The 116,311-nt window shown below is 38.4% G+C and overlaps 2 protein-coding genes across 5 annotated transcripts in view; one reads left to right on the forward strand and one right to left on the reverse strand.

Annotated features, from left to right (window-relative positions):
• Window positions 1–2,400: 2,400 nt before the first annotated feature.
• WDR17 (WD repeat domain 17) lies at window positions 2,401–73,647 on the reverse strand. Of its 3 annotated transcripts, XM_081960126.1 has the most exons (30): window positions 73,456–73,647; window positions 60,632–60,760; window positions 59,532–59,715; window positions 58,298–58,528; window positions 54,782–55,033; window positions 54,120–54,242; window positions 48,627–48,814; window positions 46,990–47,158; window positions 45,750–45,841; window positions 40,080–40,162; window positions 37,360–37,446; window positions 34,917–35,081; window positions 32,272–32,474; window positions 32,024–32,173; window positions 30,438–30,568; window positions 29,048–29,173; window positions 26,781–26,936; window positions 24,728–24,792; window positions 21,215–21,347; window positions 20,504–20,595; window positions 19,838–19,937; window positions 16,458–16,597; window positions 14,419–14,439; window positions 10,966–11,077; window positions 9,542–9,683; window positions 9,322–9,424; window positions 5,514–5,615; window positions 4,441–4,539; window positions 4,110–4,293; window positions 2,401–2,538 (listed from the first exon to the last, which is right to left on the reverse strand). In XM_081960126.1, exons 2-30 carry the CDS (start codon window positions 60,752–60,754, stop codon window positions 2,419–2,421), a joined length of 3,876 nt encoding a protein of 1,291 aa, XP_081816252.1. In that variant the 5' UTR covers window positions 60,755–60,760; window positions 73,456–73,647; the 3' UTR covers window positions 2,401–2,418. The 3 variants fall into 3 exon arrangements, 2 of the variants coding, with proteins under 2 accessions (XP_081816252.1, XP_081816253.1); XM_081960127.1 differs by lacking the exon at window positions 14,419–14,439; XR_014175967.1 differs by lacking the exons at window positions 2,401–2,538; window positions 4,110–4,293; window positions 4,441–4,539; window positions 5,514–5,615 and having other exon boundaries at window positions 10,929–11,077.
• A 17,703-nt stretch (window positions 73,648–91,350) lies between these two features.
• The window catches only part of GPM6A (glycoprotein M6A), a 218,045-nt gene continuing 193,084 nt past the window's right edge, over window positions 91,351–116,311 (forward strand). Inside the window, exon 1 of one of the 2 annotated variants that reach the window (XM_081960134.1) lies at window positions 91,351–91,501. In XM_081960134.1, coding sequence (XP_081816260.1) covers window positions 91,498–91,501 — 4 coding nt within the window. In that variant the 5' untranslated portion in view covers window positions 91,351–91,497. The remainder of the gene's footprint in view (window positions 91,502–116,311) is intronic. The other variant, XM_081960132.1, reaches the window with a different exon arrangement.

Genomic DNA, 116,311 nt, shown 5'->3' on the forward strand with positions numbered 1-116,311 from the left:
ATGGAAATGTTAGATTGAATGGGCTAGAGCAGTGATGGCTAACCTTTTCCCCATCGCATGCCAAAAGCATGGTGAGGGGGGGGTGTTGTGCGCGTGTCCACACATATAATTCTATGTGCACAACCCATCCCGTGTGCATGCACGTGCGACTCCCGCCCTCCCCCCGCTTTTGGCACCTGATGGACCTGTTTTTCGTCCTCCCCAGGCGCCAGAGGCTTTCTAGGAGCCTGGGGTGGGTGAAAATGGCTCCCCCCCGGTAGGGTGAAAAATGGCCTTACAGGCAACCTGGAAGTTCAGGAACAGACTTCCGGTTTTCCCGTAGGGCTGTTTTTCGAACTTAAATTTCTAACACAAGACTTACTACATTAGATCATGGAAATCTTATGATTTATTTCATATAATACAAATAATAGTTTCATATAATGCCTCCAAATGAAAAGACTGAAATGAGAAGACTTGTTAAGCAATTAGCGGCTATCAGATTTACACACGCATTAACAAGAAACCTTTGTTTCTTGTTAATGCATGTGTATATTTGTGGGAAAACTCTCCATTTCATAATTTAATAGACAACTGACTGTGTGCTGTCAGTTCAAATTGTTAAATCAGAAAACAGAATGCTGAAATTTTCTGCCACTATTCAGTTTCTAAATGCTCTGAAACATTTTTAAAGTCTTGGGAAGTAAGAAAAAAAGAGGAAGAAAATTGGTCCCAAAGACAGGACTAGAACTCACATCTCCTGGTTTCTAGGCCAGCACCTTTAACCACAACACTAAACTAGCTGTCTGTATATAGAACAGAATATCATACTTTACAAAATGTTGAAGATCTAAGTTAAAAAAAGTAAAATTTATTATTGTAATATGTTTTAAAGGTCCCCTTATCTTAACTAAAACTTCAATTAAACTGTTTTGTACAGATTAGTCTTAAATTCCTACAAAGAAAATTCTAGAAACAAAAGGACAAAAAAAAATCAAAGATAGAAAAAAAAGATGTAGACAGCAAGAAGCAGGGCTTGTTGAATGAAAAGTTTAATGAACTGAACACATAACAAAGCAATATAACCATTGCATTTTATTACCGTAATTCATCTTTCTAGGGAATGCTGATGAAAAGCAGAGGTATTAGCCTTGTTAAGTAAAATCTAGAACTAAAGAAAGTTTACCTAAAGCTAGTCATTGCTGATTCTTGAACCACTTTTTTGGTATCTGTGCTGAACATACATGAACATACATGTGTAAAAGTCAATGGTTCATGTATGTTCAACATAGAAGCTGAAAAGAAACACATCCAATGTGCAAAAAATCACATTTATCTACTTGCTGTTAGGTATCTTTCAGTATTCAATTTCAGGAAGGAGCTTCACACACATCCACTATGAAAAGCAACTTATTTTAGCACTTCACAGCCAGACTGCTTTGGTTAAGTGTATTCTCCCCTCCCAATATCCTGACCACATAGAACATGTAGAAGTTGTAACCTAAAGAAAAGATAGTGATAATAAACTGACACTTGATTGTATATGTTCAGAAAAAAAACTTTTATTTAAAACAAACCTAATTTATTTGATGCTGGAACTTTAAATGTCATATGTTTACAAACACTAAAATGAAAAGAGTTAATTCCTTGTAAATTTACATAGTTTATTTAGATACTTAAAAGAGATCTATTGGAAAATAAATTTTAGAAATATGCTTTAATCTTTTAAAATAAATAATGTCAAATGCAAATCCAGATATTCAAAATATATTTTAAAAACATTCTTATGCTGAGTATAAGCTAAGTATTCCAAAATACCTGCTTACCATTTTACTATACAACTATTAAATTTACACACATTAATAATATATTATAAATATGAAAACACAATCCATCATGCATCACAGCTGCAAAATGTCTACTTGTTTCAATGGATCTTTTTTTCCAAAACAGTACTTGTTAGGCTATGTCCTTAATTTTCACTAGGAGGAGACAAATACACTTCATTTAAAACAGGATGCATGTGTTGTCTAAGGCAGTGTTTCTCAACCTTGGCCACTTGAAGATGTCTGGACTTCAACTCCCAGAATTCCCCAGCCAGCATTCACTGGCTGGGGAATTCTGGGACTTGAAGTCCAGACATCTTCAAGTGGCCAAGGTTGAGAAACACTGGTCTAAGGAATAATTCAAAGCATACATTTTGCTATTCTATGACCCAGCAATTTGCTTCACAAGAGTGTTCCCAGAGACCTAATTTCAATCTTCTTCAAAAAGCCTGTGGCTGCCAATGATACATGAAATTCTCTTTGGGTTATCTACTTTAATATAAAAATTAAATTTATCATTCACAAGGTTTATAAAACTGTTCAAGTGTCAACCTCAAATCTTTCCACAAATAAAATAAAAGCAACTCTCATTATCGATAGAAAGATTTCTTTATCAGAATGGGTTGAGCCGTATCCCTGTCCCCAGTGGAGAGAAAGGATTCACTTTTGCCCACATCAATGCATCATTTAATGAAATTGTTGACTTTCCATCTTCAAGGAAAAATACAGGACCCTATAAAATAAGACATACACAAATTATACTTTTTTGTATTAAAATACATTAAAAAATAAGTATATATTCATTTACAACTTTAAAAATAAAATATTTTACAAGTTTAGGAGTAATACTTAGTAAAGCAAAAAAGTTTAGATATTAAATAGTTTCTTGTTTATGTCTAGAGACACGATCATTTATGCTAACATATATAGCTTCCTTCTGTATTTATGCCTCAGAGTCCTGCTTCTATGAGCAGATTTTGAGTGAACAAGTGAAGGAGGGAAGGAAGGAAAGGTGACCAAATTTCATTTCATGAACCTTTGTTTAGAGAATTGAAATTCTGTGCTTTAATTGAAATCTAACACATCCATCATCATGCATTGGAATGAAACAAGGGGACAAGATATTTGTTTCCCGAAATCAAGTAAGAGATTTCTACTGCATCTTATTCTTCTAACAATCACCCTCAAATATAGAGGATTCCCCTTCTAGGATAATTCTTCCCCCTTTTCAAGAAAATCTTATAACAATTACCTGTAATGTTTGAAGCAGGTAGGCAATTGACAGGATTCATATAGATTTAAGGGGAAATATTGCAATGGCAATGACAGAGAAGATGCATTTCTTAGGTCACACATTTTTTTTAACAATTGGAACCTGAAGAATGCTGAACTTCAGAATTTATCAGAGAAGGAGGTACAATTGGAGACAAGAAGTCCTACAAAAATCAGGTAAAGCTTAATAGAGGCCAACAAACACTTTGAATTCCCATCAAACGTCACAGATAGCCACTACAATTAATACATCAGAGATGTTAACCCGGGCATAAGGTACACATCTCATCGCTCATCCCATCATATTTTTGACCAACTATATCTTCTGAGTGGCCTCTAAGGCAGCTGTATTCAGATTACATTGCAGTCGACCATCTACAAGGTGACTAAGGTGTGAGTGACTGAGTAAAGCCTTGTAGGAAAAGGTAGAAATGCAAACAAGGGGTTTCCAGTCCACAACTGCCACCTGCTCAAAAAAATAAAAATAAATCCAAACTGCATATCAGATCTGTCTGAGGAAACTCTGCCAAGAACAAAAGCTGCTAAATTCCTGAAATCAAATGATTCATCCATGCACAGCCCGGATGAAGAGTTGTGTTTCAGCCTGTTTATCCTCATCTAGACCCAACTGCCTCCAGGCACTAAAATAATGCTATCTTGGTTACTATCCTTGCAGGAGATTCAAAATCTTCTATTGGAAGAATATAGCAATAGCACTTAGACTTATATACCGTTTTACAGTGCTTTACAGCCCTCTCTAAATGATTTACAAAGTCAGTATATTGCTCCCAACAATCTGGGTCTCATTTTACTGACCTGAGAAAGATAGAAGGCTGAATTGAGCTGCCAAATTGCTGGCAGCTGGCAGTCAGCAGAAGCAGCCTGCAGTACCGCATTCTAACCACTGCCAAATTGGAAGCTGGGGAAGCACCAGAGTGTAAGCGACTTTCCATTTGTGTTATGGTTGGACATAACCAGAAATACTGATACTTGTAAGTTCTTACAGAATGTACTCCAGTTCTGTTCTAATACCTGTATTCTTAATCCTGTCAAACAAGAGATATGAATATCTGAATGACCAGGAAGGTTAGATCCAGAAACATAATTTGTTCCAATGGTTACTTGAAGAGGCTCTTCTTTAATTCGTGAAAGCATTGTTGCATAAATCTGTTGTTGCAATTCAGATGATGGTATCTGTAGTAATTCATCAGAAGACCTATAAAATGTAGGCATGATAGTATTTGTAAGAATAAACATAACATTTCACAATTGAAAAATAATATTCTAAAAACGCCAATTTTTCCACATAAAGCAAAATGTCATAAATTCACACCATGTTAAATAAAGGACCATATATACCTACTTGTTTAATGATTGGCTACAAGCTCTCCAAGCATCTAGTTCCTCAGAGAGTTGCTCGATTTTCAGAGGTACACATACCTCTCTTCTTTTTAAAAGCTGACTGGAAAAAAATATAGAGTAACACAAGTCAGTTCTATATAGATTACACTCCATTCCATATGGATCAGTATTCATTTAATATGGATGCTGATCCATGATAGCAACATATAGTCTATATGGATCAATACCTGTCATAGTCCACAAACAGTTTAAATGTAAAATGTTTAGAACCTAAACTATGATTTTTTCCAACTTTCCCCAATCTAGTGATTTCAGGCCGAGATAAAGAAATTCAGATACAACATACTGGAAAGTAGAGCTGAAGGAGGTTTGTCTATACTCTTGTTTCAATTTCTATCTAATATAAAAGTGAGGGGTTTGATAACAATTCAAACAGGGTGTCAAGCTTCAAAAGGTCCTTTTTTCTGTTGCAACTATTATCACTTCTCAATTTGCCAATGAACTATGGGAGGAGGGAAGGGGGAGCTAGAGCTTAGATTCTAGACATCAAGATGAGAACCAAGCATGTTTCGGCAGGTGTTTATCAGAGCCAAAAGACTTTCTCACAATACCAGGAGACTCCATTGAACAATGTGACCTGATCTAATTGTGGGGAGAAGAACCTGAATTTTGACTGTGTAGGTTTATGAGGGAAATGGTCAGATCTGGTTTTGTCCTCTTTGGTGCCAAAGTGATGTAGTCAATAAAGTTTTGTATTAAGAAATTGGATCTTCTCAGTCGTGCTTTCTTTGGTTGGATTCATCAGTCGGAACGTTGCCACATGGTTTAAAACAACTGTGAACAACTATTGAACAAATGTCATTCTTTTACTCACGCTGTATTTTTCATTAGGAAAACTAGATATATTTCAAAGGGAAGGTAGACATTGATCAAATACTAATGACAGTCATAAACTGCCCACACAGATGTGAAAAATTAGAACATTTAGAATGACAGATTTTAGAAATAAAAAAAGAAATGGAGCTCTCATAATTCCTAGGACGACTTTTAATTAAGTTATTACAGAATAATTACCTTGTATACTCATAAAGAGCTGGTACAATGCTGGTATATTGTCTTCGAATAGCCAGTAAAGCCCCAATGTAGCCACATAATATTAACAATTCATTTCTAAATCTGGAAAAAATATTTTCATTACTTTTCCTAATTACTATTGCATGCATGTATATGTCTTATTCACATTAGAAATTTAGGAGATGTACAGAACATTAAAAGAGTTATTTTAAAAGCAGACAAATGAACAAAATCAAATATGCCATAAAAATGAAGTTACTACTGGTATAAAAAAAGTTAAGCACACAGAAACAAATCTAGTTAGGTGATTAGAATATATTTTCTTCAAATGAAAACGAACAACCCCAAACTAACATATTTTTATGCTACCTTAAAGACATATTTTTAAATGCAGCTTTGACATTTCCATGTATTGGACTACTGGAATGATACCACTTTCCTAATTTCTTAGAATGCTTTTAGTAATTTCTCATGCCTGGTACAAACATAATTTATCAAAGACAGATCTCAAGGTTTGAAGACATAATTCAACATATTAACATCTTTATTATTTTGGAATTCCCCATAAATATACTTCTGTACTTTGAACGCTATTCTGACAAGATACTCACTGTCAAGTCCAGATCATATGGATCAGTGTTGCCATTGTTGTGGACTAGGGATCCAAATTGAATTTGAAGGTGAAAACAATCCTTAATATAATTATTATATAGAATTGATTTAAAATTGCTACCCTGACTTCCTCCCATACCTTTGAATAAAACATTTACCATCTTTTTTTTAGCAAAGGGTTACGCATATATTCATGAGTCTCAATATTAAAATCCAATCTACGCTATAATAAATCCCAAAGATTTCTTACAGCACGTTCTCCGGGAAATAAAACACCTACAGGTTGATGCAAGAAATTGCCAGGAATGTAATAGGATCCTTAGAGAACTATATTATAATAATTTTTCATTCTACTTTTGGTTGATAAAATATAAGACCAATGACATTTTTTTGCAAGTTCAGTAAATTAAACCACTGTTATTATTCCAAATATTGGAATAATGGCCTTTGGAAATGTGCAACTTACTGTTTTGGTGATTTTTTTTTAATATAGAGTTTACAGTATTTTAAAACAGAGTAGTATTTTTAGTTTTTTAAAACTTTGCTATTTGATAACAATTTATATAAGATATCTTTTGTAAACCAGTGATTTCTATAAGAGATTGGCATGTTTTGTATTACTACCTGGATTTTTTTCCTTTTCTATTTCTTGGTACTGCTTAGAGGTTTTGTTTTGTTTTGTTTTCATTTATTGTCTTAGTATTGCTTTGTTCCTTTTATCGTTTCTTTTCTGCATCTTAATACAGTTCATTTACTGTTCCTTGTGTGTCCAATCACATTTGGCCAATAAAGAATTCTATTCTATTCTATTCTATTCTATTCTATTCTATTCTATTCTATTCTATTCTATTCTATTCCATTCCTGTTCTGTTGTCCTGCTCTGTTCTATTGTGTTCTGTTCTGTTCTATTTGTTAACAATCTAGCTATAAAAACAATAGTTGGAAGGAAAAAAAATAATATAAGAAAAAGAAACTACAGTATTCTGTGTTATTGAGATTAAGGTGGATTAAAAGGTACCATATTTTTTGAACTATAAGATGCACCAGAGTATAAGACGCACCATGATTTTGAAGAGGTAATTTTTTTTAAAAAAAGTTTTTGCACTCTGCAGGCCTCCCAAATCCTCTGCACACCTCGTTTTTTTGCAAAAAAAAGAGGGGGGCATGCAGAGCTTTGGGAGGCTTGTATAATGCTCCTGGGGACTGGGGGGGGGGAATGAGCAAAAAATGGCCAATTTTTTGCTCATTTTTGCCCTCTCCAGCCCCCAGGAGTACTTTGCAAGCCTCCCAAACCCTCTGCACGTCCATTTTTGCAAAGGGGTGGGGTTTCAGTAGGCCAAAAATGCTGTATTCAGTGTATAAGACGCACCCAGATTTTCACCCTCTTTGGAATGGAAAAAGGTGCGTCTTATACTCTGAAAAATACAGTAATTCTAATTCTTTTTAAAAATCTGGTTACATTATTTTTTCATTTTTAGGTATCAGTTTCCATAGAAATCACAGGAATATGTTTATATATGCCAGAAATGTCAAAGAACACAGAAAGTAAAATAATTGAAAAGCTTGGAAACATACAGAACTGCACATATATGTTTAATAAGGTCATTTTTTCTCTTTATCACACAGTGTCATAAAATTATTCAGGTCATTTCATTCTTTTGAAACTGATATTAACCACGGTACAGTTTATCAAAGGATAACATATGTCAGTAGATATTTACAATCATGGTATTTTATGGATTATTCAGATACTGTACAAACAACAATTTTTGTTTTGTTTGCTGTTAATGAAATGCTAACTTTTAAGCAGATGACTGAGCAAAGTTTCTGTTATACTGGGGGACATAAGGAGTGGTGTTGAAACCTGAGTCCCCTGCGCGATACTGAGAGAAATTGCAGATGTCTTTCCACATATATTTTATTTTGCTCGTACAGGTTTTTTTTAAAAAAAAACATTACATTTGTTTTATCTCAATGTAAGTACATTAGGTGTCTTCAGAGTACTTTGAAATTTTGTGTTGTGACAATTGGAGTATTTTCTACCATCATTATGTACTAAAAAACAATCATGCAATTGGAGTGCTGATTATTTATGTTGGATGTATTTTCTTGGTTAACTTGAGGTGCTAACAAGTTACTTAATTTGAATAAAATCTATTTTGTTTGTTTTTTTAAGGCAGTTGCTTGCCTAATAATTAAAATAACCCACCAATATTTAAGTGAGAGTGTTTCTCAATCTTAACAATTTTAATATGTGTGGACTTTAACTCCTAGAACTCCTCCGCCAGCCATGAATTGCCCATGATGACTGGGAATTATGGGAATTGAAGTCATTACACCTTAAAGTTGCTAAGCTTGAAAAATACTAGTTCAGGTATTTTATCAGGTAAAGGAGAGATTCAGGTTGCTTTCGTTAGAACCATGTGTCCAAGTTATATGCAGCATCCCTTGTACAAAGCATGGTTGGTGCCTGTATCTGCTGGTAGTAATGGGACTGTAATTCTAAATATTTGGAGGGCACCGAGTTTAAGATAATTGTACTATTTTACTACCTTACAACACACCTTATAAAGCTTATCAAAAAATCAGATTTCCTTTCAAGATTTTCTAAAAGCAACAAAATGAATATATAATAAACTTCAAAAAAATGCAAAAAAATGTTTTATTTGTTCTAACTGAATTTTATTTTGATTTTGATTAGAAGTATCTAAAGTTTTTCTTCTCCATCTGGAAATGTAAAACAGCCATTCTTGTTTATAGTATAACAATGCTAAAATAAAGTATGCATAAAAAACGTATTACACCTGTTTATAACACAAGGCATATCTGGAAAAGGAAATCTCCAAAGAATTATTCATATTGTATTTTGCAAATACAAAAGAAATGTACCTGCTTTTTAAGAAAGTTACTTTAAAGACTAACCAATTTTCCTGCTACATTAGCTTTCACAGATTCTGTCTACTTTGTCAGATTACTGGAATACTTTCTTGTGTGAGACACTTAATGCAGAGGAGGAAAGGGAAGAAAAGAAGTGATGAGAAGAGATTCCACTCCAGGCCTCGGAGACTAATAAAAATGATTATCTAAAGATCACAAATGATGTAGAATGTTTGTATATTTGTAAATCCCATGAAGCAAAATCAATGGATAAATTTGAAAATACTCATTTTCACAATTTTATTATTAAAATACTTACTCACTACTTTTATGCAGCAACAATTTTTCTGTGCGTATATAGCTGAGAAGATCCAAAAAAGGATAGACTGCATCAAGTGTCCAATCTGAACTACTAATTTGTTCTGTTAAATAGCAGTATAAAAGGGGGAAAATGCTTAAAAAGTTGAACAAAAGAACAGATAAACAAAACACATTAGTATTTTTCCTTAAAATGGTTCAGAATTATTTTAAAGGCTCACCTTTGACATATTGGATCCCTATAGGAAGTGCCTTTTCTGGTTCTGCAGTTAACAAATAATACTTTATTGACTCAAATATATTTCCATCTGTCTGAGCTTTCTCTGCTAATTGCATACATTCTTCTACATCTGGTAATCTGCACTGAAATGATAGTGAATAGAAACAAACAAAATTAATGAAATTATTAGCAGAGAAGGGTGTAGAATTGTTCATGTTCACAAAGTGAGCCTGATACAATTGAAACGAAGTGCAATTCTTTCTTGCAACTCCATTTTCCTTCTCTAACATCTAGCACAGAGGCCCAAGAGCATGGGGGCCGACCATGCAGAAGAGCAGTGTGTGGCTGCATTGCTCATATCTTCAGCCACTATTGTACCTCTGCTAACAAAAATTTAATAGGGCTTTGGGAACATAACACTCAGAACTGTACAGCAATCCCTATACATAAAGAGATGTTTCTGCATGCGTGTGCGTGCATGTGTTTGTGTATTTGAGAGAGGAAGAGGGAAAGGGGGAGAAAACATGCTCTCCACACCTGCTAGTGCCACCTTAAATCAAACATTTTCCCAGGTTCATTTTTCAAGCTCAGGAGAGGGTGTATTTCCAACCAATTTCGTTGTATTTAAGTACAGTGACAATAAAGATTATACTTATTGTAGCCTCTTTAAGGAGTTACTGATGAATATAGTGGGTATGCACCCTTAATCACCTTTTATCCTGGTAATTCAGGGCAGTGTATAATCTTAATGTCCTTATTTTCTATAATCCCATCTTGCCCTGCATCTATGCTTATGCATTTGTTTTAGAAGACAAATTAGACAACATTGCTGATATGTGCAGCCACTCTTTTTCAAGTGATGATTGTTCCTGAGCTTAATGTATTAAGTGCACAGTATACAGTATATTATACTATGTATTCAGAGATGTAATCTGTTTAATGTCAGATGTAAACTTGCATATCTACTTTTCACACACTACTATAATTACCTTTAACTCTAATGGTCACAGTTCAATAGCATAAATATGCACAGGCATTTTCCACTGCCTTATGCTACAAAAATATTGACCAATTCAGTGGGCAATAAGTATTTGTCCTGAACATATTGATATTTCTGAAGAATCAATCTCTAAAGTAAAATATCATTTGCAAATACTGCATATGTACAAATAGTCTTGAGATATTTTTTCCCTACTGCTTCTTTAATTCAAATGGAAGTATTCATTTTCCATGCATTCTTAATTTAACTCCCCAGCACTTTTGATACCAAATGAAAGTGGGATAATTTAAATAATGTGAAAGTGAATCTACAGTTCTCTGTAATAGAAGGAATCTTCTAATAAATGTAACTAGGAATTAATGAACATAAAATCTCTTCTGCTACTCACATAAATGGCTAAGAGACAGTTGGCCTCTTAAGTGTACCTTTTCATGTAGGTCATTTATCTCTGCTGTGCATCCAGGGTAAAAAGCACACAGTTTTATTAATTGTAGTTCATTATCAGGAATCATTCTGAGAAGATCTCCTGCTAAATCCCTATGAAACAATATTCTCAAGTGAGGCATTTCATAATATGCAGAAATGAAGGAGAAAGTTCAAAGATAAAACTATTTGTACTTCTTTTTATTCGTTTGTAAATAAAAGCGAAACAACATTTTTGAAATAAAGAAAGCATGATTAATTTAGAACAATGTTATTGAAACTTCAAGATGTGTGGAGTTCTACTCCCAGAATTCTGGTGTAGAAGATAATTAAATTAAGCTGTAACATGCTAAAAACACATGCAGATCCTCTTCAAATGACCATCTAAACTAGGGGGCCAGGAATTAACTTCAGATTGACTTATGATAACATACTCTCCCTCTACAGTTTTGAAAGTGAATCCTTTCTCTTAGAGCAATCACAATTGCACAGTATATTAATATACGTAAACACAAATAATTGTTATTTATTTAAAATGTAATTTTTCAGCAATCCTGGGATAATTTAACCATACTATGTTCTAAAACATTTTATCCAAATGTTTTCTGGTATGGAAGCAGATATCTTCTCTTTCTTGCATAGAAGAGACAGAAATGCAAACCCAACAATAGAGCTTGCATTTAAAAATAAACTTTAATCTTTGTTCTGTTAATATCTATAACTGAACTACTTGCATAATTCCTTTTTCTGACCCCAAGTTAAAACATTATTCCATTTAGGAATGCTTCACTTAAATCTCAGCATAGAGAATGCATAAAAGCTAGCTTAATTAAGTTTATATTCAACATTACAAAACAGGCAATTTATTTTATTTTACCTTTATTTTACCCTTACACAAGAAGCTTCTTATGACCTCTTGGAAAATAAATTCATGCTTTTGAACCATGAATTTTATGACTGCAGACATTTTCCTGCAAGCAATCCATTTATACATTGTGCATTGTGTAACCAATAAAACACAAGCCAAATAAACTGTTATCATAAAAGACAATTCAATCAAAATGACCAATAATTATTTCCAGTGGCTTGTTCTGCATATAAAATTATCTTATGTTTCTGGCTTAATGTATATCCACTCATCAGAATATAGTAACATGCACAAAGGAATCCATGTTTTTTTCCAGCAAAGCAGAGTTTGTAGAATTGTATTAATTATTTATTTCAATTTAGACACTCCTCCTTCTCCTCACTCCAATTAATTCTGGGCAGTTCACAAATAATTACACAGAAAACAATAAACACTAGATGGGATTCATGCATAAAATACACATAGAAATCTTTAAAAGTTACTAGGTAGCGTGTTGTTTTTATACAAAGCCATTCTTTGTATTCCTAGGAGTATTAGTAAATACTAATAGGTATTGTATGTAAATAAATAACTTAAAATTATAGAAGCAGAAGGTTGGAAGGATGTTAAAAGTCTTCCAATCTAAGTTCTGCCAGGGAAAGACTTCTCATACTATGCTGAAGAAATAGCTGTCCAATCTTTTTCCCCCTTCAAATCTCAAATGATAGAGCACCTATGACTTCAGAAGACAAGCTGTGCCACTGTGTAAAAGCTTTGACAGACAGAAAATTCCTTCTTCTTTCAAGTTTAGATCTCCATTGGTAAACTTTGTGCCCTTTGGTTCTTATCATATGCTCCAAAATTATGGAGAATAAATATCTTTACTCTAGTCTACAATACTCCAAGATTATTCTAAATATAATAAGTTTCTTTGCTCTTAAAGCTATTCATCATCTTTGTTGCTCTTCTCTATGCTCTTTCCAATTCTTCAGCGTACTTTTTGTACTATAGGGACTACAACTAAATACAATATTCTAGGCCAGCGATGGTGAACCTTTTTTGGCTCACGTGCCATAAGTGGGGGGAGCGCAGGGGGGTCATGTGCAGGTGTGCCGCACCCATAATGCAATGTGCGACACCCCCCCCAGTGCGCATGCGCGCACTACAGGTGCGACCTCCCCATTTTTGCATGCTTTTTTCGCCCTCCCCAGGCTCCAGAGGCTTTATAGGAGCATGGTGAGGGCGAAAACAGCCTCCCCCGCCCCCCTGGAAGCCCTCCGGAGGCTTCAGGGACCTTCAGGAGGCTTCCCTGAAGCCTCCAGAGCAGTCAAAACGACCTTCCGAGCAAACAGGAAGTCCGTTCCCGAACTTCCAGTTTGCCTATAGGGCCGTTTTTTTGCGCTCTGGAGGCTTCAGGGAAGCTCATGAAGCCTCTGGAGGGCCTCCGGGGGGGGCGGGGGGCTCTTTTCGCCCTCTCCAGGCTCCTATAAAGCCTCTGGAACCTGGGGAGGGCAAAAAAATGGCTTTAAAAAAGGGTGAACTCAGCTGGCCAGTGCGTGCATGCGCGCTGGCCAGCTGACAAGGCAGCGCCTCGCCTGCCCTGACAAATGGCTCCGTGTGCCACCTGTGGCACGCGTGCCATAGGTTCGCCATCACTGTTCTAGGCACAGTCTGATTAATACAACATAGAACTATACTATCACTTCCCAAGATACTGACACTATACCTCTGCTGATGGGGTCCAAAACTACATTGGCTCTTTCGTCAGATTCATAGTCTGGGTTATGCTTAAACTGTAGTCTACTTGAACACCCAGCTATGTCTTGCAACTATCACTGAACTGTATTTTGTTGGATAGGTCTCAATGTTCAAATCTATCATATTCCTTTGAACCTTAATCTTGAGGCATTTTATACTATATTGTACACTTTCTGTACAAATAAAGTGACACTATAATGAAAGCCCAATTTTTTTTGACATTAATATTTCTATTTTTTTTCTTTCATTCAATTGGATCTAATTCTTGGAGACTGCTTGGTCAAGTCCCTGCAGTTTTGTTGGTAAGCTTTTTCACAAGTGTTTCTGCCAGTGCATTCTTAGGGCTGAGAGACAGCGACTGGCTCAAGGACACCTAGCTAGTGTGGGGCCCAAGGTGGCACTTTAATTCACAGTTTCTAGCCTGATGCCTTAACTACTACACCAAACTGGCTTTCTTAGATATCTACAGCTATATACCACACATACATACAGAATTACTATGTCAATCCTCAATTCTAGGTTTGACATGTTTACAGTGCAAGAGTATTTTTTAATTATAGTAATTTTATGCTACAAAAATTGCAATGATTAAATTGTATAAATATTAATGATGCCCCTTATGGGTAATGGTATGTGTTAGGGGATTTGTCCTTCGTCTTCTCACAATGAAATCTGTCATTGGAATCTATATGATACCTTCTAAAACTTTACCAACTAATCTATGATACATTTCATACCAATAATATTCAATATTCAAGTTGAAAAATCAATATCTTTCTGATGGGTTACTGTCATTTTTAATGTAATCAAAAGACATTAAAATATTTATCTCTAGAAACAAAAAAGGTACCTGTATCCAGGTGACGGAAAGCTATAATAAAGATATTCAAGTTGTAATACATAAAATAGTACTAAAATATTAACATCAACATCCACTCAGTTAAATTTCAGTTCAGCTGAACTGAACTGAAGTTAATTTACTATCTCTCATATATAAGGGGGGAAATTATCAAATTTCCCAACTTAGAGACCAAAATACTAAAAATATTACATGTCCAAGAAAGGAAACTAAGCTGTGAAACAGGAAAACATTGTCTTCTCATAAAGTTCTGGTCCAGATCATGATCCAAATACATATGATTTTGAATGACATTTTAAAAAGGAGATTCATGATCCAGCATAATGGGAAATAGACCATTTTTATTTTCCCTTACAGTCTCTACTTCCCACACTGTTGCAGAATCCCATGAAATCAAAATAAAATGGGTATTGGAAACTCCTAGAAATGAGAAAATGGAAGAAAAATTCATTGCAGAAGCCTCAAATGGATCATAAAATATTTACAGCAATGAAGAGATATCAGTTTGGTTCTGACCCAAATATATAATGTGATATGGCATATAACTAGATAGGTTAGGCCAGTATGTACTAATCTGGTATAGCCAATGGGCAAATATAATACATTTTCTCATATGAAAGTTCATATTTCTAAGTATTATGTTTCCCTGGGTGTTTCTTACAGGTATGTTGACACAACTGTGGCTCTATATAGTACCCCATTCTCGCTCCAAAGAATCAAGGCAGAAGAATTCAAAAAACAAATATTGCTTCCTACTATAAGCGACCTTTCTGATTAATCCCTCTTTCTCAAATCATTGTTGCCCTTGGCTACTCCATGACAATCCCTGCTCAAATAAGACAAAAATGAAAGACCAGAGGGAGGCAAGGAAAAAATTAAAAGTGCAAATTATATTTGCACTGGAAGAAAAGCAATTAATAGTGACTATTTCTATCCTCTAGGAAGGAAAATATTCATTGTGGCCCACTTTTGTGGATTATTTAAATTTGTATAGACTTTTTTTCTGATATATTCTTAATGAACATAGAAGAACCTTACAACAAGTGAATTACACGAGCTATTTATGAACAGGCACTTTCTACTCCCATGAAAATCATGTTAATGTTTTAACACCACCACAGGAATAATAAACTCAAAATATGTATATATGAATTAGTTCTAGAAGTACAGGGAAACAAACCTAGTAGACAAATGTGATTATAATATATTTCAAGTACGCAAGCAGAGCACAGTCCTAGAATTCTAATAAACGTACTTCTTCCTACTGGTATTTTAGTTACCATTTCAATGTGCTTGAAAATAGCCGAATGGCAATCTCTCGCTAATCTTATAAAATGTTTCTCTGTTCTAAGGACACTGTAGCTTAAATCCTAGGACAGTGATGGCGAACCTATGGCACGCGTGCCACAGGTGGCACGCGGAGCCATTTGTCAGGGCACGCAAGGCGCTGCCCTGTCAGCTGCCAGCGCGCATTCACCATTTTTAAAAGCCATTTTTCTCCCTCCCCAGGCTCCAGAGGCTTTGTAGGAGCCTGGGGAAGGCGAAAAGAGCCTCCCCCCCCCCAGAGGCCCTCCGGAGGCTTCAGGGACTGTCCGGAGGCTTCCCTGAAGCCTTTGGAACGCTTAAAACGACCCTCCGAGCAAACCAGAGACTTCCTCCGGACAGTCCCTGAAGCCTCCGGAGGGCCTCTGGGGGGGTGGGGGAGGCTCTTTTCGCCTTCCCCAGGTTCCTATAAAGCCTCTGGAGCCTGGGGAGGGCGAAAAAAGCATGTAAAAATGGGGGGAGCGCCTGTTGTGCGTGCATGCGCACTGGGGGGGATCGCACATTGCATTATGGGTGCGGCACGCCCGCACACGACCCCCCTACGCTCCCCCCGCTTGTGGCACGCAAGCCAAAAAAGGTTCGCCATCGCTGTCCTAGGATATAAAAATCAGATTTCTTAAAAGTGAATTCTGAATACACGAGGCTTCTGTATTCTGTAAAATGTCCAGTTTCTAAAGAAAAAATAATTTGGACTAAGCAGTTCTTACCATGTTGGAATAGTCATACATTTTCTTGCCAGTAACTCTAGCGCATAATGAGTTGCCTGAGCTGCACATTCTCCTAAGACAGTGCCCACACTGACTGCCAATTCCAGTTCATTTCCTCGAATCAGGTTTGCCATGGCAAGCTTGCTCAATTAAAAAAAAAAAAACCATTAAGCCTAACAAGGATTCATTGTGACCATCATATTAACATTCATTTTCAAGCCCACATTTTCAGGGTGACGAAACACGCATCACTGATTCTGATCCACGCATTTTGGCTAAATCTTTTCTTTATAGCCTAGCAACCTAAACAAACCATGAATAAACCATTTCAATGGGAGAGACAACTAGAGCCAAGTTACTGTCATTATCCAGGCTTTCTAGAGTGAATGAAGAACTTCTTTTATTTATTTGAACTTTATAAGATGAAAGGCAGCTTTGGGGGGGGGGGGGGTGTTCCTTCCCCTTAATTTGGTTTCTCATCAGTCAAGACATGCACATTATAAAAAGCAGGTATATTGGTATATTCTTTGATTTAAAATGCACAACTCAATTTGAATGAAGTATAAAGAATGATTGTAGTAATGCACGGAATTTAATTGTAACCAATCGACATGCTAGCTGGAAGACGTATTGAAGAGTGTTTTGTGTGTGTGTTATCCGTCTAATTAAAACAATTTTTTTTAAAAAAGCAGGTAAAATATCTATACACCATTATTGACTGCAAAATATATGCCATGAATCCATTACAGAATTCACAGTCTATAATTTATTTATTTTTTCTTATATTCATATACATATGTATGGAGGGATGTAATACTTATTTTATTCCATATCTTATTAATATCTAGTCTCAGGACTGTAACAAATAAATATGAATTACTGGTGAAGACCTGAACATCTCAATTTTCAGAGATTATCAACTGGGATGAATGGCACTGTTCCCCCTAACTGCAGTTTCTCCACTCAATGATCCTTTATAAAGGTCTGCTGAGAAGTATTCCACATGATCTATTAGAAAATTCTTACTTTATAAGTATCAGCTTTCAGACCAGCTGCTTTTCAGATGAGGAACTTGGTTTGAAAAGCAGTTGGCTTGCACAAAGAAGTCAACTTTTAGCAAATGTTTAGGCTTAATATTTATATCCACCACCTACACAACAAATATAATGAAAATTTCTGAAGGAAGAAAAAGATGACCAGAGAGTGTCAAATCACAAAAGATATTTCAAGGGAAGGAACTATAGACTATATATCCAGGAAATATTCAGGTAAAATATTAGTGCCAGTTCTAAATATGGCTTTTTAACATAGCAGCCTTAACAAATCTTCTCATATGGGCCTTATCAAATAATCCTATTCATCACTAATAACAACAATGGTAATGATATTATCACTAAAGAGCAGGAAATATTCCCAAACCATTCATAACTAAATATTTTATCTGTGCGCATGGCAGTTTCAGGAACAGTCTGTATATATGGATTTTCCAGGCACTTTCAATTCCTGAAATACATACATTTATGGCACCTACCAGTGGCAGACTTAAACTTGAGAGCTGAAGTGTAAAAAATGTATTTCTAAACTAGCATTATGGAGATCTGAGAACTGCTATTCCAGTGACTTCACTTGCTACTACAGGCAGAAATAATAACATTAATTGCAACTGTATAACTTCAGACACTTTCATGAATAAAATAGCTGCCACGATAATTATATATGGTGCTGAATGTGTATTTCCTATTACATACTACTTGTATGTTCTTTTTTTAGATGTCAGACTATTATAAACCCATTATACTGAACAAATGCTGTGTTTCTGAAATATAGAAATATCCTAGCAAACCTCAACGTGGAAAGCATTAAGATAAATAATTTATTGGCATGACAGCCAGAAGCATCCATTTCAAATTAATTGTATGTACAGCAAAATTGTGGATCCCCTGAATGAAATGTTCAACATCATAGGTTTCTACACAGACTGCATTGGGCTACTTTTTTAAAAAAAAAAGTTTTTAATATAATGAATTGATTTGGAAACTTTTTAAAAAGCAAGAATATTTAACAGCAGCGGAAGGTTTTCATTTGTGAATTTTGGCAAAAGCATGACTACCTTGAATGATTTTAAGGGTTAATACATACTTGTTAATTATACATTAATGCATGGAATACTCAAATTAATTTGAAATGTGCAGATGTTTTTTTAGGAAATACAAAATAGTAAACATTTTTCCCTTAAAGTAGGTATGAGGCAAAGAATATGTGTAGATATTTCCAGCCCACTTATATAATGACCCACATAAAAGTATAAGTTATTACTGTGTTCATCACTGATATTTATCATTCCTGAGTCTCTTCCCCCCAAATCCTAACCGCTAGCTAGTTTTTGTTATTCCATCATGTAGTAATGTCAGAAGATTCACATGTAAAGAAAAGATCCCATATTTTAAAACATGATGGGTAACTGCTAGTCTGACCATGGATCCATTTAGAAAAGTGTTGTCTATGCACAGTCATAATAGTTTCTGAGGTTTTCAGGCTAGCATTTTTCCCAATGCTATCTGAAGAGAAAAATATCTATGCTATTTATGAATAAATAAAATTTCTAATGCAGAACGGTGCGAAACAATAAATTTCAGTACCTTCTTATAATACTGATGATCAGCCTCACCAAATTTCCTCATTGTTTGATTGTTTTTAATGAGGTTGACAATCAATACCCATTAGGAAATGGTTGCATTTTAAATATTTTTTTTTAATGGATGTGAAACTTTCATCTTCAGAGTGTGTGTCAAGCATCTTTAATTAGTTAACAACATCAAAAGTAGAATGCACCTTTCCTACAAAATGCCCCATATCTCAGTTTCTGCCCCCCTTGCTTCTGTCTGTGGTTTTACATACATTTGTAAGACAAGCACATGTTTATCTGACAATAGTACGATCCATGTGCAGTATCATGCAACAATGAAAAGCCTATATGTAAACTTGATCAGTGAGAGATATCTACCTTTAAAGTACTAATCCCTATAACAGTAACTTGGTGTTTATTCCTACAAAAAGTGACTTGGAAATAGTGTCAACCAAGCTAGGTTTAATCTTCTATATATACCAGGGGTGTCCAAACTTGGGAACTTTAAGACTTGTGGACTTCAATTCCCAGAATTCCCCAGCCAGCCATGCTGGCTGGGGAATTCTGGGAGTTGAAGTCCACAAGTCTTAAGGTTCCTAAGTTTGAACACCCCTGATATATACTTTTATATTACCCATGGGTCACATCCTGAATACTCTTGGGATGCAACAACAATTTAAAAGCAACAACATTACTTCTTACATAGAAAGTATACACATATTGAGAATGTCTGGAAAACAAGAAAATCATTTACCTCAATATTCTCAACAGCTAAATGACAACAAGCAGCCAGCACTGCACAGCCGTCCTGGAAATACCACTCAGCAAGTTCTTTACTGACTTTATATAGAAGACTATAGGAAAGAAATTATTTTAATAATTACAATCAAAAATAGCCAAAGATGTAACAAGTTTTTTTCACCTCAACATTTCCTAAATCCACTGATTACTTTTCGGATTGCACCAACGTTTAACTTAAACTCTTTAACCAAATCAACGAAATCTATCTGTCTGTCTAAATTCAGTGGCACACAAATATCCTCAGTGTAGTAACCGTAAAAGATTACATCAACTCAGATTCATAAAAAATGAACCACTTAAGCTCTTTCCAGCTCCAACTTGGAGGGGTTTCATTTTATTTTTGGACCGATTAATTCACAAATAAAGTCTTCATCTGTCAGTCTACAAACATTTTTTAAATGTGCTATTTTTTTACATTTTTTAAAACTTCAACTAAAACAAAACATAAAGACAATTAGCACACCATTAACACTGGAAATACCATTTTATAAACATTCTATTCAGACTGTGTAAAGAAATGTTTTGTTTTTAACTGACCCCTTATTCTACACTGTTTTTCAATCTGTGTCCAAGATACAATATATGAAAAATGCAGTTTCTATTTTCTGTATAAACTTACTCATTGTAATTTTCTATGCTATTCCCTTCAAAATGTCCTGATACTTCTGCTGCTGAACTCTGAGATGTTTTTATATTTCCTTCACATGCTGCCTGGAATCAATAAAATAATATGAACCAAAACGATACATTATTCATTATCACTCTTAGCACCAGTCAAAGTTAGGGAGACACCAATTTACTTCCACTGAAGTACTATCTACAATTCAATACTGTTAATCCAAATTCTCAAGTTTTGTTTTATAGCCTACACAGAAGCTCAAATAAATGCTGAATTTGAATGTTTGGCATTCTGAGATCTTGCCCCAACTTATCAGCATTAGTTCACTTGCCATATTTATAATGAAATAGCTAAAACATGCACCACTCCACAGTGACAATAATACAGGATAGTTCTATCTATAACTAACTATTTATAATTAATTTGCAAAATTAACTTTTGCAAATCAGTTTTTTACTATTAGTTTTAACACCAAATATGTTCTGAATTAAGTGTTTTTTATAAATATTATTTCAGTTGTGCTTTGTACTCAGCTTATTTTTCAATTATTTAGATAATTTATACATATACAGTATTTTCTTATACCGTATGCTGGAGTTTTCCTGTAAGAAAAGTGCTAGAATCTATAGGTAAATAGTGTATCATTAAAGCTTTACTTTGTGGTAAGATGTGCAATATTTATTAGCCCATGATAAGCACATGAAATAGTACCTGTGCAACTAACAGAGCTTCTTTAAGTTGACCTTTTGAAATGAAAAATGTAACAAGCTTCTTCACATCACCAATAGCTATGCAGTATGGAATAACGTCATCGTTCTCTTCCTGAATTAATTGGTCAGCTCTCCTAATCAAAAGTAAAAGGCCTTATTTATTTTCATTTTAGTTATGTTTAATATTATATCTATTCATTTGCAGAACTTGAAGTTTTTATCTATGCTATAACTTTCCTGTCTTCTCAAATGTGTCCTACTCTTTTTCAAAATGATTTTAAAAAACACAGAAATTCTAATTAAAAATTATTTTCACTGATGTGGTTTTAAAGAACATAGGCTTGTGAAAAACATTGTATATGACCACTGCAAGTTGCTTTTTAATGACAAATCACACTGTTGTCCCAAGACTAGATCATCAATTACTTTTTACTGTTTCTGTTGCAAGTCCAACACTTATAAGGAAACCCATAAATCATTGCTACCAAAAGGTAAAATGTATTTAATCCTTAAACCCTTACCTTACCTTTCTGAAATTATTTAAGTTGGTAGAGGTCACTATATGCATTATTCAGAAACGGAATTCTACATTTTAACTAGTAGCTGAATGAAAAGACTATTTCATATCTATTTTGAATCATTATCAGCTTCAGTAGATAAACATAGTAATGTTTTAAGTAGATACATTTATATCTCACTTTCTCCAAATCATGCATTTTTTTAAAAAAAAAAATTCTATTACATCAGCTTAATTCTTTTCCTTAAATTAAAAAGTTCTAAACTGGACAATTTCTTCATAGAGAACTCCTGCAATCTTTTTATCATTTAGGTCACTCTTTGTTTTTCTAACTGTATAATTTTTTGGGAACAGTGAAAATTTTCTGCTATAATTACACAAACATTTTTACAGTCATTTGTGAAAAAGAAAGTGCACCCTCTTTGAGTTCTATGGTTTTACACATGACACATTAAAAATCATCTGGTTCTTATTAGTTTTTTAAAATACAACCTCAGAAGAACAGCAGCACATGACTTATTATACCATGTCATCATTTATTTTACAAAAATTGGAGAAGCCCTTGTGAAAAACTGAATAAACCTTATGATTCAATATATACTTAGGTTTTCAACATGGTTTCTCCATTTTGGCTTTCTTTTTGTAAAATAAATTTTGACATGGTGTGAGTGCTCTGGTATTCCTGGGGTCTGCTGAAGACACTTGTCCAGCTTAGAAGTCATAGTTCCAAGAGCTCTTGTCACTACTTTGACTTTGACCACTTTGACTTTCACTTTCCAAATCCCCTCTAGTTCCTCCTTCAGGCCTTTCTCCAGTTTCTTATACTCTTTCTTCATGATGTTGCTGTCACTTGGCATATCTATCACCACCACTGTGTTATGTTCCATATCTATTTCCACGATGTCTAGTTGATTGGCCATTGGTATGCATTTAGAAGTCCCATCGGTTCTTAATGTTGTTCTCCAAGATAGTCTGTGGAATTTCTCATCTGGACTTGGGAGAGTCTAGCCCAGTAGTCTCCAACATTTCCACTTTTACAGACTAGTTGGGGGGAAGAGGAGATAGTTCCATGTGAGTGGTAGGCAAGAGCAGCAACTCCATTTGTGCCAGTGGCAGGCATGCATGCCTGTTGCTTGTATGCATGACCACTGCTCACACAAACGAAGCTGTGTGCATGCGCTCACTCACTGAGAATGCAAGTGGAGCTGCAGACATGTACACACTCGCCTGCAGCTTTGATGCCTGGTTCTGAATGGGCCATGGCCCCGTAGTGGGCAGTGGTCCAGGTTTGGGCACCCCTAATCTAAGCCATATATTGTGAAGATGTTCCTGTACATAACGCCAGCTACTTGGTGGTGCCATTCAGTGTATACTGTTCCTGTCTTCATCTTATATCCTACCATTATGTGTTAAATTGTCTCTGAAGCATCACTGCATAGTTTGCATCCCAGGTTCTACATAGTCTGGAAGACTATATTGTTTTGCTGTTGTGATCAGTGCTTCAGCCCTTTCCAGTCTTTGGTAGGATTACTCAATTTCAAATTTCAAATCTTATACATTCTATGCAATGTCTTTTCTTGCCATAGCATCCCCTCTGATTGATCTTCCTTTCATGTCTACTGTTGACAGCAGCTCATCTTTGGATGACATCTTACAGATATATTCCTGGATGCTCTAGGTTTATTCCAGGACACTGCTTTGACAGTGCTCTCTATTCGGTTGTGTACAGTCTCTGGGTGTCGAACTAAGGATAGAAACTCCATACATTGTGAGGAGCTTCATATTGACAGCCTCCACATCTTGATAAAACATACAGCTTGAGGTCATCCATGTAGAGGTGACTGGTGGTAATTCCACTCTTGGATCTATATCTAGTCCTTGTGATTATCTGGTTGACAATATTCAAATATATGCAACAACAGGGGCAGTTTATCATTTTGATGTATGCCGCGCTGGATGGCCACTTTTGGAAACTATCTTGAGTTGAATTCCCTTCCCTTCCGTAGTTTCACTGAATTCTTGTCAAAGGTCTTTAGTTTTCCATTGACTTTGTATAATACCAAGCATACACAGATCCATGGGTGTGGCACCGAGCTAGGCTTTCTCGTGGTCAATCAAGGCTGTACTCAGATTGGTTTATATAGACCTTGAATCTTGAAGAACTGTTCTATCAATGAACAACTGGTGTTTTGAGCCTCTAGTATTATACCCAATGTCTTTCTGAGCTCTGCTCATATTAGATGCTTCTTTGGTCCTGTAGCTTGGCAACTATAATGCCTGCTGGACTTTCCATTTTATGGGGAGGCAGGTTATTTTCTGGTAATTGAGGGATGCTTTTTTGTGAGAGGGGGGCGGCGTCTTTCATGATCAACATTGTTTTTCTTTGTGTTGTTGTTAGCAGCTGGTACATCTGTGGTACTAGGTGTTCATTCATTGCTATAGTTTCTTTAGCCAGCAGGTGTGTCTCATGTCCAGGCTAGGTACCTTCCACCTCTTCAGGTTCTTGATCTACTGTTCAATGCCTCACCTTTAATGTAGGGGTGATAATGTTGGTTACACCTCCAATTGTTCTTCCAGGTCTTTTTCAATCAGGATATAATGTGTAGTTGCTCCATCAGAGGTTCTGAGAGCAGTTTTCCCTTCACTGTGTTGAAATGTTGTTAACAAGCTGTTTCTCAGTTAGTATGGATGTAGGGCTTAGCCATCCATTTTTCCTTCAAACATTTCATATATTCTTTCTTAATTAGATCTTACATTGTAGTAGCATTCATCAAAATACGTAAGTGTGTGTGTGCGTGTGTTTATAGAGGCGGATGGGAAAAGTGAGAAATTATAATACGCACTTTCTAATTCTTAAGTGAAAAGTGATGTATTTTCTTATGCAAAAGTATACATTTAACTGTGCAAAAGAACCCCTACATTTAAGCATCACACTTCCAGCTGCAAAACTTGGCAATCAATGTAAACTTGCAGTACACTTTTAAAAAAAAATCTTACCTTTGCATTAATTTCTTCCAGTATTTCATAGACACTCCTGGTGCAACTGATAGTGCTCTGTCCCACTGAAACAATAAAGTATGCCTAATATTACTTCTGCCACATATTGTGTGTGGGTGTGTGTTTAATAGTCTTTACTTTTACTTGTGTTATTTATTTCTAACAGGACAGCTAATATATAACATTAAATTTTCAGTTATACTTATAAAGGAATTATATAGGAAAACAAAAGTCAGTAAAGAAATTGGTTTTTCTCACTGTCCAAGATAGAATTGAAAAAAAACAACCTGTGTTTACTTCAAGGGCTAATCTGATGGACAATTAGGAATTTCCTGATGGATTATTACTTCTAATAATCATTATATAGTTAGTTGCACTTTTTTAATAATAAAAAAGATAGAAAAATAATATTTTAGAAACAATTAATATAAAAGTTGAAAATATTTGAACTGTCTCAGAATGTCCATACAATATTTAGTGTCTCCTAATGATTTCCTGGCTAAGTCTCTGCAGCTTTCTTGGCAAGAATTCAGAAGTGGTTTGGCATTACCTCCTTCCTAGAGTTCCTTCCTAGAGTGGCTGGCCCAAAATCACCCAGCTTGATTTGTGCCTAAAGCAGGACTAGAATTCCCAGTTTGTAGCCTAATACCTTAACAACTACCGTATTTATTGGCGTATAACACGCACAGGCGTATAACACGCATCTTCATTTTAAGAGGGAAATTTCAGGAAAAAAATTTAAATTTCAAATAAAGAACTTTGAAGCATCTTTTCCCTGAAGACTCGTGTTTAGGACATTCAGATGCTTTCTTTCCTCTTTCCTTCTTACTTGTCTATCCTTCCTTCCACCCTCCCTTCCTCCTTCCCTTCCTTCCTGCCTCCCTTCCAGTTCCCTCCTTCCTCTTTCCTCCTGCCTGCCTGCCTTCTTTCCCTCCTGCTTATCTATGCTTCCTTCCTTCCTTGCACCTCCCTCCCTTCTGCCTGCCTGCCTTCTTTCCCCTTTCCCTATCCTCCTATCCTTCCTTTCTCCCTCCCTCCTTCCCTGCCTCCCTTCCAGTTCCATCCTTCCCTCCTTCCTTCTGCCTCCTTCCTGCCTGCTTGCCTTCTTTCCTCTTTCCTTCCAGCGTGTCTGCTTTTCTTTCCTTCCTTCCACCTCCCTTCTGCCCTCCTGCTTTCTTTCCTCTTTCCCTCTTGCTTGTCTATCCTTACTCCCTCCTCCCCTCCTTCCCTTCCTTCCTGCCTCCCTTCCAGTTCCATCCTTCCCTTCCTTCTGCCTTAGTGCCTTCTTTCTTCTCTCTCCTGCTTGTCTGCTTTTCCTGTGTGTGTGCGCGCGCGAAAAGGAGGTGATGGGAGAGAAATTTGAAAGGTCTTCTGCTTTCGGAACTCGGAAATTACCCCCCCTCCTCTTTTCCTCCAGCGAGCACGGAGCTTGAAGGAGGCAAAGTGTGTGCGCGCGCGCAAAAAGGAGGTGATGGGAGAGAAATTTGAAAGGTCTTCTGCTTGCCGTGGGCGGGCCGCATTTACATAGAGCAGGGAGGGTTGTTAAAGGGCCGTATTAAACTGTAAAAACATGGCTTCTTAACATTATATCGGCGTATAACACGCATACATCATTTGCCCCCTATTTTTCGGGGGGGAAAGTGCGTGTTATACGCCGATAAATACGGTATATTAAATTGACAGTGTTTGAGACAATTCAAATATCCAATAATTTTTTTTCTGGAAGCATCAAAGAATTATATGCTCAGAGTATAATTGAATGGAATTGATCTTTTTTGCATAAATTATTAAAAGTAACCATATAATACATAGTCAGAAACATATTTTACTCAAATATTTCTGGTTAAAAGTAATGCAAAAAATAGAAACAGAAGACCATTTATATAAAAATAATAATTGACTGGTTGCTCACCAATCAGTTTTTAAAACTTACTCCTTAGACTATTTGCAATGTCTTTTGCTCTCCTTTCTCCAATATTTTCTTTTAAAGTGATTTATATTATTAGTATTAGTATAATATATTTATGTACTGTAAAATTGTTCAGGTGTTTACCTCTCCAAGCTCCACCATAAGTTCACAGTATCTCTGAATCTGACCTAGTCTCAGATGTATCTCTGCTGCTTCTTTCAGCCTTTTCTCCTTGCTAGGTACACCAATGCCTCCTCCAAATTTAGACATCTTTACAGTTGTAAGTTCTTGTGCTTTGGACTAAAAAGATAAAACCAAAATAAATTGTTTCTAAGACACGTGCAAAATGTTGCAGGCATGAACTGTTCTGAACATTTAAATATTTCGGAAGGCCATGCCTAAACACATGTGCTTTGGTCTATATACATAACAAAATGAAGATGTTTTGTTCAGGGAACAGATACAAATATGGGTAGTATAGAAGTAATTAAGGAAAAGAAATGTAGGAAAAAGTAGGACATCAGCAGTTTTGGTGGATAAGAGCAGATAGGGAAGACAAAGTGCTGGGAAAATTAGCTGGGAGAGGAAACAATTGGAGAGAGTCTTGCCCTATCATTCTTAACCTATCTACCCTGAAAAATCACTCCAGAATCTTTCTAGATATGATCTGATGTGGGAGACAACCAAAAATATTTGTAGTTCTTTTTTAAATCAAAGAAACAGTTCGGTAGAACTTTATATTTTTTACCAAATTTGAAAGAAACTGTATTTTCCATTTCATGCATAGCTGTTTTCTTAATACATGAACAACTGTCATATAGTTAGGTTTTCCCTATCTCTAGAATGTTTCCTATTTAACATAATTGTTCCCATCACATACAGTAGTTAATACCCCTATGATTATGTGTGAAAGATGCAAGAGAGAGAATGAATGCTTAATATAAACAGGTACCCAAACAAATCTGCTTCTATCTGTGACTCAAAGGAATCTTATTTTTGTTCCTCTAAGCAAAATATTTTCTGGTAGATCACTTAGTTACACAAAGACAGCAGTCTGGAAGATAATACATGTGCCTTATGACCAATGGCTCCTTGTATATTCATGGGTAGTACATTTCTGATTTGCAGGAACTGTCTTCTTTTAATATTTTTTTCTGTGGACATGAATAGCAAATCTTAACTGGAATTTATTGGCGCAAGTCATGCTGAAGAAAAGTACATCTCTTAGTTTCAGCTCAGTTTGCAGATGTGTTTGCAGAAACATCCCAAATATTTCAGATGTAAATACTTTAAAATGTACGAAAAGGTGCTCCATTATTAATTGCAAAAAGGTAAGGTTTCTTTAATTTCTAGCCTATATTTAAAAAGCCAATCCTTGATCTGTTGGTTTAAAATATTTCTTTTAAAATTTGCATTAATTCAATCCAATACTGAAGTTTTTATAATAAAAAAAGTTTCATTATAATGAAAATTCTTCTAAAAAAGAAAAATAAACATGGCATTTCTATTCTTGTATAACTAAAGTAGTAAAATCTGCATAGCAATTCAGAAGAGTTGTTATATATTTTGACATTCGTACACTAAGGATTTGATTATCATCTGTAAGTGCCATGCTTAATGTAATAAGGAAAAACATAAGCTAAACCTAAATATAGCCTAAAAAACATTTAGTTCTATAATCACTGCAATTCAATGGTTCAAGTGCAAGAAGAGATATATAAAAAGAGAGAGGAATTAATATCCAAGAATGGGTTTCAAATGTTTCTTCCTTCCATACTGTTTTAGAGAATTTTGTTATAAATATTTTTTGCAATTTTTTTTGTATGTCATTTTTAGTAACTATGAGCCTTCTTTCCATCAAGCTATACCGGTCTGTAATTGGTGTTATATTCTGGGTCCCCACAGTCCCAATGAAGTTGTCAATTAAATTTCTGCCCAGTTTAATTGAGAAGACAATTTTCAACATTTTCTCTAGAGATGTGGGGGCAGATAATCTCCAATTAGCAAGAGTTCCCAGGCCCTTGGATTACTCCGTACAGGAATGAAGCCAAAGTATTCTAGTCCCCAAAGTGCACCACTCTAATTTGTAATGAGTGATCAAAGGAAGGACTTTGCCATTTTTGCTGCCTAAGTTACTGTTTTGTTCTCCTTTGCTATCAAAGAAAAATAATGAGAAGAAATAATCGGAAATAGGAGGAAATAAGGACAAGCTGAAATTCCACATTTTATTTTTTGCTCAGTGAGATTCCACTTATTGCCTTGTCTTTTCTCTCTCCCCAATCCCAACAAACAGAGGGAAGGAGTCTCTTACGGCAACGCAAATTCATTTTTGCAAGTCCGCACGAAAAACTATGGCTACATAGATATGCACTGCCAAAAATGATACAAAGATATTCAGTCTGAATACTTACCATTCTAAATTTAACCAAATGTTTCATATGCATAATTCCTTTGCAATAATTCTGTGGAAGCAAACTGTCATCTTGACCCTTTATTACTGCAACTAGATCCCATAAGTTTTTACTGCCTCCTCGGGGCTAGAATTATTTAAAAAAAGAAAGAAAATGTTGTTTATGCCATATTAGAATGCAGTCTGCAATTAACGTCTTTTTCAAGGTGCTCTCAGGAAAGTATTTTATTAACTGATTCATGGTATTTACAATACAATACAATACAATACAATAGCAGAGTTGGAAGGGATCTTGGAGGTCTTCTAGTCCAACCCCCTGCCTAGGCAGGAAACCCTATACCGTTTCAGACAAATGGCTATCCAACATCTTCTTAAAGACTTCCAGTGTTGGGGCATTCACAACTTTTGGAGGCAAACTGTTCCACTGATTAATTGTTCTAACTGTAAGGAAATTTCTCCTCAGTTCTAAGTTGCTTCTCTCCTTGATTAGTTTCTACCCATTGCTTCTTGTTCTACCTTCAGGTGCTTTGGAGAATAGTTTGACTCCCTCTTCTTTGTGGCAACCCCTGAGATATCGGAAGACTGCTATCATATCTCCCCTAGTCCTTCTTTTCATTAAACTAGACATACCCAGTTCCTGCAACCATTCTTCATATGTTTTAGCCTCCAGTCCCCTAATCATCTTTGTTGCTCTTCTCTGCACTCTTTCTAAAGTCTCCACATCTTTTCTACATCGTGTTGACCAAAACTGAATGCAGTATTCCCTGTGTGGCCTTTAGAGAGGCTCCATAGGTTGCTCTTTATTTCTAAGTGCCTGTGATCTTGTGCAATTTCTGTGACTATAAAATTTCATTATTTTAGATTGGAACTAATTTTTCTGTGCATGCTGGTAATATAAGAACTAGCTGCTCAGTAAAAGTCATATAGGGAAGATATCAATAAATAAATTATATAATTGCAAAATGTTTACTGGCATTGTACTTTGATTTATGAACCTTGCATAATATGGCCTTTGGATTATTTATGTACAGTTTATTCTAACCTAAAACCACAATAAAGTCTTTATACAGTTCAAATTTTCCTCTCTAATTTTCAGGTATACCTAGACTTCATAATAAAATCTTTCAACAGATAGAAAATAACAAAGAAAACTGCAGATTATTTGCCTAATTTAGACAAGGGCTTTTATATTATATATAAAGAGTTTAATTGTTTAGAATGATTCAAATCTGCAGCATTTTATTCCCACTTAAATCAATATACCTATGTTCTGACTATGCCAATTAATTTCAGTGAACCTAAATTCAATATTAATCTATATGCAGTAAATAGAGTATTAATGGAAATTTTATTTTACATATATACATTTTAAAAAAATAATTAATACTTACTGATAAACATTCTGAAAACCATCTTAGTTTTCTTCCTCGATGATTATTGTTTAGCTTCTCTATTTCTTGTTTAATATCCCTAGATGCTTTCCCACAAAGCAAAGGAGGAGAGCCTATTTCAACCGCGCGATCTATTGAAAACCAATAATTTTTGAAAAGAGAATTGAACATAATATCAATATATATTTTACCTCATAGATTAAGACAATTATATATGCCAAACATGGTTTGCTTTCCATCTCAACTTCACCTAGGTACTCTACAGTAACATATTATATATTTCACTATCTATATTGTTCTGTGGTATGGGCAATTATCCTGAACATTTCTTATGTCTGTTTCTATTAAATCTGCTTTCAGGTATTATGATTTGTAATTGCAAATCTTATTTCAATTCTTATTGCAAATTCAATTTTAGTTATGTATATTATCGAGTGTATGGTTTTTAAATTTGTACCTGTACACCGCCCCGAGTCCCTTCGGGGAGAGGGGGCGGTCTAGAAGTTTAATAAATTAAATTTAATTTAATTTAAGTCACACAAGAAAATAGAATGCTTAATGGGTACCAGTTCCTGAGTAGAGTTTCTTACTCAGTAAGAATTCGTATTCTGTTTCACCGTTAATTATGCAAAACCATTTGTGATACAAGTTGTATACATTTATGAACATAATAAAATATAATGTCAACTGAGATATGAATAGATGTCTTCATATGAAATTTGTCAAATTTGTTCTTATTTATTTGTACACTAATGATAAGGTGTATTTTAAATAGTATTTTTATTTGGTACCTGTTTATACCAAAGCACAAACAATAAAGCAATAAAATTTAAAGATATTTAATTTTGTATATAAATAAATATATAAAAACAGTTATTTAATTATTTTACAGCATTATATTCTCCCAGTAATACCATTATTTTTAAAACTATCAGGGACTGCTACTTCTTAAAGAGAAGAATAAGACTCTAAAACTTCAGGAAATTTGACTTAAAAAATAGTTCAAAGGAAAATCAATCCCAAACAGTGAGAACAAGATGGTTGTTCGCTCTAATAAGGGTATATATGTAATATGGATATAAAATGTGTACCAAATTTATCAACACATTTCATTATCAACATACTTATAGCAACCTGCAAGACTAGGGGGATAATGAAAATGCAATATCTATAGAAATTGTGTGTGATGCTTAGAGTAAAAAAGAGAATATAACTCATGTATGACCTTAAAAACATACAGTGGTACCATGGTACTCAACTGCTTTGAAACTCATCGAATCTGGAACTCAACACATTTTGATGTGAAAATGGTGTCCTGGTATTCAACATTTGTTTGGTATTCAATGCACACACTAGAACTTGTCGGTGTTGGCTGCCTTGTAACTCACTACATTATTCCTTATGGGAAAAATTTGTTTGGTACTCATCATTTTTGCTACTCATTGTGCCTTCCAGAACCAAATAACGATGAGTACCAAAATACCATTATAAATGTATGAGAGATATCCCACAGCCTTTCACAAAAGCCATAGAAAAATATGTGGAAATATGACCATTTTGTATATAATCGGCTATCATTTACCCACCAATGTTTCCAATTATCTCATCCCATGATCTATCTGCCAAGATGCATAATTGGAGAGGATTTATCAGAGGTGTTAAAGACCAAAGTCTCACAGTTGAGTCTCGGGAACAAGAGGCCATAGTGAAGGGGCAGCTAGGATGACAAGTTAATCCTAAAGAAGAAGAATTAAGGAATGTCAATGCAATATTTTCAAATAGGATTTTCAAAAGGAATATAAAATGTGCAAAAACATAAAATCAAACATGTTACCATAAACATCTGCACCATGATCATATACAGTGTCCAGGCATGTACCATCTCTTGTGTCCCATACTTTGATTGTATAATCCCAACTGCCTGATATCAATAGATAAGGTATTTCTGTATTCCACAACAATCCTCGTACTGGTGCTGTATGCCCACTAAGAATATTTATACAAGCATCTTGTGTGTAATCCCATATCCGAACAGTGCTATAAAAAAAAAGGCATTTTATTGCAATATTTTGAGCATCTCCAGATAAAACCACAAACCTAGTTGTGGTGCATGGAAGAATCTTGATGAGAATTTGTCACAGCACCCTGTTTTCTGAGTTTTATCTTACTATAAATTACGGGACATTATCTTAGTTTTTCAATCTAGTGAAAAACTAAGACCTAATGTTCCAAAGTAATGGTTTTTCATAGTAACTGGAATTGCCATGTCCACACTGGTATTTGAAAATAACGTTGTTTTTTTTTAAAGGAACATGATAATATTCATTCTGTCAAAGATGATATGAAGTAGTTTATGTTTAATCTTATAATTACTCACACATATATGAATTACCATTTCACAATTTTATGTGAAGCATTTTTCCATTTTATAGTATCCACCCCCTTTACTTTAGAGGGAAAAGAAACATGGTTTTCTCTGCTGCTTTTTCCTACTGCCATGCTATACTTCAGTCCTACTGAGTCCAATTCAGTCCTACTGATTGTAAGTGAGACCTATGTCTAGTAAATGTATGTAGAATTGCAGCTGAAATCTTCTAAAGCCTGCTTTAAGATTATGGAACAGATACCATATTTAGAACTCAAAACAAATGCAATAAAGATTGGGATATTCCAGAAAATGACAGCTGATTATATAAGACCGGTGTTCTGACTTGGCTGATGAAAGTAATATAGAACTACATACTTATAACACAACTATCTATTGTAGAACTGCATTGTTCAAGCTATAAGTAACCATTAAATACTATTAATGCAGATTGTAGTATGGGCTACATGCCATCCTTATCTGCCCAATTTGTCTATTCTTCTGGCAGTTCACCCTGATATAAAATAATGAAATGCCGTTCTAACATTTCCCCAGCATTCACTTTGACATAATTAGAGGCAAACTGCCAGTTTCTTGTAGCCTTGAAAGATGCTGAATGAAAAGCTTTCAGCTGATGACATCTATCTTCCCAATGACTTGTATCATACCCAGTGGTGGGTTTCAAAATTTTTTAGAACCTCTTCTGTAAGTGTGGCCTGCTTTGTGGGAGTGGCTTGCCAGCCATGTGACTGGGTAGGAGTGGCTTGCCAGCCATGTGACTGGGTGGGAGTGGCTTGGCAGTCATGTGACTGGGTAGGCGTGGCCAACTTGTTAAATGTGGTGAAACTCACTTAACAATGCTCTTGCTTAGCAACCAAAAACTCTGGCTCAGAAACTCTGACATTTGAAGCATGCAAGTCTTAAAGCTGTCAAGTTACAAGAGCCTTGTACCCCTAACCCTTTAGGAAAAAAACCCCAGGGGTGTTCAAACTTGACAACTTTAAGACTTGTGGACTTCAACTCCCAGAATTCCTCCTGCAGTTATGTTGGCTCAGGAACACTGGCATTGAAGTGTGCAAGTCTTAAAGCTGTCAAGTTACAAGACCCTTGCACCCCTAACTCTTTAGAAAAAAAACCCTAGGGATGTTCAAACATGACAGTTTTAAGACTTTAAGGTTTAGATAGGGCTCTTAGAGGTGGGCAGGGTGATTGGTGAGCCAGCCAATCAGTGAGTGGCAGGCGGGGCAAGCATGGTGCGGACGGGCGGAGGGAGAGAGCTGGAACCGGTTCTAAACGGCACGGTAGATTTGTGGGACCTCTTCTATAGAAGAGGTTAGAACTGGCAGGAACCCACTCCTGATCGTACCGCACCAAATTTGGCTGCGTTACCATAGAATGCTAAGTTGCTAGGATAGGCTGCATACTATGAAATGTAAATAAATAAATCATTCTTTGAAATCATGGTAACTGCATTAAAAATGCCAAAATCACAATACAATTTGCTTCTTTGCAATTATTGGAGAAACCAGTTTTTGCTTCTCTTACTTATAGATCATAGATATCACATTTATAACATAGGCTAGTTATGTCAATCATCAAATAATTATTGTATAGTGTAGATTTCAGATAATTAAAACATTACTACAATTATTAATACGTTTCGTTCAGTATCAACCTAAAGAACGAGCACCAATCCCATTTTTTTAAATTAATGAAAGCAGTTTGGTTGCAGTCTAGATTTGAATTCCACAGAATTTATCCTGATATTCAAATTTTAGCCAAACGCTTGAATGTATTGTGTGCGCGCACACACACAGATACTGTATTTCATCTTTATGCTAGTGAGATAAATGATTGTGGTAGTGGAATTCTGTAAATAGCTTCTATAGCACAAATATTAATGCATTACAACATACATTTTATTCTATCACAGGCCGTTTGCTTGATGACCATGATCAGGCTACAATATAAGCAATGGTCTATCAGAACAGCTTAGTATTTTATGAATGCTCCATTCTTTCCTAAATCTAAAGTAACTATTTCACTAACTTCAATAATTATAGACAAAAATTTAGTTCAATGTAGTGACATACATTTAAAGGAAATATACTTACCCGTCATCAGAACCACTGCAAAGTATTCCTTCCCTAAGGGGAGACCATCTTACATGAAATACTTTTGCTGTGTGCCCACTGAATACTTTCAGTGGCTGATCAGAACTTGTTGCTAGATAATAAACACGGACATTTTTATCCTCACATCCGGTTGCTATCATATCTCTATAAGAAAAATCACAGCAATCAATTATCATATTTGAATTTCACCTTTTAAAATTGCTGAGATAAAGGTTACTAAGTATTAGCAACAGATATGAAAAGAGATGCGGGATAGACAATTATCCAAGTTTACTACAGAAAATAGAAAGGGGGGATATTTTGCTCATTCACAGCATGAATTGTTACAAATCATTATTTGGATATTTAAAAATAAAGGAGCCTATATTAAGTGGAATAAAATAAAATAATAACAATACAGAAATTCAACTTCATTTTTTATTTATTCATTTTATTTACCACACCTACAGGGTCATAAAAAGGGAGATTTGTTTGTATGCCACTGAACTCCCAATGACTCTGGATGGCTCACAAGTTAAAGCATTTAAAAAAGAAAAGAAAAAAAAGATGACCAAATTGAAGAGGAACTGCATTTATCTCATAGTAATCATTTCTGACATTTTGATATTTTTTCCTAGAAGGGTATACCAGTGTGGAAATAATTTTAAATGGCCTTTGTCCAATTGCCTTCGTAATACTTATTTTCTGGGACTATAAGTGCTTTAAAATGTTTTAGAAGTGCTTAGGGATGCACGGGTACACAACTGCAGCATCTAATTAAAGTTGCTACATCTTCTTTCAGGTTTCCATGCAACCCTGAAAAAAGTTGCACTATTTTAATGAGTGCCTTAAAGACATACCAGTTCTAATTAACTAATTCATTATACGAACTGTATTTGTTTTTTAGATAAGTAGAAAAGCCCAAAAAACAAATGCAAGTATTTTAAAGAGACACTGCACTATTTATTCCAAAGTACCTCCTCAAAACATTTTGGAAGCAAAGAAGTCCTACTATTTCCAATAAATATTTCCGTAAATGTTTGCTTAGAGTGATCTTCTGAGCTTCCAGCACAATATAGAAACTTGAGACTATTCAGCTGTATAGAGAAAAAGTACTATGACTATTTATAAAATTAAATATAGATTCATTTGAAATATTATTTGCTTTAAATAAACAAAGAAGTCAAATACACAAACTATTATATATACAATCAATCATTTTCCAATATTGTTGGGGCTAGCACATATGAAAGAAAAATCCAAAAATTGTTACAAAATGTTTTACTATTGGCATATGGTCTTGATTGCTAAAACAATCCCCCCCCCCCTAAAATAATGTTGAAAACGTAAAGAAAACTATTTTTTAAAGGGCTTGCCTATTTATTATCTAATCCAATTCAGTTTGAAAGCTCTGATATATAAAAGCACAGAGGAACTCCTCTATAAAGAAACACTTTTCAGTTTTTTCTTATATATCCCATTATTTCCTTGGGAAGCTTTTTTGTTATATCCGAACCAAATTAAGTCTGACATTTCTAAACATTGGATAGCATAGTTTTCAACAATAGTTGACAGCAACTTCTTTTTTGCCACATGCAATTGAAAATAATAGTAATTTCCTTAGTGGAAAAATTGGTTGCAATACTTATTTGTGTTTACACTGTTTTATGATTTTTGTATATTATAATTGGCCCTGGATGAAGAACAAAATTAAGAAACGTTTATAAATAAAATTAAGAATATCAGAGTAAAATTTCTTTTCATCTTTACCCTCTGTCAAAACTGTGAAACTATCAAACAATGCCAAAAAACAAAAGAAAAAAAGAAAAAAAACCCAGGCTGCTAAAGTCTAAACATAGTTTTGAACAATTTTGTCAGCATAGCTGATTTTATTTGCTTGCAAATCTGCTTTCAAGTGGCGAAACAAGGCATACTTTCAAAATTCTGATGTCACAGCACATGGCATCCATTTTTTTTACATTGAATTTTTTTTAAAAAATATGTAATGAAAGTTCTCATATTGTCTATTCTAATCTAAGATGCTAAGCAAGCAGTTATAACTGCCATTCGTCATAAGACAAACATAAAATTAAATTAACTAGGTCAGCAAATACTATTTTAATTAATTGAAATAATTATATCATGCATACTTCAGTCGACTTTTATCAGTATGAACCTTCTCTTGATGCTACATATGAATATGGTTAAGATGTAGAGAACGCTTGTTCATAATTGTTAAATAACTGGAACATGTAATGCTTAATGAAATAATAATGAAGAGTGGTAACACTGGAAAAAAGGTATCTCATCTGACAATGTTACAATACTAGAAAAAGTAGGCTAAACCAACAAATATATTCTATAAGTGACAGTGATTTTAGTATTAGTTCTCTTTAGTGCCATGAAATTAATATATAAGGAACTATATGTAATAATAACTCACTTGTTGTTTTGACTCCAATCACAGCCAAAAACTGCAGCTGGGTGTTTGTATTTGTGGAGAATTTTGCCATCAATTGTCCGAATAATGCTGAATTACAACATGAAAAAACATATCAGACATCAATTGAGTTTTTTATCAGAATATGCAACTAAAGTTACTCCAATAAATGTTTAATTTTAACAATTTTTAGAAATATATAACAAAAGAAGACTATTCTATCAACCACATGAAACAAACCAAACAACCCTATGATGCATTATATGTGAATACATAGAAATCATTCCTCTGGAGTATTATTTAAGTTACTGGTAAATCTGCATTATTGTCTTTTCAAAGTAACATGCAATTCTTCTGCATCATGATCTTTTATTAGTCTGCATTTCATCAGAAAATATAGCCTTATTTTTTTTTAAACCAACAAGGAGATTTAGCAATGGAGCTCTACTTTATCCCAAAGTGTACATCATATTATGAAATTATGCCTATACAATAAACTTCATAAAAGATGCAGGGGATATAAAATGTTGATTTAGAATCAGAGAGTCCCAGGTTCATCTTCAGCCAAGGAAGCTTACTGGGTCAACTTATGCCATTCATTTTCTTTCAATTCTACTTATCTGAAGGCATGCAAGGTCTGGAATTCTATGCCTCTTTTTTTTTTTCACAATACACGCCTATTAATAGAGAAAATGCCATTATTTTGCAGTCTTGTAAAAATGGAATTGAGAATTACATTCATTATCACCATTATAAGACTATTACTGCTGATCTCTAGGTTCTCGATGCAATTTAAAGCCAAAACTAAAAATAGTTTTGGCTTTCCATCCCTATGCTCTTGGCACAAGAATACTTGCAAGATTATCTTCTCTAATCAGTTTTGATATATCTGATCAGTGCAAAAAAGACTTTACGATAACCTACTTCCATGAAGTGAAGCAAGTAGATTTCCTGTTGGTTCAGTTGCTTTTGAAAAAATCTTTCCTCAGAAATTTGATCAGCCGCCACTGTGTTGCCTTTCCATAAGGGAAAAATCTACCGTATTTTTCGGAGTATAAGACACACCTTTTTTCCTCAAAAAAGAGGCTTACATTCTGGGTGCACCTTATACACCGAATACAGCATTTTTTGCCTCCCGAAGCCCCGTCCCTTCACTAAAATGGCTGTGCATACCCTTATGAGGCTTTCAGAGAGCTCCTGGGGGCTGGAGAGGGCAGAAATGAGCAAAAAATGGTTCGTTTTTTGCTCCCTCCCCCCCCCCACGCAGCACTCTATAAGCCTCCATTAGGCTATGCATGCAATTTTTTGGACGGGCCGTTTTTTGCTCGTTTTTGCCCCCCACCTCCCTCAGGAGCACTCTGCAAGCCCCCCCCCATGGCTATTTATGCCTTTTTTAAAAAAAAGATGGGCCCGTTTTCATGAAAAACTGGCTGTTTTTGGGAGGTTTGCAGAGCGCAAAAACATTTTTCTTTCCTTTTGGAAAGCTCTTTAACTGATTGATGAGAATTACATTGATCAAGTGCTGTGCCAGCAGAAACACCTGCCTATCTACTGTATTTCTCTATTTCTATCTCTCTATCCCTCTACCTACCTACTTACCTACACACACACTCTCTCTCCCTACCTACCTACTGTATTTCTCTCTATATATATTTATCTCTCTCTCTATCCCTTTATCTACACCTACCTACCTACCTACCTACCTACCTACCTACCTACCTACCTACCTAACTACTCTATCTTCCTACCTACCTACCGTATTCTCTCTCTCTCTCTCTCTCTCTCTCTCTCTCTCTCTCTCCTCTACCTACCAACCTACCTACTCTCTCCCTACCTATCTAATGTATTTCTCTCTCTTTCTTTCTATTTCTCTCTATCTCTCTACCTACCTACCTACCGACACTCTATCTCTATTTCTCTCTCTCTCTATCTACCTACCTACCTACTCTCTCTCCCTACTTACGTACTGTATTTTATCTCTCTATCTCTCTATTTCTCTCTCTCTATCCCTATACCTACCAACCTACCTACTCTCTCTCTCTCCCTACCTATCTACTGTATTTCTCTCTATCTATCTCTATTTCTCTCTCTCGATCCCTCTACCTACCTACTGACTCTCTCTCTCTCTCTATCCCTTTATCTACCTACCTACGTAACTACTCTCTCTCTCCCTACCTACCTACTCTATTTCTCTCTATTTCTCTTCCTCTCTATCCCTCTATCTACCTACCTACTTTTTAAAAATTTGCCTCTTCAAAACTTTGGTGCATCTTATACTCCGGTGCATCTTATACTCTGAAAAATACGCTAATTATTTTAGAGATATTATATCTGTACTGACATATGGTAAACCGCCAAGATTGCAGTAGGTATAAGTCTAATAAAACAAACATACAAATAAACACTTTAACAATATATGCATATTTGGAAGAAAAACCTGATGTTCCGGGATATAAAATGCCTTATCAATTTATTATTTCCTAAAATGCCATAAAGGTAAACTAGCACATATGGGCTAGTTATTACTGACTCTAGGGAGCGGTGCTCATCTCCATTTCAAAGCCAAAGAGCCAGCACTGTCTGAAGACGTCTCCGTGCTCATGTGGTTGGCATGACTAAACACTGAAGGCGCACGGAGCGCTGTTACCTTCCCACTAAAGGTTGTCCCTATTTTTCTACTTGTATTTTTCCATGCTTTCGAACTGCTAGGTTATGAGACTTACCAGAATCCATCACCACTGCAGGTTGCTATCCTTTTGGAATCTTTATGACTCCATGCAATACAGAAGATTCCACTCTTCCCATGCTTCAAAAAAAAAAAAAAAAGTAAAATGCCTATCAATAAAAAATAGTTCACTCTTTTTTGTCTTATTTATCTATGTATCTATGAACATTCCTCATCTTAGAAATATATTTATTACCATATTGATTTTGATATGCTGATATGTCTTTCTCATTTCTCACCAGCTATGTTTGACAGAAAATTTGGAAAGTCCTTTCTCTCTAGATTCTATTCTTGTGGTAAAGGGGTAGTGGAAGAAATGACAAATGTTTTACTTTACTGCTCATTCAATGAAAGGCACTGTTATATTTTGTAATCCCCTTATTAACTCATTGTGTAGGTTTGTACAGATTTATTTTATATACGATTGTTAGTTCACTAGTGTGGTTCTGCTTCTTTAAATGTGGCCAAATGTGGTTTAATTGTCGATAAAGTCAATTACATCGACATTTTAGGCATTTCTGTTTATTATTTTATTGCCAATTTTGTAATATTTGCATCATCCTTAATCTGGTATGTTCTAACATTTATGTTTTCTAAACAGAATACTAGTCATTGAATGGAATGAAGGACTGAGTGAATGACTAACTAACTAGTGTGGTGAAAATTCTAAAAAGGGAGCATTTCCAAGCACATTTACACAACACTTCTTTTTAAAATGTGGGAACAATTCCATCTTTTTTTCAGGGAAACACAGCTGCCTTGGAAGCTGTTTCCAGTTATACAGGCATGCAAACACATGTGTAGCTGTTTCAATATGAGAAGGAAAAAAATAACGAAGCATATCAGTTGTGCATGAGAAGGCATGCGAGGACTGCTACAAGCAATATCTGGAGCCACCACACAGAATAAAGAGCTGACTTTTTCAATTACTGGAACATATGCTTTACTTGAGTTCCCATATAGTCTAAAGCACTTATTTTGAAAATTGTACATAATCTTATAAATAATATTAGAACACAAGTATATGTGCAGATCCCAAATTGTTATAATTATGGGATATTGTTACGTACTCATTTATTACATTTCTTAATAAAATAGTTTTAAAGCACATAATTGCCTATCAAAACTTGGAATTTGTATGTCAGGTGAGATACAATACATAATACTATCAAATTCTTAAAATTAATATTTAAAATATAATTACTGATTAAATACAATAGTATTTTATTCTGAGATGCAGTGGTGGGCCTTAAATATACATATCTAGGCTTTCCAATATGAGACCCAGAAACATGGCTAGCTGAAACTGCAAACATTTGACACTTTACTATATACTGAATGAAGTACCTAATTATAGACGCTGTCATTTAGGAAGATGTTTGCATCTTAAGAGGTACAAGATGCTCTTTAAGAAGCTTACTCAATGAAATTCAAATTAAATTATAGACTTTTTCTCACAGACTCTAGCTATAAGTGTAATCAACTCTGGGGTATATAAAGTGCTGTTAAAAGTAGAATTACAATACAATACAATAGCAGAGTTGGAAGGGACCTTGGAGGTCTTCTAGTCCAACCCTCTGCCTAGGCAGGAAACCCTATACCGTTTCAGACAAATGGCTATCCAACATCTTCTTAAAGACCTCCAGTGTTCGGGCATTCACAACTTCTGGTGGCAGGCTGTTCCACTGATTAATTGTTTTAACTGTCAGGAAATTTCTCCTCAGTTCTAAGTTGCTTCTCTCCTTGATTAGTTTCCACCCATTGCTTCTTGTTCTACCCTCAGGTGCCTTGGAGAATAGTTTCACTCCCTCTTCTTTGTGGCAACCCCTGAGATATTGGAACACTGCTATCATGTCTCCCCTAGTCCTTCTTTCTATTAAACTAGACATACCCAGTTCCTGCAACCGTTCTTCATATGTTTTAGTCTCCAGTCCCCTAATCATCTTTGTTGCTCTTCTCTGCACTCTTTCTAGAGTCTCCACATCTTTTCTACATCGTGGCGACCAAAACTGAATGCAGTATTCCAAGTGTGGCCTTACCAAGGCATTATAAAGTGGTATTAACACTTCACGTGATCTTGATTCTATCCCTCTGTTGATGCCGCCTAGAACTGTGTTGGCTTTTTTGGCAGCTGCTGCACACTGCTGGCTCATATTTAAATGGTTGTCCACTAGGACTCCAAGATCCCTTTCACAATTACTACTGTTGAGCAAGGTACCACGTATACTGTACCTGTGCATTTCGTTTTTGTTGCCTAAATGTAGAACCTTACTCTTTTCACCATTGAATTTCATTTTGTTAGATAGTGCCCAATGTTCAAGTTGGTCAAGATCCTTCTGTATCTTAAGCCTATCTTCTAGAGTGTTAGCTATTCCTGCCAGCTTGGTGTCATCTGCAAATTTGATGAGTTCCCCATTGCATACTTCCCTCCATGGAGATGCAGTTCCATTGAGGACTACACGTTGAGTGTGGTTGGTCAGCCAGTTACGAATCCATCTGGTGGTGATGCTGTCCAACCCACATTCTTCTACTTTATCTAGTAGTAGGTTATGGTCTACCTTATCAAATGCCTTACTGAAGTCCAAGTAAACTATATCGACAGCATTCCTCTGGTCCACTAATTTTGTCACTTTGTCAAAGAATGCAATTACACTCTAGGTGCCCCACCACTGAAGAAATCTGCAATTCATACTGATATGGAAGTTCAGGTTGCTTGAACTGAGGCAATTTCTTACAGAAGTTTTTATATTCCAGTAACAAAATATAAAATGAAATGTGTCAGTATGTAAGCAATGTGCAGTAAATACCTACTTTTTGTCTATAATTTCACAAATTCTAAATATAAATATGGATACTTAATAATGTTTTTTGCAGATACGTGGAGACACACATTTAAGCTTTATAACGTATGCAGATGTTTTACTCAGACTTAAGATGAAGGAAGTTACATGTCTGTTTAATTAGAAACATACATATTAAAAATCTTCTTCTTCTGGAAGCATAACTGCTAATTACTCCAATGAGAAATTAGGGAGGGACATATTGGAAAATCATTGTGGATATGTAGATGGTAACTTTTGATTGAATTAAAAGGAATACAACATATAGAAGAAATAGAAGTTCCCAGTCTTGGGTTGACCCTTTGATTTGAGAACTTCAATACAACTGAGCCTGCCTAACATTTCTCTAAAGTCGTTGACACTGACTGCCCTAAAATCTAGTGCACATGTACAAGTATATCATGCTCTTTCACAATCTATAGCAGCCTGAATCTCAAGATGATATTGTCACTTCTCAAAGTGCTGGGATGTCACTTTAGTTTTCCTACTGATTAGGATAAAATCCATGAGACTTATCTCTTTGTCTTGCCTGAAAAATGAAATAATCAGCAAAGTCCCTGGGGAATTTAGGGCAAATTGAAAACTTGGTTGAGCTAGCCAAGGTAACTGAGGTGTCCCATGATGTGCTGACTTTCTTGAAAGTTTCATAAGGGCTGGTTTGGAGAGAAGTGATAATCTCTAGCACTACTCTACAAATAATATTTTTATTTCCCTTTCTGTGTACTTCTACTGACTTGCTCTAGATTGAACCCCCAGAAACAACCCCCCCCCCCATTTTTTAATGTGGTTAAAAAGTTAAAAGTTTTTGATAAGACTTAAACCACTACTTAAACTCCTCCTACTTGGCTTTCTTCCATCCCTAGTGACACTTCTTGAAGTATTGTCTCTCTATAAATATTCCCTGTGTCTCATTTAAGAATGCCCTCCCTTCCTTAAGAATACTGGCATGTGAACAATTTGGGTTCTCATTTCTTTACTTTACTCTTTCAGAATGGAAATTAATTTTATCTTTCCAACAAATACCACCACCATATTTTGGGGGGGAAGAGAATGAAGTAGCTGCCCTGCTAAGCTCCTCTTTGTTGACTTAATGAGCTCACTGGTTGCCTTACAGATAGTCCTCAACTTACAACTATTTGTTTAACAACCATTTGACGTTACAATGGCACTTTAAAAAGTGACTTACTTATGACCAGTCTCGCACTTACAACCGTTGCAGTGTCCCCAGTCACATGATCAAAATTCAGGCACTTGGGTACCTGGCATGTATTTCTGATGGGTTGCAGCATCTTGAGTCATTTGCAACCTTCTCAGGGGGTTATTATAAGCCAGGGGTGTCCAAACTTGAGAACTTTAAGACTTGTGGACTTCAATTCCCAGAATTCCCCAGCCATCTGGCTGGGGAATTCTGGGAATTGAAGTCCACAAGTCTTAAAGTTCTCAAGTTTGGACACCCCTGTTATAAGCAAAGTCGATAGGGGGAAGCCAGATTCAGTTAATGCCTATGTGATTCATTCACCAATCACACTAAAGAAAGGTTGTAAAATCAGATGTGACTGACTTAATGACCACAATAAAAAGTCTGATCCAAATTATAGTTGTAAGTCAAAGATCACCTATGTTTGCATCCCGAAGTTACTGAACTAATCCACAGCATACAATGCTCCTATCACATGCAATGAGCAATCAGTAGTAGCTAGGGAACAGCCAGCAGTAGCAATTAATCAATTGCTTTTTCATCTTCTTGTGAATTACACTTTTTTTTTTGTCCTCTTTCTTGTCAGTTGAATTCCTTTGCCAAACTGCAGTCTCTGGTTATTTGTTTCAGTGGCCTGAAAGAGTCAGGAAACCTTTGCATTCAGAAGGTTTCTTTGCACCACAAACTATTCAAAGTCCCTCTTTGAATTACAAGTTACTTCTCAGCATCGTCTAAATACTGTACCAATTTGCTAATCAGACCAGACAACAGTTTTACACAGAAAAAGATACCATTAATACCACGTGGAATCCTTTTAATTTCACTTTAACTATTATGTTAATAATCAACCCTTAGATTAGCCTGCCAGGGAGGCCTTGGAAAAATTGCCAGTCAAAACTCACTCCATTCACACTCAGCAATCTAAAAATAAAATAGAACAGTAAAATAGAGCTAAGTAGGAATTAATATCCAGTGTAGCTATTATGGAATCTTTTAACGAGCCGAAAAGATGTGCCAAAATAAAAAAGAATACCAGTAAATAATTAGATTAGGCCAATAGCACTAGCAATAGCATTTATGTACTGCTTCCCAGTGATTTACAGTCCTCTCTAAGCGGTTTACAGAGTCAGCATATCGCCTTCCCAAAATCTGGGTCCCCATTTTACCGACCTCAGAAGAATGGAAGGCTGAGTCAACCTTGAGACAGTGAGACTTGAACTATCAAACTGCAGGCAGCCGGCAGTCTGCAGAAGTAGCCTGCAGTACTGCATTCTAACCACTGCACCACCACAGCTCCTTAAAAGAAATCTTAAAAGTACCAATATTGGGTAAAGCCTCAGGATATTTTAATATTCAAGTAAAACACAGTGATACTCAAAACTGCACTGAGATGGCTGCGCTGAGTTATCCTAGACCCCTCTACAAGCTACTTTAGTTCTGTTTCTTTTTGCAGGAAATGCTTGAATCCTTTCATTAAAAAACATAGTAAAATATTTAGGCTTTTGGGGAGAAATACAGACACCTTCAATTATTAACACTTAGTTAATAGATTATTAGTACACTGTGTATAAATTGACGTAACTTTTTTTTGAATAAACATTAGTAAAAATAAGCAAAATAAAGAACTTACCTCACTGAAGCGAGTTATCATTTTGCCCCGTGACACATCCCAGATGAAACCGCCATTTCTTGAAGTTGCACCAGCTATACAATTCAAGTCTCCTTTACAGAATAAAGTAATAAAAATACAGAATATTCATTGTACGCACATTTATCCTGACTTTCCTATTTCAATATTTTAGTCAGTAACACTGTGAAAAGTAGACTTTCTTGAATTGTAGTTTTAAAGGGCATTTCTAACCCGACAAGCTCATTCTTCTACCTGACAAAACCTTCCTCTAATTGTTTGTTAGCAAGTTGTGCTCAGTTACAGAAGTGATGGATATACCATTGTAAGTTCTGAAGGACAGCTCCTTCTGGAGAAAATGTATCCATGTGATCACTGACTTAATTTCTCTTTATATTGATACAAGATTTAGGAAGTTGTACTATGTTCAGTTTCAAATAAAAATTTCACATTGTTAAAAAAAATAAGGTCAAAAAATCCATTTAGTAAGTAGGAAAGGGAAAGACTATTGTTTTGCCTTTCAAGGTTTACTTAGAACAATAACTTCTATTCTTAAGCAAGATAGTATCTATTAAGATCTTATGAAACTAGTATTCTTTTGCAATCAAGTTGAATAATTTACCACATCTCCATATTTTGTGATTACCCATGTAATCCATAAGAACTATTATTAATGTTCACAATACATTGCAAATATAGTTAATGGTAAATTAAACCCTAAACACTAAAAATCCTAGACCTACAAGAACACTAAAATTCTATACTATACTAAATTGAATTCTACATTTTCTATGAATTAAATCTGTTAACAAAATTATTGTGATATCTCCTTTTTGCAGCATGCTCTGTCAAAAGCATTGCTATGTAAAGGTCGTTACATTCATTTATTAGAAAGCAGTGACTGAAGAGTTAAACTTCCTGAACTCAATTGTGAACTTTAGCAAAAATGAACTTAACAGATTGGAATATACTTCCCATAACATACATAGGTTGAACTGTTGCTAAATATCAACATTTTCACAAAATCCGCTATGAATATTTCAAGGGAATCTCTTGAAGGTCTAATGCTGGGGAATATTGGTAACATTGCTAAGTTATTAATTAATGCTCTGCACATACATTGTTTTTCTGAAAAATGTTAACACAGCTATCCCACTTTTTTAAAAAAAAAATCATCTCCCACAACCAATGAGAATTTTCTTTTCAATTGTGTACCAAAAATTTTAAGGTTTAATATTCTCACCTGGAGCCCATGAAAGTGAATATATGACTCCCTCATTGCCAGGGGAGGTACAGATAGCTGTTAAAGTAGTTATATCCCATACTTTTATTGTTCCATCAAATGATGCTGTAGCTAAAAGGTCAGGGTTATCAGGTTTGAATTTACAGTCAAAGATGGTTTCAACATGACCCTAGAACAAAAATAAACTCATTAGAACACTTCTTGCATACTTTATATCATAGAATTTGTTTTCTTTTCTCCTAGTTTTATCTCTTAAAATAAATGCACTTCAAAGCATAAATCTATTGATTCTCATATAGTAGAACCTCTGGTCATGACCATAATTATTTCCATAACTTTGATCACAACCCGATTTGATGGTGGCCGGAACCTAATTTTGGAAATTTGGCACTTATAAAAAAAATGGCATGGAAGGGGAAATCGGCTGCAAAAAAAAATATATGATTTTTTTGATTAGAACCCGATTTGGTTGTGGTCAGAAGTGTTTGTGACCAGAAGTTGTATTTGTAGGCTGCCCTTCATCCAGATTATTCCACACGGATAAAACTATATGCACAAATAAAGTTCTTTACCAGATCCAAATAATATGAACATTATATGAATAATATACATTTAAATTTAAAATAAAATTGACACACTTTTATTTTGAGACTACTGCAGATTCAATAATCATTGCTTTATTTTAGGGGGCCGTCCAAATAGAAATTTGTTCTACTGAAATTCACTAAATGGGCTTTCTGTACGTTTCACAGTATTCGTCACAGCAAACACATAGGATCTTTCAATATTCTCGTTGATTATCATTACATCAATTATGTTAACTTATTGCTAACAAAAGCTGCAAAGTTACTGTTTAGTATCACACTGGACACTATTCTTCCACTATGTTATTATATTTATCAAAATGGGGAAAATATATTTCTTCTATTGTTTTTCTTTATGTGCTATATAAAGGTAAAGGTTCCCCTTGCTAGTTGTTCCCTACTCTAGGGAGCGGTGCTCATCTCCGTTTCAAAGCCGAAAAGCCGGCACTGTCCAAAGACGTCTCTGTGGTCATGTGGCCAGCATGACTAAATGCCGAAAGTGCATGGAACACAGTTACCTTCCCACCAAAGGTGGTTCCTATTTTTCTACTTGCATTTTTACATGCTATTGAACTGCTAGGTTGGCAGAAGCTGGGACAAGTAACGGGCGCTCACTCAGTTACACAGCGCTAGGGATTCAAACCACTGAACAGCTGACCTTTCTGATCGCCAACTCAGCATCGTAGCCACTGAGCCACTGCGTCCCATTATACTGGACTGCAATTTTACTACAGTGTTTCACATAAGCAAATATATTTTCTATTAGATAATCATATCTAAAAGAACGGCTACTATGCAAACATGTAATGGCTACAGCAAGGAGCTACCAAGAATTGCCTATGAATGATTCTCATAGCATGATTGTAGAAGATGCAAACATGGTAATGGAACTTTGGTGACAGAAACAACAGATGAGGACTGGGATCTGTATACAAGCACAACTTATATTGAGCACACTATTCTAATAATAATCTCTAGAATAAGATTACATTACTACATAAAACACGCTTGAACTGATCTGAATCTGTTGTTTAGGTAAGAGATCAAACATACCAAATCTCGAAGAAATTCCCATTTCTTAGTTCCCATGTTATAAAGCCCCACTCCACCATCCATAAAACAGCAGACAGCATGTCCAGGAGGAAGTGAAAATGCTTGATTTTGGGTTAGACTTGGAGATGGAACAGCCTCACTTGTAGATGATGTATGATGGTTTTTGGTAGGAGACTGTGAAAAGAATGCTGATTGAAAAGGTAAAATATTATTAGTATAATTTTCCTTCCTTCTCCATTAAATCTGCTGCTAACTATAGATAAAAAATATTACCAATAAATCACTCTACATCTTTTGCTAAAAACATGCAAACAAGAGGCTAATGAAAAATTCTTTTTGGCCCGGGGTAACTGGCAATAATGCAAGATCTCAATGGTCTTTCCACTATTCTCGTGTTATTATGTCAGATATGCATCAAAACAAAGATTATTAAAGAATGTTGATGAAAAAGTAGTTGACAAGGCAACACCAAAAACATAACTCAATACGAAGAATGATGCAATATCTGGCCACTGGGAATAATTAAGAGAGGGAAACTCATTAGTATGTTTCAGGTTTATTTCACAATAAATTGAAGTAGCAGCACAATACAGCAAAGTATGTGCCTGGGGATTTTATGGATGGCAGGAAATACAATTTCTGGAAGCATACCTAGGAGTTTCTTATAGGTATTTTTTGTTGCTACTGTGAAGCTAAAAGTCAACCTTTCCAACCAGACCAGGTCAGGAAACAAGATTCACAAGTTTGGTTGGAACTATATTTATTCAGATGGGCTTTAGTGAGTGAATCTTGGAAGATTGACTACTAGTTTTCTTTCCCTTCTTAAACACTTTGAATTATAAGGGAATTATCCTGCGTTTCTTTGTAATCTTTTTTATTTCTGCAGTTTCTCGAAGATTATCTCTGAAATTTTTCTTCTTCTAGTGAATTGCATCCAATCTATAACCTCAGTTTTATTTAAGAGCAGCAGGTTAAGTTTGGAATACTGAAACTGGGAAAAAAAACCTAAATAGGATGATAAGAGAAATAGGATGCTGTAAATGATTATCTGTTTAATTTCCTAACTATCCAAAACAGTCCTTAAACCAAACTAGGATGCAAGAAATTAGCATGTCCTTATGCTATGATATAATACATGTAATCCCATACAGAACCCAGCCTAGATCCAGCTGAGATCTGGGGGGTAGGGAAACTGTTCAAAGGACAGACATGACAACAGAGATCCTCTTAGATCTCATCAGGTTTGCTTGCACTCGTGTCAGAAGCACCAAGGTGCTTCCTGATTGAAAGAGTTAGCCGGTGACATCACCGTTGTCCAGGAGACAACCAGGAGCATGTCAGGAATATGGCAGCTCCTTTGGATCTCCAGACACTAAATAAAACATTAGATCTGCATTTGCAGAAGGAAAACTTTCTTCTTTCTGAGGGGTCCTTGGTGTTCTCTGAGCTTGGTTGTTTTGCAGATATTGCACTACCCAAACTAGGTAATATCATCAGTGGTAATAAGGAGTGGGTTTTGCTCTCATTTTATATTCTAGTGGCTATTAGTCTTGGTGGGTGTGGTCTAGGTAGTACTTTGGTTGAGCTGTTTACTGTTAGCTTGCTTGGCAGTCCTTGATTGGGATCTTCTTTGCTTTCTTTGTGTTAATCTATGCTCATCTGGTGTTGATTGGTGGTGAGGAGGTGGTGTGGTCTTTTTCTTCTGTTTGTGACTTCTTGATTCCCTTTTTTGAATGGCATATAACAGAATAACAGAGTTGGAAGAGACCTTAGAGGTATTCTAGTCCTGCTTAGGCAGGAACTCCTCCACCACTTCAGACAAATGGTTATCCAATCTCTTCTTCAAAACTTCCAGTGTTGTAGCATTCACAACTTCTGGAGGCAAGTTGTTCCACTGATTAATTGTTCGAACTGTCAGGAAATTTCTCCTTAGTTCTAGGTTACTTCTCCCCTTGATTAGTTTGCATCCATTGCTTCTTGTCCTATATAGATTTTGTTTACAGGTGAAACTCAAAAAATTAGAATATCGTGCAAAAGTTCATTTATTTCAGTAATGCAAGTTAAAAGGTGAAACTAATATATGAGATAGACTCATTACATGCAAAGCAAGATAGTTCAAGCCTTGATTTGTCATAATTGTGATGATTATGTCTTACAGCTCATGAAAACCCCAAATCCACAATCTCAGAAAATTAGAATATTGTGAAAAGGTGCAATATTCTAGGCTCAAAGTGTCCCACTCTAATCAGCTAATTAAGCCATAACACCTGCAAAGGGTTCCTGGGCCTTTAAATGGTCTCTCAGTCTGGTTCAGTAGGAATCACAATCATGGGAAAGACTGCTGATCTGACAGTTGTGCAGAAAACCATCATTGACATCCTCCATAAGGAGGGAAAGCCTCAAAAGGTAATTGCAAAAGAAATTGGATGTTCCCAAAGTGCTGTATCAAAGCACATTAATAGAAAGTATTGTGGAAGGGAAAAGTGTGGAAGAAAAACGTGCACAAGCAGCAGGGGTGACTGCAGCTTGGAGAGGATTGTCAGGAAAAGGCCATTCAAAAGTGTTGGGGACTTTCACAAAGAGTGGACTGAGGCTGGAGTCAGTGCATCAAGAGCCACCGAACACAGACAGATCCTGGACATGGGCTTCAAATGTCGTATTCCTCTTGTCAAGCCACTCCTGAACAACAAACAACATCAGAAGCGTCTTACCTGGGCTAAAGAAAAACAGACCTGGTCTGTTGCTCAGTTGTCCAAAGTCCTCTTTTCTGATGAGAGCAACTTTTGCATCTCATTTGGAAACCGAGGACCCAGAGTATGGAGGAAGAATGGAGAGGCACACCCTGCAAGATGCTTGAAGTGCTGTGAAGTTTCCACTGTGTTGATTTGGGGAGCCATGTCATCTGCTGGTGTTGGTCCACTGTGCTTCATTAAGTCCAGGGTCAACGCAGCCGTCTACCAGGAGATTTTGGAGCACTTCATACTTCCTTCCGCAGACAAGCTTTATGGGGATGCTGACTTCATTTTCCAGCAGGACTTGGCACCTGCCCACACTGCCAAAAGCACCAAAACCTGGTTCAATAACTGTGTGATTACGGTGCTTGATTGGCCAGCAAAGTCGCCTGACCTGAACGCCATAGAGAATCTATGGGGCATCACCAAGAGAAAGATGAGAGACATGAGACCGAACAATGCAGAAGAGCTGAAGGCCACTATTGAAGCATCCTGGTCTTCCATAACACCTAAGAAGTGCCACAGGTTGATAGTTTCCATGCCACACCGCATTGAGGCAGTAATTGCTGCAAAAGGGGCCCAAACCAAGTACTGAGTACATATGCATGCTTATACTTTTCAGAGGTCCAATATTGTTCTATGTACAATCCTTGTTTTATTGATTGCAGGTAATATTCTAATTTTCTGTGGATTTGGGGATTTGATGAGCTGTAAGCCATAATCATAACAATTATGACAAATCACAGCTTGAACTATCTCATGCAATGAGTCTATCTCATATATTAGTTTCATCTTTTAAGTTGCATTACTGAAATAAATGAACTTTTGCACGATATTCAAATTTTTCGAGTTTCACCTGTGTATCTATGTGCCTGCTGATGACCAATTTATCAGAATGCCAGGATCCCAGGAATTCTGTAGCCTTTTTTGGACTTGGTCTAGGATGACCACAGTTTCCCAGTTGAAACCATGATTAAGCCTGTCCATATCTTGTGAAATTAAAGAGTTTTAATCATGTCTTCTGACTGCTAGTTGGTTTTCTATTTGTCTTCTGCCTATTTGTCCTATGTACTGGCTGTTGTAGTCTTTACACTGTAAGTTGTAGATGACTCTTCTGGGGCTGCTATATCTTTTGGTTTACTTAGGATTTTTTTGAGGGTTATAGTTGGTTTGTGTGCTAAGCTGATGCCATGTGGTTGTAATAGTCTGTTGATGGTTTCTGAGATATTTTTGATGTATGGCAGTGTTATTGTTTTCACAACGTGTGTTGATTGTGCTATACTGAGTTGAGAGCTGAGGCACTTTTTGATGAAGTTTTGTGAATATCCATTTTGTTGTATAAATGATCTGTTTACTCTTCCTGATGGTCAAGGTGGCTGCAGTGGGTTTGTGCTCAGTTGAATGGTGTTTTTACCCAGCTCCTCTTGTGGAACATTGCATTGTTACTTTGGTAGTGGGGCACTGGTTGATGTGTATCAGAGGTGGGTTCCTATCGGTTAAGCCCAGTTTGGGCCAAACCGGTAATGGTATGCTGGTCTGGTTCACAGACCAGCAGCAACCCAGGCTGGCCACCCTTCTGAACTGGTTCCCCGGTTGCCGTTGTCACCACCATCTTTTTTTTTTAGTTTTCAATTTCCACTGAATTGTGCATGTGCTCGCAGCGCACATCCAGCACGTGCACAAAAAAACCGCCAGCTGAAACCCACCCCTGATGTGGTTTAATGATAACCTTGGGTTTCTAGTTTGCCATTGCTGTCTCTGATAATGAGGATATCCAGGTAGGATTGTGGGTTGTTGTTGTTTTCTTTGCTTGTGAATTTTATACCTTTGAATATGTTGTTGATAATTTTGCATGTGTTCTTGGTCTTGTTTCTGGGACCTGCGGAGCTCCCTAAGATTTTGGCTGCCCGAAATAACCTGTCATTGGATTGCAAGTGGGAATACAAGGACAACAAAGCAACATTGTTTTTTCTTTTGTGTGGTAGAACTTTCAGAGACAAGATGGAGCAAAACGTATGATGCTGTACACAGAGATCAATAAATGTTATTACTATCCGAAAGCATCTTGATATGTTATGTTCAATAGCTTTCTAACATTATAGTTTAATGTTGTACAAACAGCAAAGCTGAGTGAAACATTTCATAAAATAGTACACACAGAAAGGCTCTGCAATTCTTAAGGCCGCAATACAGACTGTACTAATATTCTGTCATACTACAATTTTCATTTAGACATACCTATTAGCAATTCTTCTAACCCCATTTTCAGGATAGACTGAAAAATTTTATGTTCCATTTTTTATTGGCAGATAAGGATTCAAAGGTAACTGTCACCACTGCAAAATCTGTTTTTGCAATTTGTAAAACTCACATACAGTATTGGTATTGATATAGTAAATTAGTGCAACATTATTTATCTCAATATGACTTATTCTATTTTAAACGTTCTATTTTGTAACTGTGTTCTCTACATTTGATGACATTTTATTTAGTTTGGATGTCTCATCTGTAATAAGAAATTTAATTTTTAATGATCTCCCTGATACATTACAAGAGGAACATATATAATGCCTTTAAATGTCTCTAGGAACTGCTTTATGTGCAAGTCCTGGCTGTTTCACAAGAACTATCACAAATTAATTGGTCCATATTTTGTTGCCATACAGAATCACTTATGAGCTAAATGTTAGGTTCATTGATCTGGCACACAGCTTTACACAAATATGTCCAAATTAAAAAAAAAACATATATGTATACTTACTAGCCTTCTTTGGAGGAGAATTAAGCACATGTAGGCCATGGAAACCTGTTTTCTTCAACTTAAAATTATCTATTGGTGTTGTTCGTGATACATTCCAGACACGCAAAACACCAACCTGAGAATCTATATTTTTTTAAAAAAAGATTAACTTAATTTTAATCAAATAATACATAATGCAATAATTAAAAACAACAGTCAAAATCTAATTGAATTTTTAATTAGCATTAAGCAGAACTTCAGAAATAGGGATTAAAATATGGTAGGAAAATTCTGCTCTCAGTGTTATTTAATATTAATTATTTAACCTGCTAATATTAATATTAACTTGCTAATGCAAGTTCTCTCCCAATTTACATATTGTCCACTTAATGCCAATGTCTTATCCAACATTCTGAACCCATCAGATTGTGTTTTCTAAAGTTGGATTAAGGATAAGATAAAAAGACGAAAGCAAAACTTTCTTTCTTTCTGAAGGAAGTGATAATGATGTTGGAAAACTATCATTACTGTTTTAAAACATTAGTTTTATCCTTGCCTTTACATAACTAATTATGCAATTAGTTTGATAATTTGGTACAAACTAAACCTAACTGAATCTTGACTTAAACAAGTCTGTTGTGTGCCTGCTTACTATGTTACTATAATATAAATATTTTTTTTACCTCCAGTGATAAACATTCCAGGTGCACTAGGGACCCAAGCTAAGCATTGCACAGATGCTGCTGCACTAGGAAGACTAAAGGACGTGATACAGGAGAAAGATTCTGAATCGACAAGTCGGATTCCATTATGCAAATTTGCAACAAGAAGATAATCTGTTGACAGAGGGTCCCATTCCAGAGCAGAAATAGGATCTTCCTCATCTGTCCCTTCAAGTGATTCTGGCCTCAGAACATGTTTCTGATGCTTACAACCTTGAAAAATAAAATAAAAATATGCAATTTATCCATTTATAGAAATCACTGTGTTCCAATGGTTATACTTGCAAATATTTGAAATATAAATATGTAAACTAATTATATGCTGAATTGGTTTCTCCTCCAAATCATGTCCTGACAGAATATTAGTCAAGTAAATATTATGAACTTCCATGCTGAAAATATAGAACACTTAGTAAAGGTACTCGTCAACTTACAATAGTTACAATGGCACTGAAAAAAGTGACTAATTACCATGTTTTACATGATGATTGCAGCATCTCCATGGTTGTGTGATCAACATTCAGCAGCTACAATGAGTCATATTTAGGATGGTCAGTGTCCTGGGTCATGTAATCACCTAACAACTCACTTAGCAACAAAAATTTTGGGCTCAATTGGGGACGTTAGTCTACTTGTATTTCAAAAATAACTTACTGTCCTTTATTTCTTGGATGCCTCAGTTATTGGTAGTTGCTATAGAGGTCTAATTAGTTAAAATAAAGTAAAGATGTTGAATAAAATGTTAAATACTAATAATTAAAAGACATTCTTGAATCTGTTAATTGTTTAGTAATGACTCGAGCACAAACTATAGCAATGACAGGGTTTGGAGGTCTTTTTTTTAATTTCGAATTGACAAAATAATACTTGGTAATGCTGGGTTCATAATGAGAAAGTACATTCACTTCATTTTTACTTACTTAAGTAAAAATGAAGTTTATCTCTCACTTAGACTCACATTAACACATACAATTCTGCAGCAGCATGTTAGATTTGAATGATTTTTTTTCTATTTATTTATGTGTTCATTTTATTTTACTATATATTTGCAATGTATTCTTCCTGCTACACGTGGGGAATTCCTATCCCCAATACAATATGTACACAAATGTTAATGGAAGAAGCAGGTACTTTCATGTGCAATCCTCTCCTCTTCAAGAGACTATCATGCTTAAACAGATGCTTCATTGCCTACAAATCTTCATTACAACAATTTAGAAATTGAATCCTGAAATTGTAGTATCAAAATAATTTACATTTCTATCTTCTATAACTCTGTTTTTAACATAACATGATTCCAAATTATGCAGGGCTCTTTGGATATGTGACTTTTCCTATCAAATCTAGTTATTCCCTTTTTATATCTAAAAAGATTATCTTTAATAATAAAGAAAAATATGATCACACATCTCTATTTTAATGTTTTAATACATTTTATAGTTTTATAGTTTTGATGTGGTTTTCCATGTTGTACATTTAGATTAGAAGCAAGCGAAGTTGGTTATAAGATGGGTGGCTAAATAAAAGTTTTAAATAAATAAAATACATTAAATCAAAATTATGTTATAAAAAGATTATATGTAAGAACTTAAATATAGAAAAGCATACATTTTGAACTGAATGAGAACAAATAGATTCAGATGATTTTAGTTGGCATTCCTCAATTTCAGAGTGCTGAAAGATATTGACATAAGTAAAGAAAAAATGTTGCCTGAGAAAATGCCATATTTTTCGGACTATAAGACACACCATGTTTTTGAAGAGGTAATTTTTTTAAAAAAATTTTTGCACTCTGTAGGCCTCCCAAACCCTCTGCATGCCTCGTTTTTTGCACACACACACACACACACACACAAACACAAAGGTATGCAGAGCTTTGGGAAGCTTGTAGAGTGCTCTTGGGGATGGGGGAGGGACAAAAACGACAAAAAACAGCCCATTTTTGGGGGGGAAAGGGCATGCAGAGGCTTTGGGAGGCTTGTAGAATGCTCCCGGGGGCTGGGGGGGCAGAAACGACTAAAAACAGCCCATTTTTTGCTCGTTTTTGTCCTCCCTAGCCCCCAGGAGCACTTTGCAAGCCTCCCAAAGCCTCTGCATGACAAATTTTGCAAAGGGAGTGGGGTTTCAGTAGGCAAAAATTCTGTATTCAGTGTATAAGACGCACCCAGATTTTCACCCTCTTTTTTGCATCTTATATTCTGAAAATATGGTAGTTAAAATTAAGTTGTTATGGAATATAGGTTATCATATGCACTATTTTTAGCAATAGCAATAACACTTATATACTACTTCATAGTGCTTTACAGCCCTCCCTAAGTGATTTACAGAGTCAGCATATTGGTCCCAACAATTTGGGTCCTCGTTTTATTGACCTCAGAAGGATAGAAGGGTGAGTCAACCTTGAGCCTGGTGTGATTTGATCTGCCAAACTGCTGGCAGTCGGTGATCAGCAGAAGTACTGCACTCTAACGACTGTGCCCCTGCGGCTCTTTAAATCATTCTAATGCATAATACGAAATCACACAACTCAAATGATCATATGAGGTGAATTTAAGTTCCTTGTCAAGTGGGTTTTATGTTTTTATGCACGTGTGCCTTTGAGTCAATGTTGGCCTCTAACAACTTTCTGGATTAGACATTGCAGTTTTCTTGGCAAGATTTTCAGATATTGTTGATCATGCCTTCTTTCTATGGCTGAGAGACAATCACTGAACCAGGGCACCCAGCTGGCTTTGTGCTTAAGGCAAGATTAGCATTCTAACCTGGTGCCTTAATCACTATACCAAACTAGCTCTCTTGCTTCATTGTCAGTTGTTGCTGCTGCTCAGTCACTAAATTGTCCAACTTTGCAACCCTACAGACCATAAAACACCAGGCCCCCCCATCCTCCATTGTTTCCCGAGTCTGTCTAAAATCAAGAGCACTATGTTGATCACCCTATCTAATCATCTCAATCTTTGCCATCCCTTTCTCATTTTGCCTTCAATCTTTTCCAACATTGGGGTCTTTTCCAATGAGCCCTTTCTTCTCATTGGTGGCCAAAGTATTTGCGCTTCAGCTTCAGTATCTGTCCTTCCACAGGACAGTCGGGATTGATTTCTTTTAGGATTGACCAATTCAATCTCTTTGCAGTCCAAGGGACTCACAAGAATCTTCTCCAACACCACACAACATCATCACTGTCACTATCAACAGCCAATTAATTAATTTGTATTTGTACATTTTATTTGTATATATTTTATGTTGACAGTAAGCATATATGGTACTAGCATTCTATATTTTGTGAAATCTATTGAAATCTGGGGACTTCTTAATCTGAATCTGAAATGACTGCAAGGATGCATGGCATTGGGGTTTTGAGTGAAGGGAATAAAATTTGAAAAAAGGAAACCATTTAATACATTATCTCATAATAAGAGTTTTCTTTGTTTTAATCAGAAGATGCATTGACTCTTGTCTTGGCATAAAGTTTCTTACCTGGCTGAAACAGAGAAAGACTTCCATCAGTATGACCAAACACTACCTTTCCTTTTTTCTTTGGATGCCATCTAAACAGACAAATATCTGACATAAAACTATGAGCTTCATTATGTACCATTACACCATTCTGTGGCCCTGCAAATGTCCAAATATACAATGGACCTCTATGGGAGGCAAATGCAACAGCATCACCTACGTTCCAGCACCAACTAAGAGACGCAGGGATATCTGAAATATAAAAAGATACTCAATAAATATACTTCCAAATCTCCACTGAATTTAACTAAAAATCCAATTTAATGTACTTCTTTTCCAAAACCAAGCACCCTCACTTTCACACAGCTAAATAGTAACTTCTCTTAGAGAATTAAAGATAACAATCTTTTCAATGTCAAAACATGCCAGCTTCATTAAATAAAACACAAAGAAAATTAGGTCTATGATTTTAAATAAATGCCAGTTCACAATTATTTTCTGCTTTGCTATAAATTCTGAGATGTAGCTTAACTTGAGAGTTCCAAGATTTATGTTTTGAAGATATTTACATTTTGAAAAGATTAAAAAAAGATGTTTTCATTACTTAAACTTTAAATAACAATTCTATAGGAGTTGGATGCAAGACAGATACTCTAAGTAGACTGGCAAAGGAAAGATCTATACTTTACTGCCAAATCATATTGTAAGAAAATACACGAAAAAGTTCAGAATCAGGAATCAATTATAGTTGAATATTTCTAGAGCAGAGTAATAAAATAAAACATTATATTGTACCATGTAATGGAAAACATAATAGTTTTATTTGGCATTATCCTAGCAAAAATAAACATGACTATCAGCACAGGGGGAAAAAGAGGGACACTTGTTTTTTTATCATACAATAATAATACTATATTAGCAGGGCAGTGATAGGGTCTTAAATATATTATTTTGAATGGAAGTTGCATGCAAAAGATGCAGTCTGTTTATAGAATGTCTTTTTTACGTATGCAGACTGATCAAGCCTAGCTTTTGCTAAGAGATAAATTACTTGACTTCTAACTGCCATCTGTATCTCCTCCTCAGTGAACTACTGGGGGGAAAAACAGTCAAGCTCTCTCATTCCTTTTTTGATTCTCTTTTGCTGAATCAAATTTCTTTAAATCAGAAGAGTTAACCTTGCATTAAAACCATGGTGTATTGTACAAGACTGCTTTTGCTGCAAATAAATGTTAACATTTGATTTATATTATACCTTTTGTATTGTGTAATTTTGCAGCAATTTTTTGTTCAGTTACATTCCAAATTATTACTAGGTTTTCAGCACTTGCACTTGCAAACAGATCCTGGTTATGGGGACACCAAGCAATAGCTGTGATGGTCTTCTTGTGTTCAGACATAATTGCCCATAACTTGAATTCATTATATTGATGATCCAACTAAAATTTAAAAAATAAATAAAAAAAGAATGATTACATATTTTTTAAATAAAATATTTATCTTGCTATATTAAAATTAAATATCACAGTATCTATTTTGCTGGGAAAATATTCCTTTCTCTATTTTCTCGGCACTTTCTGGAATATCTGTTCAGAGACTCAAAGTGTGGTCCTGAGCAGGGGTGGGCTTCAAAAATTGCAGCAATGAGTTCGCTGTCCCGTTTCTGGGTGGGCGTAGCCATGGTGGGCATGGCCTAGTCAGCCTCCTGCACCACAGAGTGGGAGTGTTTTTCGCCCTCTCCAGGCTCCGGAGACTTTCCTTGAGCTTCCGGGAGGGCAAAAACTGTTTTCCCCGGGCTCCAGAGGCCAGAAACAGGCATGTTTCCGGACTTTTGGAACCTCTGTTCCCCCCCTCCCTAAGCCTCCACACGGGCCCTGCACTTACCTGGTGCATGGAGATTCCTCGGAGGGGTGGGGCGGGATGGGAAGAGTGGGGTGGTTGTGGCCAGCCAGGGGTGGCATTTGGGGGTTCGCTGAACTGGGTAGAATCCTAGCTAGAGGATCGCCCAAACCCGTGCGAACCCCCAGCAGCCTACCCCTGGTCCTGAGCCATATAGATTACAGACATAGAAAGGAACAGGTCCCTTTTAGTTCACATATTTTAGGTTTCACATTCATTCTTCAGAACCAGTCACGTGGTTCAGGAGAGCTTACTAAAATGTGATGCATTTTAAATTGGTATTGTTTATTATTATATTTTCTACAGAAATAATATGGATTGAAAAAATTACTAAAATAAGCAAGGATAGTTGATAATTTTAAAAAAGTTATTTTTTTAAACAAATATAAAATAAATAAATATTCATATACCAGCAAGAAAAGAAAAGGAAAAAAGAAAATCTAAAATATTTCTCACCTGATATATATAAATAGCCAGGGTTGCACAATAGGCAAATCTATCCCCACTAGCAGCACATACATCTTTATTCCATGGTTGACAGCCAGCTGCTAGTAGACCCACTTGTTTAACCTGTGCCATTTTTGCCTAAAAAATAAAAAGAGAAATCTAATAAACAAGTCTGGAGTAAATCCCACTGAAAACTGTAAAACTTACATTTGGAAAGCATTAAACAAGGATTTTCAGGAAACAAAAGAGAACAAATTATGTTTAAACCAGAAACTTTTCTCCTAGGCATAATACCGGAGGGGTTTAAGAAAGATACACTTTATTTAATTATACATATACTAACTGCAGCGCGCATAACCTATGCACTGTATTGGAAAAAAGAAAATACACCATCAGAGCTAGATATAATCAGAAAAGTGTTGGCTTGTGCAGAAGCAGATAGGCTCACTCTTGAACTTAAAAATAAAGGGGAATCAGAATATTTTGAAGTATGGAACAGATTTTATGATTGGTATAAGACAAGATGACAAGACTGGAACAAATGTATATATTGTGATTTGACAGAAGGACAGACAATGCATTAAGTAGATTAACTGTTAATGGTTGAAACTAGCTGTACATAATGTGAATGTATGATCACTCCGACTCGGCGGTATTGCATTGTTTTAAATGTAAAAATAATAAAAATATATTTTTTAAAAAAAAGGATTTTCAGGAAATGACTCCAAGACAAATACTTCAGTTACTCATTTTCTATAAATCCGATTTGAGATCTAAGAAAATTGTATGCATAGACAATATCATATCAAGTTCTATATATGTTCATGATTATCAAGCCTTAGAGGGAACGCAGAAATGGCAAATTAAAGACTAACTTTTGAATACAACAGGGATAATCACTGTACAAATGCATTCCACCAATATAGCTGCTCATACAAAAGGTACATCTTTGCTTTGACACCCATGATATTTAAAAAAATCATTTCATTGAGGTTTTTTTATTACACTTAAACTGAAAAGTGAATGTCCTATCAATTTCTATCAATCCTTACATATGCACGCAAGAACACTGCAAAGACTCAGGTCACAGAAATGAATTAAAAGTGTATTGCAATTGTTAATACAATGAAAAGGCTAGAAGTGATATAAAGTATGATTGAAGATGTTAAAGAATTTGAGGTAAATCTAAACTGCTAATATGTATGTAATAATGATATTTTGATATATATAAAATAAGAGGGAGATGTAGGATTCCGGGGAAGCACCACCTTCCGTATGATGTAGCTGTCAAAATTTTTCTCCATACTTATATACCCTTTTCCCCAAAATATTTGTAAAAACCAAAGTAATTCAGCTAGCTTTCAGTTCTGTAGCTGCAAAGGAAAAACCTGCTTTCGTATGTTAATACTTGCAGCATTCTTATATTTGAATACAACCCAAGATGCAGATAAGAGAGATAAGGTAGAAAGTACACGATTAAAATTGTTATTTTTGCAAAAAAAAAAAAAAAAGAACACTGTGTTTATTAAAACACTGGAGAACTCAATGCTAATCATAAGCAAAGGTAATTAGCCCTTTCATAGGAAATTTTAGCAGCTGCTAAGTAAGAACAGAATATACATCCATATGAACTTTTACATACTACTTATCTGCATTGAGTTCATTTTATCCATTATTAGATTTGGTCACTTAACATTAAATAAAAATATAAAGGCCACTTTTGGCTTGAAGTTCAGAGAAATTTCAAGTAAAGAATTGCATATATTAATAAGAAAGTATTTTGCTATACTCATAACACATAAAAGACAAAACTGATAAAAGGACATTTTTATACCAAGAAAATAAAAATGAAAAAGGGGGGGGGGGAGAAACAATATAGGTAGCATTAGTAATAGTAGTATGTTAAGTTCTCAAATGAAGAAAAGTAATAAAACTGCAACAGTTATTTCAAATTTCTTATGTAGATATTATATTTTTATAAAATGAATTGGAATGATGAAATTTTATTGCTAATTGACTAAATTACTCCTACCTTCTAAAGAGTTTTATGTAAGCCATTTAAGGATTTCCACTTCCTTTCTAAAACTCTGCAGATTCCAGCTATGCTATCACAGTTTGACTATAAAATAAAAGCACCTTACTTGTTGAAGATATTAATTCTAGCATAAATTGTAATAATGCTGACATTAAAGAAGATGTTAAAGGAAAATGCACGTGTTGTGAAGGCAAGCAATATCAATAGCCTGGTAATTACTGGTTCTCTGACATACCTTTTCAATAAGCATGTGTGCTTTTATAAAATGACAATTTTTACTTTATTTCCAAAATACACTTTAACTTCATATACCACCATTGCATTAGCATTAGTAAGAATGCCTGCTGTGCCTCAAAGGGAAAGAATACAAACTTATATTAACTGTTGATTTGCTGTTATAAGCTGTTGTTAGTTCATTAAGAGTACTACTCTGGATATTTTTAATGTGAATAATCTTCAGAATATAGTTATTATTTCTGCACAACGTATACTATTGTGTGTTTGTGTATGTGCGCATAGATATATATGATGTGTGTGTAGATTGTTAAACGTAGCCAACTTATTAAAGTTAGAATAACCACAATGAAGAAAACATTTTAAGACTACAGTACAACACACTTGACCCAAAGGATTAAAACAAAAGTAACTTAAACAGAACTATAGTAAAGTTCTCATCTTCCAAGCTGGATAGATTCCTGTTAAATTAAGAGTGCTGCATCCTAACAAAGAATCAGTGCTTCAGTCTAAAAGTCAAGCACCGTGAGACTTCTTTATATTCCTTCCCTAAGGACAGGTTTACAAATTACCCAGTTAGTAGATACGCCATCCTCTTATGTTGGTTGTGATGTGATATGGAAAGGGATCCTATTTTCCCCTCTTTCTTCCATAATGAAAGTCCATGCTAAGCCTTCCCATTTTCCTTTTATCTACTAGGTTAGTGATGGCAAACCTTTTTCTTATGGCGTGCCAAAATTGTGCACGTGCACGCTATAGCACGCACACGCATACCCACACCAATTCCATCTCCCCGCCCACCTGCACATGCATGTGTGACAACCCCCCCATGCGCGCATGCATGCACGACCCCTCCCCAGGCTCTGAGGCTTTCCTGAAGCCTGGAGAGGGTGAAAACAGCCTCCCTTGGCCCTCCGGAAGCTGGAAATGGATCATTTCCAAACTTCCGGTTGGCCCATTGGGGCTGTTTTTTGCCCTCCCCAAGCTTCAGAAAGCCTCTAGAGGCTGGGGAGGGTGAAAAACGGCCCCAAGGGGCCAACCGGAAGTTTGGAAATGATCCATTTCTGGCTTCCGGAGGACCTCCAGGAAGGCAGTTTTCGCCTTCCCCAGGCTTCAGGAAATCCTCCAGAGGCTGGGGAGGGCGAAAAACAGCCCCAACAGCTGTTTTTCACCTTCCACAGCCTCCGGAGGCTTTCCTGAAGTCTGGGGAGGGCAAAAAAATGGCCCAGCAAGTCAACCGGAAGTTTGGGAACGAACTTCCAGTTGGCCTGTTGAGCCTATTTTTTGCCTTCCTCTGTCTCCGGAGGCTTTTCTGAAGCCTGGGGAGGGAGAAAATGGCCTCCCCTGGCCCTCTGGAAGGCCGCAAATCCACTGGCTGGTGTGCACATGCGCACCGGAGCTGATGGCTAGTGTTCCAGCAAATATGGCTCCACATGCCACCTGTGGCACGCGTGTCATAGGTTCGCCATCACGATACTAGGTGTTCCAAGACAAAAGAATGCAAAATTCATTTACTACCCTAAATAGGAAATAATATGATGGCATTATCTGAATTAAGCAATAACAGCAGAACAGTAAAATACAGGATAGGCCATTTGAAAGAAGATCAATATTTAACTTATTATGTGAGTATTTGCTAGTGGCAACCACCATAGAGAAAGCTTGTTCCAGACTCAAATTATTCATCTTCCAATAAAGAAAGCATGATTCCCCCCCTCCCCTGGTTCATAATAGACAACAGACACATTGTGTCTCCTGGGAGGGATGTTCTTAAAATTATATGGGATCCAAGCCATTTAAACTATATGGGAGAGATGTTCTTAAAATTAATCAGGATCCAAGCCATTTAAATTCTATATTTTTTATTATTAATAACAATAATCTTGAATTGTACCTCCAAACAACAAAATTTTATTTTAATGTAGTGTAAGTGAAACTTACACAACTCATACCTAGCAAATATTGAATCTCCATGGACCTATGCAAGGCTCCTTTTCAGCTGAGCATTCAATATCATTATTCCAGATATTCTTCTAACTAAACTAATTCAGTTAGCCATGCCTGACCACACTTGTAAGTGGATGATAAGCTTTCTAACAGACAGGAAGAAGCAGGCTGAAAAATCATACCAGATACCTGTACAATTAACACTCTGCCACTTCTCTTCTCTCTATATACCAAGGACTGCATCTAAAGGGATCCCTCTGTTAAAGTACTGAAGTTTGCAGATACAACAGTCATTGATCTCATTCAAAATAATGTTAAATCTGCATACAGACAGGAAGTTGAACAGTTAGCCTTGTGGTGGGTCCAGAACAATCTTGAACTGAACACACTCAAAACTGTATTCTACCACCTCTTGCAATACTAGACAACACAGTATCAACAGTAGAGACCTTCAGGTTTATAGGTTCTATCTATATAATATCTCAAGACTTAAAATGGACACCTAACATCAAAATGTCATCAAAAACAAAGAATGTTCTTCTTGCACCAACTCAGGCTACCCAGCTGCTGATACAGTTCTACAAAGAAATTATTGAATCTGTCATTTGCATCTCTCTATAACTGTCTGATTTGGCACTGCAACCAAACAAGACATAGACTTCAACAGATAGTTAGAACTGCAGAAAAAAACATCGTTACCAGCCTGCCTTACATTGAGGACTTGTATACTCAATGAGTCAGAATGAGGGCTGAAAATATCTACAGATCCATCGCATCCCGGACATAAACTGTTTCAACTTCTTCCCTCAAGATCATGCTATAGGCCTGTGATGGTGAACCTATGGCATGCATGCAATAGGTGGCATGCAGAGTCCTCTCTGCGAGCCTGAGAGCCATCACCCCAGCTCAGCTCCACTGCACATGTGTGTGTGCCTCCCACCAGCCAGCTAGTTTTTTAGGTCTCTGCTGTGCATGCGTGGGACACATGTGGGAGATGTGTGCGCATGTGTGGGAGATGTGCATGCATGTGCGGGTGGCGGGGGTTGCATGCACATGTGGGGGGTGCATGCAGGGGGAGTCACGGGGCACATGGGGATGTGCTGCATTGCATAAATGGTTGTGCGCACACAGACGCTTTCGGCACACGATGACAAAAAGGTTAGCCATCACTGCTATAGGCATTGTACTCCAAAACAACTAGACAAAAGAACAGTTTTCCCCCCATACCATCACTCAGCTAAACAACTAATTCCCACAACACTGTCAAACTACCTAGTAGGGCTGCATTACTATTATCCTTCTCATCTTTCCTATTACCTATTTCCTTATCTTCTTATGATTATGACTTTGTTGCTTGTATCTTACAATTTATATTAATTGTTTTATTTAGTATCCTAGTATGATTTATGTTGGTTGTTTATTCAGTATCCTATGACTGTCACTGAGTGTTATATTTTATCATTATGATCATGATTTATCAATTGCTTGCATGTACCTTGAGAGCTTATGCACTGGAGACACGTTCCTTCTGTGTCCAATAACACTTGGCTAATGAAGAATTCTAACTCTAATTCTAATACTGCTGAGTTTTAGAAAAAGGATGAACAGAATGCCCATCTTATACCCTTCTAAATCTATAAATTTGTTTCAGACTTAAAAGTTGGTATTGAAGCAGTAAAGGATAGAAACCGATGACCAGACAATGTGAGAAATTAGAGACAGTTGCAGAAAGGTACAATGCATAGGTCAGCCAATCCCTGTTAACTCTGTGAATGAATGTCTACATCATTTGATAAATACTGTTAGATACATAGCTTAATAGCTATTCTTTATTTTGGTTCTTACAATCATTCCTTCTGCCCAGAAAGGGACAGTCGGGATGGGTGTGTGTGTGTGTGTGTGTGTGTGTGTGTGTGTGTAATGGGCTGTGAGAATAACCTTGTGAATTAGGATAAAGACCACAGCCTAGACAATTGTCTGAAAAGAGATGACTCAGGAATGGGAATGGAGAAAGTGTCAAAGAAGGGACCCTTCCTAGTTCTTTGGAAAATAAAGGCAAAGGAGAAGAGAAGTTCTTTCAGACTTTCAAGATTCAGTTACTGTAACCTTAAAATAAAGGTACTCATAGTTTGTGCATCTTGTCTGGGTTACCTCAAAGGGAAAACACGTGAGCAGAGGAGAGTGAAAAACAAAAATGGATCTAAGAACCTGTAGCCAATTAATAGCACATAAAAACAATTTTAATTTAGGAACTAAATATGGGGCATGTCAAAAATATTATACAGACATTTCTGCATGTCTCACAAAATAGTTCATCATCTGAGTAAAAATGACATTTTTAACGTAAGAGCATCAAAAGACAAACAACATTAAAAAGCTTCCCCCCTGCCCGGAGACCAGTCTATCAGGGCAACCTGGTCTACCCAAATATGGGATGGAGGATACTGCTTCCATTTTTGCCTTTCCCAGAAGGGTATGACTAGCTGATGAGAGTTAAATAGCTTGAAATAGATCTATACTAGTCTCCCTTATTTCTTTGTCTGTAAATATAAATTCAACATTAAAAAGCTTTGTAGTATTATAAAGAAAGTTTAGGCATCCATTCCTTAGTGAGTGATGTCCATTTATGTTCACAGCACATAGAAGCAGATGAATATATTACATTGTTTATAATGAGAAGAAAATCTGAATATTTTCTGCCTGTTCATATCTCCATCTGATTAATTCAGTTGCTCAGATAGTGAACTGAAATCAAATAATGATACCGCCTTGTTGAGGTTAACTAACCCTTTCATCACTATTTCAATGAAAGATAGCAGGAGTATCTCGATAAAGCTTCCATAAGCTCTCCAAAGAAAAGATGCTAGGAAGAGAATTAATGAAAACATTAATGAGTAGAAGGTAAGCATTTTTCCCTAAAATCAATTATTTACTAAATTGTTCCCTAGTACTTCTGCTTTTATTTTGTTCAACATACATACCCACAGATATGAGGTAGGTTACTAACAGAAGAGGCTTCAGACACACCTTTCAGCAATGTGTGCAGTATTATATGCAACTCACGATCACACATGCCCCAGTGCACCAAAATGCAAATTTCTCTTTAGTATCTGATAAGATTTACCGTATTTTAAACTCATAAAAATGATAATATCACTTAATATAATAAAATGAAAGTGTACATTATCTTTTAAATGTTTTCCTTTGTACAAAGATTGCCATAGCAACACTATTTCTTATAGTAAAATACTGTTAAAGAATACAGCAGTCTTCAGAATACTATCAGTAAAATTCTGTAAACAAGCTTAATATCTATTAAGCTGTTAACTGTTCTTATTTACTTCTTAGCTATTATGTGTCATTTCATCGATCTAAATAAAACAAGCATTTTAAAAATATACAATATTCTTAAGGATATATAACCACAGAAAATACAACCATTTCTTAACTATTTCCCCAGGTTTGTACCCTACTGCAATGAAAAACAAAACAAAACAATGATCTGGTTTCAGTTCTCAAATATTTCTGATCCAATCATGGGACTGCATTGCAAAACGCAGATTGTGCCCAGAACACACAATAGAACAAAAAAGCTGCAGTGAGACCAAAGGCAAAGCAATTGAAAAAAAGAAGAAAACACCTTACTCTTTGTTGTTCTTCATACCAATCTTCTTCATCAAACCAATGTGAAATACAAGTCATCCAAGCCATAGTAAAAATAAAGATGTTGACTACGTTACCAAGCACTTGAATTACGCTAATGCAACATGGTTTCTGTGTGAAAATGTACTGACACTGCACAGAAATAACTCCTCTGTTCTGTGAAATCAACTGCTTTATACAAGCCTCAAGCTAGATCTTTAAGAAATATAAATAATATAAATATCAAGATATAGCATTTAAACTAGAATATGAGAACTAAATTATAAATAACAATACAGTACTTGGTTTATATGGTATAAAGTGCCACCCATGTTTGTCCCTTTGAGCCCAATGGATCGACTTCCAAGTAAGCGTGAGTATACACGCCAGTCAAGTCCCAATGAACCCGGCTGGCCAGCTTTAAAATTGGACAATACTGTGGCTTCAATAGCAGCACTTCTTTTATCTCATGCAGTGTCTACTATATTGAAATCAGTATACTAAAATCTTATTTAGTTGAAATATGGATACAATTACTTCCATAGCACTCAGAAACCCACAAAACATATGAAATAGACTGTCCATAAAAATTACTAAAATGGTAGCTAGGAAATATACTATTGATGCTATAGAACTCTAATTTTCCACTTAAATTGGTCTCTGAAATGAATTTTTCCATGAGGCTTGCAAAATTAGAACTGCAAAAAATAAGAACATTTTTTCCCAAGGGCTCAATTTCTTGCAGATACAATCAGCTTTAAAACTAAATAAGAGGTTACCTAGAACATAGCAGAAACGTTTAGCTCATTACATGAAACTATACCACAGTATCAGGCTTTGTGAAGTTTCTTTTTGAAAATTTAACCCACTATAAGAAGCTGGCTCCAGTTTCCTATTCCAAATATGAAAAACTCTTTCCTGGTTGAAAGAGAATTAGTAGAGGAAAGCAAACTACAGATATGAAGGATTTAGGAAATAGATTCGAGAGTAGAAATGATAAACTCTGTTACATCTCCTGACCTGCATAATTTTAAAATATAGGAGTGGTTCTTTCCACGTTCAAAGCTAGTATGCACTTCTATTTCACACTCACTTAAACTAATTGCTGTAGGCTAGACCAGAAAAATGGAACAGTGGATCTGGTGCAGCATAAATTTCCTTGCATTATAGAAAAGACATTAAGGTAGTCAGAAAAAGGAGCAGGCAGTCCCCAGGTTAAGAATGTTCAACTTCAAGAGAACCTGGGGTATAAATGGGGCTGCCTTTTACAAAATGACAGACAACTGACCTGTTATAAATACTCAAAATGGTGGATGGATAGCCAGCAAAGTGATCCTACTCAAAATGGTGGACAATGTTCTTTTTCCTTGATCCAACGAACCATTGAAACCACCTAATGTTTTAGTGAGTATTGCAAAGTAGTGTGTATATTTTTAATATAGTATATTAAAACTGTTTTCAGCAGTTCATAAAAGCATAGCCACAGCTTCTGCTTTTTGTCAGATCAAGGAAGGAGAATACAATCTGTCATTTTGGGTTTGATCACTTTGTCTTCAGAATGGTGACAGATTGGATTACAATGGGTTCTCCTTGAATTGGGCTATCCTTAGTGGAAGTCTGCTTCCCCTCTAACTCAGTTTTAAGGGAAAACACTTGAAGCTATAAGTTTAAACTTCAGAAAAAAAACCACCTTTGTAAATAAGTTTGTTCTTGTTCATTCCTGATACTCAGTGATTTGTTCCAACTTAAATACAAATTTGGGCTAAAAACATTGCTAAGGAATGAAGCATTGAAATGTTTCCAAGCGTTGAAAAACACTAGACCTCTAACTTTTGAACTTTCCTGAAATTACTTCCTAAAAAAAACTCTTAGGATCTCCGCATAAACAACTGAACTTGTAAGCAAATTATACATGTATTGATATTTTAAGTATATAATATTCTATCACAACTTTTGTTTAGTTTGCTCTAAATCATGGGTGCCAAATGTGTCATGTGATGTATTGCGATAATTTTTGCCTTTGAGGAACGAGGGTGGGCATGACCTGCGCATGAAGCATCCAGCCCACGGGCCGCCAGTTTGAAACCCTTGCTCTACATAGCTTACTTCTTTTTAAAGAATCACTACCATAGTCTGAGCAAATTTAAATTGTAGACTCTGAGAACATTTAACTCAGAATCCCATGTTTTGTATCTCTGCTCTACATGACCAGAGATCCCAATGATACCAACAGGCAAGATGAAAAGAAAGCAATTTCCCAGCTCAAACTTACCCATATCATAACTGATTTTTTTCTCCTAAATCATATACATAAATTATAAGTCTTCAAATCACAAGCATTTTAGATTATGCCTTTTAAAAACTGAAGTTCAATATTTCCGCAGATAGGCTGTAGAAAGTTATTTTAGAGCTTAATCATCTATAATCAGCTTTTGAACATATAGAGCAAGCAGCTAATACCGTCATAACAGTTTTAGCAGCCTATACACGAAAGTTAAAGACTATTAGCTCTATATAAAACTAACAAATGATATATGCCTGTGATTTATTTCCAATTAAGGTAAAGGTTTCCCTCACACATATGTGCTAGTGGTTCCCGACTCTAGACTAATCTTTCCAATTAGTGTTCCTCAAATTTGTTGAATTAAATCTTAGGAATTCACAAGTTTGAACTTTCAATGGAATAAAATTTCCAAATAATATTTTCAGTCATGTAATTTTTCTAATTCAGAATGTTTACATTGCTTCAGGACTTGTTACAGTGCAAAACCTCATGCAAATTAATATTAAGAAAAGGAAACTTAAACAAATCCAAAAATGAAAAAGAACACATGCTTCAAAAGCCACAATAAAGCATCCCTATTCCTATCAGAATGTCCTTTGCTTGAATGAAACTAAGGTTGTAATGAAAAACAAATAAGTATGATTGGGATGTGATTTTGGATAGCTAACTCACAAAATTGGCTAGTACATTTTGTGTAAATGTTGCTTATATGCCAAGTTTTCTGCCCCGGGGGATTTTTTCTTCTTATAATGAGGCAGAAGGTAGCCTAATTTAGGATAGTTTTTCCTCCATCAAGTAGTTATATTTTGTAAGACTGGAATCGGGCTAATATTATTTAGCAGGAAGATTAGCATTCAGAAATAAGAACTACAATTTTGGCACATTTGCTATTTGGGGAACTACTATGTAGTGAAGACATAAGTATACAGCAGTACCTAAAATACTTATCATTAGGCACTTAATAAACTTTAAAGGAGAGAATATTCTAGATATATGCCTCATTCTGATCACCAAAATGCCAAAACACACAAACTGTCCTTTCATATCTGAGTTGTAATATTTCACACAAATTCTTCAGTAATCAAGTTTGCAATTTGATCTTTTGATGTATATTTTATTCATTGCCTCCTTTTCTGCCTGCAGTTGCCTATCACCCCAGAAAAGAAGCCACCAAAATTGTACCCAAGCAACTGCAAAATGGCACTTTGTAGTTTTTGACATACACAATTAAAAATTAAAACAATTATCTTAAATCATCATACAATATATACTAGTTCCAAATTGTTTAGATCTTACACATCATAAACAAAACAGCCTGGTTCAGTAGACAATTAGTAGCTAATGCCACTTTCTAAACTATCCTCAGCCTTCAATTGAAATGCAGCTAGACATTTTTGTCAATTAAAAAAAAATAACTTGATACTTAACTAGCACATTGCCAAAACAAGACAGGTAGAAATAATCAGTAACTCCCAACAGAAAACAACTTCTTATCCATTATTTTTCTTTTGCAAGAAAAAAATATGTACAAATCTTGATCTCCATGCAAAGACAGTTTGCATTTAAAACAGAGCAAGTTTCATCACTTAGTAATAATTAAAAAAATGTTATTTCACATACTGTTTATAACATGGCATTTTTTTACATTTCCTTTAACATATTTTTAAATGTGTCTAATTATAATGTTGAGAAATAGTTTGATATATGGTGTTCAAGGCACCAGGCTACAGAATGCAAATTCTTGTCCTTTCTTCTCCAGGAAGCCAGTTGAGAGTCCTTGAATCAGTCATTCTCAGCCCTACTAAGATGATGATGGCAAACAATTTCTAAAAATCTTGCCATGAAAACTGCATGGACCAGTCCGAGTTGTCACCAGGAATCCATATCGACTAAAAGGCACTAACACAAATGTACACATTATAATGAGGTATAGTATTAAGACTTTTCCTTTTAGTTGTGGCATCTTAAGTAATGGTAGTATCTGTTTAGTGTTACTATTAATGCTATTGATACCCAGGACACAACCTTTTATAGTGTTATTTTGTTACTAGAGTAGTAAGCAGCATACAAGTAATTTTAATCAATCTTAAAGAGGTTATACTGTGAAAAGTATTTTATAAATTAAAACCTACATCTGACAGACCATCAATACACATTCTACAATTCATTTATTCTGAGATTCCTATTTTCTTGACATAACGCCCCAACAACTTCATGTTCTCTTCAAGTATGCTAAGCCTTTGAGCACAACACTTCTCTTCTTACTAATGCAACAAAAATCTTAGATTTAATTTAATTTAATTTAATTAGCACTTCTAGACCGCCCCCTCTCCCAAAGGGACTCGGGGCGGTGTACAGTCCATGTCAAAAAGATGCATTCTTATCCCTTTTCAAACCTGGCATACTCCAAAATACTAAGGGATGATAATACCACCAGACAAAATCCATTGACAGAAATCTTTGCACCAGCACCATTACATGATACATATTTTAAATCTCCCTACTCCACTAAAAGTTGTAAACCCTTGTTGATGAAATGCTTTCACTGTGCCTTTCCCTGATATGTATGAGGGAGTTCCTAACTCCAGTATGATTGATAGTAAGACTTCACCACTCAAGTTGGGTTCCAGATCAGAGGAACCAGCAGAAGGGCAACCAAATACGCTCTCCCTCCCCAGCTTTTCTGGGTACCTCCAATGGCTGCTTCTTTCCGCTTTTCTCCTGCACCTGGATCTCCCTCTTCTCGCCGTGGATCTGTTTCTACTCCCGGTCTGCTCCCACCTGCCCGAAGGGAGGCATTGGCAGCCCCGCCGGGGATCCCGGTTCAACCTGCACGCGAAGAAGAAAAGCGGCCTGCCAAGGGCAGGCAGCTGTCGCACAGAACTTATCTCGTTTCCCCGGCAACGCTCTGAGCCCGCCTCTCTACCTAGCAGCTTGTCGGCTTCTTCTCACCGGGGAGGAGGCTGGTGACATCATCTTGATGGACATCAGAGGCGGGGCGTGGGAATAAAGCGCCCAAGTAACGGAAAGGAAGATGATCTTAAGGGTAGCCGCGCGTTGTATCGGAGGTTCTGGATTTAATGTTTTGGGCTCCGGGGAACATCAGTTTGCGCGGTTTTCATAGGCCTTGCCTTTCTTTTGAAAAATCATTGTTGGGGAAAGAAAGGTGCACCTGCTGGGAGTTAGTTATAATAAGAATCCTCCCAATCACGCTTGGTTCCTATGTGAATAGATCGTGACGCTTTAGTGCACGATCCAGATGCAGTTTGTCTGACTGCTTTCTGAGACTGTTTTAGTTTGTAGCCCAAACAGCTTTCCAGCTATTTGCTCATCCGAGTAATAACTAGGTCTGATCCTTCTTAATCACAAGAAAAGCCAAGTCGGGTAGATGCTGTGAGGGATTAATTCACCCATTGAGCTACGATAGCAATTATTTTCAGTGGTGGATTATATTTTTATAGGACACTAAATCACGAATTAGCCAATCGGACTTTAGCCTGCTAAGATGTGTGGTGCGTTTCAAGGTGTTGATTCTCACCTTTAAAGCGCTCCATGGCTCAGGACCTAGTTATTTGCGGGATCGCATCCTACCCCATACATCCCTGCGACCAATTCGCTCTCACAGAGAGGGACTCCTCCAGGTGCCGTCCGCCAAACAATGTCAGCGGGTGACGCCCAGGAGTAGGGCCTTCTCTGTGATGGGCCCGACCATCTGGAACGACCTCCCCCCTGACATTAGAATCATTACTGATCTCCACTCCTTCCGTAAGGAACTCAAGACCCACCTGTTCCAATTAGCTGGCCTGACCCAATCGCAATCATGATCTAATCCCTTGACTTTCCTGGCCAGTTATTTTAAATTTGGGGGTATTTTAATTTTGTTTTAATCATTAATTAATCTTTGCATTATTGTACAGACTTGTGTTTAATTTGTTTTTTATGGGGTTTTGTAATTGTTGTATATAATGTTTTTTATAATGTTTTTATTCTGTCTGTACACCGCCCCGAGTCCCCTTGGGGAGAGGGAGCGGTTGACAAATCCAATAAATAATAAATAATAATAATAATTTATTGGGGTTCCTAGATGGCCTGGTCCTTGCATTCATGGCCATGGCAGCACACTATCTCAGCCTTTTCTCCCTAGGTGTACCAAAGCTGGTGACAGTCTGAGAGTTGTCTCTGACCTTACCTCTATCCATGTGTACTGACAATCAATTAGTGAAAGCTGCCTCATTTCCCAGGGGTCTTGACAATCAGATGGTTTCCCTATATGCATTGTTCAAAAGTCAAGGGATAACAAAAGTAGCAACGTGAGCATTAAATCTCAGAAAACTGACAGGCGTGTGGTTACTAACCATGAGTCCCAAGTGCACAAGTAATTCATAAAGAAAAAAACATGAATAGGAAGTAAAATAATGAATAATAAAAAATGAGACTAAACTAGGCTTTTAATCCTTTAATTCTCTCAGAGTTCTATTTAAATATATTTTCATTAACAAATCACTGTTAAAGATATAGATAGACAAAGGGGGAATATTATTGATTTGGATAATCCCCACCTTTTCTGAATCTTTAGTTATCCACAATTATAAAACGTTGAGGAAACATTGAGTTAGTATAATCAGACTGGGATTAGGGAGGACTATGCTCAAATTCCACTTGACTACCAACATCACTAAGCATCTAAAGATTGGCTGCTAGCCTAATTCACATAACATGTGACTTTAATACAGCTTATCTGCCTTTAGTTTAAAAATTGTGTGAACTCAGCATTGAGTTAGTAGAACATGATTTATAGGTGGTTGTTTTGAACAAATCCAGCCAACTAGATTGTTTAACAAAGTATAGTTAAACATCTTATAGTTTTATCGGTTGAGGGAACTAAATTATTATATCTCAAGCTAGTTGTTGTTGAGAGTATTAAAGGATAGGCAGAATCTTGATATATATTATGCTGAATTCCTTACAACATGGCTGTCAAACTCACCGCCCATGGGCGGATATGGCACACACTGGCCACACCCATACCCATGCCAGCAAAAGTGGGTGGGAAGGCATGATATGTCATGTGATGCCGCCATGACGATATGAATTTGACACCCCTGCCTTACAGGAATCTGTCATAAATAAATATCATTTCATATAGCTTATATAAAAGTGCATGTCCCATAATGATTATAGGAAATGTTGTTAGATACTCTTCACTGGTATTGAATTTTGTAGAATAAGTCCAGAGCAGGCACATGCTTGAGCATCCTAAAAGGATAATGTAAATGAAAAGCGTTAAATCTAAAAAGAAGATACACTAAAATAAGATTTACACAATATGCTAAGCCAAGATATTCCTGTTTGGTTTAACTCAGTTTATCCGGTTATCTCATTTGCAAGTGCAGCCTTGAAACTAAATTTAAAAAATGGATTGTGAATTTTAATTTAGAACGTTTAATAGTCGTTTCGGCTATATGGCATTATTTCTTGATGAAATGTGTTTATATTTATTCATTTGTAATTTGCCTTTAAGAAAAACAATTTACAGTTGCAAGCAAAGTATAACTATACTAAGCTATACTAAGAACACAGCTCTAGTTATTTAGCTCAGGTCAAGAAGAACAGGCATACTCGAGTTCCGGTTCCGGCGGCAGCGGCGACGGGCAGCTCTTTGCCCGCTCCGGCTCTCCGGTGGGCTTCCCCACTCCTTGGGGGGCACAGGACACCCCTCAGAGGGGTCCTGCCGGAGGGGCGGCATCGCGGGGAGCTCCTGCAGCGGCGGCGGCCGGCGGGAGGTCTCTCGCGCGCCCAAGGCACCGGGGAGCTAGATCGGAGGGCGCCTTGCGTTTCTGCGCCTCGCGCCTCGCTAAAGCCGTCTGGATAATGAAGCAATTGAAGGAAGCAGCTGCGGTGCGGTGAGGTTGCTTCTCTCTTCATGCCCTATTTTGCACGAAGAATTAGTTATAAAATAACTTTAAAATAACTTTCGGAGTATTCTGGAGGCGCGGCTGGAGGGAGGGGGGTTTCCCCCCCCCTTGGACAAGCGGCGAGGAATAATTTTGCTCTCAGCCCCCGGGGAAGGAGGAGGGGGGAGAGCCAACGAATGAAGCCTCACCCAGGCTGAGATGATTTTCTTTTCAACTTAATTTTATTTTCTATTGTGATTTGTGGACTTTTGGAACTTTTTTAAAACTTTGTTATGCCTCTGTGCCCAAAACTGGCAGGGCAAGATGGCACACTTCCGTTGTCTTTATGAATTGTGAAACCTGACTCCACCTTTAAAATTCAGGCTTCCGGTCTTTGTCTCCGTGTCTCCCAGAGGAATCTCTTGTGGATTGGTATTTTTTGAACTTTCTAGGGGAAACCTTTCATCTATTGCCAGACTTATTAGAGAGATTCTCTTCTGCCTGGTTCTTCTGCTCCCGGACCTCACCTGGCTACCCTTCTTTTCTAACTGTTTATCTTATATATGGACTGAACTTCTAATGTTATAAAGGATGGCATCCAAAAGACCACCTCCTGGGAAACCTGGCTTTGCCACGTCTGCTCCAACATCTGTAACATCCAGTCCAGCCACACAGTCAAAGATAACAGAACTGATGCAACCTAAGACTATAGAGATGGACTTTCAACAAATGCTTCAACAAATTTTACAGGGCCAGGAGGAAATCAAGAAACAGCTAAGGGAAATGAAAGATGAAATTAAAGAAAATCAAGCCCAAATTTATAAGAACTCACAGAGACTGGATCTTGTGGAAGGGGGGGTGGAGGAGGTGAGGGGGGGGTGGAAGCTGTGCAGAAAGGGAACAAAGATCTTGACATCCAACAGATGAAATTAGAATTTGAGAGAATGTCCTATTATCTTAGATTTCAAAATGTTATAGAAGAAGATGGGGAAAATATAAGGGACATCATGACAAACATTCTGGCTGACTACACACACAAAGAAAAACAACAGATGGGGTGGGATATAGACCTGGTTTATAGAGTGAACTCAGCTTATGCTAGAACACACAATGTACCCAGGGAGGTTCACATTAAATTCCTTAGAAAAAGCACAAGAGATGAAATTCTGGGTGTACAAAGGGGGCAAGCATTGACATATCATGATATGGAGATAACCATTCTGAAGCAGATCCCTAAGAAGATTAGAGAAAAAAGAAAAAAATATTCGCAATTAGCGAATAAATTATACCAGAAAGGGGTGTGGTTTAGATGGTTGATGCCTGAAGGTATGCTGATATTCTGGGAGGAGACAAGAATCAGAATCAATTCACCCATAGAGGCGCAGGCCTTTATGGAAAAAAATAAAACACTCCTAGAGAAACCACCAGACACTACAACGGACACGCAGGACACGGGAGGGGCCAGAGCTCTGCCAGTGGAGGGAGATGGGGCAATAGCAAGAAGACTCAGATCACAAAAATAAACAAGAAAATCATATTATTATAAATTGACCGAAAGTGAAAATGGAATTATATTTGGATTTTATACTGTAATGTTTAATTTGACTGAATTTAATAATAGAACTAATATGCTGATTGTAATCAATTATATACTAATGTATTATATATAAATGTATACTATGGGTATGGAGGGAGGGGGGCCTCACACATTTTGCAACTGCCAAAATTTGTATACCTGTCCATTTACCCTTTTCCCTATAAATTTTGAAAAACCAATAAAATTTTATTACAAAAAAAAAAAAGAAGAAGAACAGGCATACTCAAGGCCATAACCGGAATGGCAGTGCAAAATCTACTTTGCCACACAAGTGCAAAAGGGAGGTGTTAGACTATACTTATATATAATTTCTGAAGTACTTTTTAGTCATAATTAACCCTACACTCTCATTTCCCTGCATGTACTAATTAACTCCATAATATCAGAATAATTTTATTGAAATCTATTAAGAAAGTAACAAAGTTGGAAAGGACCTTATAGATCTTCTAGTCCAGCCCCCTGTCCAAGCAGAAGACTGTACACCGTTTCTGACAGATGGCAGTCCAGTCTCTTCTTGAAAGTTTCCAGTGATGAAACTCCCACAACTTCTGAAGGCAAGCTGTTCCATTGGTTGATTGTTCTCACTGTCAGAAAATGTCTCATTTCTAGGTTGACTCTCTCTTTGATCAGTTTCCATTCATTATTTCTTGTCTGGCCTTCAGGTGCTTTGGAAAATAGCTTGACCCCCTCCTCTCTGTGGCAGCCCCTCAAATATTGGCACATTGCTATCATGTTTCCCTTAGTCCTTCTCTTCACTAGACTAGCCATGCCGAATACTTGCAACCATTCCTTGTATGTTTTAGCTTCCAGTCCCCTAATCATATTGGTTGTTCTCCTCTGCACTTTTTCTATAGTCTCAACATCTTTTTTATAGTGTGGTGACCAAAACTGGATGCAGTATTCTAGGTGTGGCCTTATGAAGGCTTTATAGAGTGGTATTAGTACCTCACTTGATCTTGATTGTATCCCTCTGTTAATGCAATTTAGAATTGCATTGGCTTTTTTGGCTGCTGCCGCACACTTTTGGCTCATATTTAATTGGTTGTCCAATTAAAGACTCCAGGATCCCTCTCACAGTTACTGTTATTAAGCCTGGTTTCACCCAGTCTATATGTGTACTTTTGTTTTTTCTTGCCTATGTGTAAGACTTTACTTTTCTCTACATTGAATTTCATTTTGTTAGATAGGGCCCAGTGTTCAAGTCTGTCAAGTTCCATCTGGATCTTGAGCCTATCATCTAGGGTGTTGGCTATTCCTGCCAGCTTAATATTGTCCACAAATTTCCCTTCTATTTCCTCATCTAAGTCGTTTATAAAGATGTTGAAGAGTACTGCGCCTATTACATTACCCCTTTTCTTCTTTTCATAGCCACACAGCTTTGTTTTCTTTCATCTTGCTTTTAAATAAATGCTATTTGCAATTTATTCCTTTTAGATTCTGATCTGCAATGTTTCATGTGACATAAATGTCATCAGATGGCCTCATACACATTGATCACTGCTACCCATTATGACTTCCTTCACATGAAGCTTTCACATGCTGCTTTCTGGTAAAACAAAAAAAGTGTATATACATTACCAGCCTTACTCCACACTAACAGTACTGGTCACTTTTGACATTTTTTTTGCCAGAATGTCAAAACTGGGCAACTAAAGGCATTTTGCCCCAAGCATTCTCACAATATTCTATGCAGTCTGGAATCTATAGGCTGCTTTGCAATCCAACCTTTGTTACCTACATCCCAGCAACTTAAAAGTGCATGTGACATCCTGATACACTCTCAAAATCCCCTTCAAAGTTTATTTGCTTTTGCTTGCTATCTTGAACTGTCTCAAAGGAAGGTGCAGCTCATTAAAAACAAATGCTTTTTAAAAAATGAAATGAAATGAAAAATGAAATCCTATCACCAAATGCTTGGCGTGTAATAGTCTATATAGTATATATTCACAGTGGTTTGTACACTGGGGCAAAGTATAAAGATTAAATAGCAAGGGATATAAAAAGAGTAGCCTACGATGGGACTTAAATATGTAAAATATTAGCAGTTTCATAGCTTATGATATGTGAGTGGAAAGCCAGAAAATAGGCAATATGTAATATAATCCTATATTTTCTGTAAAGATGCAATAAGATGAGTCTTTGCTTTTCCTGCAATAAAGTGCATTTGGTTTACAGTCCTTGCGAGTGGAAGTAGTAGGAGTGAATTATTTGTTTGTTTGTTACTGCAGGATCCATGGCAGCTTGGAATATGGTAACAATTTTTGTTCTTTGTTTTCAGTGTTTGGAACATAGAATACCTAGACTAACGCTGCCCCCACTTCCAGAAAATAGGAGGAGATGATTGGATGCAGGGGTGGGTTCTAGCTGCCGCTACTGCCGGTTCGCTCAGGGATGCGCTGCGCACATGCACGCACTTTACACGCATGCACAGTGCAACAAAAATTGCTCTGCACATGCTCAGAAGACAAAAACAAGTTGGTGGCACCAATGGTGCTGCTGAGAGAACCAGTTCGGGGTGTGTGGCAGGCCTGGGTCGCTGCCAGTTCCAGTACCCTAGGCTGCCAAGTTACTACCGGTTACAAGTTATGAACCCACCTTTGGTTGGATTGGTGTAGAAGGAAAGACTAAAGGATATACATACATACATACATACATACATACATACATACATACATACATACGTGTTGTGGCCCAGCAGGAGCCATTGGAGCTGCCACCAGACTCCGACAGCAAGGGTCCCTATGAGTCGGCTCTGGAGGATGTGGAGCACCCTGGACAGGGTTCTGACTCCGAGCAGGGATCAGAGAGGCTGGTCGGCCATCAGGAGGCGCCTGAGGCATGGAGCAGTGGTGAAAGCCAAAGGAAGGGGGCTCCTGTGTCATGCTTTGGAGCAGTGGGGAGGAGTCACAGGACAGTGAGTCAGACATCAGCAGTGAGTTGTTAGATGCTCGTTATCAGCGCACTAACAGGCGTAAGGAGCAATTGCGCAGTTACAGGAGGTAATTGCTCTCAGCTGCTGATAATTAGACTCCTCTCCAGACTATAAAAGGACTGCTTGTGCACACGTCCTTTGCAGAAGTCAACGCAGGAACTATTGTGGAAGTACAGTCTTGTGAGCGTGGCAGGCTGGATAGCTGCTATTGCGTGTCAGTGCCGGAGGGTTCTGAAGGTCGAGTTGTGTTGGATTGCTGCCAAGGATCTGTCTGTCTGTGCAATAAACCTCATGAAGTATCTTTTGCTCGGAGTGTGTCTGTGATTGCAGGGGAAGAGGGGGGTCAGAACACATACGTATGTATGTATATTCAATTTGGCCAATAACTAATTACTGACCCTTAAAAATCTGTAGTGACTTTGTATAATGTTCAATGACTTAATATTATAAATCTAACTCTTTTATGAATTTTGATGTTATTCTCCATCACTTGATCAGCAGAGGTTCTCTTTTCCTACAGTTAAGGGATATTTTGAATGGATTTATAGCAAACTATTAGAAGTAAGTGAGCCAAAACTGTGTATATAAAAGTAATTGAAATGGAATATTCAGATATGAAAAATATTTCAATAGATGTAAATATTCAAAAACACAATATATTGAAAATAACTTCATTGAGATTGATCTACAAAGAAAACTACAGCATGTCTTTAGTAGGTTTCCAACAGGAAATAAACAGCAGAATTTTTACAGAGTAAAACTGAAAGCACTAGGGAAGAATTGCCAATGTTTTAATTATAGCAGGACGCAGGAAACAGCAAATGGAAAGCCATACAATGAAATGCACCACATACCCATCAGGGAGAAAGAAAGAGAGTTTATTATACAATTACACATATACTCTATTCATTATAAAGTGAATCATAAAATCAATGACACTTCATAAAAAGAGAAATTTTATGAAGTTAATCCACGAGAAAGAAGCAAAATCACTATGTAGAAATATAGAATATTTTGCTATGTATAATAATGTATTCAACTTTATTAAATAATAAATTATTTATTAAATAATCTGTCTGAAAAGCACTCTAATGCTGGGAAAGGTGGAAGGAAAGAGAAGAGGATGACAAGCAATAACAAGGCGGATGGACTCAGTTACTGTGGCAATGACAAATGGCACTGTTGGGAGATGTGAAAGAATGGGTTAGAAAGAAGTCATCAATAATAAAATATATGTACCACTATACACATAATCGATCAATTAAATAAGTACAACAGTTTAGGATAAGGTTATATAGTCTAATCTAGACAGAAATGAATTGTGTAGGAAATAGGAAGCTAGCTACCTTAATTAGTATTTTATTGCATTTTCACTGCTATGATATGTATTGGATAATAGCATCAAACAGAACCAGAAAGGAAAAGAACATTTTTACTTATTAAGTGTCACATTCATTTGTGATCATACATTCTCTACTCAAGGCATAAATTAATTCCCCATTAAGTATCCTGAAATAAGCCATTAAAAAAAAACGCCTTCCAGGACTGTCAAAATGTTTAAAAAGAAGTTTTGGAGTATCATATAGTTTCTTTTGTCGCTAACTGTTGACCATGCTGGAGAGACTGTAAATTAACCTAACTGGAATGTACCAGTTTAGGGAAGGCTATATAAAAATACAGGAAAGGTGCCACCCTATGTAGAACAAGAAGATATACATACAGTACCTAATTCTTCATATAATTTCATCTTAGAAAAGCAAAATAACACGAGCAAAGAGAAAGAAACTGAGCTTCCAATCAGCATAAGAGTAGACCAAATGTAAAGAAGGGACGCAGTAGCTCAGTAGCTAAGACGCTGAGTTTGTCAATCAGAAAGGTAAGCAGTTTGAATCCCTAGCGCTGTGTAATGGAGTGAGCTCCCGTTACTTGTTCTAGCTTCTGCCAACCTAGCAGTTCGAAAGCACATAAAAAATGCAAGTAGAAAAATAGGGACCACCTTGGTGGGAAGGTAACAGCATTCCGTGCGTCTTCGGTGTTTAGTCATGCCATATGCCCACGGAGACGCCTTCGGACCGCACTTGGTTTGAAATGGAGATAAGCACCACCCCCTAGAGTCAGGAACAACTAGCACGTATGTGAGAAGGGAACCTTTACCGTTACCTTTAAAAAAGGATATGTCATGGATATACTAGGAAAATGGCTTACATGATAATTTAGCCTTTGAAGACACAAAGCACTAACTTTCTGTAAACAAGGAAAAAATTTACGTAAATTTGGAGGTAAAATTGTGGAGGTAATCCTCCACAACCAGGGTTATTACACTTTCCCAGTTGTTACTCAGACACCCTGAATTTTAGACCTTTATATCTGGGCTCTGAATTGGGCTCAAATTGAGCCTAAACAATGAACAGACTAATGGGAAACAGAGGCCTTGTGCTGCAACTGTGGGAATAAAAGTCCCACTGCATGACCTCTTACCAGGATAGCATGATGAAATAAGAATGACTCACTGCATTTCAGAACCCTCATTGGGTTGTGAAATACAGCTGTTGGCCACAGAGTTCTACCTCCCCTCCATGTGACGGTCAGCTATAATTTATCAGCTGACAGATGTGTGCAGGAAGGAGATTGCATGTTGCAGTGGGAGGAAGACCTGCCTTATACAAGTCACAGCATGTCTGTCAAGCAATGGTGCACAGAGGGACATGGGACCAAAAGATGGGGAGAGAGAGGCAGGTAGGAGGAATTGAAGTGCCATTGCAGTCATAAATCTGGGTGAGCAATCAAGTGTCCAAATTTTGATCAGATGACTTCAGGGACATTGCAACAGCTTTGCAATTAGTCCAAAGTCCCTTAGTTCAATGCTGCTGTAACTTTGAACAGTCACTGAATGAATGGTCATAAGACAAGGACTACCTGTAAAAAAGCCTGTTTGTGCCGTAGTTAGGAAATGCTTGTTTGACGGCATCTCAGGATTTTCAGGAAGACATATTACATACAGCTTTTCTTCTGGGAAGATAGACATGTTTCCCAGCAATTTACTCAATTGTATCCATAATTGTTTGTATTTTTAAAGAATGTCTATTCTTGATTGATGCTAAAAACTGCTACCTTTATATATAGCTTCTCAACCTTTTTAAAAGCAAGTTCTAAAAAATCAGCGGAACAGAGCAAGGTAAGTATGGTAGTGAGATAATCACAAACATATTGATATCCGTGTGGACACCAATTTTAACAGTTTCTATTGAATAGTATATATTTTTTTCTGATTATTAAATTGAATTGAGATATAGTTAGCAAGCACTATCACTTCTCTTAAAGATAACTCATAAATTATATATAGAGTATATAAAGATATAAATTTGAGTAGCAATTCAGCAGATATTAAGGAAAGAAAGATAAATGTGATGTAAGATTATATTTCCCATGTGTGCATGCAGATTTTTTAAAAAATAAGTAGTTTCATCAGGAGCAAGACTGTGGCAAGAGATCATTTAGAATCACTCTGCTTTAGAGCATGTTATAGAATACATACAGCATAAATTCTAGGAATTTCATTGTGCTCATCTACTGTGTATGGACAATGCATAGCAAAATGAACTGTGCTCAGATGAGTACACATGAAATAGTGTGGAAAATATTTCTTTCCACAGATGACTGATGATAGTAGCACTGAACTTTCTCTATCTGCTGATCTATCATGAGCCTGAGAAATTTCTATATGAACTAAATATGAACTGTAGTAAAACTCACAGGCAAGGCAATTAACTTAAAAAATACAGTACAGCAAAAAATCCCACCATTTTATGGTAGGTTAAAAATGAATAAAAACCAGAATTAATATTTTAAAGTTTCAATAGTGTGTATAATTAAGCAGAATAATCCCATTATCATTACTTAGCTGGCACATAGAGTAGAATTATAGACATTTATAGGATGGAATGACTTCTATTAAATGAAATATTTTTCTGACTATTACATTGAATTGATATATTGAATATATATATATATATATATATATATATATATATATATATATATATATATATATATATATATATATATATATATATATATATATATATATATATATATATATATATATATATATATATATATATATATATATATATATATATATATATATATATATATTCCTCGGCTTACGACCACAGTTGAGCTAAAATTTCTGCTGCAAAGCAAGACATTTGTTAAATGAATTTGACTACATTTTATGACCTTTCTTGCCACAGTTGTTAAGTAAATCACTAAAGTTATTAAGTTAGTCACACAGTTGTTAAATGAATCTGGACTCCCCATTGACTTTGATTGTCAGAAGGACCCTGGGATATTCCATTTCAGCCTGTATAACAGGCCTCTGGAGGCTCCATTTCGGCCTGTAACAGACCTGGGGAGACCTCCGGAGGCCCAAACAGAGCCTCAGAGGGCCAGATGCATCCCACAGATACTCCATTTCAGCCTGTAACAGGCCTGGGGAGGCCTCGGAGGGTTGAATGTGGCCCACGAAGGCTCCATTTTGGCCAGCAATGGGCCAGGGGAGCCTTTGAAGGCCCCTGCAGGTCGTTTTGGCTGGGAGAGTGCTACAGGAGGCTGTCCAGGTCAAAAACAGGGTGGTACTAGTGGAGGCATTGTGGGCCAGTCCTTTGCTATTTCCAGGATGGCCCCAGGGGCCAGATCTAAGCACCCCATGAGCTGGATCTGGCCCGCAGGCCTTGAGTTTGACACCCCTGCTCTAGGTGTATCTTGTATGAGACAGTCTGGTCCAATGTTACTTCAAGGTACTTTGGATGATCATAGGGGAGTAAGTTGTTGTTTAAGTAGACTTTTGGAGCTTCAGATGCTAGTTTGTTGTTAAGGTGGAATTACGTAGTTACCATTTTGCTACTGGTAGGAGTAAGTCCGCAGTCAGTGAAGAATTTCCCAAGATGTTAAGATCTTTTGAAAGGAGATTGTCAGCCACCTCCATGTTTTTCTTGTACTGCTGTGACCAATTCATCAGTGTATCCAAATTTGTGTCTCCTTCTCACTAGCATATCTGATATGTATATGTAACACACCCGGGCTTGTCAATCCCCTGGGCCTAACCTCACTAGGGATTCCTTAATGGATCATACCATTCGCTCCGCCATACCATTACTCATGGGGTGGTAAGAAGCCACCAGAGTATGACGTATGCCATGCCCAGCCAAGAACATCTGGAAAGGGGTAGCCGTTAGTTGGGCCCCATTATCGGACACCACAATGTCCAGACACCCGTGGGTCGCGAACAGTCATTGCAATGCCCGTATAAGAGCCTCGGTAGTGGTTGATGGCATTAGAATGACCTCCACCCACTTAGAATATGCATCGACTACCACCAATAACATCTGTCCATGAATAGGGCCTGCGAAATCCAAATGGATCCGTGACCACGGGTCCTTTGGCACTTCTCATTTTTGTGGCAGTGCAATGGGGGGGGGGGGCAGGCCTGGTTTGCTGGCACTCCTGACAGCCCTCTACCCAACAGCTAATGTCGTGATCTAACCCCAGCCACCACACATAACTTCTCCCTAAAGCCTTCATCCGGACTATGCCAGGATGGCCTTCGTGCAAACAACGGAGAATGAGTTTCCTTATCTGCGGGGACACTACCACTCTATGGCCCCACAGTAAACACCCTCCTTGCAGAGACAGTTTGTGCTGTCTGTGCTTGAATGGAAGAAATTGGGGGGAAACCTGCACCTGTGCCCAGCCCCTCTTGACCCAGTCGATAACCTGAACTATGGTAGGATCTTTGGCAGAACAGAGGGCAACATCAGTGGATGAAAGAGGGATTGTAAATCCCTCTATCAACAGGACATTATAGTCAGGACAGGTTCAGACCCTACACCAGGGAGAGGGCAGCGGCTCAATGCGTCTGTGTGCCCTATCTGTTTCCCAGAGTGGTGGACCAGTTTATAATTATATGTAGCCAAGAACACTGTCCAGCAGGACATGTGTGGCGACAAGATGGATGGGGACTGTTTATCACCTGCCAAAAGACCGAGTAATGGCTTATGGTCAGTTATCAATTCAAAAAAATTCCCATAGAGATAATTATGAAAATGCTTGATACCAGCTACTGCAGCTAGGGCCTCTTTGTCTAATTGACTATAATTTCTCTCCGTAGAGGAGAGAGTTCTAGAGAAATAGACCAAAGGTGCTTCAGACCCATTTGGCAACCTATGACTAAGGACAGCACCCACCCCATAAGGGGAAGCGTTGCAAGTTAGGGGAAGGTGTTCACTGTATTGGATAAGAACAGCATTGGAAGTCAAAAGATCTTTCACAGCTGCGAATGCTGCTGCCTCCTTGTAACCCCACTTCCATACAGTCCTTTCTTCCCGCAATTCCGGGACCCAGCATTTTTAAAACGGCACCCAGCACGGGGATGGTTTCTGCCACAGCCTGTGCAATAGTTCTGAGGAGACTCCTTCCTCGGGCGCCCTGCTCTAACCCCAGTGGCTTTAAGGCGATTGACGCCAGCCTCGTCAGGTTCAAACAAAAGGTGTTCAACCACCTCCTCCTGATGTACTTGCACAGTCTTAGGAAGTGACATTGCTGTTTGGAACCTGAATCTCAGCAAAGGATTCATTTGACATTTCAGAAGCCGGAGCCTCATCTAACGCTGACTGGAGGCTGATGTCATGACGGGCTAGCAACCGGCGCCGGAGTCTCACATCATTCACTCTGCACACAAGTTGCTCTAACAAGGAGTCATCTAAGTTAGGGAAATCGCAATGCAATGCGGCAGAGTGGAGGGCGGCCATGTAATGATTTATGGACTCGCCTTCCTTCTGCAGTCTTTGCCTGAAAGCATAGCGCCTCTCAATGTGCGATGGTGCTGGAGCATAATGGTTCTGTAACCTCTGCAGTAGAACTTCCCAGGACAGGGATTGAACCAGCTGTGGGGCAGCTAAAACCCGGGCCATTCCAAACATTTCGCGCCCACAGACACTCAGGAACTGAGCCCTCTTTGTACTGCTCGGTAAATCAGTGAGGCTATTTGCTTGAAGGAAGCACTCAAACCATTCTATGTACGCCTCCCAGGACTCCGATGCTGGTGAGAAAACCTCGAAGTTATTTAAAGTTGCCATTCTGATGTGGACACGTCTGAGGAGATTGCCTCAGGAGTAGTTAGCCAGCGAGGAGAAGGAAAGACAAAATTCAGCTTTACTGTGTTTCGATCTTCCTATTCCTCAGTCAATCCAATCCTCGTCGCCAATATTAAATCTTCAGGGGGGTATTGACTGAGGCAAGGCAGCAGTTTAAACCAACCGTTTATTTCCAACTGACAACAACTTCAGAACCAAGGCAAAATGACAGTTCCCCGCTTGACAGCTATTTATATGCATGCTGTCAAGCGGGGCAGCCAATCAACGACTACCTAATGTCCCGCCCTGGCCAGCACCACTCCCACTTGATCAGCTGGTAATTATGAAAACGCTTGATACCAGCTACTGTGGCTAGGGCCTCTTTGTCTATAATTTCTCTCCGTAGAGGAGAGAGTTCTAGAGAAATAGGCCAAAGGTGCTTCAGACCCATTAGGCAACCTATGACTAAGGACAGCACCCACCCCATAAGGGAAAGCGTCGCAAGTTAGAGTCAGGGGAAGGTGTTCACTGTATTGGAGAAGAACAGCATTGGAAGTCAAAAGATCTTTCACAGTTAAGTTAGTCACATGATTGTTAAATGAATCTGGTTTCTCCATTGACTTTGCTTGTCAGGTCATAAAAGATGATCATGTGACTACGGAACACTGCAACCATCATAAATGAGTCAGTTGCCAAGTGTCTGAATTTTGATGAGTGACCATGGGGATGCTGCAAATAGTGCCACTATTTTAGCTATATTTCTGGATTCTGACAATATGTGATAGGTCCATTTTAAGTTTATTTGCTACTGTATACCGCACACAACCCTGGTTTTCAAATCCTGCTTTAAATTCTGTATAATGGGGACAGCATTTACATGCCATCAACTAGATTTTTGACTTAATGCACCAATGGATAATGTATGCTCTTGATTATCTCCTGATTTGGTTTATAAGACTCCAGGTCTTATATGATAGTATATTTACTTTGAGTCGATTATAACTGAAATGTTATAAAAATCTGATAAATACTATTTGTAATTGTACTTAGAGATCAAATTCAATTTATGTGATAAAATCAAGAATCTATGATTTACTGAAATAACCCAATTATGTGAGTTTGTCAAATACATTGACAAATGATAAACTAGCCATCCACATTATAATTTAGTGTTACTGTGAATGTATGCACTGTATGGCTCAATGCGTCGAACAACTAGAGTAATCTACAGATCAGTTAATCTCAGGTACATTATGTGACATGAACATGTAACATAAAAGTACAGCATTTCATTGGCAGTTGAAGTGATGTCCCGGTGTTTGGAAGCCGTCGGGGTCTGGATGGGGGACAACATACTTAAACTCAACCCCTCCAAGACTGAGTGGCTGTGGCTACTGGCACCTCGGTTCAGCCAGCTGATTCCATCGCTGGCCATAGGGGGCGAACAATTGCCCCCTGTGGAACGGGTGCGCAATTTGGGCGTCCTCCTTGATGCCCGGCTGTCAATGGATGACCATGTGGCAGCCGTGGCGAGGGGGGCGTTCCACCAGGTTCGCCTGGTGCGCCAATTGCGCCCCCTACTGGACCGGGATGCCCTACGCACGGTCACTCATGCGCTGGTGACGTCCCGCCTGGATTACTGCAACGCGCTCTACATAGGGCTGCCCTTGGGACGCGCCCGGAGACTGCAGTTAGTTCAGAACGCAGCCGCGCGGGCTGTGATGGGGAGTACGAGGTACTCCCACGTAACACCTCTCCTGCGCGAGCTGCACTGGCTACCTGTGGTTTTTCGGGTGCGTTTCAAGGTGCTGATTACCATCTTTAAAGCGCTCCATGGCACGGGACCTAGTTACTTGCGGGATCGCATCCTCCCACATACATCCCTGCGGCCAATTCGCTCACACAGGGAGGGACTTCTCCTGGTGCCGTCCACTAGGCAATGCCAACGGGCGACACCAAGGAGTAGGGCCTTCTCTGTGATGGGCCCAACCCTCTGGAATGACCTCCCCCCGACATTAGAACTACTACTGACCTCCGCTCCTTCCGGCAAAAATTGAAGACTCACCTGTTCCGATTAGCAGGCCTGGCATAATTACAACTGTCCCTCCTGGCAAATGTATTATCAACTGGTTATTTTAGGGTTTTTTTAATTTATTGTGTCTATTTTAGGGGTTTAAAAACTTATATTTATATAGCTTTGTACAGTTCTTTTAACTGCATTTTAACCTCCTCCATGCCAACTGTACATATTTAATTTTTATTGTATTTTGTTATATTCTGTGTGGACTGTACACCGCCCCGAGTCCCTTTTGGGAGAGGGGGCGGTCTAGAAGCATCAAATATAAATAAATAAATAAATAAAGTTCCCCAAAACTATCTCCCCCTCCTCAAAGTGGGCAGGAAAAAAAAGCCATTTTCTTTGCTTGTGGATATTTAAGACGTTTGTGATTTGGGAAGAAAATTTAAAATTTTTTAATTTTCCAAAGAGAAACCATCACAAGAAGGATCCAACTCCATTTGCTGAGGGTTAAGATCCGAATGTTTCTCTGTTCCAAAGGAGAACTTAAATCAACAGGTAGAAGTTGGAAGTGGACGTTTCCATCCATGCATTGGTTGCTCTGTTCCCCGGCTGAGGGGAGTAGCAAATCTAAATAACGCTCACAGCCCTTATTTTCCATTTGCAGAGGTCTGAGAAGCGAGCAAGAGACACGGAAGGCGCGGCTGCATGGTCCCCCGTCCCCCCCACAGCCCCTTCGCCGAGGCCGGTAGAGAAAGGGGCGCATGTTGCTTCTACTCGCACCCATAGCCGCTTGCTGTTCTTCCAGCGCAATAAAAGTGGCACTATTAAATAGGCTTTCTAAAGGTGCACTCGCAACTTCTCAACGAGTGTAGGGTTCAAGTGCCATCTGTCGAGGGTAAGCGGAACGTGCCTTCCTGTTCGACTGGGAAAGGCGCCTTTTGACGCCCCAGCGCTCTGGGACTCAGCCCCGGGTCGAGTGGATGAGGCAAACGGAGGAGGGGTTTCTGAACCCGCCTCCGCTTTGCTGACGCCCGGCCTGGGGAAACTGGTAGAGAAAGCGGGGGTTTTAGAGGCGGGTAGCGTAGAGTTCCTGCTCCTTCTCTGTGGGACAGCATCTCTCGGCTCGGCCGTCGGAGAAGAAAGCGAAGCCTAGCGGCATGGGTGAGTTAGTTGGGAAGTAGCTAGACCCCTCGGGATCTGTTCGAGGCTGTAACACTTCGTCGGGGCCGCGTTCCGTCCGCTTCCATGGAAACTTTGAGCCGAGTTGGCGCCGACTTGCCAAAATCCCTCTTGATGGTGTGTTCAAGGGCTGGGGTTTGCTCCCGCTCCTGTTCGCCTGCGGGAGAGCTCTCCCAGCTGGGGGGCGCCACCGGCTCCATTCGTTAGAGCCGGGGAAGACGGGAGAGAGAGAGAGTGAAGGCGGGGGGGGGGGGAGAGTTGTGGCGCTCCGCTTTCTTTCCCAGAAGCCCGCCTGTAAGGGAATTTGGGGGGGGGGGGCAGAGATTCGGAGCCTCGCGTCTTTCCGAGCGTTGGGAGGTGGTTTAGGAGAGCCCCTGAAACGGAGGGCGGGATTTCGGTCCCGGGAGAGTAATAGAAGAGGAGATGCCGAAGCTGCACCTGCAAAGGAGCTGGGTTAGCCTCGTCTTTCCCGCACCTGACTATTTTCAAGCGTCTCGGAAGGTTTCAAGCAAGCTTTTGGGTTGCCTTTGAGAGAGAAACACCTGCCAGAGTTTGGATGGGAGACCAGATCGGCTTATCTGTGCTCGTTGTAGGGATAAAGTTACTTATGAACTTGCGTGGATGTTTTGGACGCCCTTGGAGGTTCTCTTCCTGGTGTTTTTTGCCAAGGGAAGTAAACCGGGAGAAGCCTTTGGCTTTGCGGAGTCTTGTTGGTGGAATGCCCCCCAGGGAGGCTCTTCTGGCGCCCACATGTTGTCATTTTGGCTGACCTTAGGCTAAGACATTCCTTTTCTCCCAGGCATTGCTGCAATTTTGGCACCAGTGTTTAGTTTAAGTCCCCATTAAATAAATTTCATGCCTTGTCTTTTTTAAATCCCGACCAAAAAATCACATCTGTTTTCTTTGGTGTTTATTTAATTTTAAAACCTCTAATAAAAAGAATGGACATATTCTTTTACCTATGTTGAACTAACTTGGATATGTTAGTTAGAAGTTACTGAACAAATGAGATCATTCACCAATATGTAAAGCTTCTTACAAGAAAAAGTGAAATATAAGAAACAAATGTAAAAACATGCATGTATAGATAACTGACAAATCCTCCTCCACGTTTTCAATGAAGTCAGTGTTACAGTTAGTTAATTGTGGCATCTTTATATTGGGAAAAGATTCACCAGGTGTTTTTTTTATGTTTGACATGACTGACTTCCTTTATAATGGAACCAATTTATTTTGAAGATGAACCCATGTGCCATATTCCGATTTCTGTTTCATAGCAAAGGTTGTGCTCATCTCAGTCTAAAAATAATACTTGAAAAGTTTGGCCTAAGCAAGGCTGATGGAAGTTAATACCTAGTACAGGTAGTCCTCAACTTATAGCAGTTCCTTTAGTAATCATTCAAAGTTACAAGGACACTGAAAAAGTGACTTAGGACCGTTTTTCACATGACCATTGGGCCATCCCCATGGTCACATGATAAAAATTCAGATGCTTGGCCACTGGTTCATATTTATGACAGTTGTAGTGTCCTTGGGTCATGTGATCAGCATTTGCAACTTTGACAAGCAAAGTCAATGGGGAAGCCAGATTCACTTAACAGCCATGTTGCTAACTGAACAAATGCAATGATTCACTTAATAATTGTGGCAAGAAAAGTCATAAAATGACAAACTCACTTAACAAATGTTTCACTTAGCCACATAAATTTTGGGCTAAATTGTGGTCATAAGGAATGTACCTTGCTACATACATCTTTTATTCTTCCTTTTCGTGAATGTTTCACTTGGTTAACTGCATATTATACAGTGGTGTTATGTTCTCTGCCCCATTATATTATATTGTCTGCCTCATGATGGTTAATAATGCCGATAATTAGTACTGTTAATCCTTCCTTCTCATAAATATAATAGCCCAAAGGTTGGGCTACTCAAATTACTGCTTTCTCACCATGTGAAGCTTATGCCTTCTCATTTATTTGTGAGGTTTGTATTCTTAAAAATATATTGTCTACAGTGATCTTGAAAAACATTCTTTTACTAACGTCACATAAGAATATGTTAGCAATGAAACAACCAATCACTGCAGTTGTTAAGTGAATCACACAGTTGTTCATTGAATCCAAATTTCCCCTTGATTTTGCTTGCCAGAAGGTTGCTGGGGAAGTCACAAAGGCAAATTACCTAATCTGGGACAGCAACTGTTGTTGATGCTGCAGTGATTGTAAGTGTGAGGACCAGTTGTGTCACTTTTTTCAGTCCTGTTATAACGTTGAATAATCACTAAACAAATGATTGTAAATTGAAGATTACCAATAGATTGATTATTTTTGATAGAATAGATATCTTATTTTTCTGTTTACATAGATTACACACAATCTCCCTGTTGCTTTGTTTAGTTTGGGTACGAATGGGATTAGCTAGATAATTTCTTTTAATTTAAATTTGATGGCTCTATCCTTCTAATGTATTAGTAACAATTGGAATCTCTCACATTAAAAAGTGCTTGCTTAGATTAACAGAGCTGGTTTTGAGAAATAATTTGCAAATCTGTTTCACAATGTCTTTTGTCTTGGTTTGATTTTCTCCTACTAATAAACAACCCATCTTTGGAAGCACAGCAACACTTCACTGCTTCCAAAGAATTTCCTTAGTCACAATGTATTTCTGAAATGCAACAAGTACTGCTAAATAAAACAATAAAACCTCTCTTTTTCTCATGTAACAGTTCTCATAAACTCTGGAATCTGGATGATTCCATAAAGAACAGCAACAGAAGCACATTTGAAAAAGGAAAGGATATAAAAAACCAACTGCAATTTATTAAGTTATAATTCTTTCCTTCGTTTATTTCTTGTCATATACTTGTTGCTAGAGTACATATTGTAAAAGATGATAACCAATACATGGTTAGTATTACAGAAATGTGCTGCTCTATTGATTTGAATGGATGAAGGTGTTTCTCAATACTTCATTATGTAGGGCGTAGGCTTTTTTTCTCCTTTGAATAAATAACTGCTTAAATCTATGGTTTTCATGAATAATAATTTGTAGAGGTGACTGAAAGAGTTTTAAGGACCAGATTTCATGTGGCATGTAAGATTTATAGTATCTATATCAAAAGCAATACTGAATATAAACCAGGGAACATGGTTTGCAGAGTTTTATTGCTGTCATGTCTTGCTTGTAATTTATCCTCTACTGTGTGAACAGAATAAACTTGGATTGCTTCAAAGGGTTCTCATTAGGTTTTTTGACTATGATCTCATTTCTTTTTTTTAAATTAAATTTTTAAATAAATTTTACAATTATCACGCCTTCCCTCTTCCTGCCCTCCCTCCCCCCGACCTCCCAGAGCAAAGTACAGGGTATAAACATTTAACAACCATATGCTAACGTAAGCTAACTAATTTTAACATGTTACTATTCTTGTGCTTTAACTCCCCCTTTATTAAACTAACTTTGAATAAATTGTAATGTTCTTTATGCCTTCATTCATAAGCTAACTGAAATTTTTTAGTCTGGTATTTGTTTTGAATGTAGTCAATCCATCTTGTCCAGTCCAGCTTGTACTTCTCATCTGAATGGAACTTCTGATACGCTGAGATTTTGGGCATCTCTGCTAAATTTGCTACTTTTAACGTCCATTCTTGGATAGTAGGCAACTCTTCCTTCTTCCAGTATTGCGCCATCAACAATCTTGCTGCCATCGTTAGGTTCAAGATCAGATTAGTCTCTATAACAGTACAGTCTGGAACTATACAAAACAAAAACAACTGGGGTGTAAACTTTATCCTCTTTTTCAACATATTTTGAATAACCCACCATATTTTTATCCAAAATGCTTTAACTTTTTTACAAATCCACCAAATATGGTAGTACGTGGCATTAGCACAATCACATCTCCAACATTTAGATTGTAAATTCAGATACATACAGGCTAGCCTTTTTGGATCTAAATGCCATCTGTACACCATCTTGTAGAAATTCTCTCTCAAGTTCTGAGCTTGTGTAAATTTTACATTTCTTACCCAAATCTCTTCCCATGTTTCCATCAGTATTGGTTCCTCGAAATTTTGTGCCCATTTTATCATACAATCTTTAACTAATTCTGTTTCTGAGTCTATTTCTATCAATACATTGTACAGCCTTTTTATATGCATTGGACCCTGATCCCTAATTTGTTTTATCAAGTTATCCTCACTTTGGATAATACCGGATTTCTGGTCTAACATGAATCAGGAAATGAGACTATGATCTCATTTCCTGATTCATGTTGTCCACTTTATAGTGGCTTGGGAAATCACTAATTTGAGTTAATGCTAGTGACAACACGGAAATATAGTAAATAATCATGGAATTGTAGGGTTGGAAGGAAACATGGAGATTTTCTAGTTCAACCACTAAGTATACTACAGATAGTCCTCAGCCTACGACCATTCAAAGTTACAACAGCATTGAAAAAGACGACATGACCATTTTCACACTTATGACGATTGTAGTGTCATCGCAGTAACGTGATCACAATTTTGATGCTTGATAACTGGCCTGTATTTATGGCAGCTGCACTCTCCTGGGGTTATTTGATCATTATTTGTAACCTTCCCAGCCAGCTTCTGACAAGCAAAGTCTATGGATAGGCCAGATTCACTTAACAACCGTGTTACTAACTTAACAAGTGCTATGATTCACTTAAAAGCTGTGGCAAGACAGATTGCAAAATGGGGTGAAACTCACTTAAGAACCGTCTCACTTAGTGACATAAATTTTAGATTCAATTCTGGTCATAAGTCGAGGATTACTTCTATGTGATGTTTTTCTTCACAGGAGTTAATGGGACAGGCAAATTTAAATCAGGGAACAGGTACACTAAAAAGGGCCAATTTCTTCCCTTTGGTGGTATTCTCTCCGAATTACCAGGTAATACATTGAAATAACGATATTACAATTTTCAGTTACCTATCTCATGTCATGTATAGGTTATGTATATTAATCTTAAGCTAACTTTTTTTTAAAAAAACTTGAGTACTATATAAATTGATGTAATCAATAAATCAGTGTAATTATGATTTCTTAAACAAAGAATGATGAGGAAAATATGTTTTCTCTCTGGTTGTAGGAAGAATGTAGTATTTTTATTTAATATTGTAATACAATGTTTCTCAACCTTGGTGACTTTAAGTCCTGTGGACTTCAACTCCCAGCATAAGTGGCTGGGGAATTCTGGGAGTTGAAGTCCACAGGACTTAAAGTCACCAAGGTTGAGAAACATTGTTAATTTAATTTAATTTAATTTATTTAATTTATAGACCGCCCCCTCTCCCCAAAGGGACTCAGGGCGGTGTACAGACCACAATAAAACAATATACAAACTTAAATAATTATAACTACCCATTAAAACAAATTATATGATAGGCTGTACATTATAGTTAAAAATTAAAACAACCTATAAAATCTATCCCTAAACATTTAAAATTTAAAATACAGGCTAGAGGGACACAAAAGCTACAGTTAGGCCAGGCCAGCTAAATTAAACAGGTGGGTCTTTAGTTTGTTACGGAAGGAGCGGAGATCGGTCGTTATTCTAATGTCGGGGGGAGGTCATTCCAGAGGGTCGGGCCCATCACAGAGAAGGCCCTACTCCTGGGCGTCGCCCGCTGGCACTGCCTAGTGGACGGCACCTGGAGGAGTTCCTCCCTGTGAGAGCGAATCGGCCGCAGGGATGTATGGGGCAGGATGCGATCCCGCAGGTAGCTAGGTCCTGAGCCATGAAGTGCTTTAAAGATGATAGTCAATACCTTGAAACGCACCTGAAAAGCCACAGGTAGCCAGTGCAGCCCGCGCAGGAGAGGTGTTACATAGGAGTATCTGGTACCTCCCATAATTGCCCGCGCGGCTGCGTTCTGGACCAACTGCAGCCTTCGGGTGCATCTCAAGGGAAGCCCCATGTAGAGAGCATTGCAATAGTCCAGTCGGGACGTCACCAGTGCATGGGTGACTGTGCGCAGGGCGCCCCGGTCCAATAGGGGGTGCAATTGGCGCACCAAGCGAACCTGGTGGAACGCCCCCCTTGCCACGGCCGTCACATGGTCATCCATTGACAGCCGGGCATCCAGGAGGACGCCCAAATTGCGCGCCCGCTCCACGGGGGCCAGCTGTTCGCCCCCAATGGCCAGTGATGGAACCCACTGGTTGAACCGGGGTGCCGGTAACCACAGCCACTCCGTCTTGGAGGGGTTGAGTTTGAGTCTGTTACTGCCCATCCAGACCCGTACGGCCTCCAGGCACCGGGACATCATTTCGACGGCCTCGTTGGGGTGGTTCGGGGTAGATATGTACAGCTGAGTATCGTCTATTATTGTTGTAATAGAAGAAGTATTTCATTTGCTGTATCCATTAAACAAGATTTCTCCTTTTCAAATGGCCTCCTCAAAGTGATGTATAGTCGTCATCTTGTTTATACTTCAAGTCTGTGGCTATATGTGGATCACATTGTAGTAGTAGATGCATTTGTACAATAAGGTAAGCTGGGTTCCAAATAATTAAGGTTATCTTTGGTAGTTAAAGGGTTTATGCAAGTCCTGCCTATTTGATTATTATTTTAAGCAGTAGCTACTTAAAACATTTGCATTTAGAGAAAGCAAGTGACTGAAAGTTGACAATGAGTTCCATGTTTGAATTGGGACTTGGATCTGGTTTTACTGTTGCAATCCTCCAGAAGTTGTGAATGCTCCAAGTTTTCAAGAAGAGATTGGATAGCCATTTGTCTGAAATGGTATAGCTTTCCTGCCTGAGCAGAGGGTTGGACTAGAAGACCTCCAAGGTCCCTTCCAACTCTGCTATTCTGCTATCTCAGACTTAATGAGTGGGAGCTTCACCCAGGGCTAACTAATAAAACTGTCTAGAAAGTTAAAACCATATTTAGGAGTTTGCAATGTAAATGAAGAACACTGTTCAGATAGAGATCAGATTTTTAAATTATAATTATTGCAAATACCGTAAACCCTACAACATAAAGCAGGGGTGTCCAAACTTGGGAACTTTAAGACTTGTGGACTTCAACTCCCAGAATTCCCTAGCCAGCTGGCTGGGGAATTCTGGGAGTTGAAGTCCACAAGTCTTAAAGTTCCCAAGTTTGGACACCCTTGACATAAAGGCTCAGCCAAACCCTCTACTTACAACAGTAGCAGAGTTTAAATCTTCCACCTGTTTCTGACTTTTACATGGTAATTGACTTCTTGCCACTCATTTTTTGGCTTTGTATGTAAAAAACATGTCCCATGTTTGATAATGGTTCCTGCCTGACTTCAGCTATACTGCTGATGATTTGCCAGTTCCAGCCCTCACAACAATTCCCTCTTGTTATGAATCAATCTAAAAAACTACAGATTAGATCATAGCTTTCTTTTAATTCTAGTAGTTTTATTTTTTTTAAAAAACCCAAAGCATGAGAGAATTTGCAGGAAGACAAAAAGTCAGCAAAATAATGTGTCCTTTAGGATTAAAAGTTCACCTGGAAGTCAACCTAAATCCTATCACTGGGAATGGGAAATAGCTGCTTTCAGAGTAATTGGGAGAAAACAATCCAGTGCCTGATTTAGACTTGGTGGAGCCCTAACAATGTAAAGCCTAGAGAGCTTGTCAGAAAATTATGCCAGAAGATTTCAGAAAGGTGTGTGCCAAAACAGGTCTTGGGTTCACCACAAAAATAGTAAATGTACTATATATACCTACGCATTAATTAATGGCAAGATATTTAAAGAAAAAAAACCCAAATTATTTTTATTTGGATGCATTTACCAGTTACATGTTTATCATTTGGCTGGTTTGATCTCTCTCATAGATTATTTATAGAATACAAATAAAAAGACACATCAAATTCTAAAAGCAAAAAAAAAAAAAAATCTAAATTTTTTAAAGGCAGATTTTGAGGTCCTTGTTTCACTTATTCCTAAAATGTACACCGTCTCCAGCAGACCATAAAAAAGTCTACATGTCTTAGATGAGACATTATGTCTTGCCTATAGTTATTTTACACAAAGAATAAAGTTTCAAGTCTTGTTTGGTATGATTAACCTATAAAATTTGTTGCAATGTGTAGGAGATAGGGACTCATACAAAGACTATAGTAAATGTATTAGGGCTGAGGAGTCCCATTGCAAGGTATCAGTTGCTTCTTTGAAGGTTGATGGTTAAGATAATGCCAACCACTCTGCTTGTCTTTGATTTGTGACTAATCTTGATCTCGGGTTTTCATAAACTATGATAGGTGAGAATTTCTTGTACAACACAGCAATATATTGTTTAGAGCAGGAGTGTCAAACTCAAGGTCTGGAGGCTACATCTGGTCCATGGGGTGATTGAATCTGGCTCGCGGGACTGCTCTGGAAACAGTGAAGGACCGGCCCGTGATGCCTCTGCCAGTGAAAATGGAGCTTGTGTGGGCTGCGTGCAGCCCTCCAGAGCTCCATTTCACTGACAGAGGGCTGCAGGAGGCCGTCCCAGCTGAAAATGGAGTTCACAAGGGGTGCTCATGGCCCCCCAAGTTCCGTTTTTGCTGGCAGAAGGTTGCAAAAGGCCATAACAGCCAAAAATGGAGCTCGCGACGACCATGCGTGCCCCTCCCTAGCTCCATTTTCACTGGTAGAGGGTTGCAAGAGGCCGCCCCAGCCAGAAACGGAACTTGCAAGCCCATTTTCACTGGCAGAGCACTTGGGCCACCACAGGTTCCCCCTAACACAAGTGATGTCATGCTGGCCATGGCCCCTGGCCATGCCCCCCATCCCCCCAGGATCAAAACCAACTTTGATGTGGCCCTAAATGAAATTGAATTTGATACCCCTGGTTTAGATGTCTTCCCCCGTGTAATATATTAATCTTAATAGTGTATTACTTAGTAGTAGTATACTTTTTCCAATAACCTTATAGACTTCATTATGAGTATTATGAGATCTTCATAATATTAATAATATTTTTATTACTTTGTCTGGAAATAAAATTAAAAATCTAGAGTATAGGAAATATAACAAGCACCATTACTGATAAAACATGGCTCCTTTGTGTTTAACTTATCAATCAAATCTCCTTAGAAGGAGATTTTCCAGGAGTCTTTTTTTTAAAATTTCACTTCACAGGCTAGCCTATAGGCATGTTATGTTCTGTTTACACGACCCTATCCTGTTTTAGCCTTTCAAGATCTAATTTGGCTAGCCCAGTGGTGGGCAACCTTTTTTTTCAACTGAGCCAAATCTCGCCAAAACCACAATTGAAATTTACTTTGAGAGCCACATTTTTAAAACCGAAAATACATAGGATGGTACACTGTTTTTAGTTTCAATAAGTTTTTATTGAGAATATTCTGCATGCAAGTATCCACATAGGTCGGGAGGATACAAATAACACAACTAATAAAACAAAAACTTTAGAACGATATTATTTATCGATAACGTTAAATTCCGTAAAATTTGCCTTACAATGTAGAGAAAATTACATCCTGACATTGACTGACAAAGTCACAACCACTAATGTGAACATTGGCCTTGCATTTCCTTGGATAGTTTGAGTAAGTCAGGTTTGTATGTTGTTGTTTTTAATTTCATCTCTCTCTCCCACTTTCTTTTTTTCTTTTTCTTTCTCTCTCTCTCTCTGGCTCTTTGTCTCTCTCTCCCTCCCTCCCCCATCTCTGTCACTCTGTGTGTGTGTGTGTCTGTCTGTCTCTCACTCACTCTGTGTGTGTGTGTGTCTGTCTCTGTCTCTCCCTCTGTCTCTCTCCCCTCCCTTCCTCTCTCTCTGTCACTCTGTGTATATGGGTGTGTCTGGTGTCTGTCTCTCACTCATTCACTTAATCACTCACTCTGTGTGCGTCTCTCTGTCTGTCTATCTTTCTCTCCCTCCCTCCCCCTCTCTGTCTCTCTCTGTCTGTGTGTGTGTGTGTGTGTGTGTCTGTCTGTCTGTCAGTCTCTCTCTGATTCCCTCCCTCACTCCCTCTCTCTGTTCCTCTCTCTGTCTGTCTTTCTCACTCACACACACACACACACACACACACACTGTGGTCACCTTGTTGAGTGTTCCAATCACATTTGAAACACTCAACAACTGGCCTGCATTTATGGTATTTTGCAGCATTCTGCAGTCATAGGACCAAAATTGGTTGTCACTCGCCCGGGCTTTTGCAGAAGCTTCCCTCCGAAGCCCGAGAGGAGGGAGGGGAGCGGGCACCTGGCACACAGAAGAGCCGCATTAAAGGGTGTAAAGAGCCGCATGTGGCTCCCGAGCCGCGGGTTGCCCACCACTGGGCTAGCCTATGGCAGGAGGCAAAGCTCATCAGAGAAAAAGGCCAATTGGAATAAAGAAGTTCCATTATTTATATGTCCTCTTTTTAGTATATTTATTGAAGATGTTTCATTCCAATTCTGCTACATTCCAATTCTGCTAGATTTTCTGTTTGTTTCTGATGAGATAAAATTGAGATTAAATGCAGTTCCTTAATACTATAAAACTGTCTTTCCTCAATCTTACCACTTGCTGTTTTTATAAATACAAGGAAATCACTAATAAATAGGGGCATTTTCTAGGGCCTCAACATATTCAATTGCAATGTAATGGTTTTCTATCATTGCTGTTGCTAATAATACCAACTGTAAAGTCTGTAAATAATAAAGGAAAGAGTAAAAATCTCAACTTTCCATTTTTCATGCCTACTGCTATTTCTACTGATGGCCATTTTAGACAGCAGAAAGAAGCACTAAATTCCACTTAATTTATTTGACTAAGCCAATGAAAATGGAAAGCAAGATGAACCAACTGATGTTAGTAAATGCTGTATATCTAATAAAGCATACTACAATACTTAAAACTGGCTTCTTAGGATAAAGACAGCGAGTCATGTTCTCTTCTCCCTATATTTGACTTCTAGGTGATTATTAAATAAGTCTAGAAAATGGTTAGAAATTCTTTTAATAGTTCATTTTTTCTATAGATGTTAGACGTTGGTTGTAATAATAAAGCAAAAATATATACATTCCAGCCAGTAGGGGGCAGTATATATTTACCTACTAATTACATATTCTGGAGTTGCATGATTTAAAAACACAGTTTGTCATGTTCTTTTTTTTGCTTTAAAGATAACAAATTAATACCAAGGGAACATTTAAAATAATCTATTTCAGGTCTGATTCAATTAATTTTGCATCATGATTTTTTTTTGTCATTGCTACAGGATCTGGTAAACAGAATCCACAGAAGATGGTAGTTATTGGCATTATAGGGAAGCCATGTCATTTTGCACATTGGTTTATGTGCAAAAGGGGTGGAGTTTCAATCATGATTCTGTGGCCGCCATCTTACTGGTTTTGACACCCACCTTCACCATACCCTGTGGACACTACTGGTTAGGTTTTTGGAATTTAAAAAAAAAAATAGAAATCTTACTTCAAATAAAATATACATTTATAAAAAAATAGTGATTGTGTGACATATTTCCCAGCTTCAGAGGAGTGATTCCCAAGCTAAAAGCAGGCTTTGCTGAAAATATCTTAACTATCATAGGAAGTTTGCTAATAGTATCTATGGAGGTTCTCAGGCATTCAGGTCATGGTTGTCTCTAAGGTGCTTTTTCAAAAGGCAACTGGACTTCCTGGTTTTTCTTTGAAGACTTTTTGAACCTTTGAAGCTGAAGAAGCTTCTTGGATGAGAAATGAAACGTCTTCAAAGAAAAACCAAAGAAAGTCCAGTTGCCTTTTGAAATATTTGCTAATACTACACTCTATCAGGAGATTTCTTGGACAACTATTCTGAAACTGTGTTGGTAGAAAAGGCTGCTATTGGGCAAAAGTAATTATAGCAGAAGCACACCTGGGAAGCAGACATTGTATTGATTGACAATAGTTTTCCAAAGAACAGTACAAAATATTTATTATTACCTAAAAGTTCTTTTTTTTTAATTGCAAAATTTTTATTGGTTTTAAAATATATAGGGAAGGGTAAAAGGGTGTACAGAAAATTTTTTGCAGCTTCCACACTGGTGGCGAAAATCCCCCCAAGATACTCACAGATTTAACAATCTTAAAAATAAAATATAAAAGAAAGCATCAGAACAAATTTAACCAATATTATCAAACATGTACTCTACTATTTTTTCTCTGTTACTTTTTGTAGTATCAACAATTACAATTATTCCAAATACATTCATTTTTGTGATCTAATCCTTTTCGATATTGCTTCTTCTTCCCTGCCCCCCGGAGGGGCCTCAGCACCCTCCTCCTTATCTTGCGTCTTGCTGTCCTTTTCCCTACTACCACTAATTTCCTCCTATGGAGGGGAAAGATTCTTTTTAATAAAGGCTTTCGCCTCTTGAATTGTATTAATTCTGATCCTATTTCCCTCCCAGGAGACCATCATCCCCTCTGGTAACAACCACTTAAACCAGACCCCCATGTTGTATAATTTTTTTGATAAGGGGGAATATTTCCTCCTTCTCTCTCTTATTTTTTGGGGGGATCTGTTTAAGAATGGTGACCTATTCCTCTTTGTATTTCAATGGTCTCTCCCTTTGGGTTGCAAGCACCTCATCCCTTGTGGATCTCCTGACAAATTTAACATGTACCTCTCTGGGAACGTTGTGACTTCTGGCCTATGCTGAGTTTATTCTATATGTTAGATCCATATCCCACCATAATTGTTTCTTATCTCCCTTAATATAATCTGCTAAAATTGTGCTCATAATCTCTTTAAGATCTTCATTTTCTTCCTCTGGCAGGTTCTGGAATCTAAGAAAAAAGGACATTCTTTCAAATTCTATTTTTGTCAGAAAATTTTCTACATCTGCGTTTCCCTTGCGTGTTGTTTTAAGCTCCTCCCCCATCTCCGCTGCTCTCTCCTCCAACACCATAATTCTTTGCTTATTCCCAGCAATATGTTCTTTAATGTCTCTGAGCTCTTCTTTAACCTCCGCCATTTCTTTCCTCATTTCATTCTGCCCCTTCATAAGTTCTTTAAACATTTCCGTAACAGATAGTTCCTTTGTGTCCTCTCCAGCCCCTCCTTTCTGCAACAATGAGGTGATCTTAGACTGTTGCGTTGTGGGGCTGGGGGCAGCAGATGACGGCGCTGAGTGCGCCTTGCCAGTCGGTGGTTTTCTTGCAGCCATTGGTTAGGTTCAGAGATACAAATCCTTTCCAGAGAAAATGGAGTCTGGGGATTCCACAGCGGAGCTGGCCTCAAAAGGCAAATAAAAGGAGAGAAACCCACAAGTCCAATAGAGAGATAATCCAAGAAGTGATTCCAATAATCAAAGCTCTGAAGAGCCACAGAAAGAGGTCCCAGCTTCCCTTTGAGAGAGTACAGCAAACAATCCACTTTTCTTTACTTTCTCTTTGGGAGCAGTTTCAAAGGATAAGTTTCATTCATATGTAGACAAAGGGAGGAGGGCGGGCGCCATCTTGGCCCTCCCTTCCGCAGGGAGAGAAGTCACAAAAAGTTTTTCTTTCCCTGTTTTTTAAAGGCGAAGGTCAGCTTTAGAATCATTTCTGGCAATTGTAAAAAGCCATTCTCATTCACTGTCCAAGTAACTAATCAGTCATTATTCTCTCTCTCCGAGAGAGTCCCTTTAAATGCCGCTTATTCCGAGGGGGGGGGTAATAGAGGAACCATACCCCTCTAATTTCCATTTCAAAAGCCAGAGCACACCAACTCACGCACATCTGTAGCTTTCTTTCAAAGTAAACAAAGAGCACCAGGTGGGATCCGCGCCTCCAGCCTTCAGCCACGCTTCTCCTTTAATCTAAAACCTCCCAGGGCTGTCTGGCGAAGAGGCGACGTCAGTCGCCCCCCCCCCACTGCTCCCTGGCGCCTAGGCGAAGCTGGGAAAAACACCCCCACCGGCTGCCGCCTCTGTGGGGGGTCCCAGCAAGCCGCCTTTCGGCAGGAGACTCTTTGTTCGAGTCTCCTGTGCTCCTTTCGGAGCCGCCAAGGGAGCGATTGGCAGACTACACATCCATCGCCATTCGGTCCCGGAAGCGGAACAGCCATTACCTAAAAGTTCTTGATGGCTCATCTCCTATTGCATACTCCCTTTTGCGTGGCATATACCCATTCTGTGCATGGAAGACAGGGTGATTTGCTATGTATTAACTTTCTTTATGAAAGCAGTGAGTCCAGGTTCTGGAAGTAGACCTTCTCTGTGTTGGCCTTGACCCAGTGGAGCAGCTCCCTGCTGAAGTTAGGAAGGCTTTTGGTAGAACCTTTGGAAGCTGGATTGTTGGCCCAGATAAGCTTGCTTCTTGCTCAGCACCCTTTTTGCGTGTTAGCATTTTATGTTTTTAGGATGAGTGTAGATTGCCAAGTATTGCCCCCTGTGGAACAATTGCCCCCTGTGGAACGGGTGCGCAATTTGGGCGTCCTCCTTGATGCCCGGCTGTCAATGGATGACCATGTGGCAGCCGTGGCAAGGGGGGCGTTCTACCAGGTTCGCCTGGTGCGCCAATTGCGCCACCTACTGGACCGGGATGCCCTACGCACAGTCACTCATGCGCTGGTGACGTCCCGCCTGGATTACTGCAACGCTCTCTACATGGGACTGCCCTTGGGACGCGCCCGGAGACTGCAGTTAGTTCAGAACGCAGCCGCGCGGGCTGTGATGGGGAGTACGAGGTACTCCCACGTAACACCTCTCCTGCGCGAGCTGCACTGGCTACCTGTGGTTTTTCGGGTGCGTTTCAAGGTGCTGATTACCATCTTTAAAGCGCTCCATGGCACGGGACCTAGTTACTTGCGGGATCGCATCCTCCCACATACATCCCTGCGGCCAATTTGCTCACACAGAGAGGGACTTCTCCTGGTGCCGTCCACTAGGCAATGCCAACGGGCGACACCAAGGAGTAGGGCCTTCTCTGTGATGGGCCCAACCCTCTGGAATGACCTCCCCCCGACATTAGAACCACTACTGACCTCCGCTCCTTCCGGCAAAAATTGAAGACTCACCTGTTCCGATTAGCAGGCCTGGCATAATTACAACTGTCCCTCCTGGCAAATGTACTATTAACTGGTTATTTTAGGGGTATTGTTTTTAATTTATTGTGTGTGTTTTAGGGGTTCAAAAACCTATATTTATATATACTGCTTTGTACAGTTCTTTTAATTCCATTTTTAACCTCCTCCATTCCAACTGTACATATTCAATTTTTTATTGTATTTTGATATATTTTGCATGGACTGTACACCGCCCCGAGTCCCTTTTGGGAGAGGGGGCGGTCTAGAAGCATGAAAAATAAATAAATAATAAATAAATAAGTATACAGTATGTAACTGAGATGGTAGATGAATGAAATTAAATAAATAATATTTGAAAGCCATTTCATTTTAAATGAAAGGCTCCTGTTTTTGTTATTATGTTTATGCCTGGGTACAGCACAGAGGTGGTATTCAACAGGTTCTGACCAGTTCTGGTAGCGGACATTTTGAGTAGTTCAGAAAACCGGTAAATACCACCTCTAACTGGCCCCGCCCACATCTACAGGTGGAACTCAAAAAATTAGAATATCGTGCAAAAGTTCATTTATTTCAGTAATGCAACTTAAAAGGTGAAACTAATATATGAGATAGACTCATTACATGTAAAGCAACATAGTTCAAGCCGTGATTTGTCATAATTGTGATGGTTATGGCTTACAGCTCATGAAAACCCCAAATCCACAATCTCAGAAAAATAGAATATTGTGAAAAGGTGCAATTTCTAGGCTCAAAGTGTCCCACTCTAATCAGCTATTTAAGTCATAACACCTGCAAAGGGTTCCTGAGCCTTTAAATGGTCTCTCAGTCTGGTTCAATAGGAATCACAATCATGGGAAAGACTGCTGACCTGACAGTTGTGCAGAAAACCATCATTGACACCCTCCATAAGGAGGGAAAGCCTCAAAAGGTAATTGCAAAAGAAGTTGGATGTTCCCAAAGTGCTGTATCAAAGCACATTAATAGAAAGTTATGTAGAAGGGAAAAGTGTGGAAGAAAAAGGTGCACAAGCAACAGGGATGACCGCAGCCTGGAGAGGATTGTCAGGAAAAGGCCATTCAAAAGGCCACAAGGAGTGGACTGAGGCTGGAATCAGTGCATCTGTCTGTCTGTCTGTCTGTCTGTCTCTCTCTCTGTATCTCCTCCTTCCCTTTGTGTGTGTGTGTGTGTGTGTCTGTCTGTCTGTCTCTCTCTCTCTTTCTCTGTATGTGTCTCTCTCTGTCCGCCTGTCTCTGTCTGTCTGTCTTTCTCTCTCTCTCTCTCTCACACACACACAGACACATACACATACTGTGGTCACCTTGTTGAGTATTCCAATCACATTTGAAACACTCAACAACTGGCCTGTATTTATGGTTTCCCTGGGGAGCTCCGCAGAACATCCCAAGACCGATGCTACCACTTCTGCCCTCTTCAGGGATATGTCCTCTTCAGAAGGACGAGGCCCCGTTGGCCCCTCATGTTCCTCATATTATGGCCGCGGCCCACGCTGTGGAAAAGATAGGCGCAGGCGTGCCCGGCACAATTACAGGCTGGAGAGGGAAGCCTCTCCACAAGTCCGGGCAAGTGAGAACAAGTTCTCACCATTACGAAGGCTCTGGGATGAGGGACAGAATCTTCGCCACGGGACAGTAAAGTTCTGTCTGCCAGAGGTAGCAGGACCAAAGCCCCTCTCCCAACTGGTCCTTCCTCCCTCTGAGGGTGAGCGACCAGGATGCCCCGCTGCCTCTGGCTTCCCTCCGAGAGACTACGCTCTACGGGGCTGTAATTGTGCAGTCTGTGGACATGCTCCTATGTTTTGCATGGCGTGGAGTGACTCTGAAGCCCATTCACAATGAAGGGGGAGGGGAATCCATGTGATTTCCTCCCTCTGCGATTCCCCACCCTCTGTGTGCCCGCCAGCTAAAGCATCCCAGAAGACTTCTGCTGGCGGGCCAGTGGGGGGGAGGCAGGCCAGGGGAGGGACCGTTCTGGTACCGGGGCCCCCGGAAGCCCCAGTACGGGAAGGCACACTAAATTCAACCGGTATGTGGGTACCCGATAGGACTGGCTGAAATCCACCTCTGATATAATTAGAAAGTTCCTTATAAACTAATAATGCAAAATCTATAGATACTAAAAAATAGAAGTACAGGGAAACATAGTAAGGAAATCCTTTTTCATAGATAATTCCAAATGCAATCAGCATTGCTCAACTAATTAATAATAATAATAATAATAATAATAATAATAATAATAATAATACTTATTATTATTATTATTATTATTATTATTATTATTATTATTATTATTATTATTATTATTATTATTTAAATTTCTAGACCGCCCCCTCTCCCCGGAGGGACTCGGGGCGGTGTACAGGAATAAATTCAAAACATACAAACAATCATATAAATAGTTAAAAATCAAATTTAAACAACCCCTGTACAATTTATAAAAATTAAAAAACAGACCCTAAAACCAATCCTCAAAATTTAGAAATAAAACTGAGGTGGAAAAGGTGGAATTAGGCCAAGCTGGCTAGCTGGAATAGGTGGGTTTTAAGTTTCTGACGGAAGGAGCGGAGATCCGTAGTCATTCTAATGTCTGGGGGAAGGTCATTCCAGAGGGTCGGGCCCATCACAGAGAAGGCCCTTCCCCTAGGCGTTGCCCGCTGGCACAGCCTAGTGGACAGCACCCGGAGGAGTCCCTCTCTGTGTGAGCGAATCGGCCGAAGGGATGTATGGGGCAGGATACGATCCCGCAAATAACTAGGTCCTGTGCCATGGAGCACCTTAAAACTGATGGTCAACACCTTGAAACGCACCCGAAAAGCCACAGGCAGCCAGTGTAGCCCGCGCAGGAAAGGTGTTACGTGGGAGTAGCTAGAGACTCCCGAGACTGCCCGCGCAGCCGCATTCTGAACCAGCTGCAGCCTTCGGGTGCATCTCAAGGGGAGCCCCATGTAGAGAGCGTTACAGTAGTCTAGCCGGGACGTCACAAGCGCATGAGTGACTGTGCGAAGGGCGCTCCGGTCCAATAGGGGACGCAATTGGCGCACCAGGCGAACCTGGTGGAACGCCCCCCTGGCCACGGCTGTCACATGGTCATCCATGGACAGCCGGTTATCCAGAAGGACGCCCAAATTGCGTACCCGATCCACGGGGGCCAGACGTTCGCCCCCAATGGCCAGTGATGGAGTAAGCTGGTTGAACCGGGGCGCCGGTAGCCACAGCCACTCAGTCTTGGACGGGTTGAGCTTGAGTCTGTTACTTCCCATCCAGATCCGTACGGCTTCCAGACACCGGGACATCACTTCGATAGCATCGTTGGGGTGGTCTGGGGTAGAGATGTACAGCTGGGTATCATCCGTGTACAGATGGTAATCTACCCCAAACCCACGAATGATCTCGGCCAGCGGCTTCATATATGTATTGAACAGGAGAGGCAAGAGGACCGACCCTTGTGGTACCCCACAAGAGAGCGGCCTCGAGGTCGACCTCTGCCCCCCTGCCAATACAAATTGCACTCGGCCAGAGAGGTAGGAGGAGAACCACCGCAAAACGGTGCCCCTCACCCCCAACCCCTCCAATCGATGCAATAGTATACCATGGTCGATGGTATCGAAAGCCGCTGAGAGATCTAATAGGACCAGGATGGAGGAGCAACCCCCATATCTGGCCCTCCAGAGATCATCCACCAACGCGACCAATGCCGTCTCCGTGCTGTGGCCGGGCCGGAAACCGGACTGGCGCGGGTCCAGCTAATCATTTTCCTCCAAGTGGCGCGGAAACTGTTGTGCCACCACACTCTCTACAACCTTCGCCAGAAAACAAAGGTTGGAGACGGGACGGTAGTTGACTAACAGAGCTGGGTCCAGGGAAGGCTTCTTGAGGAGGGGCTTCACCACCGCCTCTTTCAGGGCGGCCGGCAGAAACCCTTCACTCAAGGAAGCGTTGACTAACTCCTGGAGCCAGCCTCGTGTGACCTCCCAGGATGCCAGTACAAGCCAGGAGGGACATGGGTCCAATAAACGTGGTGGCTCGCAGTCGCCTACGCAACCTGTCCATATCTTCGGAAGCAACAGAGTCAAACTCCTCCCAGAGTGGGACCTCACGACCCGCCTCCGACGTCCCTTCCAGACCACTAGTAGGGACCAACTCGCTTCGAATCTGTCTGTTTTCTCACTGAATAAGGAGAATGTGTTTCAACGCACATTTGTTGCAGAGGAGATGGCTAGAGAGACATAATCTGGATTTCCTGTATGGATGGTAGCAGCCAGGCCTTTCCCCTTTTAGTTCAGTTTAATTAGTTTTTTTATTAGATTTATTTTCTGCATTTCCTCCCGGAACAAATTAGTTTACATAGCACTTTTTTCTCCAATATTTTTCTCACAATTACCTTGTAGGGTAAGTTGGGTTTAAAGGGAATCATCTAATGAGCTCTGGTGATGAAAGTGTAGTAGAATTGGGTTTCTCTTAATTGCTAAATCACCTTCAGTCTCACATTTGTGTTTCTGTGAGCTGTTGCCTTGCCTTATTAAGGTCAATGGTCCATCCATGATATTCTAGATTTAGCCAGCAATCTTTGATAGAATTATAAAGTCACAGTCTGGTTTTAATCAATTGTGCCTTAATATAAATGGGTTTATATGAGGAAAAACATGTCGGGGAAATAAAAGTTGAATTTCATCTGTTTTGGCTTTTCATCATGGGGTCCTTTATCCCACGCTAAGATTTTGTTACTCATGAACTAATTTGTTTTTGCTATATTAAGTAGCATAGTTTCAAGTGCAAAAGTAATTTCATTTGTTTATTCCAAGCACATTTAAATACTTACGACCTGGATTTCAACCAGGTCATAAGACAACTGGGCTTCTGGTTGATGTCACAGTGTTTTTCAGACACAGGGAATGGGTCTCTGCATCCTCTGCTGAATTATTCATGTTTGTGGGCTCTGGAGGGACCCCAACAGTGGTGGGTTCCGGGCGGTACGCCTCAGTACGGGCGTACCAGTGGCTGCTGGGAGCAGCAGCCATCATACCAGAACAGTGGTTTGGAGGCCCACCCGCCCACACTTGTTCCTTACCGGTATTTAAGCCAACAGAGCTATTTACGCACATGCGCGCAGTGTACGGTGCCTGTGCGATGCTCTGCTGAACAGTTGGAGCGTCGCAGGTGGTGGGTGCACATGCGTGCACAGCGTGCATGCCCGTGATGGACACCCAGCCCTGTTGCAGCATACCGGTTGCAACAGGATCTGGAACCCACCACTGGAGCCCAAGCCATCCTGTAGGGGTGGAGAAGCAAAGAGCGGCACTCTGTGAGGTCAAGGAATGTCGCAGCTCTCCTGTCTGGTCCAGGGTTGTTTTTCCCTCTCAGCCACAGCAAGAAGAAGAGACAGCCTAAAGATGGCTGCCACAAAGCTGGGACAACTGAAGAACAACTAAGACTGGTGCTGGAGCGAAGTAGGTGAACTGTGCTCAAATTAGGGGAGAGGATTTTTCTTTTACTTTAAATCTAACCCCAATAAACAATTTAGAACTATTTTCTCAGAACTATGTATTAAAGTAGCATCTAAGCATTTTGAGACATTCTGAGGAAATACCTAATCGGAAATTAGGATAGGTATTTCTAATCTAATTTGGAAGGTTAATGGGGGTACACTGAGGGAGATCAACCAATCTCATTGTATATATGTTGTGCACTGATAAATAAATTATTATTATTAAATGAAAAGTGTAGGTGAGTAAATAATAGATTTTGAAATATACAGAAAATTGAACTCCTAAATTGGGAAGACATGCTATTGGGAAGGCATTTCAAAATGCTAGAACTATTTACTTGCAAAACTTATTCTACTTTTATAACTATTTTACAATCAAAATGACAATTGATTAGTAAACTGAAATTTAAATGGAGAATGCTACCTGCTGACGAAAGGAAAAATTATAAGGAATTTGGGACTATCTATATGAAGGACAGTGACAATATCCATTGGATTATTTTTAGCTACCCCGTGATTACTGGAAATTTAAATATGGAAATGAGGAAGCTATTTAATTAAATATTTTCAGGTACTTAATTAAATTACCTGAATGCTATGCTAAAAGATTGAATCAGTAAAGGAGATGCAAGAGGCTTTTGATAACCTCTGGGACTATCTAAATGGAACTGATAGTTTACCTATGGGACATAAAGAATTGGGACTAGTGCACTCATTGAAGGGTAACTAAAGGACTGAATAAATAGTTCTTGGATGCTGGATAAAAGTTGCATTTAAAGAAAACCAAAATGAGATACTTTCTAAGGAAGAAATGAGTGGAACTCTGAAGGAGATGGAATTACTTTTTCAAAATACAAAAGACATTATGGAGAAAGGATTTAAGGAGACAATGTAAAAATGGAAAATGCCATACAAGGGATGATGAGTAAAGACTAGGAAAGAGAGGAGTGAACAGAACAAAATGAAGGAAGAATACAAAGAGGAGATAACAATGATAATAATAGTGATTGATGAATTAAATCAGGGGGAAAATATATTGGCCCATCTATGGGATAATGACTATATTCGTAGGACATTAGATAAGAAAAATCTTTGGTGTCATCAAGGATTCTGACTCTATAGGTAAGTCATAATAAAACCGTTTCATAGTAATAGCACTTGGACACTTCACAGTACTTTACAGCCCTCTTTAAGTAGTTTACAGAGTCAGCATATTGCTTCCAACAATCTGGGTCCTCATTTTACCGACCTTCGAAGGATGGAAGGTTGAGTCAATAATATTTTAAAAAGAGCTGCGATGTGTTTTCTAATCACACCAAAATATCAATATTACAAATAATAGACAAATCATGATTTCAGTTTTAGTTTAACCAGCTGTCTAATCATTTCCTGATACTTCCTTGTCACTTTGTCCCCTCTCCTTTTTCTAACTTGGCCAAATGAATGAAATGCTATGTAATTTTAAGACTGAGAAGCAAAATGCATAACTTCCTGCTTCACTCATCTAACTGACAATAATTTGGTAACAGCGCTTTAAGAGAGTCTATGAGTTTTAAAGTTTGTTGCCTTTCACTTCATTCATATTAAATGATGTAGGGCAGCGATGGCGAACCTTTTTTGGCTCATGTGCCACAAGTGGGGGGGAGCGCGGGGGGGTCATGTGCAGGCGTGCTGCATCCATAATGCAACGCGCACGCCCCAGTGCGCATGCGCGCACATTGCGCGCCCCCAATTTTTATATGCTTTTTTTCGCCCTCCCCAGGCTCCAGAGGCTTTATAGGAGCCTGGGGAGGGCGAAAAGAGCCTCCCCCGCCCCCCGGAGGCCCCAGGGAACGTCCGTAGGCTTCCCTGAAGCCTTCAGAGCGCTTAAAACGACCCTCCGAGCAACCCGGAAGTGATTTCCAGGTTGCTCGGAGGGTCGTTTTAAGCGCTCCGATGGCTTCAGGGAAGCCTCGGGACGGTCCCTGAACAGGCACGAGATGTGCGTCTCCATCGCCCGGGCCCGGATTGCCTCTGCCGTGCAGCGCCTTGGGCCCGGCGTCCTTGCGCCGCTCTGCCCAGCCTCGGCGCGCTTGCCAGGGCTCGGCCTTCACATCGCCACCGCCGCCACCGCCAGGACGGGCTCGGCCAAAGGGAAGGCCGTTGGGCCTCAGCCGCACCGCCCTCACCGCCTCCTCCTCCTCCTCTAGCCGCGTCACACCAGGCAGGCCGCGCAGCCGCCTCGATCCCGGCCTCGGGCGGCCCCGCGCCGCATCGTGCTCAGACCCGCGGGCGGCTCCATCCTTGGAGCTCGGCTGCCTGCTGCCTTTCCCCTCCTTTGTCTCCCAGCGGGGGTGGCCCGCCGCCGAGTTGCGATTATTGCTGCCGCTGCCGCCGTTCATGGGACCCGCCTCTTGCCCTCTTCCTCTGGTCGGCAGGTTCCGACTCGTTCGCTGCCTGCCGGGCCCCGGCGCCACGTTCGAGCCGGAGGGGGAAAGGAGGAGAAGGAGGAGGAGGCTGGGCTGGGCTGGGCTTGGTTGGTCTGCGCCACCCACCTCCCGCGCCGCCTGCGCAATGGTACGATCCAGAACACTCTGAGCTGTCGCCTTGACAACAAAGCCCCCTTCGCTTTCCCCTCCCCCTTCCCCTGCCTTTTGGCTTAACTCTTGCGATGCCTGCGCAAAGCCCCGAGGGGACGGATTCCTGTGTGGGACGCATGGCAGGAAGGCTATAGAGTCCCCCTCCCTCCGCCTTCCGGACGGTCCCTGAAGCCTTCGGAACGCTTAAAACGACCCTCCGAGCAACCCAGAAGTCACTTTCGGTTTGCTCGGAGGGTGGTTTCAAGCGCTCCGAAGGCTTCAGGGAAGCCTTCGGATGGTCCCTGAAGCCTCCGGGGGGGGCGGGGGGCTCTTTTCGCCCTCCCCAGGCTCCTATAAAGCCTCTGGAGCCTGGGGAAGGCGAAAAATAGCTTTTAAAAAGGTGAACTCAGCTGGCCAGCACGAGCATGCACACTGGCCAGCTGACAGGGCAGCGCCTCGCGTGCCCTGACAAATGGCTACGCGTGCCGCTTGTGGCACGCGTGCCATAGGCTCGCCATCACGGATGTAGGGTCATATTAAGGCTGTTTTTCATATTTCCAGTTATTCCTTTGCAAATGCATCCTGACTGAATATCAATACTTCTAACTGGCATTGATGAGAGATCCTAACATGCATAGAATAATGTCAGCATGCTTAGCATAAAGCTGGATTTTGATTGTACTTGTATTCCAATATTTGTATTGAATTACACTATTTAAGGGCTGCCTCCAATATTTGAAAGGCGGACTCAAAGAAGGTATTCTGCAGTGCATCAGCAGTTAAGATACTGGGCTTGTCATCTAGAAAGTCGGCAGCCCAGGTTCGAGACCTGATGCCATGCAGCAAGGTGGTTTTCTGTCCTCACCCTAATTCCTGCCAACCTAGCAATTTGAAAGCATGTAAATGTAAATAGATCAATAGGTACTACTTCAATGGAAAGGTAACAGCACCCTGTGATGTTAGGCTGGCAACATGACCATAGAAATGTCTTTGGGCAATGCTGGCTCAATGGTTCGCAAACAGAACACCACCCTATATCCGTGATGGCGAACCTATGGCACGCATGCCACAGGTGGCACGCCAAGCCATTTCTTAGGGCACGCGAGGCATTGCCCTGTCAGCTCCAGCGCACATGCATGCGCTGGCCAGCTGATTTTGGCCTTCATCTTTGGCCGTTTTTCACCCCTCCGGAGGGCGGAAAACAATCCAATGCGCAAACTGGAAGTTTGGGAACAAACTTCTAGTTTGCATGTTTGGCTATTTTTCTCCCCCTAGGGGCTTCAGGACGGCATCTAGGACTTTTCGTCTCCTACTCTTGGCCGCCCCTGCTTCTGCACAGCCATTTCTCCTGAGGGGGTGGAAGGAAGGAATTCTTTAGAAGACAAGAAAGGACAATTAATATAAATCCAACAAAAGGAGAGAGACGTAAAAGGTTTTGCCAAAATGCTTTCCTCTCTTTCTCCGCACCTTTTACACACACACACACACACACGCATATATGCATACTTCATCCATAATTTGGGTTTGTGTTCAGATTTGTCTAAGGCATTGGTTTCAAAATGTTCCATGTATAAGTTTGCAATGACAGGAGAGAGGGGTGATCCCATGGGTGCTCCTTCTATCTGTTTGTATCTTTGTCCATTATGGATGAAGTATGTGTTGGTTAGGCAGTGGTTGGTCAGGTCTAGGATGTGTTTAGGGGGGTTGTGTTTTTTCTGGATGGCTGTCAAGGCTTCTTTTATGGGCA

This window comes from Natrix helvetica (genome assembly GCF_964273705.1).
Source record: "Natrix helvetica genome assembly, chromosome: 7".
Lineage (NCBI taxonomy): Eukaryota > Metazoa > Chordata > Lepidosauria > Squamata > Natricidae > Natrix > Natrix helvetica.

What these genes read in the sequence shown, in the direction of transcription:
- WDR17 (XM_081960126.1), bottom strand. Translation starts at nt 60,754, where the DNA reads ATGGCACAGGTTAAACAAGTGGGTCTACTAGCAGCTGGCTGTCAACCA. An exon ending in AAAATTACACAATACAAAAG is followed by an intron (nt 58,529 to 59,531) that starts GTATAATATAAA and finishes TTTATATTTCAG; the next exon opens with ATATCCCTGCGTCTCTTAGT. An exon ending in TTCACTTTCATGGGCTCCAG is followed by an intron (nt 45,842 to 46,989) that starts GTGAGAATATTA and finishes TATTCTGTAAAG; the next exon opens with GAGACTTGAATTGTATAGCT.